The sequence below is a fragment of the Pelobates fuscus genome, chromosome 4 (assembly GCF_036172605.1).
Source record: "Pelobates fuscus isolate aPelFus1 chromosome 4, aPelFus1.pri, whole genome shotgun sequence".
Classification (NCBI taxonomy): domain Eukaryota; kingdom Metazoa; phylum Chordata; class Amphibia; order Anura; family Pelobatidae; genus Pelobates; species Pelobates fuscus.
Window position 1 is genome coordinate 3,092,559 of NC_086320.1, and position 144,179 is coordinate 3,236,737.

At 47.9% G+C, this 144,179-nt stretch overlaps 1 protein-coding gene across 1 annotated transcript; it reads right to left on the bottom strand.

Annotated features, from left to right (window-relative positions):
* Positions 1-23,078: 23,078 nt before the first annotated feature.
* Positions 23,079-117,041, bottom strand: ADCK5 (aarF domain containing kinase 5). Its single transcript, XM_063450907.1, has 15 exons — positions 116,946-117,041; positions 111,827-111,930; positions 96,335-96,481; positions 86,201-86,276; positions 85,470-85,670; positions 74,521-74,661; positions 74,039-74,152; positions 65,729-65,860; positions 64,765-64,848; positions 64,598-64,679; positions 38,221-38,299; positions 38,045-38,136; positions 28,052-28,301; positions 23,835-23,936; positions 23,079-23,336 (listed from the first exon to the last, which is right to left on the bottom strand). The coding sequence occupies exons 1-15, from the start codon at positions 117,030-117,032 to the stop codon at positions 23,231-23,233; spliced, it is 1,797 nt and encodes a 598-aa protein (XP_063306977.1). The 5' UTR covers positions 117,033-117,041; the 3' UTR covers positions 23,079-23,230.
* Between the last annotated feature and the right edge of the window lie 27,138 nt (positions 117,042-144,179).

The window sequence follows — 144,179 nt, forward strand, 5'->3', positions numbered from 1 at the left end:
GCCCTCCATGGGTGAACATGGATTAATTTTTGTTTGCGCTCGTTTTTTTTTTGTTTTTGTTTTTAAAGTGCGACGGGTATGATGGATTTTTATTTGGCCTTTTGGGGGGCTGAAGAAAGAAGAATTTAGAAAAAAGAAGACGTCAAATGGTAAGTTTAATTTTTTTTTTTACAGGTTAGTTATTTTATTCCCCCTCACTATTTTTAGGGTGAGGGGGGGTAGGTAGGGGATAGCATGTTTTGGGTGGGGGGGGGGGGTGACTAGGGGCTTGGGACCCCTAGTCACCTTGATGGGGGGGGGTCATTTAGGGCCCCCACCCACCGCGCAGGGGTGGGGGCAGGGGGGGAGGACAGTAGGTCCCCCCCCTTATTGTTTTATTAGGGCCCCCACCCACCGCTCAGGGGTGGGGGCCGGGGGGAGGACAGTAGGTCCCCCCCTTATTGTTTTATTAGGGCCCCCACCCACCGCTCAGGGGTGGGGGCCGGGGGGAGGACAGTAGGTCCCCCCTTATTGTTTTATTAGGGCCCCCACCCACCGCGCAGGGGTGGGGGCCCTAATAAAACAATAAGGGGGGAACCTACTGTCCTCCCCCCCGGCCCCCACCCCTGCGCGGTGGGTGGGGCCCTAATAAAACAATAAGGGGGGGGACCTACTGTCCTCCCCCCCGGCCCCCGGCCCCCACCCCTGAGCACTGGGTGGGGGCCCTAATAAAACAATAAGGGGGGGACCTACTGTCCTCCCCCCTGGCCCCCACCCCTGAGCGGTGGGTGGGGCCCTAATAAAACAATAAGGGGGGGGACCTACTGTCCTCCCCCCCGGCCCCCACCCCTGAGCGGTGGGTGGGGGCCCTAATAAAACAATAAGGGGGGGGACCTGCTGTCCTCCCCCCCTGGCCCCCACCCCTGCGCGGTGGGTGGGGGCCCTAAATGAACCCCCCCCATCAAGGTGACTAGGGGTCCCAAGCCCCTAGTCACCCCCCCCACCCAAAACATTCTATCCCCTACCTACCCCCTCACCCTAAAAATAGTGAGGGGGGAATAAAATAACTAACCTGTAAAAAAAAAAAAATTAAACTTACCATTTGACGTCTTCTTTTTTCTAAATTCTTCTTTCTTCAGCCCCCCAAAAGGCCAAATAAAAATCCATCATACCCGTCGCACTTTAAAAAAAAAAAAACGAGCGCAAACAAAAATTAATCCATGTTCACCCATGGAGGGCACGGCGCGTACTGAGCTCCGCAGGGCGGGTCAAGGATTATAAAGCCTTGCCCCGCCCTGCAATTAGGCTGAGAACACACTGATTGGTTGGTTTAAGCCAATCAGAGTGCTCTGTGACAGTAGGTCCCCCCCCCTTATTGTTTTATTAGGGCCCCCACCCACCGCTCAGGGGTGGGGGCCGGGGGGAGGACAGTAGGTCCCCCCCTTATTGTTTTATTAGGGCCCCCACCCACCGCTCAGGGGTGGGGGCCGGGGGGAGGACAGTAGGTCCCCCCTTATTGTTTTATTAGGGCCCCCACCCACCGCGCAGGGGTGGGGGCCGGGGGGAGGACAGTAGGTCCCCCCCCCTTATTATTTTATTAGGGCCCCCACCCACCGCGCAGGGGTGGGGGCCGGGGGGGAGGACAGTAGGTCCGCCCCCCTTATTGTTTTATTAGGGCCCCCACCCACCGCGCAGGGGTGGGGGCCGGAGGGGAGGACAATAGGTTCCCCCCCTTATTGTTTTATTAGGGCCCCCACCCACCGCGCAGGGGTGGGGGCCAGGGGGGGAGGACAGTAGGTCCCCCCCATCTTTAACCCCTGCACGGGGGGGGGGGGTGTTTATAAGGTTTTTTTTGTTTTTTTTACAGTGAGCAGCCACAGGCTGCTCACTGCTTACTACACATGCCCCTACTCGCGGTATAGCGAGTAGGGGCATATTATTTACTAATACTAAGTAATCTTTACTTAGTATTAGTAAATTTGGCTGAAAGACCAATTTAGGTCTTTAAGCCTTTTTGTAGATAGCTCCCTGATACCGTGGGAATTAGGGAGTTATCTACTAAGCGGCTGCAAGATGCAGCCACAGCAATGAATAGGATCGGAGTTTCATTCATTAGAATGAAATTCCGATACGAACAAAGTACCGAATTGCGTCCTAACACCAATGGAGAAACAGTGCTCATTCAGTTAGAACGCAATTCGTCAGTTTAGTCTAAAATGACAGGAAGCATCGCGGGAACACAGAGGAAAGGTAAGGATTATGGGAAAATTGCTCTGACCAGCGGAAATGAAGCACACTTTGCTCCTCCGCTGGTCAGAGCTGGTCAAGCGGAGGAATCCTCCATAAGGCAAAGAGTCCCTACTTTGTCTTATGATTTTAAAGAAAACTAAAGAAGACAGGAAGAAAAGAATAACAGATCCTGAGAGAGGGGGAGAAGAGGAAGAGATTGAGGAAAGGTAAGTTCGGTATGACAGTGCCACTTTAAACGAAAGCTACATATTGCATACCGCGCTGCGTCTAGCAGGGGGGTAGAGCGATATAACCAGTCTATCGTTAATATTCTGAAGAAGTATGTTAAGGAGTCTGGTAAAGACTGGGACATTAAATTGCCCCTAGTTTTAATGGCGATTAGAGCTACACCTAGCACTGCTACCAAATTGTCACCTTTTGAATTGATGACAGGAAGAAAGATGGTTTTACCACAGCATTTACTATATCGTACTTCGGATCATAATTTGATCTATGCTGCCACTACGCATCAGTATATCGAAGATTTGCGCAAGCATTTACAGCATGCGTTTGCTTTTGCCCAAAAGAATCTAGAAAAAGCAGCAACAGGGGTGAATACCTATTACGATTTAAAAACCACGAAAAAGGAATATGAGATAACAGATCAAGTCTATCTGTATAATTTTGCGCAAAATCAAGTCAAGGAAAATACATTTTTACCTTCTTGGAAAGGGTCATATGTCATCATTGACAAAATTTCCCCAGTAGCGTACAAAATAAAAATTCCTAAGGATGGCGATTTTATTGAAAAGTGGGTTCACATTAACCAGTTGCGTGCTTGTCATCCTAAATCTCAATTAAGGATTATAGGTGTGGATTCGGACGCAGAAGGGTGAACGACTAACCTGGATGAATGCTTGATTCACGTGGTATCGTATGATGTGAAATGTTGTGACGTGCCATGATCTCATGTACGTTCATGTCATTAACCATTTCCTTGCCATCCAATAACTACATTTTCTAAGCAGGTTACTAACTTGTTTAACTGCTATAGGCATATTGCTGAGGAGTCAGTAATAAATGTAGTGAGGGATGAAGTTATAAAAATAGAATTAGAGAAAATACATATGTTGATGAAATGTAATAACGTGTTGTCCTAGGCCAAGTGTTGTCATACTGTTATAAGTTTGTATACTTAACAAACCTTGAATCATTAGTAGATAAGTCTGAAACGAGTTCCTGATCCGTGACTGTTGAAAGATGTCCAAGAAGGATGTGGCGTGTTTCTGGATTGTACTGCTCCTGTGCCAAGAGCTACGGACCGACCCGATCGCAGAGATGGGACCATCCTCCGGCATCCTGATTCAAGAGACACCAGGGTTCATCTTGACAGAGAAGAGGATCCTTACCCAACGTGTGTTCGTCAGCTTGGACCCCAAGATTTCCATCGAGAAGGCGTACAACATTTCATCGATGCAGCTTCCTGAGTTACAGACTTGGTACCAGATGCACCTCCAAAGAGCACAGGACCGTGTGCGAAACATCTTGGAGCAAGCCCGGAAACCATTTGTATCCAGTTCTATTTCGATGAGTAACCGACCCAAAAGGTTCCTCACCGCTATAATTGTTGCATTAGTTTGTGCCACTGTTGGTGCAGTTGTCGCAACTGGAATGTCTGCAGCCAACTCTTTTACTGTCCAAAAGCTGGATATGGAAATCTATGCGCTAAAGCAACACATTAACGATATTCATCAGGTGATAAAACAGCAAAGAACACTTCTCCAAGACGTGTTAACTATTGTGGAAGACACAGTTGTTACAACAAATTTGCATTCTGAGTTAATTGCCAAATCCACTGAGTTGCACCAAAGTCATGACTTATTTAAGCGTGAACTTCTATTTCTGCATGACCCAATATTGTTCCACACACTTGCTTTTCTTGACGAAGTGCAAACTGGAATGATCGAATTGGCAGGGGGACGCATACCTCTGTATTTTGTATCCAAGGATATTGTTCATGCGATGCTTGCCAATGTGGATGGAGAAACAAGTGAACATATGCAATTAAATCTGGCCTTTGAGATGGGGAGCGCTATACCTCTCTTAATTGATCCGTAACGCATGGAGATTTGCTTTTTATTGACCATACCATATGTAACTCCCAAAAACATTTTTCAAATGAAAACAATTTGCATTAACAATAATGATATTATGGTTGATTGTACTAAGTGTAAAGTTCAAAGCTCTTACAGGTACAAAAATATGCGAAAATGTTCATTCCACGCACGGGCCTACATTAGAAATGATGTGATTGCACAATATGTCTGGTTACTTCTATAGTGCTTATCCATAGACTAAATTATTCTTTGCTATGATATTCACTAAAGGGGGGTTATGTCAGGGTATTTATATCGGCAGACATTTTGTGCTAAAATAGAAATTAAAAGTATATATTGTCAGAGTCACTCAGAACAGAGCGGACTCCATTTTGCTATCTTCAGGCTAACAAAGAAACACATAATTTCTATCCTTTCTGTAACTAACCACTGAGCCTGAGCTAAGGAATGCATTATATAAACAAGCCAAGTGATAAGCAATGAAGCAGGGGGGTGGAATGCTCTGATTAAATGTTAATAGAATAGAAATAATTTTAAACACAGACACTAGTGACAGAGAAGATTAAGTAATTAATTTTACTTTCTAAATTTTACAAGGTCCCATTGTAAGTAAGGGGTGAAATTGAGTTTACAACTGTCAGTTTTAGAAATTACGATCAAAGTCGTTGCCACAAAGACTGAGGCAAACGCTTTGAAATGACAGCAAATTTAAAATCGTCAAAATCGTCATCAGGAAAAGTTAACTCTTTCCTGGATAGGAAGGTTTAGTGAGGCGAGACTGTCCTCTATGGACCAAATACCTAAATTACAATCTGCAGGTTGACCACACCTTCAGTTTCCTATTGGCGTTATCAACTAAAGACGTACAGAGAGTCTGGCCCTTTAAAAGTTAGGACAAAAGGAAGAGGGAGGTTAGTTGTAGTTTGGGTTTTCAGATTCGGACATGCAGAGAGATCCATGACAGATATTCATTCTGACTAACACTCAAACTCTCGTGGACTAACACTCCTGGACACTTAGAATTTTACTCTTACTTTCGAACTCAACTTTCAAACTCTCTTGGACACAACTCAAGAAACACTCCTTGACACTTACATTTTACTATTATTAACATACCTCCATACAACCAATCATACACGCATTCAAGTTCCTGGGACTACCTACTCATCTGATGAGAACATCTACTTAACTGGTAATTATGCTGGTTTTATTTAATTAATCTAAATTAATTACAAATCTAAGAGCATGATATATGACTGGATAAATCACGGTCAGATTTCAATATTTAGAAATCTTAGTTAACTAAAGAATATATAGTTATAAACATTCCATTCTGCAGGTGGAATTAAGAATAATTATATATTAATGTGATATTATCACGTGTTAGCATACCAATGTTTTTAACCAGGTGTATTGATTTGCTCTAAATAAGATAAGATATGTTTTTAGGCAAATTAAAATTCGGTTTCTAGAATCTGGTAGATTATTCTTATTGGATGGTTCCAGGAAATGATTAATGAGCTGGTTTGAATGTTATTTTAGTTGAAAATTACATGAGAATAGGATATTATTATGTCTAGGAAGATCTAGCCAGCAGTGAAAGGGTTACTCAGTTGATCTAAACTGTTAGCCAGGGTTTTATGGCTTTTCGCTGGAAGTTTTACTTTCTGTCTGTGAAGTACCCTCCTAAATCTTGTCTTGACAGTTGATGCTGTAGCTTTGTACTGTGTTTAGCCATTGTATTGCATACTTATGTTATACTACATATTCACTGATTATTACCATGCATGCTGCCTAATATTATTATAATTTTATTTGTCACAATAAATTATATCTATTTTTATAACAAATTGTGATTTTATTTGTATGGAATACATTTCACTTACATGATAACGATCTCTAAGATCTAAGAGAATTGAAATAGTGGGCAATTCTCGACTGTTTAATATTATCATCCCATAAATATCCCCACAATTTATATAATTGTTGTGACGGCAATGTAACGGATCGCCTGGCACCCCGACTGGGTACCTCCGTTAATGGATGCTCCTAGCGCTTCCTGAGGACTCCAAGCACTCTGGCAGACACCACAATCACCGAACCGATGCAGCATATGAATCTTCTCAAGCATAGGAATGCTGTAGACCGTTGAATCGGAACCATACGAATAGGCTTACACACCTAGCAGTCAACTGTAACAGCATGCAATAAATCCTTCCCCCAATAATGAGACGACACTTCACTTTGAGGGTTAAGCAGGAACTGAGGCTGGCACTCCCAGCCTGGTTTTTATTACAGTTGTTGAGAATAGAGGTCCGCCCACAGGGAGGGACAAAACAACCAATCAATCCGTACAATACACACAGACACTCCGACACAAAATCCTCCCCTCTGCCTGTAATAGGATTACTGAACACAATGGGTAATCTCATTATCACAGGCAGAGGAATACAGTTTTATAAAAAATATCACAGGGACCCCAAAACATGCAATAACCACATATCCACAATTCACCCAGATCCATTCAGTAGTTTGGAAGATACAGTTTAATGCAGATTCCGCAGAACATATACAGATTATATAAAAAATAATTACTGTATAATGTGTCCCCTGTTGTATAGTTTCAAGCTACTGCACGATGTCTTTGTGTGCCAAATACCGGCGAGATGGCACCGTGTAGAAAAGTCACAACAATGTCTGTGAGTTAAAATGGCCACCATCCATTGTTCTCACCATGTGCTTCATCCATTGTTCTCACCATGTGCCTCTGATACATGAAATGGTGGCCACCCAGTAACTCCACAGTATGTCCCCAGATGGTTCTTAAAGGGCCAGTAAGGTCATACATAATCCATTATGCCCAAATATTGTACTTGAAGTTCCGTGCTTCTTGGTTCTCAGCACTCAACAGGCGCATCACGTGATGGACCACCTCATCTGAAGGGTTTGGGCCAAACCAGACCAGCCGCGCCTTTACTTCCTTCATGAAATCAGCACCCTCATAGTACTGTGACAGGCGGATTTGCAATTCACTGGCTGCTGTCCAGGGTCTTGCTAGCTCCATGTTGCTGCGGATAGGGACTCTGCCCGTAGCTAGCTCTATCCCTTGAGTTCCTCCGAAGCCAGGGTCGCTGCACGAGTGCTAGCGTTGCCCTCCATGCACTATATACCAGTGCTTTCCTTGAATCCTCTGTGCAGGGAAAAAGAAGGGAAAATCCCGCCGCTTGCCACCAGTTGTGACGGTACAATCCGTTACTCCATCAAGCATTCCCTTCTTCCCATAAAATAAAATCACCAAGTAATCCACAGAGTAATAACTTGCTGGTATCGCCGAATAATCCACACATGAGCCAAGGCTTAATGCTGGAACAGGACTGATTTACTGGCACACAGAACTCACAATTTATGCAACACAAAACTCCTCCTCTGGGCCAGGCTAGATAATTGAGTTTTAGCAATATACATAGCTCAATTATCTGCTGGCCAGAACATTTACAGTTTAACATACTTTTTACCTAACATTCATAACTCTAAAACCATACATCACATTCACATAAAAAAATTACTTATTCACAATCAATCCATTCAGGGGAACAACATATTAAAAAATGGCATGAATCAGACCAGGGGTTCAAAAGTTAGTACAAGTATATTTTGGTCCCTGGCTGGCAGCATGGCAATCTGGTTTAAGCAGGTTTTACAGAGGCCTCTATCCTGGAGACAAAGGGGAAAATAATCCAATTATCCAGGGCTAGAGGCAGACTCCATTAACCACATGGTGACAAAAAGACATAAAATTCTTTAAAATACATAAAGTCCCCTTTTACACATAACACACAGACAGCAGCGCCCCTGAGAGCAGACTTTAGCTCCATGGCAATTGAACTGTGTGAATAGGATCTGAGCGCTATTCGGTAGTTTTGTGCGTTTTAAGGATGTATTTAAAGGACCACTCTAGGCACCCAGACCACTTCAGCTTAATGATGTGGTCTGGGTGCCAGGTCCTTCTAGGGTTAACCCATTTTTTCAGAAACATAGCAGTTTCAGAGAAACTGCTATGTTTATGAATGGGTTAAGCCTTCCCCCTATGTCCTCTAGTGGCTGTCTCATTGACAGTCGCTAGAGGCGCTTGCGTGATTCTCACTGTGATTTTCACAGTGAGAGCACGCAAGCGTCCATAGGAAAGCATTGTGAATGCTTTCCTATGTGTCCGGCTGAATTCGCGCGCAGCTCTTGCCGCGCGTCCGCATTCAGCCGACGGGGAGGAGAAGAGGAGGATCGGAGGAGGAGAGCTCTCCGCCCACCGCTGGAAAAAGGTAAGTTTTAAACACTTTCCCCTTTCCAGAGCCGGGCGGGAGTGGGTCCCTGAGGGTGGGGGCACCCTCAGGGCACTCTAGTGCCAGGAAAACGAGTATGTTTTCCTGGCACTAGAGTGGTCCTTTAAGGATATGTTTTTTATATTTATATAAGTAAGCAGCAGTATGTATGTATTCTTCTTATGTATTTGTATTATTTATATTATCTTTTCTCCTGTTTAAGTAGTATCCTTCCATGTGTATGTATATACTCTTGTGACTATATATCCTTTTGCATGTTTTATTCCAGTCAATCTTTCATGTGTATGTATATTTATAGGACTATATATCCCCGTATATATTTTACTCTATACATCCTATCAGGCAGTGAGTTGCATACACCTCCCCTGTAGCTCCTCCCCTCGTGGGAGCGGCTCGGCTCTCTGAGCGAGCCTGTAGCCCCTCCCCTTGTTGGAGCGGCTCGTTTCTGTAGGCGAGAGCGAGCCGCTCGCCACCCTCTCTCCTATGCTCATGCTGACCGGCTAAACTACATTTCCCAAGAAGCCCAGCTCCGAATTATGCCGGTCACGTGACGCTTTATTTTTACTTATATCTTCTTACATAAGCCTCGGTTTACAAATATAATCATACTACACAGTCCCTATTCCTACTTTACTTTACCAACCTGTATAAGCACCATTTGTTTTATATATGTTTTATATATGATTTTAAATATTTGTTTCCTATTGGCTGATCTGATTGTTGTTTTACATTTCCTTATAAGTATTGTCTCATGCCAGGTATAATGCTATACTACCATTCTGATAAAGCCTTCAAGGTGAAACGCGTTAATGGTTTTAATTGTGTATTTTAAGCAATACAAGTTTTTTGGTTACCTTTTCCACAGGACCAATGTTCATTTTGTTGTGTTTTATATGAACTTTTTATTTTTACTTTTCCTGGCATTTTTTTACTGTATCCTGACTCAAGAAATCCCAGGTGGGGATCATTCCACCAGCGCTGTATTAATAGAGCAGTATCCTCTGCTCTACACTTGTGAGTATATTATATTTAAATTTATTTTACCCATCTCTTATACACTGAGAGCACTATTGATGTTTATTATATATGGTGGAGTACTGCATTACCAGGCCGGATTGACGGACATCTCCCTACAGTATATCCTTTAGCGGGGTTTATCCTAGAGCTGGCTAAAGCTCCTTGAAATGTGAGTGTATTATCCTCTTTTCCTTTTATCTATTTTATCCTTGGATCCGCAATACTTCACCATTGGCAGTTTGTCGTGTTTACAATTTTTGTCTTACGGATTATTTTACTACCCGGACGGATCAACTCCTGAGGACTGTACACATATCCCATCCAGCTATATCAATGAGACGTTTCATTTATTTATTTTTATCCAATATTTTTACCACTTGGAAGGACTCTTTTATCTGATTTTATAGAGACTTTTTTATGTACCCATTTTGTTGTTACCTATTCATTGTGACCATTTGGTCTGTTTTTTACTGTTATTTCTTACTGTATTTTAGTTCCTAGCGCAGCCCTTACCCCCTTTTACTACTTTCAGTCTGTTTCATTAGGGTCTTGAGGGATTCCCTAATTAGGGTTGCTGCTTATACTTCTGTTATCTAGCGCAGACTCTGATGTGGAATTATTAAAAATTATTATTGTACTTGTATTGAATTATTGCACTAACTCCATTTTAATCTTATATTGTGACAATCCTCCATTTTGTCCTCCTAACCTGACTTCTTCAATCCTCCATTTTGTCCTCATGACTTAACTTGTTCATTTTAAAACTACATTACGTGACTGAACTTCTCAACCCAATTAGTACAGTAGACAAAGACTGTGTTTTCCTACAAGGACAAATGCCAGGAGGTGCTGGGTACTCCTTAAGACTTGCTGGCTACTCCTTAGAACTTGTAAGATAGTATAGTTTGAAGGCCACAGAACACAGTAGTAATGAAATGTTCTATTCATAAGAGACCTTGCACCTGGACATGAAGTCTGATATCATTGACCGTGTAAAATGACGCTTAGGACCCCCTTATTCCCCCCGTGTCCAGAATAATCCCACCTCTGATGGGTGGGCACGGGACTAACCTCTTAATTTTACGAACCAATAGGTAAGACACTAACCCCGTCACTTAACAATTAATCCAATTGATGATGTTTATTTGCTGATATTCTAATAATCAATGATGACGCAAAATGCCTCTTAAAAGGGCCTGCGCGCCCGCTTTTACTTCACTTGCCAATAAACTTTCTCGAAGTTATTTTAACCTGAACCTTGCGTGTCAGACTTAATTACTTCAGCGTATATACGCAATTTAATTTTATTGATTTGGACAGGAACAGATAGACTTTGAACATTTTGGTTTACTTTCAAAAAGTACCATAACAACTCTTCCCCCCTGTTTTCCCATGGTTACAGTGCCAGGAATGTTGGGGTGCAGGGTCCCATGGTTACAGTGCCAGGAATCTTGGGGTGCAGGGTCCCATGGTTACAGTGCACGGAATGTTGGGGTGCAGGGTCCCATGGTTACAGTGCTGGGAATGTTGGGGTGCTAGGTCCCATGGTTACAGTGTAGGGAATGTTGGGGTGCAGGGTCCCATGGTTACAGTGCCAGGAATGTTGGGTTGCAGGGTCCCATGGTTACAGTGCCAGGAATGTTTGGGTGCAGGGTCCCATGGTTACAGTGCAGGGAATGTTGGGGTGCAGGGTCCCATGGTTACAGTGCCAGGAATGTTGGGGTGCATGGGTTGCAGGGTCCCATGGTTACAGTGCAGGGAATGTTGAGGTGCAGGGTCCCATGGTTACAGTGCTGGGAATGTTGGGGTGCTAGGTCCCATGGTTACAGTGTAGGGAATGTTGGGGTGCAGGGTCCCATGGTTACAGTGTAGGGAATGTTGGGGTGCAGGGTCCCATGGTTACAGTGCCAGGAATCTTGGGGTGCAGGGTCCCATGGTTACAGTGCAGGGAATGTTGGGGTGCAGGGTCCCATGGTTACAGTGCTGGGAATGTTGGGGTGCTAGGTCCCATGGTTACAGCGTAGGGAATGTTGGGGTGCAGGGTCCCATGGTTACAGTGTAGGGAATGTTGGGGTGCAGGGTCCCATGGTTACAGTGCTGGGAATGTTGGGTTGCAGGGTCCCATGGTTACAGTGCCAGGAATGTTGGGGTGCAGGGTCCCATGATTACAGTGCAGGGAATGTTGGGGTGCAGGTTACCATGGTTACAATGCCAGGAATCTTGGGGTGAAGGGTCCCATGGTTACAGTGCAGGGAATGTTGGGGTGCAGGGTCCCATGGTTACAGTGCAGGGAATGTTGGGGTGCAGGGTCCCATGGTTACAGTGCCAGGAATGTTGGGGTGCAGGGTCCCATGGTTACAGTGTAGGGAATGTTGGGGTGCAGGGTCCCATGGTTACAGTGCTGGGAATATTGGGGTGCAGGGTACAATGGTTACAGTGACAGGAATGTTGGGGTGCAGGGTCCCATGGTTACAGTGCAGGGAATGTTGGGGTGCAGGGTCCCATGGTTACAGTGCCAGGAATCTTGGGGTGCAGGGTCCCATGGTTACAGTGCAGGGAATGTTGAGGTGCAGGGTCCCATGGTTACAGTGCTGGGAATGTTGGGGTGCTAGGTCCCATGGTTACAGTGTAGGGAATGTTGGGGTGCAGGGTCCCATGGTTACGGTGTAGGGAATGTTGGGGTGCAGGGTCCCATGGTTACAGTGCTGGGAATGTTGGGGTGCAGGGTCCCATGGTTACAGTGCCAGGAATGTTGGGGTGCAGGGTCCCATGGTTACAGTGCAGGGAATGTTGGGGTGCAGGGTCCCATGGTTACAGTGCCAGGAATCTTGGGGTGCAGGGTCCCATGGTTACAGTGTAGGGAATGTTGGGGTGCAGGGTCCCATGGTTACAGTGCCAGGAATGTTGGGTTTCAGGGTCCCATGGTTACAGTGCCAGGAATGTTGGGGTGCAGGGTCCCATGGTTACAGTGCAGGGAATGTTGGGGTGCAGGGTCCCATGGTTACAGTGCCAGGAATCTTGGGGTGCAGGGTCCCATGGTTACAGTGCAGGGAATGTTGGGGTGCAGGGTCCCATGGTTACAGTGCCAGGAATGTTGGGGTGCTAGGTCCCATGGTTACAGTGTAGGGAATGTCAGGGTGCAGGGTCCCATGGATACAGTGTAGGGAATGTTGTGGTGCAGGGTCCCATGGTTACAGTGCTGGGAATGTTTGGGTGCAGGATCCCATGGTTACAGTGCCAGGAATGTTGGGTTGCAGGGTTACAGTGCCAGGAATGTTGGGGTGCACGGTCCCATGGTTACAGTGCAGGGAATGTTGGGGTGCAAGGTCCCATGGTTACAGTGCCAGGAATCTTGGGGTGCAGGGTCCCATGGTTACAGTGCAGGGAATGTTGGGGTGTAGGGTCCCATGGTTACAGTGCTGGGAATGTTGGGGTGCTAGGTCCCATGGTTACAGTGTAGGGAATGTTGGGGTGCAGGGTCCCATGGTTACAGTGTAGGGAATGTTGGGGTGCAGGCTCCCATGGTTACAGTGCTGGGAATGTTGGGGTGCAGGGTCCCATGGTTACAGTGCCAGGAATGTTGGGGTGCAGGGTCCCATGGTTACAGTGCAGGGAATGTTGGGGTGCAGGGTCCCATGGTTACAGTGCCAGGAATCTTGGGGTGCAGGGTCCCATGGTTACAGTGTAGGGAATGTTGGGGTGCAGGGTCCCATGGTTACAGTGCAGGGAATGTTGGGGTTACAGTGCAGGGAATGTTGGGGTGCAGGGTCCCATGGTTACAGTGCCAGGGAATGTTAGGGTGCAGGGTGCAGGGTCCCATGGTTACAGTGCTGGGAATGTTGGGGTGCTAGGTCCCATGGTTACAGTGTAGGGAAAGTTGGGGTGCAGCGTCCCATGGTTACAGTGTAGGGAATGTTGGGGTGCAGGGTCCCATGGTTATAGTGCTGGAAATGTTGGGGTGCAGGATCCCATGGTTACAGTGCCAGGAATGTTGGGTTGCAGGGTCCCATGGTTACAGTGCCAGGAATGTTGGGGTGCAGGGTCCCATGGTTACAGTGCAGGGAATGTTGGGGTGCAGGGTCCCATGGTTACAGTGCCAGGAATGTTGGGTTTCAGGGTCCCATGGTTACAGTGCCAGGAATGTTGGGGTGCAGGGTCCCATGGTTACAGTGCAGGGAATGTTGGGGTGCAGGGTCCCATGGTTACAGCGCCAGGAATCTTGGGGTGCAGGGTCCCATGGTTACAGTGTAGGGAATGTTGGGGTGCAGGGTCCCATGGTTACAGTGCAGGGAATGTTGGGGTTACAGTGCAGGGAATGTTGGGGTGCAGGGTCCCATGGTTACAGTGCCAGGGAATGTTAGGGTGCAGGGTGCAGGGTCCCATGGTTACAGTGCTGGGAATGTTGGGGTGCTAGGTCCCATGATTACAGTGTAGGGAATGTTGGGGTGCAGGGTCCCATGGTTACAGTGTAGGGAATGTTGGGGTGCAGGGTCCCATGGTTACAGTGCTGGGAATGTTGGGGTGCAGGATCCCATGGTTACAGTGCCAGGAATGTTGGGTTGCAGGGTCCCATGGTTACAGTGCCAGGAATGTTGGGGTGCAGGGTCCCATGGTTACAGTGCAGGGAATGTTGGGGTGCAGGGTCCCATGGTTACAGTGCCAGGAATGTTGGGGTGCTAGGTCCCATGGTTACAGTGTAGGGAATGTTGGGGTGCAGGGTACCATGGTTACAGTTTAGGGAATGTTGGGGTGCAGGGTCCCATGGTTACAGTGCTGGGAATGTTGGGGTGCAGGATCCCATGGTTACAGTGCCAGGAATGTTGGGGTGCAGGGTCCCATGGTTACAGTGCAGGGAATGTTGGGGTGCAGGGTCCCATGGTTACAGTGCCAGGAATCTTGGGGTGCATGGGTCCCATGGTTACAGTGCAGGGAATGTTGGGGTGCAGGGTCCCATGGTTACAGTGCAGGGAATGTTAGGGTGCAGGGTCCCATGGTTACAGTGCCAGGAATCTTGGGGTGCAGGGTCCCATGGTTACAGTGCAGGGAATGTTGGGGTGCAGGGTCCCATGGTTACAGTGCCAGGGAATGTTAGGGTGCAGGGTGCAGGGTCCCATGGTTACAGTGCTGGGAATGTTGGGGTGCTAGGTCCCATGGTTACAGTGTAGGGAATGTTGGGGTGCAGGGTCCCATGGTTACAGTGTAGGGAATGTTGGGGTGCAGGGTCCCATGGTTACAGTGCTGGGAATGTTGGGGTGCAGGATCCCATGGTTACAGTGCCAGGAATGTTGGGTTGCAGGGTCCCATGGTTACAGTGCCAGGAATGTTGGGGTGCAGGGTCCCATGGTTACAGTGCAGGGAATGTTGGGGTGCAGGGTCCCATGGTTACAGTGCCAGGAATGTTGGGGTGCTAGGTCCCATGGTTACAGTGTAGGGAATGTTGGGGTGCAGGGTACCATGGTTACAGTTTAGGGAATGTTGGGGTGCAGGGTCCCATGGTTACAGTGCTGGGAATGTTGGGGTGCAGGATCCAATGGTTACAGTGCCAGGAATGTTGGGGTGCAGTGTCCTATGGTTACAGTGCAGGGAATGTTGGGGTGCAGGGTCCCATGGTTACAGTGCCAGGAATCTTGGGGTGCATGGGTCCCATGGTTACAGTGCAGGGAATGTTGGGGTGCAGGGTCCCATGGTTACAGTGCAGGGAATGTTAGGGTGCAGGGTCCCATGGTTACAGTGCCAGGAATCTTGGGGTGCAGGGTCCCATGGTTACAGTGCAGGGAATGTTGGGGTGCAGGGTCCCATGGTTACAGTGCAGGGAATGTTGGGGTGCAGGGTCCCATGGTTACAGTGCCATGAATCTTGGGGTGCAGGGTCCCATGGTTACAGTGCAGGGAATGTTGGGGTGCAGGGTCCCATGTTACAGTGCTGGGAATGTTGGGGTGCTAGGTCCCATGGTTACAGTGCTGGGAATGCTGGGGTGCAGGGTCCCATGGTTACAGTGCTGGGAATGTTGGGGTGCATAAATAAATGAAACGTCTCACTGATATAGCTGGATGGGATATGTGTACAGTCCTCAGGAGTTGATCCGTCCGGGTAGTAAAATAATCCGTATATGTGAAGACAAAATTGTAAACACGGCAAACTGCCAATGGTGAAGTATTGCGGATCCAAGGATAAAATAGATAAAATGAAAAGAGGATATTACACTCACATTTGCAGGAGCTTGGGCCAGCTCCAGGATGAAGGGCGTTTGGCGGTATAATCCCCGCTACGGGATATACTTGAAAGGTGCGTCCGTCAATCCGACCTTGGTTTTGTCGTACTCCAAAATATATAAAAAAACAGCAACAGTGCTCTCAATTGGATAAAATATATTTAAAATAAGTTAAAATAAAATATACTTAAACCAGTAACGCGTTTTACCCTTAAGGCTCTACCATTTTGATAAAGCCTTAAGGGTGAAACGCGTTAATGGTTTAAATTGTGTATTTTAAACAGTAGAAGTTTTTTTGGTTACCTTATTTATAGGACCAATCCTTATTTAATTTTACTTCATATGCACTTTTTTTTTTTTTTTAATTCTTTATTTTGGTTGTGCAGGTGAACACAATATATGAACAGACGCCACAACAGCGTGTTACAAGAGTTACAGATATTAGACAGTGGCATAGAAATTTGCACATTATTTGTTTTTAAATATAGATAACTTGCGTAATTAAACATTTGAGTTGTGAGTAGATGCATTACGTTCAGCAGGTTAGTTAACCCCTTAAGGACACATGACATGTGTGACATGTCATGATTCCCTTTTATTCCAGAAGTTTGGTCCTTAAGGGGTTAAAGAGGACACTTCACACATAGCTAGTGAGATGACTAAGATATTACATTTGTATGTACATTCTGTGTGTATGGGTGTACGATTCAAACAACTATTGTTAAGGTACTTGCTTTACAAAATAGTTTCAAGTGTAGATTTCTCCACAATGCTGGAGAGTAACCACCAGGGGGCAGAGAGTCACTGAGTTTGTCGGGCACAGCACATATGTGTACTTAGGCATTTTGCTATACAGTTCTGTAGTAATAGCATCAGTACTAGTAAAATCAGAAACAAGGAGATGCTAAACAAATAATATGCAGTGCTAGTATTATGATCAGATACTGTTAGCAGCCGCTTAGTTGGTCTTGCAGCAGTGCCGAGTTGGCTGACGTCCTGGCCCTGATCAAGTCCCCTGCGTGTCCCGCTGATTGCTTGAGGGCTGAGGTACTTGGTGGTCAGGAGTGTGCTCGTTCTTTTATTGCAGCTGGCGTCAGTCTGGGGTCCAATATGATGCCTGCATGCTGTATCCGTTACTCCTCTTTGTGTGGGTGAGGTGGGAGCTCAAATAGGGTGCCCTGAGGTCCGCCGGTAGCAGTGAAGGGTGTCTCCAACGCTTCAGGTGGGAGCGTGTGCTCTGGCTTGTACTGGGCCCGGCGGCCATCTTAGATTTCGCCGTGCAGTCTCCATTCGAGCCGTTCACCGCTCGGTTAAAGGAGGTGGTCTCTGCCCTTCTGGTGAGGTCCGGGATAACCCCCCCGGCCCACAGGGGGGGAGAACGGGGCCCCAGTAGGCGCAGGAGAGGACCCGCCGGACTAAGCGCGGGAGATCGGCCGCCTCTCCCGCCAGAGACTTTGTCCCCAGTGTCCCCAGACTGTTAATATACTGTGTTCCTGGCTTTCTCCCACTTGGTTCAGTAAATGGGGCTTACTGAACCAGGTACCACACAGGCGGACCACCCAGAAGTGGAAGTGTGCAGGCAATTTACCTCCCAGGCTGGGAGCCTGCTGTAGGTAAATTGCCGAACGCTGGGTGGCCGCCATTCGACAGACGAACACGTGGCGGCGGCCATCTTTAATTCAGCTGAAGTTTTACCTTCTCCAGACTTCAATGCATTCGACAGTTCGAACGCCGTTCGACAGTTCATTCGACAGTTCGACAATTCGAATGGTTGTCGTTCATGTGTTTGAACTGACTTTAACATGGGAAATAGACCAACCGCACAGCCTGATTCTCTGGAACTCTTTTGGGCATGAAAATGTGCTTGCGGTCGGTCAAAAAGGGACCTCCAGCTAACTTTTTAACCCCTGGATGGAATTAGCTGAATTTTGACTATGTTTATAATTAAAGTGTGCGGAGTTCGAATATATATATTTATGTGTTTGTGGCATGTATATTTTGGAAGTTATTAATATTTTGTAAAAACGGTATTTCTCTGCCTGTGATAACTATATTACCCATTGTGTTCAGTAATCATATCACAGGCAGAGGGGAGAATTTTGGGTGGGAGTGTCTGTGTGTATTGTACAGATTGATTGGTTGTATTTCAAAACCCTGTGGGCCGTACTATGCTTGTGGATTGTGAATAAAAGAGTCTGTATGTGCCAGTACAGTCAGTTCTGCTTGACCTCAAAACGAAGTGTCGTCTCGTTATTGGGGGAATTGGATTGTATGCTGATTGCCAGGTGTGTAAGCTGATTGTATGCTTTTCCTGTTCAGCTGTTTACAGCATTCGTATGCTTCTCCGGTTCGGTGGTTGTGGTGTCTGCTGCAGTGCTTGGAGTCCTCAGGAAGCGATAGGAGCATCCTTCAACGGAGGTATCCAGTCGGGGTGCCAGTCGATCCGTTACAGCTCTTTTAAGAGCTTGTTCCTGAAGGAAGAGAGGTTCACCCCCTGGAGCGTTGAGCCTTGCCGTAGGTCCAGGGTGGGTATTAGACGGCAAGACCCCAACCAAGCTGCGGCGGTTCGTGGGGTCTGCAGTGCTTATGGTGTCAAGTGGAGTGCTTGGAGCCCTCGGGAAGCACAGTCTGGGTGCCAGTTGATACGTTACACTCCCTATAACCCCTCCTCCTCCCCTCTTACTCCCTATAACCCCTCCTACTCCCTATAACCCCCTCTTACTCCCCTCTTACTCCCTATAACCCCCTCCTACTCCCTATAAGCCTCCTCCTCCCCATAACCCCCCTCCTCCCCCCTCTTACTCCCTATAACACCCCCTTCCCCCCCTCCCTATAACCCCCCCATTCCTCCCCCCGTCTAACTCCTTATAACCCCCTCTCCTCATAGAAACATTGAATGTGACGGCAGATAAGATCAGTTACACTCCCTATAACTCCTCCTCCCCCTCTTACTCCCTATAACCCCTCCTCCCCCTCTTACTCCCTATAACCCCTCCTCCTCTTCCTCCCTATAACCCCACCCATTCTCCCCCCCTCTAACTCCCTATAACTCCCCCTCATAAAACATAGAATGTGACGGCAGATAAGAACCATTCGGCCCATCTAGTCTGCCCAATTTTAAAAAATACTTTCATTAGTTCCTGGCCTTATCTTATAGTTAAGATAGCCTTATGCCTATCCCACGCATGCTTAAACTCCTTTACTGTGTTAACCTCTACCACTTCAGCTGGAAGGCTATTCCATGCATCCACTACCCTCTCAGTAAAGTAATACTTCCTGATATTATTTTTAAACCTTTGCCCCTCTTATGTAAGACGATGTCCTCTTGTTGTGGTAGTTTTTCTTCTTTTAAATATAGTCTCCTCTTTTACTGTGTTGATTCCCTTTATGTATTTAAATGTTTCTATCATATCCCCCTGTCTCGTCTTTCCTCCAAGCTATACATGTTAAGATCCTTTAACCTTTCCTGGTAAGTTCTATCCTGCAACCTATGAACCAGTTTAGTAGCCCTTCTCTGAACTCTCTCTAAGGTATCAATATCCTTCTGAAGATACGGTCTCCAGTACTGCGTACAATACTCCAAGTGAGGTCTCACCAGTGTTCTGTACAATAGAGTAGAGCGGACACCTGGATGTTCGGGTTCGGCCGAACTTTGAAAAAAAGTCCAGGTTCGGGATCGAACTTGACCCCGAACCTGAACCCGATTGAAGTCAATGGGGACCCAAACTTTTGGGCACAAAAATGTCTCTAAAAAACTCCTGGAAAGGGCTAGAGGGCTGCAAAAGGAAGTAAAATGGGGGTAAGAGTAGGACAAGTGCCCTGCAAACAAATGTGGATAGGGAAATCACTTAAAATAACAAAATAAGCAGCTGCTTAGTAGATAACTCCCTAATTCCCACCTACTGTCGTCCTCCCCCTGGCCCCCACTGCTGCGTGGTGGGTGGGGGCCCTACTGTCCTCCCCCCCGGACCCCACCCATGCGCAGCAGGTGGGAGCCCTAAATAACAATGAGGGGGGACCTACTGTCCTCCCCACCGACCTCACCCCAGAGCGGTGGGTGGGGTAATAAAAAAAATTGGGGGGCAGGGGAGGGAGACAACTAATGTCCACCCCCTTTCATTTTTATGAACATATATTTACGAGCAGTTGTCCCTTTGTTTTTTCCCTAGGTTTTAGTCTTCCAGTTTCTAGGCACCCAATCCCTCTTTTACGTACATATTGTTACGATCAGTTGTCCCTTTGTTATTCCCCAAGTTTTTATTTTTCATACAAGACACTATCTTCCTTATCACCTTATTCCCGTATTCCCATAAAGTTATTTTCTTCATACACATTTCTTTTACTAATAGTGCTCTATATCTCAGATTAGCACACTTAACATTCTGCACATACCTAGCACTTTAAACGAACAATCTCCTTCACAACACTCATTGCAGATTAAACTACACGAATTCATTGGAGTACTAATCTATCTTCTGCTTTATTCCAGAATGGACGTAACGAACGAAATGACGTACACCCACTATTTAACATTCTGCATTATGATTCTGTTATTCTGTTATCTATTATCCATCCTATCCATCCCTCCTTTATACAGATATCTTTCTTCTTTTTTCCTATCTACACATTTGTGATTCTCCTCTTGTGGTTTTACATTGATAGCCATCTATATAATGGATTAACTAACCCTGAAGAGCTCTTTAATTTAATTTAATTTATTATTTTCGAATTGATATCCATTATTACACAACTCATTCCTCCATGAAGTATCTGTATACTCCGTATATTTACTAAAAGTCATCCATTGTGTTTTGATGTATCTTTTCATATTGTTTTATTCATTTATTAAGATTTTATGTAATCATGCGAACATTGTTTTATAACACTGTCTTTTAATACTGTTTTTATATCTTGTTTATTTAATCCTGTTTGTAATGTATCCCCATCTTATACATGTCTGAATAATTCAAGGATTATGTTTTATCGATATCTCCATCAACTTAATATTACACAATGACATTTGCTTTAATCTTTGATTCTTTTATCTCTGTGATTTATTCATGTTATCTATTAATGTCATTAAAAGTATAATTGTATAATTGGTAATTAAGGCAATGTGTATATAAACAAACACTGAAGCAATGGACAGATGAAGTAGGGCCTATCCCCTACGAAACGCGTAAGACAGACGGTCATAGTAACACACAGGATCAGACGCATCTACCAGCAGCCACAACAGCAGCCTAATTCTTGAACGAAGGACCCGTTTGCACGTCCCCTGAAGTGAGGCTCCAGCTCGGTACGTGCTTGCAGACGAACGCCGTCCTCACCGGCAGTCAGTATACGGAACATCTCAATCCACATCCATCTGAACTCATCCGAAGGTCCTTGCAATTCCTTTTTGGCACAATAGTCTGGTAATGCATCTCTGAATTATTTTATCATCTGTATTTTTTATATTTTCACTATTTTAATATATGGAATAAACTGGTACTTTTGTTACAATCAAATCCGTTTTTTGCTTCAGTTTATTAGCGATATACTGTAATATTGCCTAAAGCCGGCAGTTCCTTATACTGTAGTGCTTAATATAGAGTTACTCTCTAGCTTTGTTAATACAAAGTATATCATTTACCCCCACTGATTGGGGATTTAGATACGTATTCCTCACATTTCTTGCAGCATACTCTGTTTTTACATATATTTTTTATCCACATTTAATTTTTATTTATTTTTTACTTTTATTTTTCTACTTTTGGTCCAGATTTTCATCTAAGTCTATTTGCAGTTAAGTTTACTCTGATTTTTTATACCACGTTCCAATTATTTCACATTTAAAGAGATATCATACCTATTGTACATTTAAAGGTACAGCATCTCCCATTTATTTTGCTTTAGCCATTAGTCACTTAGCTAGCTCCTGGAGTTTACACTCTTTCAGAGTGGTTTTCTATACATTTCTTTCATAGGTTTTTAGTGAATCCCCATTTGTTCCAGTTACTGAGCAGCCTAGTGCTAGTCTATCTCCCTCTCCCCTGTGTGGTACATTAGGTACACCAGAATTATCTCTTCTCCCGAACCTGTCCGCATGCACTGTGTTCCACCCCCATGTCGGGGACCGTCCTATCCGCTCCCCAACGGAGCTATAATCACTGTTACCCCTTCTAGGCTCGTAGCTGCCCAGGAGAACGCTCTCTCCGGTGGATACCTGCGTGGGGGTATATACCGGAGAGAGGGACGCGTGCCAGCAGGGAATCTCTGGAGCTGTGAGTCAGTCTCACGGCCGCAGAGTCCCCGCTGGCTGCCTGGAAGTCCGTGCCGACCAATAGGAGACAGAGCGCCAATTCAAACTGGGTTTGCGCCATTCTCCTGGGTGGTTGGCACCAGTGAGCGCTGATCAGAGGCGACCAATCCGAGGAGCGCTCATTCAAACAGGGTTTTGCGCCCTTTCTTTTGATTGGGTGGTGAAATCAGTCTTGTCCCTGGGCGCTGATTAGCGCAAATTGGTATAATCAGGTTTTGCGCCCTGTCTTCTGATTGGGACGCGAAACCCCTCTCCTCCCCGAACATTGATTTTGTGCCCTGTCTTCGGATTGGGTGGTGAAACTCCTTCCTCCCCCGGGTGCCAATTGGCGAAGTTTGATTTCGACAGAGTAAACGAAGCAACGCCATGGAACTAACTTCGGGGATGTACAGAGCCTCAAGCCCCAGACTTTCTACGCTGATCTGTACATCCGATCGCTCTGCTTTTTGCAGGGATCCCAGATGGGACCCGGGGCTCTCTAGGATTGTAGGTTTCAACCCTGTAACCCCTTCCCTGAGCCCCAAAGTGTACCCCCCCCCCCCCCCCCCGAATGTAATGTGTTGTCATGTGTATCCCTGTGTACTGTTAGCCATTTTCCACCCTAGGAGATACCATCGGTAACCCAGCCCCCTCCTGCTTGGGACTAAGGGAAGTGCATTGTGTGGAATGGGTGCATAAAAGAGGCCTGTTTTCAATCAAGATGGGCAGAGTCCAGTGCTTGAATCTCCAAAACTGTAACCATGCAAGAGTTCCTGACCGGCTAAAGGAAGGGAACTAACAGGAGGTTACACCGCTCATTACACATTATCCAGAATAAGTTCTACAATGTTTTTAATCTGATAAATTTATAACACGTTTCCTAGGTTCAGATTAAGAAAAAGGAATAAGTAATAAAATCTTTATTTTAGTCTACAGAAGTAACCTTTCTTTAAGGGAGCAGCGGTGTGGCACATTGTCCAATATGTGGACAGACATGCTGTGGCATGGAAGACCTGAGCAGCCTCACAGTGTGGTAAGACCAATATCCCAGCGACGGCTAGGACTGGAGGAACTGTCTGATCTGCTCGTTCTCTGGAAGAAATTTAAAGCGAATGAGGAGACGGAGGAGACATGATGTCACACTGAGCACAAAGCTGTCCCACCTGCAATATAGAGGAAGATTAATTACACCAACAGGCAAGATATACCCACAGCGTAATGTGACATTAAATAAAGCACACAATATATACCCACAGCACGCGGAGATATACCCACAGAGTAATGTGACATTAAACAAAGCACACAATATATACCCACAGTATAATGTGACATTAAATAAAGCACGTAGAGATATACCCACATTTCACCTGACATTAATTAAAGCACACAGGCAACCAGGCGGCTATCTCCCTCCATTATATCAGGGCAAAATAAGCTCTGACTCATCGTTCAAATAATTAGCCTCCTTCTGCAGATCTAGAAGCCAGGATGCCCCTCCAAGGGGGAGAGAATTATTTCCACTTAGATAGGCAAGTCCAATCGGACACAATTTTCTTTATTATTTGGGAGTATGTGATTGCATATGAAGCCTATTCCTTACAATAGTCCAGTTATCGTTACACAGATTATTTTAATATATTAATAGAGTAGCATCTACTCACCTTAGTGCCAACTCAAACTTTAAACCCTCCCATGTGACTGACACCCAGCGAGTCAGCCCAGATGATTTTTGTTCAGCCAGCCGCCTCCAGCCCTTCACAGCACTGCAAGTGTGAGATAGGATGTTAGATACTAGACCATCAGGAGGTAAAGGTTGTTAATTCAGGGTGTGGGGGATAAATAGATCAAAGAGAATGTGTAGATGGCGGAAGTAAACAAAACGGTGAAAGAGAAAATAGTACATGAGATGGTGGGAGAGGAGAGATAAAAAGGACAGAGTACATGAGATGGTGGGAGAGGAGAGATAAAAAGGACAGAGTACATGAGATGGTGGGAGAGGAGAGATAAAAAGGACAGAGTACATGAGATGGTGGGAGAGGAGAGATAAAAAGGACAGAGTACATGAGATGGTGGGAGAGGAGACATGAAAAGGACAGAGTACATGAGATGGTGGGAGAGGAGAGATAAAAAGGACAGAGTACATGAGAAGAGGGGTGTGGCGGAACTTGCCGTTCCTTTAGACTGTTTCATCTTTTCATACGTTGGGGAGTTATTGTACCCAAACCCACTTTATTAGACTCCCGAACGAGGACCACCCAAGTAGCTCATTAGAACCTCCCTCTAAAGAGCCGCCCAACCGTCGAAAACGCGCGTCGGGGCTCCATTCTACACTCGTGGTCAGTCTACAGACTTCTTACTTACAGCTCTTGACAGCCGGCATGCGAATAGCACGTTTATTACTGCAGATCTAGACTGACCTTTTCCTTCAGTAGCGGACTGACCCAGGTACTTAGATCTTTTAGGCGTTCTGCTCCATAGTGACAGATATAACTTACCTTATCTTGAGGTGCCCTTGAAGGCACAGATTAGTAAATCATTCGAGCAGTATTATTTCCTCGGCTTCTACCTAATCCAACTTACTGTGTGGGTTGGTGATTATTATCGGCGAGGCAAGGCAGTGATAGTTAGATTTGAGCTCAGATTTGAGCTCAGGTGCCCTCGGAGGCACAGAACAGTATCTATAATCATCAACCCATCTGGTTACCATAACCACAACTATTTTCGTTTACTCGTCCCAAAAGTCCCTCTTGGGACTTCACTCCACACATTTTCCTGGAATGGTTTTGGGCTTTCACCTCATGGCCAGCCGGGCTATCTGGGGATATGACTCTTGTGGGGTACTGTTAATATTGGGGGTACTTTTGGGGGCATTGTATAAATATTATGTATGTTTTCCTGTAACTGAGAGACAATGGCGTTATAGTTTCTGACTCCATCATCTCCCAGACACAGGGATGCCAGGGAGTGGCTTGCTATGTTTCTGTATGGAGACCCCCTGCTGAGGGTCTGTGTATAAATCGAGAGAGTTTTTCCTGAATAAACCAGATGACCCCCAGAACTGACTCGTCTAGTTACTGGGGAGATACGAGCTTAATCACACAACGGTTCCAGTCTGGCTGAGAGGAGTAATAGTGGCGGTAACCAGATGGGTTACCGGGAGTTCCCTACATTTAGTGGCAGTGGTGGGATGGTACCTCCCAGCCGAAAGAAACCAGCATTCACCAGCTGTGAATAGAGCCGAACATGTGGATGAATTATGCCGTGCTAAAACGAACAACCCTCAACGAGTTGCTGGAAGCCAAAAGGACAAGTTGCCATCAACCGATCCAATGCAGCCCTGATTGGAAGGCGATGGTACCAGCAGCAGTACTGCTATCCCGGCGAAACGGAATTACAACGTGAGATGCGGATTTGCTTCGCTTACTATGGAGGCAATCCGTCAGAGGAGATCGTGGCCCGAACACTTTCGGAGGTACAGGCTTACACTTTAGCGAAAGGCGATTGGGAGAACCAACTACAACTAACTAAACGGCGAGCCTTAGACATACCAACAGTCATTTCAGCAGCTCCCGAACACAAGCCAAAAATCCCATACCACGCTGTGACGAAAGCACCTTTGTCACTGGGATTTGGAGAGGCCTGCTTGCCAGCCTCTTACCCTGTGACTATGGCCCCTGGGATATATTGCCCTTTAACCCCTTAAGGACACATGACATGTGTGACATGTCATGATTCCCTTTTATTCCAGAAGTTTGGTCCTTAAGCGGTTAAAAACACCATTTGGGCATATTAGATTTTAAAGTCACTGTTTCTGCCCCTGGGACTTTTAACTGGAACAGATTCAAAAATGTGGCGGCAGCCAGCTTAAATTGTCCAGCAGTGTTTTATGGTCGAGTGTATGGAATTGTTTTGGGCATGGGACCATATGCACGGTGGGGCAAAAATAAGACTTCCAGGAAATTCCTGAACCCCTAAACCGATCGGGATCATTTTTGGATATGTTGTTGACCCAGATAAGGCTATCAGGGGATGTGACGTTTGTGGGGATATGTTGTATTTTGGGGTACTTTTGGGGGTTTGTAAAAATGTATGTTTTTTCTGCTAAGAGTTAATTGTCTTAGTTAATTTTATCACAGGTAGAGGGGAGGGTTTGTGTTCTGTATGTGGGAGTGTCGGACATTGTTCCATCAGGTCTAGGGGCAGTGCCTCTGGCCTGAGGAATTGTATAAATTGAGTGCTGGCTTGCATTAAGGAGACCTGTTCTACTCTTCATGAAGTCTTGGCTCATCTTTGGGGGATTGGAGAACTACACTCTGGGGATTGCTATAATCACTATACTCCCCAGAGTATAATCACTAGCTCTTGTAAGAGCTGTTGCTGTTTCGCTCTCTGGACTAAGGAGAGGTTCACCCACTGGAAGCTGGAGCCCGGTCTTGGGTCCAGGGTGGGTGGAGGACTGGGAAACCCCAACCAAATTGCGGCGGTTCGTGGGGTTTACGGTGGTTATGGTGTCGAGTGCGGTGCTGATGGTCCTAGGCGAGCCCTAGGAGCATTGTTCGACCCAGTCAGGGTGGCAGGCGGTCCGTTACACGCGCATTTAAGACATTTGCGGAATCGGAAGAGGACATCAATGAATTCCTACAAGATTTTGAATGTCTATGTCACCTACAGGGCCTCCACAGATTGGGTCCCTCTCCTAGCGGGGAGATTGACGGGAAAAGCCGCAGACGCCTACAGAGTCGTTCCCGACACAGACCTACGGAATTATGCCCGAGTCAAGCAAGTATTGCTGGCCAGATATGCAATCACACCAGAGGCATATTGCAGAACATTCCGTGAATCAAGAAAAAGCAAAAAGGATTCACATACCGAGTGGGTCTGCTGTTTAACTAGGGCTGCCCTCAATTGGATGCAAGCGCAACCGGCCAAGACCCCGGAGGAGATATTACAAGTTGTCTTGCTTGAACAATTTTACTATGAACTCTCCTTCGAGATACAAGAATTGGTGAGGGACTGCCAACCTCTAACCCTAAATGAAGCTACTCAGCGGGCAGATGAATACCTGGATGCCCGGAAACCTCAGTGACCCAGCTACCGACCTCCACTACGCCTTGTTCAACCCTATGCTCCTGATCCAGCACCCCAACCACGAAGCCGATTGACGCCAGTATCATCACAGAAGGCACCAAATCGAGCCAGCACTCAGTGCCATTAATGCTTCCGCTATGGGCACATTAGAAGAGACTGCCCACAGCCGTTCACAGTGGCTGCAACCAGGACCACCAACAGGACCCAGAGCAGCCGTCCATTTTTTATCATGTAGACGCCTCGTCTACCCAACCCATCACTGAAGAAGCCTGGAGCTTCCTACATGAAGCCGACCCACTACAAGCTGCAGCGGATAACAAAGAGAGCAAAATAGGGCTACTGGTCTAAGAATTCCCTAAGCGACAGAGTACCATGTACAGATAGAGATAAGATGAGAGAACAGACAGACAAGTTGCTAATAAGTATCGGGGGTAGCCGCAGTGTAGAGCTGAGAGATTAGGTCATAAGATAAAAAAATAAATAAAATCGGAAACGTGTGGAGCCCCTACCATTGTTAAGTCAGCTCTTCAACAATAACAGGGCTCCAACGCTGCCCTATTTATTTTATCAATGCATACTGCCTAGTGACCTAATCCATACATCACCCGAGAAATCGCAGAGAATCTAGTCCATTGCACCATGGTTAAGAGCAACCGGTGAGAAATAATCAGTTCATTCTGCTGTAGGGCCAGAACCAAAAGACTTACCTCTTATCCGACCTTAACCCACCCGTACAATCCTGAACCCTACACACTGCAGATAGTGTTTCTCCACCCTGATGAATACTGACCTGCGTGCCATGATGATGTGCCGGTCTGCTGGGGCCCCCAAGCTTATATGAAGACACCGCACAGTGTTAAGATTTCTGAAGACGAGCAGCATGGGTCGAGGTAGCGCCCGCAGCACCTTCATGATGTCATCAAAGTGTTCCTTAGCCATGTCCCGCATGTACCTCGTCTCCTCTTGTGTCAGAGAATTGCCCAGGGCACCGGGGACAGACAACGGCCGTTGGAGAAGGATTTCACAGAACAGGAAGTAATCTTAAAGTAAAGCATGATTGGGAGGAAATTAGACAGAAGTTCATCTATTTCCATCAATTAAATAAAAACCACAATAAATTATTAAAAAAAAAAACAAAAAATTAGTCTATAAAAACAAACAGGCCAGGTGAACAACAAGGCAACAAGGGTAATTGCTCTGTATAAACAAATCAAATAGCTAACATAGCGTAAAAAAGTAATAATTTAGGGTCTAGATATATGTGATATAGATACACTCACAAACAAATGAGAGAATCGAGCCTTTCACCCACTCAGGGGTACTTTGACGAAAATGAGGAGCAGTGTCTTCCAACCAGATATGCAAAATAAAGAATCAAAATATAGTGAAGCACATTATAAAATAGTATAACACATTTTATTGGTCGCACTTACACTTTAGTAGTAAAAAAAGGGCTAAACCAACAGCTGCTTGAGATGAACCGGAGATTCCGTAAGATATAAATACTCGCAAGGAATAACTCGTAAGAATCCCTGAAGAAGTCCAGCATTTTAAAACGGACGAAACGCGTTGGATTTTATTCCCTGTGGACTTTTATTTTATATTGTTTATTTTATGTATTGTTGTAATTCTAATACTGCTCCGAGACCCCCACTGTGGAACTTTGGATTTTCAAACACCAGGAGGTCCATAATTATTTGGAGACATGCCCTTTTTTTACTACTAAAGTGTAAGTGCGACCAATAAAATGTGTTATACTATTTTATAACGTGCTTCACTATATTTTGATTCTTTATTTTGCATATCTGGTTGGAAGACACTGCTCCTCATTTTCGTCAAAGTACCCCTGAGTGGGTGAAAGGCTCGATTCTCTCATTTGTTTGTGAGTGTATCTATATCACATATATCTAGACCCTAAATTATTACTTTTTTACGCTATGTTAGCTATTTGATTTGTTTATACAGAGCACATGCCTGGAGAATCTACCTAATGCAGGTTATTCTATTTGTATATTAATATATACTCTACGTATTCTGGGTGGGTTCCACTTCTTTATATATGGTTATATTTGCTTAGGTGGCTGTGGAGTACACCTGGGATCACTTCCAGTAATACGTTTTCTCACCTTTAGTGTATATACTTTCTTTTTGTTTTTATAACAAGGGTAATTGTCTGGCAGTGCTAGGTCCAGGAATAGCCCAATTCGTCAGGTGGATGTTCCAGTGCCAGGTATAGGTCAGTAAGATAAAATGCATTTCTAGGTCAGGGTTTAGGTCAATGGGTCAGGTGGAGTTTCTAAACCTGGGGTTTAGGTCAGTGGGTCAGGAGATGGTTCTAGGCCTGTGTTTAGGTGAATGGGTCTGTTACGGTTACTCTTAGGCTAGCTGAGAGCTGGACCGTTTAGTCGTCTGGACTCCTAGTTGCTGAAGAGGGGAGAGCCGAGTTCCATAGTATTCCATTCGAGTCCTGTAAGTGTGGAATCATCCCACTAGCTATAGCATAGCTAGGATACCTTTTCTACCCACAAAACGAGTCAAAGCAGCGATTTGAGGGTCAAGTAAGAACTGAGGACTGGGCTGACCAGCCTGCTTTTTATTGTGGTTACATGTAAAAAGGATACTCCCAGGGGGAGGCATAAAATCACCAATCACATATTGGGTACCTCCCACACATCTCCTCCCCTCAGATAAACAGTTAACCCAATTATACAGTACATATTTTTAACCAAGTTCTGGATGTACCCCGAAACCAGGGGGTACCCCTTTAAATCCTACACCGCTGTACAGATCTTGTTCAGGGGAGCAACATATCCGAAAACCAACCCGTTCGGATGAACGGTTCAGGAGTTAGGGGTTTTCAAAGTTTTGACCGACCGCACAGACTTTCTGGCCGAAAATAGTTCCACACGTTTAGGCCTTGCGGTCGGTCTCCGTTCGGACGGTAAAACTCCACGAACCCATGGCCATCCATAGTTATCCTGGAGGTCGCTGTACTCCCCATGCGGAGAGTAATCGTCCTACCGAACGGTGGGCTGTTCGGTAGGTCCAGCACGAAGTTATGCTATCCTGGAGGTCTCAGCGGTGTTCGCCTGGGTGCGTCTCCGTTTTTAGTTCCAGACGATTGCTGGCAAACACCGCTGTTCGTACGTAAGATGGCCGCGAACACGTGCAAAGTCCCGAAATGGCGGCCACCTATACGCTTACACAAAGGATTCGTGCTGAACCATACCAACGACTGCACATAAGTCACAAAGGCGAAAATAGCATTTAAAGGTACACAGTGCAATAAGGTTTTTGTAACAGTTTTTGTAACAGTGCTCCCTTTTTGTGGAACACTCTGGCAGACACCGTCTGACCCCTTTTCGGGGCAGACTAAGGCTGTCCAGACCGCTGGTTATGCTGGGCTGAGGTCCGTTTGTCTGGACAACCCGTCCGCATTGCCATTCTGTTTCCCGGGTCGGTAGGAAATGGTGAAATTGAAGGGTTGTAATGATAAGCTCCAACGTAATAACCTGCCGTTATCTCCAGAGACCCGGTTTAGCCACACCAATGGGTTATGGTCGGTGACCAGAGTGAACTCTTGTCCATATAAATAGGGAGTCAATTTCTTTAATGCCCACACCAAGGCCAAACACTCCTTTTCAATCGCTGCATAGCTGACTTCGCGGGGCAGGAGCTTCCGGCTGATGTAGGCCACTGGGTGCTCCCCTCCATCTTCACCTACTTGGCTAAGGACGGCTCCCAGCCCGAACATGGAAGCGTCTGTATGGACGATAAAACGTTTGTTAAGGGCTGGGGCCGCCAAGACAGGAGCATTAACCAAAGCATTTTTGAGGGCCTGAAAAGCCGTTTCACAGTGGGGAGACCACAGGACCTGTCGAGGTAAGTTTTTCTTGGTCAAGTCAGTCAAGGGTTTGGCAAGTGTGCTGTAGTCGGGTACAAATCGTCTGTAGTACCCTGCTGTGCCCAGAAAGGCTAAAACCTGGGTTTTTGTGATGGGGGTGGGCCAGTTGGCAACAGCTTCTATCTTGGCCGGCTCTGGTCGCTGTTTTCCGCACCCCACCCGATGACCCAGGTACTGTACCTCGGCCATCCCAAAGTGACATTTTTCTGGTTTCAGAGTCAGGCCAGCCGCCCGGATCTGATCCAGAACCATTCCTACATGAGCTAAGTGGTCCTCCCAGGACTCACTGTGAATCGCTATGTCGTCCAGGTATGCACAGGCAAAACCCTGGAAGCCATCCAGGAGTCTATCCACCAAGCGCTGGAATGTAGCGGGGGCGTTCTTCATCCCAAACGGCATTACCTTAAACTGGTATAGGCCGAAGGGGGTGACGAAGGCCGACTTGGGGATAGCCTCCGGGGCCAGGGGAATCTGCCAGTAACCCTTACAGAGGTCGATAGTGGTCAGGTAATTTCCCCTGGCTATGCGATCAAGTAGCTCGTCTACCCTGGGCATAGGGTAGGCGTCTGTTACTGTTTTTTCATTGAGTCTCCGATAGTCTACACAGAACCGGGTTGTCCCATCTTTCTTGGGTACCAGGACAACCGGGGAGGCCCAGGGACTATCGGAGGGCTCAATCACCTTGAGTTGGAGCATCTCATCTATCTCCTTCTTCATCCCGGCTCTAACTGCCTCGGGGATGCGATACGGGGGTTGGCGTAAGGGTGTTTGTCCGGGGGTATCGACCTGGTGGGTAGTTAAGGTGGTGTACCCTGGTTTCTGAGAGAACGTGAGGTGCTTGGACTGGAGGAGTTCCTATCTGAACCTGGGTCACTACCCCTGTGGGTGGACTCTTTTCCAGTAAGTCGGGAATGGGTAGACTGTCGGGGTCTTCCTGGGGAGGACAACATACGGCGGTCACGTTCTCGGGTCGCTCCAAGTATTCCTTGAGCATGTTTACGTGGAATGTCTTCCTGAGGTTGTTGTCGTGACAACTGGCTATAACATAAGTGGTGTCGCCCCTTTTTTCTACGATCTGGTATGGGCCCTGCCATGATGCTTGTAACTTGTCTGTCTTTACCGGCTTAAGTACTAACACCTTTTGTCCTACGGTAAAGATTCTCCTTCGGGCCCCCCTATCGTACCATACCTTCTGTCTTTTCTGGGCCGACTGGAGGTTAGCCTGCACTGATTTGGCTAGCTGCTCCATGCGGTCCCTGAGTTCCAATACGTATGGCACAATAGGGACACCGTCCGTTTCCGTCTCTCCTTCCCAGTGTTCCCGGATCAGGTTTAGGGGGCCCCGTACCTTTCGTCCGTAGAGCAACTCAAAGGGAGAGAACCCTGTCGTTTCCTGGGGCACCTCCCGATACGCAAATAGGAGATGCGGCAGAAAGCGTTCCCAATCTCGGTACTCCTGTGTGAACGTTTTGAGCATTTGCTTGAGGGTTCCGTTAAACCTCTCACAAAGTCCGTTCGTTTGGGGGTGATAGGGTGAACTCAGGAGGGATTTAATTTTGCACACCTGCCAGAGTTGTTGGGTCAATTCTGCTGTGAATTGGGTGCCCCGGTCGGATAGAATTTCTTTTGGAAATCCTACCCGGGAGAACACTTGTACCAGGGCATTCGCTACCGTATCCGCTTGGATGTTGGACAGAGCGACTGCCTCGGGGTACCGGGTAGCGTAGTCTACTACGGTAAGGATGTAGCGCTTACCGGAGGGACTAGGGGTGGCCAGTGGTCCTACTAGGTCAATAGCAACCCTGCTAAAGGGTTCCTCTACAATGGGCATATTGACTAGATGCGCTTTAGGGTGATCGCCTCGCCTTCCCACTCGTTGACATACATCGCAAGTATTACAGTAATTCTTAACGTCAGCGTGTACTCCTGGCCAAAAGAATGTGTGGGTAATGCGGTGTAGCGTACGTGTTATAGCTAAGTGACCTGCCAAGGGGATGTCGTGTCCTATTTTGAGGATTTCCCGACGGTATTTGTGGGGTACTACCAACTGTCGCCTACGTTGTCCCTTTTTCTCTGTCAAGCGGTATAGTTTCCCTTTTTCCCATAGAAAAGTTTCGTTATCTGCCCCGCTCCCCCCTGTCTCTGCTCGTTCCCGGTATTTTTGTAATGTCGGGTCAGTCCTAGACTCGGTCTCAAAAGTAACTGGGGTGTCCCAGGGTATGGGGTCTAACAGGTCAAGAGAAGTCGGGGTTGGTCTTACCTGGGTCTCCCGCACTGGTGAGGGTTCTCGGTCCGTCCGGGCTTGTGCTCGGGTAGTCACTGGGTTCGCTTCGTTGGTATATACTGGTGCATAGGCAGAAGTCATGGGGCCCAAATCGTTGCCCAGTAGTACTTCAGCAGGTAAATGGTCCATTATACCCACGTTCACAGCCCCTTTCCCCGCTCCCCAATCAAGATGTACTTTAGCGGTCGGGACTTTGTACACATCCCCTCCCGCCACTCTAACGGCTACGGTCTGCCCTGACCTCTTGTGTTCTGGCACCAAATGACTCTGCACCAGTGTTATGGTAGCCCCTGTGTCTCTCAACCCCTCGGTAGATCGCCCTTCGAGCCATACCTTCTGCCGATGGTGCTGTCGGTTATCCGAAGCCGCATATACCGGGTCTGCCTCGTGAAGCGGCCCCAAATATTCTTCCATAGGGGTCTCCTGGTTAACACAGAGGGCTCGGGCAGGACGGTAGGGCCCAGAGGGGTAATTGTAATTCCTGGGCGTCTGGTGCGTGCCAAGCGGGCAGTTGGCCATGAAATGTCCTGGTTGCTTGCATCGTTGGCAAGTGGGCCTAGGGCGATCAAAATTGTTATTGGATGACCCTGAGTGTCTGGGGGGCCCGGCGGGTACCGGGGCCCGGAACTCCGTACGAGGGGGTGCACGGTAAACCTCTCTGGGCTCAACCCGTGCTGGAGCCCGGTAGTTTGTGGACTCGTGAAGACGTGAATCATAGTGTTCATCAGCTAATTTGGCCGCTTCTTCTAGAGTGGAAGGTCGCCTGTCTCGCAGCCACTCCTTCCCTTTTTGTTCCATGCCATCGTAAAAATGTTCTAAGAGGAATAATTGTAAAATTTCCTCACCAGTCACAGCTTTACTTCCGTTCATCCAGTGATTTACCGCTCTCCGCATTCGGTGCGCCCATTCCATATGTGTATCGTTAGGCTTCTTTTTCGTGCCCCGAAACTGCCGGCGATACGTGTCTGGAGTCACCGCGTATCTTCTTAGCAGAGTCTCTTTAACTCGTTCATATTGTGTCACTTCCTCAGCACCCAAGGTACGAAAAGCTTCCAGGGCTCGCCCGGATAGCTTCCCAGACAAGATCGTGGGCCACTCTCTGGTGGGAATCTGGTGCAAGGCGCATTGCCTTTCGAAGTCCGCCAAGTACTCATCAATTCCTGTCTCGCTCTCCAGGAAGGATCGGAATGCCGCAAAGGGTATTTTAGGCTTCCCAGCAGTTTCAACAGGAACGATTACTTGCGGGGCTTCAGCAGTGCGTTGTGCGTTGGCCATTTCAACGTTGTAGGCTCGGGTCTTTTGTAAATCCGCGTCTGCCTCCACCATCAATTGCTGTATCAGTTCTATAGATGGGTTTGGCCCGTATAAGGGAAGCCTCCCCCGAACAATTCTTGCCTTTGCATCATCATCCGTGATTGGTATTTCCGCCATTGTGGAGCTTTGATCCAGTTCTGTCAATTCTGCGATCAGATCCCTCTTTGGCCGGTTGCTGGCGTGCCTTCCTCTGCTTTCCAATAAATCTTTCAGGGTTGTACGTTTCAATTTTGCGTAGGTGCTCTCCATCCGTTCCGTGCCTCTCCTAGGATATCCAGAATCATCCCACCGCTGCCACCAAATGTTACGGTTACTCTTAGGCTAGCTGAGAGCTGGACCGTTTAGTCGTCTGGACTCCTAGTTGCTGAAGAGGGGAGAGCCGAGTTCCATAGTATTCCATTCGAGTCCTGTAAGTGTGGAATCATCCCACTAGCTATAGCATAGCTAGGATACTTTTTCTACCCACAAAACGAGTCAAAGCAGCGATTTGAGGGTCAAGTAAGAACTGAGGACTGGGCTGACCAGCCTGCTTTTTATTGTGGTTACATGTAAAAAGGATACTCCCAGGGGGAGGCATAAAATCACCAATCACATATTGGGTACCTCCCACACATCTCCTCCCCTCAGATAAACAGTTAACCCAATTATACAGTACATATTTTTAACCAAGTTCTGGATGTACCCCGAAACCAGGGGGTACCCCTTTAAATCCTACACCGCTGTACAGATCTTGTTCAGGGGAGCAACATATCCGAAAACCAACCCGTTCGGATGAACGGTTCAGGAGTTAGGGGTTTTCAAAGTTTTGACCGACCGCACAGACTTTCTGGCCGAAAATAGTTCCACACGTTTAGGCCTTGCGGTCGGTCTCCGTTCGGACGGTAAAACTCCACGAACCCATGGCCATCCATAGTTATCCTGGAGGTCGCTGTACTCCCCATGCGGAGAGTAATCGTCCTACCGAACGGTGGGCTGTTCGGTAGGTCCAGCACGAAGTTATGCTATCCTGGAGGTCTCAGCGGTGTTCGCCTGGGTGCGTCTCCGTTTTTAGTTCCAGACGATTGCTGGCAAACACCGCTGTTCGTACGTAAGATGGCCGCGAACACGTGCAAAGTCCCGAAATGGCGGCCACCTATACGCTTACACAAAGGATTCGTGCTGAACCATACCAACGACTGCACATAAGTCACAAAGGCGAAAATAGCATTTAAAGGTACACAGTGCAATAAGGTTTTTGTAACAGTTTTTGTAACAGGGTCAAGTGGGAGGTTCTAGACCATGTTTTAGGTCAGTGGGTCAGTAGGTGGTTCTAGGTTCCGTTTAGGTAATGGGTCAGGAGGAAGTTCTAGGCCTGGGTTTAGGTAAGTGAGTCAGGTGGAGGTTGTAGTTCCAAGTATAGGTCAATGGGTCAGATGGGTGTTCAATGCCTAGGTAGAGATGCCCAGTATTAAACACTAATACTGGGACAAATAAGGCAGTGACAGAAATGGTAAAACTCATTGAGCCTCAACACGTGTTCTTGGAGGGGCCTGCTGGCCAGCTCTTACTAAAATACTATGGGCCCTTTAAAAAAGACTGTGTGAACAGACTTGGTTCGTGGGACTTTATATTTGGTTCGCAAACCAAACAGCCACACAAATTGGAGACCACTCTGGAGCTTGTTAAGTCGAATTGCTACTTTGTAACACTTTCCACCGCAGTGTTCTAAGTGTTCATTTCCTATGGATGACCATGACGTGGTGGCCATCTTGTTCGCATGAAAACAGGCAGGAGTGTTTGGTCGTCGAGTTCATGGAACTATTTTCAGACACTGAAACTCCCGAACACCGCTGGACTTCCATGATCGCCTGGGTTCAGTTTTAATGCCCTTAGGAATACACAGTTCGGTAGAAACGTTCCCACAAACAAGGGGAACAAGCTCCAGGGTAAGACTATTGACTATGTTCGGTAGTTTGTTCGATTTTAAACTACCGAACTAGACCGACCGCAAGCCCTGATTCTCTGGAGCTGTTTTGGGCATGGGACCATGCGTGCGGTCGATCAAATTATGACTTCCAGGAAAATTCCTAATTTTTTTTGATATTTTGATTTTTTGATATGTTGGTCACCCAGATCGGGGCTATCAAGGGATGTAACTTTTGTGGGGATTTTGTGTGTTTTAAGGTATTTTGGGGGTTTTGTAAAAATTTATGTTTTCTGTGCCTGGAGATAATGAAGTTTAAGTGGCCACTATAGGCACCCAGACTACTTCAGCTTAATTAAGTGGTCTGGGTGCCAGGTCCATCTAGGATTAACCCTGCCTGATGTAAACATAGCAGTTTCAGAGAAACCTATGGGTTAATCCAGCCTTTCACATTGAGAAGACGCCAGCGTCCATAGGAAAGCATTGAAAATGCTTTCCTATGGACTGGCTGAATGTGTGCGGCTCTTGCCACGCATGCGCATTCAGCCGATGACGACCGAAGGAGGAGGAGAGTCCCTGGCGCTGGAGAAAGATAAGGGATTTAACCCCTTCCTCCCCCTTCAGCCTGGCGGGAGTGGGAACCTGATGGTGGGGGCACCCTCAGGGCACTTTAGTGGTCCTTTAATACAGTGGCTGACTCAATTATCTCCCAGGCATAGGGGAGGGATTGACCTAGTTTATATTCTGGACCCGAGAGCCAATGTAATTGTGTATATGCTTTTACTGTAGTCTACTCTCAGGTCCAGGGGGGGTGCCCCTTGCATGGGGACCTGCATATAAGGCTAGTTGTGGCTGCCATTAAACATATGGATATCTGTCATGGATTTCTCTGCATTGCTAGTTGTGGCTGCCATTAAACAGATTCGTTTTACCCTTCATGAAGTCTAGGCTCATGTTTGGGGCAGTGGAGAGCTATATTCACTCTGGGGATTGCTATAATCACTATACTCCCTTGGGTTGCAATACTTGCTCTTGTAAGAGCAGCCTGCTTTGCTCTCTTGATTAGGAGAGGTATACCCCACTGGAAGCTGGATCCTGGTCTTGGATCCAGGGTGGGTGGAGGAAAGCGAGACCCCAACCAAGCTGCGGTAGTTTGTGGGGTTCACTGAGGGTATGGTGTCTGGTGCGGTGCTTATGGTACCCAAGGATAACTAGGAAGCAGCGACTGACTGAGGTACCGGGTCAGGGTACCAGGTGGTCTGTCACACTCATTGCTATCCAATCACCAGGATGTCACTGAGAAAGCACCAATACACACAGTTCACACACATCAGGTGGATACATAGGGACAACAATGAAGAAGAGAAAGAGAACAAACCTTTGACTCCAAGTTCAGCTGAATGCTTCTCCATGTCCCGCTGATTGTGAAGTACGATTGCCCGCCATAGCTTACACAGTGAAGTACGATCCCTGTGCAGTACAACACAGATCAAGAACAATACTACAAAAAAAGGACAGAAAAACACTCACAAACACGCGCACACACCTCGTTACCTCAGACTCAGATTTTCGTACAGTCCGTGGTCCAACAAAACTAACTGGGCCTTTCCATCTCGACCTTTATTTACCAGAACTGTAGAGACAAAAAACATGTTCCAGATCAAGACATGATATGCACACAATGACATCACTTCAAACAGTCAGGAAAGTGAGTTTTAAAATGTTTTAACTGGTTTCAATTATGAATTCTATGTGACGGCTCAAGATAATGTCATGTTTATATTAAGGTTTTTTTTTGACAAAGTGGAGGAAATATTCTGCTCTCAATGTAATGGGAGTTACAGAGAGGGAGCATTCTGTTGGTATCAATGTAATGGGAGTTACAGAGAGGGAGCAATCTGCTGGTATCAATGTAATGGGGATTATAGAGAGGGAGCAATCTGCTGGTATCAATGTAATGGGGATTATAGACAGGGAGCAATCTGCTGGTATCAATATAATGGGAGTTACAGAGAGGGAGCAATCTGCTGGTATCAATGTAATGGGAGTTACAGAGAGGGAGCAATCTGATGGTATCCATGTAATGGGAGTTACAGAGAAGGAGCAATCTGCTGGTATCAATGTAATGGGAGTTACAGAGAGGGAGCAATCTGCTGGTATCAATATAATGGGAGTTACAGAGAGGGAGCAATCTGATGGTATCCATGTAATGGGAGTTACAGAGAGGGAGCAATCTGCTGGTATCAATGTAATGGGAGTTACAGAGAGGGAGCAATCTGCTGGTATCAATATAATGGGAGTTACAGAGAGGGAGCAATCTGCTGGTATCAATGTAATGGGAGTTACAGAGAGGGAGCAATCTGCTGGTATCAATGTAATGGGGATTATAGAGAGGGAGCAATCTGCTGGTATCAATGTAATGGGGATTATAGAGAGGGAGCAATCTGCTGGTATGAATATAATGGGAGTTACAGAGAGGGAGCAATTTGCTGGTATCAATATAATGGGAGTTACAGAGAGGGAGCAATCTGCTGGTATCAATGTAATGGGGATTATAGAGAGGGAGCAATCTGCTGGTATCAATATAATGGGAGTTACAGAGAGGGAGCAATCTGCTGGTATCAATGTAATGGGGATTATAGAGAGGGAGCAATCTGCTGGTATCAATATAATGGGAGTTACAGAGAGGGAGCAATCTGCTGGTATCAATGTAATGGGGATTATAGAGAGGGAGCAATCTGCTGGTATCAATGTAATGGGGATTATTGACAGGGAGCAATCTGCTGGTATCAATGTAATGGGAGTTACAGAGAGGGAGCAATCTGCTGGTATCAATGTAATGGGAGTTACAGAGAGGGAGCAATCTGCTGGTATCCATGGAATGGGGATTATAGAGAGGGAGCAATCTGCTGGTATCCATGGAATGGGGATTATAGAGAGGGAGCAATCTGCTGGTATCAATGTAATGGGGATTATAGAGAGGGAGCAATCTGCTGGTATCAATGTAATGGGAGTTACAGAGAGGGCGCAATCTGCTGGTATCAATGTAATGGGGATTATAGAGAGGGAGCAATCTGCTGGTATCAATGTAATGGGAGTTACAGAGAGGGAGCAATCTGATGGTATCCATGTAATGGGAGTTACAGAGAGGGAGCAATCTGCTGGTATCAATGTAATGGGAGTTACAGAGAGGGCGCAATCTGCTGGTATCAATGTAATGGGGATTATTGACAGGGAGCAATCTGCTGGTATCAATACAATGGGAGTTACAGAGAGGGAGCAATCTGTTGGTATCAATGTAATGGGGATTAGAGAGAGGGAGCAATCTGCTGGTATCAATGTAATGGGGATTATAGAGAGGGAGCAATCTGCTGGTATCAATGTAATAGGGATTATAGACAGGGAGCAATCTGCTGGTATCAATGTAATAGGGATTATAGACAGGGAGCAATCTGCTGGTATCAATGTAATGGGAGTTACAGAGAGAGAGCAATCTGCTGGTATCAATGTAATGGGGATTATAGAGAGGGAGCAATCTGATGGTATCAGTGTAATGGGAGTTACAGAGAGGGAGCAATCTGCTGGTATCAATGTAATGGGGATTATAGCGAGGGAGCAATCTGATGGTATCAGTGTAATGGGAGTTACAGAGAGGGAGCAATCTGCTGGTATCAATGTAATGGGGATTACAGAGAGGGAGCAATCTGCTGGTATCAATGTAATGGGGATTACAGAGAGGGAGCAATCTGCTGTTATCAATATAATGGGAGTTACAGAGAGGGAGCAATCTGCTGGTATCCATTTAATAGGGATTATAGAGAGGGAGCAATCTGCTGGTATCAATGTAATAGGGATTATAGAGAGGGAGCAATCTGCTGGTATCAATGTAATGGGAGTTACAGAGAGAGAGCAATCTGCTGGTATCAATATAATGGGAGTTACAGAGAGGGAGCAATCTGCTGGTATCAATGTAATGGGGATTATAGAGAGGGAGCAATCTGCTGGTATCAATGTAATGGGAGTTACAGAGAGGGAGCAATCTGCTGGTATCAATGTAATGGGAGTTACAGAGAGAGAGCAATCTGCTGGTATCAATATAATGGGAGTTACAGAGAGGGAGCAATCTGCTGGTATCAATATAATGGGGATTATAGAGAGGGAGCAATTTGCTGGTATCCATGATGGGATTATAGAGAGGGAGCAATCTGCTGGTATCAATATAATGGGGATTATAGAGAGGGAGAAATCTGCTGGTATCAATGTAATGGGAGTTAAAGAGAGGGAGCAATTTGCTGGGCTCAATGTAATGGGAGTTACAGAGAGGGAGCAATCTGCTGGTATCAATGTAATGGGAGTTACAGAGAGGGAGCTATTTGCTGGTATCCATGTAATGGGGATTATAGACAGGGAGCAATCTGCTGGTATCAATATAATGGGAGTTACAGAGAGGGAGCAATCTGATGGTATCAATGTAATGGGGATTATAGAGAGGGAGCAATCTGATGGTATCAATGTAATGGGAGATACAGAGAGGGAGCAATCTGCTGGTATCAATGTAATGGGGATTATAGAGAGGGAGCAATCTGCTGGTATCAATGTAATGGGGATTATAGAGAGGGAGCAATCTGCTGGTATCAATATAATGGGAGTTACAGAGAGGGAGCAATCTGCTGGTATCAATGTAATGAGGATTATAGAGAGGTAGCAATCTGCTGGTATCAATGTAATGGGGATTATAGAGAGGGAGCAATCTGCTGGTATCAATATAATGGGAGTTACAGAGAGGGAGCAATCTGCTGGTATCAATGTAATGGGAGTTACAGAGAGGGAGCAATCTGCTGGTATCAATGTAATGGGGATTATAGAGAGGGAGCAATCTGCTGGTATCAATGTAATGGGGATTATAGAGAGGGAGCAATCTGCTGGTATCAATGTGATGGGGATTATAGACAGGGAGCAATCTGCTGGTATCAATGTAATGGGAGTTACAGAGAGAGAGCAATCTGCTGGTATCAATGTGATGGGGATTATAGAGAGGGAGCAATCTGCTGGTATCAATGTAATTGGGATTAAAGAGAGGGAGCAATCTGCTGGTATCAATGTAATGGGGATTATAGAGAGGGAGCAATCTGCTGGTATCAATATAATGGGAGTTACAGAGAGGGAGCAATCTGCTGGTATCAATGTAATGGGGATTATAGAGAGGGAGCAATCTGCTGGTATCAATATAATGGGAGTTACAGAGAGGGAGCAATCTGCTGGTATCAATGTAATGAGGATTATAGAGAGGTAGCAATCTGCTGGTATCAATGTAATGGGGATTATAGAGAGGGAGCAATCTGCTGGTATCAATATAATGGGAGTTACAGAGAGGGAGCAATCTGCTGGTATCAATGTAATGGGAGTTACAGAGAGGGAGCAATCTGCTGGTATCAATGTGATGGGGATTATAGAGAGGGAGCAATCTGCTGGTATCAATGTAATGGGGATTATAGAGAGGGAGCAATCTGCTGGTATCAATGTGATGGGGATTATAGACAGGGAGCAATCTGCTGGTATCAATGTAATGGGAGTTACAGAGAGAGAGAGCAATCTGCTGGTATCAATGTGATGGGGATTATAGAGAGGGAGCAATCTGCTGGTATCAATGTAATTGGGATTAAAGAGAGGGAGCAATCTGCTGGTATCAATGTAATGGGGATTATAGAGAGGGAGCAATCTGCTGGTATCAATATAATGGGAGTTACAGAGAGGGAGCAATCTGCTGGTATCAATGTAATGGGGATTAGAGAGAGGGATCAATCTGCTGGTATCAATATAATGGGAGTTACAGAGAGGGATCAATCTGCTGGTATCAATGTAATGGGGATTACAGAGAGGGAGCAATCTGCTGGTATCAATGTAATGGGGATTAGAGAGAGGGATCAATCTGCTGGTATCAATGTAATGGGGATTATAGAGAGGGAGCAATCTGCTGGTATCAATGTAATGGGAGTTACAGAGAGGGAGCAATCTGCTGGTATCAATGTGATGGGGATTATAGAGAGGGAGCAATCTGCTGGTATCAATGTAATTGGGATTAAAGAGAGGGAGCAATCTGCTGGTATCAATGTAATGGGGATTATAGAGAGGGAGCAATCTGCTGGTATCAATATAATGGGAGTTACAGAGAGGGAGCAATCTGCTGGTATCAATGTAATGGGGATTAGAGAGAGGGATCAATCTGCTGGTATCAATATAATGGGAGTTACAGAGAGGGATCAATCTGCTGGTATCAATGTAATGGGGATTATAGAGAGGGAGCAATCTGCTGGTATCAATGTAATGGGGATTAGAGAGGGAGCAATCTGCTGGTATCAATATAATGGGGATTACAGAGAGAGAGCAATCTGCTGGTATCAATGTAATGGGAGTTACAGAGAGGGAGCAATCTGCTGGTATCAATGTAATGGGGATTATAGAGAGGGAGCAAATCTGCTGGTATCAATGTGATGGGGATTATAGAGAGGAAGCAATCTGCTGGTATCAATGTAATGGGGATTACAGAGAGGGAGCAATCTGCTGGTATCAATGTAATGGGGATTACAGAGAGGGAGTAATCTGCTGGTATCAATGTAATGGGGATTATAGTTAGGGAGCAATCTGCTGGTATCAATGTAATGGGAGTTACAGAGAGGGAGCAATCTGCTGGTATCAATATAATGGGGATTAGAGAGAGGGAGCAATCTGCTGGTATCAATGTAATGGGGATTATAGAGAGGGAGCAATCTGCTGGTTTAAATATAATGGGGATTATAGAGAGGGAGCAATCTGCTGGTATCAATGTAATGGGAGTTACAGAGAGGGAGCAATCTGCTGGTATCAATGTAATGGGGATTATAGAGAGGGAGCAATCTGCTGGTATCAATATAATGGGGATTACAGAGAGGGAGCAATCTGCTGGTATCAATGTAATGGGAGTTACAGAGAGGGAGCAATCTGCTGGTATCAATGTAATGGGGATTATAGAGAGGGAGCAATCTGCTGGTATCAATGTAATGGGAGTTACAGAGAGGGAGCAATCTGCTGGTATCAATGTAATGGGGATTATAGAGAGGGAGCAATCTGCTGGTATCAATATAATGGGGATTACAGAGAGGGAGCAATCTGCTGGTATCAATGTAATGGGGATTATAGAGAGGGAGCAATCTGCTGGTATCAATGTAATGGGAGTTACAGAGAGGGAGCAATCTGCTGGTATCAATGTAATGGGGATTATAGAGAGGGAGCAATCTGCTGGTATCAATGTAATGGGGATTACAGAGAGGGAGCAATCTGCTGGTATCAATGTAATGGGGATTATAGAGAGGGAGCAATCTGCTGGTATCAATGTAATGGGGATTAGAGAGAGGGAGCAATCTGCTGGTATCAATGTAATGGGGATTACAGAGAGGGAGCAATCTGCTGGTATCAATGTAATGGGGATTATAGAGAGGGAGCAATCTGCTGGTATCAATGTAATGGGAGTTACAGAGAGGGAGCAATCTGCTGGTATCAATGTGATGGGGATTATAGAGAGGGAGCAATCTGCTGGTATCAATGTAATGGGGATTATAGAGAGGGAGCAATCTGCTGGTATCAATGTAATGGGGATTATAGAGAGGGAGCAATCTGCTGGTATCAATGTAATGGGGATTATAGAGAGGGAGCAATCTGCTGGTATCAATGTAATGGGGATTATAGAGAGGGAGCAATCTGATGGTATCAATGTAATGGGAGTTACAGAGAGGGAGCAATCTGCTGGTATCAATGTGATGGGGATTATAGAGAGGGAGCAATCTGCTGGTATCAATGTGATGGGGATTATAGAGAGGGAGCAATCTGCTGGTATCAATGTAATGGGAGTTACAGAGAGGGAGCAATCTGCTGGAATCAATGTAATGGGAGTTACAGAGAGGGAGCAATCTGCTGGAATCAATGTAATGGGAGATACAGAGAGGGAGCAATCTGCTGGTATCAATGTAATGGGAGGTATCAATGTAATGGGAGTTACAGAGAGGGAGCAATCTGCTGGTATCAATGTAATGGGGATTATAGAGAGGGAGCAATCTGCTGGTATCAATGTAATGGGAGTTACAGAGAGGGAGCAATCTGCTGGTATCAATGTGATGGGGATTATAGAGAGGGAGCAATCTGCTGGTATCAATGTAATGGGGATTATAGAGAGGGAGCAATCTGCTGGTATCAATGTAATGGGGATTATAGAGAGGGAGCAATCTGCTGGTATCAATGTAATGGGAGTTACAGAGAGGGAGCAATCTGCTGGTATCAATGTGATGGGGATTATAGAGAGGGAGCAATCTGCTGGTATCAATGTAATGGGGATTATAGAGAGGGAGCAATCTGCTGGTATCAATGTAATGGGGATTATAGAGAGGGAGCAATCTGCTGGTATCAATGTAATGGGGATTATAGAGAGGGAGCAATCTGCTGGTATCAATGTAATGGGAGTTACAGAGAGGGAGCAATCTGCTGGAATCAATGTAATGGGAGTTACAGAGAGGGAGCAATCTGCTGGTATCAATGTGATGGGGATCATGGAGAGGGAGCAATCTGTTGGTATCAATGTAATGGGGATTATAGAGAGGGAGCAATCTGCTGGTATCAATGTAATGGGAGTTACAGAGAGGGAGCAATCTGCTGGAATCAATGTAATGGGAGTTACAGAGAGGGAGCAATCTGCTGGTATCAATGCGATGGGGATCATAGAGAGGGAGCAATCTGTTGGTATCAATGTAATGGGGATTATAGAGAGGGAGCAATCTGCTGGTATCAATGTAATGGGGATTATAGAGAGGGAGCAATCTGCTGGTATCAATGTAATGGGGATCATAGAAAGGGAGCAATCTGCTGGTATCAATGTAATGGGAGTTACAGAGAGGGAGCAATCTGCTGGTATCAATGTGATGGGAGTTACAGAGAGGGAGCAATCTGATGGTATCAATGTAATGGGGATCATAGAAAGGGAGCAATCTGCTGGTATCAATGTAATGGGGATTATAGAGAGGGAGCAATCTGCTGGTATCAATGTAATGGGGATCATAGAAAGGGAGCAATCTGCTGGTATCAATGTAATGGGGATTATAGAGAGGGAGCAATCTGCTGGTATCAATGTAATGGGAGTTACAGAGAGGGAGCAATCTGCTGGTATCAATGTGATGGGAGTTACAGAGAGGGAGCAATCTGATGGTATCAATGTAATGGGGATCATAGAAAGGGAGCAATCTGCTGGTATCAATGTAATGGGGATTATAGAGAGGGAGCAATCTGCTGGTATCAATGTAATGGGAGTTACAGAGAGGGAGCAATCTGCTGGTATCAATGTGATGGGAGTTACAGAGAGGGAGCAATCTGATGGTATCAATGTAATGGGGATCATAGAAAGGGAGCAATCTGCTGGTATCAATGTAATGGGGATTATAGAGAGGGAGCAATCTGCTGGTATCAATGTAATGGGAGTTACAGAGAGGGAGCAATCTGCTGGTATCAATGTAATGGGAGTTACAGAGAGAGAGCAATCTGCTGGTATCAATATAATGGGAGTTACAGAGAGGGAGCAATCTGCTGGTATCAATGTAATGGGAGTTACAGAGAGGGAGCAATCTGCTGGTATCAATATAATGGGGATTATAGAGAGGGAGAAATCTGCTGGTATCAATGTAATGGGAGTTACAGAGAGGGAGCTATTTGCTGGTATCCATGTAATGGGGATTATAGACAGGGAGCAATCTGCTGGTATCAATATAATGGGAGTTACAGAGAGGGAGCAATCTGATGGTATCAATGTAATGGGGATTATAGAGAGGGAGCAATCTGATGGTATCAGTGTAATGGGGATTATAGAGAGGTAGCAATCTGCTGGTATCAATGTAATGGGAGATACAGAGAGGGAGCAATCTGCTGGTATCAATGTAATGGGGATTATAGAGAGGGAGCAATCTGCTGGTATCAATGTAATGGGGATTATAGAGAGGGAGCAATCTGCTGGTATCAATATAATGGGAGTTACAGAGAGGGAGCAATCTGATGGTATCAATGTAATGGGAGTTACAGAGAGGGAGCAATCTGCTGGTATCAATGTAATGGGAGTTACAGAGAGGGAGCAATCTGCTGGTATCAATATAATGGGAGTTACAGAGAGTGAGCAATCTGCTGGTATCAATGTAATGGGGATTAGAGAGAGGGATCAATCTGCTGGTATCAATGTAATGGGGATTATAGAGAGGGAGCAATCTGCTGGTATCAATGTAATGGGAGTTACAGAGAGGGAGCAATCTGCTGGTATCAATGTGATGGGGATTATAGAGAGGGAGCAATCTGCTGGTATCAATGTAATTGGGATTAAAGAGAGGGAGCAATCTGCTGGTATCAATGTAATGGGGATTATAGAGAGGGAGCAATCTGCTGGTATCAATATAATGGGAGTTACAGAGAGGGATCAATCTGCTGGTATCAATGTAATGGGGATTAGAGAGAGGGATCAATCTGCTGGTATCAATATAATGGGAGTTACAGAGAGGGATCAATCTGCTGGTATCAATGTGATGGGGATTAAAGAGAGGGAGCAATCTGCTGGTATCAATGTAATGGGGATTAGAGAGAGGGAGCAATCTGCTGGTATCAATATAATGGGGATTACAGAGAGAGAGCAATCTGCTGGTATCAATGTAATGGGAGTTACAGAGAGGGAGCAATCTGCTGGTATCAATGTAATGGGGATTATAGAGAGGGAGCAATCTGCTGGTATCAATGTAATGGGGATTATAGAGAGGGAGCAAATCTGCTGGTATCAATGTAATGGGGATTACAGAGAGGGAGCAATCTGTTGGTATCCATGTAATGGGGATTATAGAGAGGGAGCAATCTGCTGGTATCAATGTAATGGGGATTATAGAGAGGGAGCAATCTGCTGGTATCAATGTAATGGGAGTTACAGAGAGGGAGCAATCTGCTGGTATCAATGTAATGGGAGTTACAGAGAGGGAGCAATCTGCTGGTATAAATATAATGGGGATTATAGAGAGGGAGCAATCTGCTGGTATCAATGTAATGGGGATTATAGAGAGGGAGCAAATCTGCTGGTATCAATGTAATGGGGATTACAGAGAGGGAGCAATCTGTTGGTATCAATATAATGGGGATTATAGAGAGGGAGCAATCTGCTGGTATCAATGTAATGGGAGTTACAGAGAGGGAGCAATCTGCTGGTATCAATGTAATGGGGATTATAGAGAGGGAGCAATCTGCTGGTATATATGTAATGGGGATTCTAGAGAGGGAGCAATCTGCTGGTATCAATGTAATGGGGATTATAGAGAGGGAGCAATCTGCTGGTATCAATGTAATGGGAGTTACAGAGAGAGAGCAATCTGCTGGTATCAATGTAATGGGGATTATAGAGAGGGAGCAAATCTGCTGGTATCAATGTAATGGGGATTACAGAGAGGGAGCAATCTGTTGGTATCAATGTAATGGGAGTTACAGAGAGGGAGCAATCTGCTGGTATCAATGTAATGGGAGTTACAGAGAGAGAGCAATCTGCTGGTATCAATATAATGGGGATTATAGAGAGGGAGCAATCTGCTGGTATCCATGTAATGGGGATTATAGAGAGGGAGCAATCTGCTGGTATCAATGTAATGGGAGTTACAGAGAGGGAGCAATCTGCTGGTATCAATGTAATGGGGATTATAGAGAGGGAGCAATCTGCTGGTATCAATGTAATGGGGATTATAGAGAGGGAGCAATCTGCTGGTATCAATGTAATGGGGATTATAGAGAGGGAGCAATCTGCTGGTATCAATGTAATGGGAGTTACAGAGAGGGAGCAATCTGCTGGTATCAATGTAATGGGAGTTACAGAGAGGGAGCAATCTGCTGGTATCAATATAATGGGGATTATAGAGAGGGAGCAATCTGCTGGTATCAATATAATGGGGATTATAGAGAGGGAGCAATCTGCTGGTATCAATGTAATGGGAGTTACAGAGAGGGAGCAATCTGCTGGTATCAATGTAATGGGGATTATAGAGAGGGAGCAATCTGCTGGTATCAATGTAATGGGGATTATAGAGAGGGAGCAATCTGCTGGTATCAATGTAATGGGGATTACAGAGAGGGAGCAATCTGTTGGTATCAATGTAATGGGGATTATAGAGAGGGAGCAATCTGCTGGTATCAATATAATGGGAGTTACAGAGAGGGAGCAATCTGCTGGTATCAATGTAATGGGGATTGTAGAGAGGGAGCAATCTGCTGGTATCAATGTAATGGGGATTATAGAGAGGGAGCAATCTGCTGGTATCAATGTAATGGGGATTATAGAGAGGGAGCAATCTGCTGGTATCAATGTAATGGGAGTTACAGAGAGGGAGCAATCTGCTGGTATCAATGTATTGGGAGTTACAGAGAGGGGGCAATCTGCTGGTATCAATGTAATGGGAGTTACAGAGAGGGAGCAATCTGATGGTATCAATGTAATGGGAGTTACAGAGAGGGAGCAATCTGCTGGTATCAATATAATGGGAGTTACAGAGAGGGAGCAATCTGCTGGTATCAATGTAATGGGGATTATAGAGAGGGAGCAATCTGCTGGTATCCATGTAATGGGAGTTACAGAGAGGGAGCAATCTGCTGGTATCAATGTAATGGGGATTATAGAGAGGGAGCAATCTGCTGGTATCAATGTAATGGGGATTATAGAGAGGGAGCAATCTGCTGGTATCAATGTAATGGGGATTATAGAGAGGGAGCAATCTGTTGGTATCAATGTAATGGGAGTTACAGAGAGGGAGCAATCTGCTGGTATCAATGTAATAGGAGTTACAGAGAGGGAGCAATCTGTTGGTATCAATGTAATGGGGATTATAGAGAGGGAGCAATCTGCTGGTATCAATGTAATGGGGATTACAGAGAGGGAGCAATCTGTTGGTATCAATGTAATGGGGATTATAGAGAGGGAGCAATCTGCTGGTATCAATGTAATGGGGATTAAAGAGAGGGAGCAATCTGCTGGTATCAATGTAATGGGAGTTACAGAGAGGGAGCAATCTGATGGTATCAATGTAATGGGAGTTACAGAGAGGGAGCAATCTGTTGGTATCAATGTAATGGGAGTTACAGAGAGGGAGCAATCTGCTGGTATCAATATAATGGGAGTTACAGAGAGGGAGCAATCTGCTGGTATCAATGTAATGGGGATTATAGAGAGGGAGCAATCTGCTGGTATCAATGTAATGGGGATTATAGAGAGGGAGCAATCTGCTGGTATCAATGTAATGGGGATTATAGAGAGGGAGCAATCTGCTGGTATCAATGTAATGGGGATTATAGAGAGGGAGCAATCTGCTGGTATCAATGTAATGGGAGTTAAAGAGAGGGAGCAATCTGCTGGTATCAATGTAGTGGGGATTACAGAGAGGGAGCAATCTGTTGGTATCAATGTAATGGGGATTATAGAGAGGGAGCAATCTGCTGGTATCAATGTAATGGGAGTTACAGAGAGGGAGCAATCTGCTGGTATCAATGTAATGGGAGTTACAGAGAGGGAGCAATCTGCTGGTATCAATATAATGGGGATTATAGAGAGGGAGCAATTTGCTGGTATCAATATAATGGGGATTATAGAGAGGAAGCAATCTGCTGGTATCAATGTAATGGGAGATACAGAGAGGGAGCAATCTGCTGGTATCAATGTAATGGGGATTATAGAGAGGAAGCAATCTGCTGGTATCAATGTAATGGGGATTATAGAGAGGGAGCAATCTGCTGGTATCAATGTAATGGGAGTTACAGAGAGGGAGCAATCTGCTGGTATCAATATAATGTGGGTTATAGAGAGGGAGCAATCTGCTGGTATCAATGTAATGGGAGTTACAGAGAGGGAGCAATCTGCTGGTATCAATATAATGGGGATTATAGAGAGGAAACAATTTGCTGGTATCAATGTAATGGGAGTTACAGAGAGGGAGCAATCTGCTGGTATCAATGTAATGGGGATTATAGAGAGGGAGCAATCTGCTGGTATCCATGTAATGGGGATTATAGAGAGGGAGCAATCTGCTGGTACCAATGTGATGGGGATTATAGAGAGGGAGCAATCTGCTGGTATCAATATAATGGGAGTTACAGAGAGGGAGCAATCTGCTGGTATCCATGTAATGGGGATTATAGAGAGGGAGCAATCTGCTGGTATCCATGTAATGGGAGTTACAGAGAGGGAGCAATCTGCTGGTATCAATGTAATGGGGATTATAGAGAGGGAGAAATCTGCTGGTATCAATGTAATGGGAGTTACAGAGAGGGAGCAATCTGCTGGTATCAATATAATAGGGATTATAGAGAGGGAGCAATCTGCTGGTATCCATGTAATGGGGATTATAGAGAGGGAGCAATCTGCTGGTATCAATGTAATGGGGATTATAGAGAGGGAGCAATCTGCTGGTATCAATGTAATGGGGATTATAGAGAGGGAGCAATCTGCTGGTATCAATGTAATGGGGATTATAGAGAGGGAGCAATCTGCTGGTATCAATGTAATGGGAGTTACAGAGAGAGAGCAATCTGCTGGTATCCATGTAATGGGGATTATAGAGAGGGAGCAATCTGCTGGTATCAATGTGATGGGGATTATAGAGAGGGAGCAATCTGCTGGTATCAATGTAATGGGAGTTACAGAGAGGGAGCAATCTGCTGGTATCAATGTAATGGGAGTTACAGAGAGGGAGCAATCTGCTGGTATCAATGTAATGGGGATTATAGAGAGGGAGCAATCTGCTGGTATCCATGTAATGGGGATTATAGAGAGGGAGCAATCTGCTGGTATCAATGTAATGGGGATTATAGAGAGGGAGCAATCTGCTGGTATCAATGTAATGGGGATTATAGAGAGGGAGCAATCTGCTGGTATCAATGTAATGGGAGTTAAAGAGAGGGAGCAATTTGCTGGGCTCAATGTAATGGGAGTTACAGAGAGGGAGCAATCTGCTGGTATCAATGTAATGGGAGTTACAGAGAGGGAGCAATCTGCTGGTATCAATGTAATGGGGATTATAGAGAGGGAGCAATTTGCTGGTATCCATGTAATGGGGATTATAGAGAGGGAGCAATTTGCTGGTATCCATGTAATGGGAGTTACAGAGAGGGAGCAATCTGCTGGTATCAATGTAATGGGGATTATAGAGAGGGAGCAATCTGATGGTATCAATGTAATGGGAGTTACAGAGAGGGAGCAATCTGCTGGTATCAATGTAATGGGGATTATAGAGAGGGAGCAATCTGCTGGTATCAATGTAATGGGAGTTACAGAGAGGGAACAATCTGCTGGTATCAATGTAATGGGGATTATAGAGAGGGAGCAATCTGCTGGTATCAATGTAATGGGAGTTACAGAGAGGGAGCAATCTGCTGGTATCAATGTAATGGGGATTATAGAGAGGGAGCAATCTGCTGGTATCAATGTAATGGGGATTACAGAGAGGGAGCAATCTGCTGGTATCCATGTAATGGGGATTATAGAGAGGGAGCAATCTGCTGGTATCAATATAATGGGAGTTACAGAGAGGGAGCAATCTGCTGGTATCAATGTAATGGGAGTTACAGAGAGGGAGCAATCTGCTGGTATCAATGTAATGGGAGTTACAGAGAGGGAGCAATCTGCTGGTATCAATGTAATGGGAGTTACAGAGAGGGAGCAATCTGCTGGTATCAATATAATGGGGATTACAGAAAGGGAGCAATCTGCTTGTATCAATGTAATGGGGATTATAGAGAGGGAGCAATCTGCTGGTATCAATGTAATGGGAGTTACAGAGAGGGAGCAATCTGCTGGTATCAATATAATGGGAGTTAAAGAGAGGGAGCAATCTACTGGTATCAATATAATGGGAGTTACAGAGAGGGAGCAATCTGCTGGTATCAATGTAATGGGAGTTACAGAGAGGGAGCAATCTGCTGGTATCAATGTGATGGGGATTATAGAGAGGGAGCAATCTGCTGGTATCAATGTAATGGGGATTATAGAGAGGGATCAATCTGCTGGTATCAATATAATGGGAGTTACAGAGAGGGATCAATCTGCTGGTATCAATGTGATGGGGATTATAGAGAGGGAGCAATCTGCTGGTATCAATGTAATGGGATTTACAGAGAGGGAGCAATATGCTGGTATCAATGTAATGGGGATTAAAGAGAGGGAACAATCTGCTGGTATCAATGTAATGGGGATTATAGAGAGGGATCAATCTGCTGGTATCAATATAATGGGAGTTACAGAGAGGGATCAATCTGCTGGTATCAATGTGATGGGGATTATAGAGAGGGAGCAATCTGCTGGTATCAATGTAATGGGAGTTACAGAGAGGGAGCAATCTGCTGGTATCAATATAATGGGGATTACAGAGAGGGAGCAATCTGCTGGTATCAATGTAATGGGAGTTACAGAGAGGGAGCAATCTGCTGGTATCAATATAATGGGGATTATAGAGAGGGAGAAATCTGCTGGTATCAATGTAATGGGGATTACAGAGAGGGAGCAATCTGTTGGTATCAATGTAATGGGGATCATAGAAAGGGAGCAATCTGCTGGTATCAATGTAATGAGAGTTACAGAGAGGGAGCAATCTGCTGGTATCAATATAATGGGAGTTACAGAGAGGGAGCAATCTGCTGGTATCAATGTAATGGGGATTATAGAGAGGGAGCAATCTGCTGGTATCAATGTAATAGGGATTATAGAGAGGGAGCAATCTGCTGGTATCAATGCAATGGGGATTATAGAGAGGGAGCAATCTGCTGGTATCAATGTAATGGGGATTATAGAGAGGGAGCAATCTGCTGGTATCAATGTAATGGGGATTATAGAGAGGGAGCAATCTGCTGGTATCAATATAATGGGAGTTACAGAGAGGGAGCAATCTGCTGGTATCAATGTAATGGGGATTATAGAGAGGGAGCAATCTGCTGGTATCAATATAATGGGAGTTACAGAGAGGGAGCAATCTGCTGGTATCAATGCAATGGGGATTATAGAGAGGGAGCAATCTGCTGGTATCAATGTGATGGGGATTATAGAGAGGGAGCAATCTGCTGGTATCAATGTGATGGGGATTACAGAGAGGGAGCAATCTGCTGGTATCCATGTAATGGGGATTATAGAGAGGGAGCAATCTGCTGGTATCAATGTAATGGGAGTTACAGAGAGGGAGCAATCTGCTGGTATCAATGTAATGGGGATTATAGAGAGGGAGCAATCTGCTGGTATCAATGTAATGGGGATTATAGAGAGGGAGCAATCTGCTGGTATCAATGTAATGGGGATTATAGAGAGGGAGCAATCTGCTGGTATCAATATAATGGGAGTTACAGAGAGGGAGCAATCTGCTGGTATCAATGTAATGGGAGTTACAGAGAGGGAGCAATCTGCTGGTATCAATATAATGGGAGTTACAGAGAGGGAGCAATCTGCTGGTATCAATGTAATGGGGATTATAGAGAGGGAGCAATCTGCTGGTATCAATGTAATGGGGATTACAGAGAGGGAGCAATCTGCTGGTATCAATGTAATGGGGATTATAGAGAGGGAGCAATCTGCTGGTATCAATGCAATGGGGATTATAGAGAGGGAGCAATCTGCTGGTATCAATGTGATGGGGATTATAGAGAGGGAGCAATCTGCTGGTTTCAATGTAATGGGGATTATAGAGAGGGAGCAATCTGCTGGTATCAATGCAATGGGGATTATAGAGAGGGAGCAATCTGCTGGTATCAATGTAATGGGAGTTACAGAGAGGGAGCAATCTGCTGGTATCAATGTAATGGGAGTTACAGAGAGGGAGCAATCTGATGGTATCAATGTAATGGGGATTATAGAGAGGGAGCAATCTGCTGGTATCAATGTGATGGGGATTACAGAGAGGGAGCAATCTGCTGGTATCAATATAATGGGAGTTACAGAGAGGGAGCAATCTGCTGGTATCCATGTAATGGGGATTATAGAGAGGGAGCAATCTGCTGGTATCAATATAATGGGAGTTACAGAGAGGGAGCAATCTGCTGGTATCAATGTAATGGGAGATACAGAGAGGGAGCAATCTGCTGGTATCAATGTAATGGGGATTATAGAGAGGGAGCAATCTGCTGGTATCAATGCAATGGGGATTATAGAGAGGGAGCAATCTGCTGGTATCAATGTAATGGGAGTTACAGAGAGGGAGCAATCTGCTGGTATCAATGTAATGGGAGTTACAGAGAGGGAGCAATCTGATGGTATCAATGTAATGGGGATTAGAGAGAGGGATCAATCTGCTGGTATCAATGTAATGGGGATTATAGAGAGGGAGCAATCTGCTGGTATCAATGTGATGGGGATTACAGAGAGGGAGCAATCTGCTGGTATCAATATAATGGGAGTTACAGAGAGGGAGCAATCTGCTGGTATCCATGTAATGGGGATTATAGAGAGGGAGCAATCTGCTGGTATCAATATAATGGGAGTTACAGAGAGGGAGCAATCTGCTGGTATCAATGTGATGGGGATTATAGAGAGGGAGCAATCTGCTGGTATCAATGTGATGGGGATTACAGAGAGGGAGCAATCTGCTGGTATCAATGTAATGGGAGTTACAGAGAGGGAGCAATCTGCTGGTATCAATGTAATGGGAGTTACAGAGAGGGAGCAATCTGCTGGTATCCATGTAATGGGGATTATAGAGAGGGAGCAATCTGCTGGTATCAATGTAATGGGGATTACAGAGAGGGAGCAATCTGCTGGTATCAATGTAATGGGGATTATAGAGAGGGAGCAATCTGCTGGTATCAATGCAATGGGGATTATAGAGAGGGAGCAATCTGCTGGTATCAATGTGATGGGGATTATAGAGAGGGAGCAATCTGCTGGTTTCAATGTAATGGGGATTATAGAGAGGGAGCAATCTGCTGGTATCAATGCAATGGGGATTATAGAGAGGGAGCAATCTGCTGGTATCAATGTAATGGGAGTTACAGAGAGGGAGCAATCTGCTGGTATCAATGTAATGGGAGTTACAGAGAGGGAGCAATCTGATGGTATCAATGTAATGGGGATTATAGAGAGGGAGCAATCTGCTGGTATCAATGTGATGGGGATTACAGAGAGGGAGCAATCTGCTGGTATCAATATAATGGGAGTTACAGAGAGGGAGCAATCTGCTGGTATCCATGTAATGGGGATTATAGAGAGGGAGCAATCTGCTGGTATCAATATAATGGGAGTTACAGAGAGGGAGCAATCTGCTGGTATCAATGTAATGGGAGATACAGAGAGGGAGCAATCTGCTGGTATCAATGTAATGGGGATTATAGAGAGGGAGCAATCTGCTGGTATCAATGCAATGGGGATTATAGAGAGGGAGCAATCTGCTGGTATCAATGTAATGGGAGTTACAGAGAGGGAGCAATCTGCTGGTATCAATGTAATGGGAGTTACAGAGAGGGAGCAATCTGATGGTATCAATGTAATGGGAGTTACAGAGAGGGAGCAATCTGATGGTATCAATGCAATGGGGATTAGAGAGAGGGAGCAATCTGCTGGTATCAATGTGATGGGGATTACAGAGAGGGAGCAATCTGCTGGTATCAATGTAATGGGGATTATAGAGAGGGAGCAATCTGCTGGTATCAATGTGATGGGGATTACAGAGAGGGAGCAATCTGCTGGTATCAATATAATGGGAGTTACAGAGAGGGAGCAATCTGCTGGTATCCATGTAATGGGGATTATAGAGAGGGAGCAATCTGCTGGTATCAATATAATGGGAGTTACAGAGAGGGAGCAATCTGCTGGTATCAATGTGATGGGGATTATAGAGAGGGAGCAATCTGCTGGTATCAATGTGATGGGGATTACAGAGAGGGAGCAATCTGATGGTATCAATGTAATGGGAGTTACAGAGAGGGAGCAATCTGCTGGTATCAATGTAATGGGAGTTACAGAGAGGGAGCAATCTGCTGGTATCAATGTAATAGGGATTATAGAGAGGGAGCAATCTGCTGGTATCAATATAATGGGAGTTACAGAGAGGGAGCAATCTGCTGGTATCAATGTGATGGGGATTATAGAGAGGGAGCAATCTGCTGGTATCAATGTGATGGGGATTACAGAGAGGGAGCAATCTGCTGGTATCAATGTAATGGGAGTTACAGAGAGGGAGCAATCTGCTGGTATCAATGTAATGGGAGTTACAGAGAGGGAGCAATCTGCTGGTATCCATGTAATGGGGATTATAGAGAGGGAGCAATCTGCTGGTATCAATGTAATGGGAGTTACAGAGAGGGAGCAATCTGCTGGTATCAATGTAAAGGGGATTACAGAGAGGGAGAAATCTGCTGGTATCAATGTAATGGGGATTATAGAGAGGGAGCAATCTGCTGGTATCAATGTAATGGGAGTTACAGAGAGGGAGCAATCTACAGGTATCAATGTAATGGGGATTATAGAGAGGGAGCAATCTGCTGGTATCAATGCAATGGGGATTATAGAGAGGGAGCAATCTGCTGGTATCAATGTAATGGGAGTTACAGAGAGGGAGCAATCTGCTGGTATCAATGTAATGGGAGTTACAGAGAGGGAGCAATCTGCTGGTATCAATGTAATAGGGATTATAGAGAGGGAGCAATCTGCTGGTATCAATGTAATGGGGATTATAGAGAGGGAGCAATTTGCTGGTATCAATATAATGGGGATTATAGAGAGGGAGCAATTTGCTGGTATCAATATAATGGGGATTATAGAGAGGGAGCAATCTGCTGGTATCAATGTAATGGGAGTTAAAGAGAGGGAGCAATCTGCTGGTATCAATGTAATAGGGATTATAGAGAGGGAGCAATCTGCTGGTATCAATATAATGGGAGTTACAGAGAGGGAGCAATCTGCTGGTATCAATGTGATGGGGATTATAGAGAGGGAGCAATCTGCTGGTATCAATGTGATGGGGATTACAGAGAGGGAGCAATCTGCTGGTATCAATGTAATGGGAGTTACAGAGAGGGAGCAATCTGCTGGTATCAATGTAATGGGAGTTACAGAGAGGGAGCAATCTGCTGGTATCCATGTAATGGGGATTATAGAGAGGGAGAAATCTGCTGGTATCAATGTAATGGGGATTATAGAGAGGGAGCAATCTGCTGGTATCAATGTAATGGGAGTTACAGAGAGGGAGCAATCTGCTGGTATCAATGTAAAGGGGATTACAGAGAGGGAGAAATCTGCTGGTATCAATGTAATGGGGATTATAGAGAGGGAGCAATCTGCTGGTATCAATGTAATGGGAGTTACAGAGAGGGAGCAATCTACAGGTATCAATGTAATGGGGATTATAGAGAGGGAGCAATCTGCTGGTATCAATGCAATGGGGATTATAGAGAGGGAGCAATCTGCTGGTATCAATGTAATGGGAGTTACAGAGAGGGAGCAATCTGCTGGTATCAATGTAATGGGAGTTACAGAGAGGGAGCAATCTGCTGGTATCAATGTAATAGGGATTATAGAGAGGGAGCAATCTGCTGGTATCAATGTAATGGGGATTATAGAGAGGGAGCAATTTGCTGGTATCAATATAATGGGGATTATAGAGAGGGAGCAATTTGCTGGTATCAATATAATGGGGATTATAGAGAGGGAGCAATCTGCTGGTATCAATGTAATGGGAGTTAAAGAGAGGGAGCAATTTGCTGGGCTCAATGTAATGGGGATTATAGAGAGGTAGCAATCTGCTGGTATCAATGTAATAGGAGATACAGAGAGGGAGCAATCTGCTGGTATCAATGTAATGGGAGTTACAGAGAGGTAGCAATCTGCTGGTATCAATGTAATGGGGATTACAGAGAGGGAGCAATCTGCTGGTATCAATGTAATGGGGATTATAGAGAGGGAGCAATCTGCTGGTATCAATGTAATGGGAGTTACAGAGAGGGAGCAATCTGCTGGTATCAAAGTGATGGGGATTATAGAGAGGGAGCAATCTGCTGGTATCAATGTAATGGGAGTTACAGAGAGGGAGCAATCTGCTGGTATCAATGTGATGGGGATTATAGAGAGGGAGCAATCTGCTGGTATCAATGTAATGGGAGTTACAGAGAGGGAGCAATCTGCTGGTATCAATGTAATGGGAGTTACAGAGAGGGAGCAATCTGCTGGTATCAATGTAATGGGAGTTACAGAGAGGGAGCAATCTGCTGGTATCAATGTAATGGGAGTTACAGAGAGGGAGCAATCTGCTGGTATCCATGTAATGGGGATCATAGAAAGGGAGCAATCTGCTGGTATCAATGTAATGGGAGTTACAGAGAGGGAGCAATCTGCTGGTATCAATGTAATGGGGATTATAGAGAGGGAACAATCTGCTGGTATCCATGTAATGGGAGTTACAGAGAGGGAGCAATCTGCTGGTATCAATGTAATGGGGATTATAGAGAGGGAGCAATCTGCGGGTATCAATATAATGGGGATTATAGAGAGGGAGCAATCTGCTGGTATCAATATAATGGGAGTTACAGAGAGGGAGCAATCTGCTGGTATCAATGTAATGGGGATTATAGAGAGGGAGCAATTTGCTGGTATCCATGATGGGATTATAGAGAGGGAGCAATCTGCTGGTATCAATATAATGGGGATTATAGAGAGGGAGCAATCTGCTGGTATCAATGTAATGGGAGTTACAGAGAGGGAGCAATCTGCTGGTATCAATGTAATGGGAGTTACAGAGAGGGAGCAATCTGCTGGTATCAATGTAATGGGAGTTACAGAGAGGGAGCAATCTGCTGGTATCAATGTAATGTGAGTTACAGAGAGGGAGCAGTCTGCTGGTATCAATGTAATGGGGATTATAGAGAGGGAGCAATCTGCTGGTATCAATATAATGGGAGTTACAGAGAGGGAGCAATCTGCTGGTATCCATGTAATGGGGATCATAGAAAGGGAGCAATCTGCTGGTATCAATGTAATGGGAGTTACAGAGAGGGAGCAATCTGCTGGTATCCATGTAATGGGGATCATAGAAAGAGAGCAATCTGCTGGTATCAATGTAATGGGAGTTACAGAGAGGGAGCAATCTGCTGGTATCAATGTAATGGGGATTATAGAGAGGGAGCAATCTGCTGGTATCAATATAATGGGAGTTACAGAGAGGGAGCAATCTGCTGGTATCAATGTAATGGGAGTTACAGAGAGGGAGCAATCTGCTGGTATCAATGTAATGGGAGTTACAGAGAGGGAGCAATCTGCTGGTATCCATGTAATGGGGATTATAGAGAGGGAGCAATCTGCTGGTATCAATGTAATGTGAGTTACAGAGAGGGAGCAATCTGCTGGTATCAATGTAATGGGAGTTACAGAGAGGGAGCAATCTGCTGGTATCAACGTAATGGGGATTATAGAGAGGGAGCAATCTGCTGGTATCAATGTAATGGGAGTTACAGAGAGGGAGCAATCTGCTGGTATCAATGTAATGGGAGTTACAGAGAGGGAGCAATCTGCTGGTATCAATGTAATGGGAGTTACAGAGAGGGAGCAATCTGCTGGTATCAATGTAATGGGAGTTACAGAGAGGGAGCAATCTGCTGGTATCCATGTAATGGGAGTTACAGAGAGGGAGCAATCTGCTGGTATCAATGTGATGGGGATTATAGAGAGGGAGCAATCTGCTGGTATCAATATAATGGGAGTTACAGAGAGGGAGCAATCTGCTGGTATCCATGTAATGGGAGTTACAGAGAGGGAGCAATCTGCTGGTATCAATGTAATGGGGATTACAGAGAGGGAGCAATCTGCTGGTATCAATGTAATGGGGATTATAGAGAGGGAGCAATCTGCTGGTATCAATGTAATGGGAGTTACAGAGAGGGAGCAATCTGCTGGTATCAATGTAATGGGAGTTACAGAGAGGGAGCAATCTGCTGGTATCCATGTAATGGGGATCATAGAAAGGGAGCAATCTGCTGGTATCAATGTAATGGGGATCATAGAAAGGGAGCAATCTGCTGGTATCAATATAATGGGAGTTACAGAGAGGGAGCAATCTGCTGGTATCAATGTAATGGGGATCATAGAGAGGGAGCAATCTGCTGGTATCAATGTAATGGGAGTTACAGAGAGGGAGCAATCTGCTAGTATCCATGTAATGGGGATTATAGATAGGGAGCAATCTGCCGGTATCAATGTAATGGGAGTTACAGAGAGGGAGCAATCTGCTGGTATCAATGTAATGGGGATTATAGAGAGGGAGCAATCTGCTGGTATCAATGTAATGGGGATTATAGAGAGGGAGCAATTTGCTGGTATCCATGATGGGATTATAGAGAGGGAGCAATCTGCTGGTATCAATATAATGGGGATTATAGAGAGGGAGCAATTTGCTGGTATCAATGTAATGGGGATTATAGAGAGGGAGCAATCTGCTGGTATCAATGTAATGGGGATTATAGAGAGGGAGCAATCTGCTGGTATCCATGTAATGGGAGTTACAGAGAGGGAGCAATCTGCTGGTATCAATGTAATGGGGATTATAGAGAGGTAGCAATCTGCTGGTATCAATGTAATAGGAGATACAGAGAGGGAGCAATCTGCTGGTATCAATGTAATGGGAGTTACAGAGAGGGAGCAATCTGCTGGTATCAATGTAATGGGGATTATAGAGAGGGAGCAATCTGCTGGTATCAATGTAATGGGAGTTACAGAGAGGGAGCAATCTGCTGGTATCAATGTGATGGGGATTATAGAGAGGGAGCAATCTGCTGGTATCAATGTAATGGGAGTTACAGAGAGGGAGCAATCTGCTGGTATCAATGTGATGGGGATTATAGAGAGGGAGCAATCTGCTGGTATCAATGTAATGGGAGTTACAGAGAGGGAGCAATCTGCTGGTATCAATGTAATGGGAGTTACAGAGAGGGAGCAATCTGCTGGTATCAATGTAATGGGAGTTACAGAGAGGGAGCAATCTGCTGGTATCAATGTAATGGGAGTTACAGAGAGGGAGCAATCTGCTGGTATCCATGTAATGGGGATCATAGAAAGGGAGCAATCTGCTGGTATCAATGTAATGGGAGTTACAGAGAGGGAGCAATCTGCTGGTATCAATGTAATGGGGATTATAGAGAGGGAGCAATCTGCGGGTATCAATATAATGGGGATTATAGAGAGGGAGCAATCTGCTGGTATCAATATAATGGGAGTTACAGAGAGGGAGCAATCTGCTGGTATCAATGTAATGGGGATTATAGAGAGGGAGCAATTTGCTGGTATCCATGATGGGATTATAGAGAGGGAGCAATCTGCTGGTATCAATATAATGGGGATTATAGAGAGGGAGCAATCTGCTGGTATCAATGTAATGGGAGTTACAGAGAGGGAGCAATCTGCTGGTATCAATGTAATGGGAGTTACAGAGAGGGAGCAATCTGCTGGTATCAATGTAATGGGAGTTACAGAGAGGGAGCAATCTGCTGGTATCAATGTAATGTGAGTTACAGAGAGGGAGCAGTCTGCTGGTATCAATGTAATGGGGATTATAGAGAGGGAGCAATCTGCTGGTATCAATGTAATGGGAGTTACAGAGAGGGAGCAATCTGCTGGTATCCATGTAATGGGGATCATAGAAAGGGAGCAATCTGCTGGTATCAATGTAATGGGAGTTACAGAGAGGGAGCAATCTGCTGGTATCCATGTAATGGGGATCATAGAAAGAGAGCAATCTGCTGGTATCAATGTAATGGGAGTTACAGAGAGGGAGCAATCTGCTGGTATCAATGTAATGGGGATTATAGAGAGGGAGCAATCTGCTGGTATCAATATAATGGGAGTTACAGAGAGGGAGCAATCTGCTGGTATCAATGTAATGGGGATTATAGAGAGGGAGCAATTTGCTGGTATCAATGTAATGGGGATTATAGAGAGGGAGCAATCTGCTGGTATCAATATAATGGGGATTATAGAGAGGGAGCAATCTGCTGGTATCAATGTAATGGGAGTTACAGAGAGGGAGCAATCTGCTGGTATCAATGTAATGGGAGTTACAGAGAGGGAGCAATCTGCTGGTATCAATGTAATGGGAGTTACAGAGAGGGAGCAATCTGCTGGTATCCATGTAATGGGGATTATAGAGAGGGAGCAATCTGCTGGTATCAATGTAATGTGAGTTACAGAGAGGGAGCAATCTGCTGGTATCAATGTAATGGGAGTTACAGAGAGGGAGCAATCTGCTGGTATCAACGTAATGGGGATTATAGAGAGGGAGCAATCTGCTGGTATCAATGTAATGGGAGTTACAGAGAGGGAGCAATCTGCTGGTATCAATGTAATGGGAGTTACAGAGAGGGAGCAATCTGCTGGTATCCATGTAATGGGAGTTACAGAGAGGGAGCAATCTGCTGGTATCAATGTGATGGGGATTATAGAGAGGGAGCAATCTGCTGGTATCAATATAATGGGAGTTACAGAGAGGGAGCAATCTGCTGGTATCCATGTAATGGGAGTTACAGAGAGGGAGCAATCTGCTGGTATCAATGTAATGGGGATTACAGAGAGGGAGCAATCTGCTGGTATCAATGTAATGGGGATTATAGAGAGGGAGCAATCTGCTGGTATCAATGTAATGGGAGTTACAGAGAGGGAGCAATCTGCTGGTATCAATGTAATGGGAGTTACAGAGAGGGAGCAATCTGCTGGTATCAATGTAATGGGGATCATAGAAAGGGAGCAATCTGCTGGTATCAATATAATGGGAGTTACAGAGAGGGAGCAATCTGCTGGTATCAATGTAATGGGGATCATAGAGAGGGAGCAATCTGCTGGTATCAATGTAATGGGAGTTACAGAGAGGGAGCAATCTGCTAGTATCCATGTAATGGGGATTATAGATAGGGAGCAATCTGCCGGTATCAATGTAATGGGAGTTACAGAGAGGGAGCAATCTGCTGGTATCAATGTAATGGGGATTATAGAGAGGGAGCAATCTGCTGGTATCAATGTAATGGGGATTATAGAGAGGGAGCAATTTGCTGGTATCCATGATGGGATTATAGAGAGGGAGCAATCTGCTGGTATCAATATAATGGGGATTATAGAGAGGGAGCAATTTGCTGGTATCAATGTAATGGGGATTATAGAGAGGGAGCAATCTGCTGGTATCCATGTAATTGGAGTTACAGAGAGGGAGCAATCTGCTGGTATCAATGTAATGGGGATTATAGAGAGGGAGCAATCTGCTGGTATCCATGTAATGGGAGTTACAGAGAGGGAGCAATCTGCTGGTATCAACGTAATTGGGATTATAGAGAGGGAGCAATCTGCTGGTATCAATATAATGGGAGTTACAGAGAGGGAGCAATCTGCTGGTATCAATGTAATGGGAGTTACAGAGAGGGAGCAATCTGATGGTATCAATGTAATGGGAGTTACAGAGAGGGAGCAATCTGCGGGTATCCATGTAATGGGGATTATAGAGAGGGAGCAATCTGCTGGTATCAATATAATGGGAGTTACAGAGAGGGAGCAATCTGCTGGTATCAATGTAATGGGAGTTACAGAGAGGGAGCAATCTGATGGTATCAATGTAATGGGAGTTACAGAGAGGGAGCAATCTGCGGGTATCCATGTAATGGGAGTTACAGAGAGGGAGCAATCTGCTGGTATCAATGTAATGGGAGTTACTCCGCTGCTCTGCCATTAATCAGAGTTTGCCATTATAGGATTTATTGTGGAGAGTCTTGGGGGGAACGGATCAAAGAATCGCTATTGGCTAGTTGCTCCCATCATAATATGCAGTTTTAGAGGTTTATCTGAGGACTAAAATGTGAACATTGCCAAGGCTGCCGTGTTTCCTGAGGCCCAGCAAGGTGATTAGAGAGATGGGGGTCATACCATTTCCTGGATGGGGATCTGCATGGATAAAACCAGTGAAGAAAATCTGCTCAGCAAAAACCTGAATGAGTTTTTCAGCTGCCTGAAAACCAAATGAAAAAAATCCATAGTCAGCACCAGTTTGTTTGGCACTGGCCAACGAGGGTGCTCATTGAAGTGCCACTCACATCTCGAACATCCAGTCCTTGGTTTTTGATTCCTTCCACACTGCTCACTTTGCAGCCCTCGCAGTAATCAGCAGTCAGCACGCGCTGTAATGAAACAACACATACTAAACGAGCAAAAATTGCTAAAATCACTAGTATATTGCCGGTCGGCGGACAGGAACTTAAACGCTAACAGCAAATGGGGCGGAAGTCCATCAGTTTAGCCTGTTAAAAAGTTTATCAGCTAATATGGGATCGCAGGACGCTACCCAAGTGATCTCCATCTACAATGTACGCTGCGCAAAGCTGTGTCGAATAGAACCACTGTGGGGTGGTAAGGCCTCTACACCGTTACATAGGACACTACACACGATACCACTGGGGACCTGCGTGTCCTGAACGGATCCTAAACAAATGGAGACCTGCGAGTCTCAACGGCCATAAGCCGGGTGCTGGAAAAGTGAAAAGAAAGGTACAGAAGTAAACTTTCAGGATATAAAACCCAAGGTAAAAATGGTACCCATCAGACATAAAAGAGTACTGCCTATATACGCCTAGGTACTACTGGACCTGCAAGTCCACTATGTACATGTTATACATCTCATAATGCGACCTGCGAGTCACTAATGCACACCTAATAGATTGTACCTCACAGCGTATATGCGACCACACGTAAACAAAGGGACCTGCGCGTCCACGTTGAAATCTTACATGTTAAAAAAATATTAAAAAAATAAAAATAAATCACTAGTATATAAAGATCTTGACATGAATATATAGCTAGATAAAGTGTAAGTCACACTCAATCTGGAAAATAAACTATATGTCAAAGTGATGGGCCATGTATACAGCCATTCATCCCCCTACACACCATGCTCTCCTTCCCAAAATACAGCATCCTCCATTTTAAACTCCCATTACACTGTCCACATCACTGTGCCAGCAATTCTTATCAGACACTGACATCCGTGGGTAAAATTCTCACCTTGCTGGTAAGGTCCCAGTAAACCCGGGGTACATGTATATAGGGCAAAGCTTTCAGGTCCTGCGCACAGCGCTCTGAATTCCTGCCCTCATTCTCGAAGTCCAGCTCCTGAGATAATGTTCCTTTCAGGTCCTGAGTGAGGACACAAGAAGAAATGTAAGAGGAGGACAACGTGGAAAAAACACAACACAAATGGCAAGAAACTTAGCCCACATTTGGCACCACAGCGAGGTCAGCAACAGACAGGGAAGGGATTCCAGAGACATGGTGGCCGGTACACTGCTATCTATGACCACAAGAACGAAGTACAAGCCACAGCGGATACCATGGGGATTTATTTATTTCAGTTGTAAAATTAGCCTCTCACAAACCCAACACACACACACAGGGTAATTCACGAAAGTGAATTTTAAATTTAAGGTCAAAACAACCGAACTGACAAAAATTCTCTAGGTGAGCTATGCGGTCATCTCGGTCTTAATTCAAATTCTCACTCATTCGCAAATGCCGGTGGGCTGCGATGGCCATGGGCCGAGGCAAACAGGGGAGATCAGAGCATGCAGAGCTGGTACTATCAAAGCGTCGGCCCTGCTGTGTGCCATGACGGGCAGGTGAGGGGGTCAGAGATTTCGCTCACCGGTGTAGATACGAATATCCATTTTGCCATCTATCCTAGCTGTTCATATAAGGGTTAATTTGAACCAAGATTAAGTTTGGCATTTTATCTCATATTCTCGGAAATAGGATTTATATAAAATCCTAGTTACGGGAAAAGTACGGATTTCGAAATGTTCTTGTTAATTGTCCAAGATATCGGTATTTGTAAATATCTGGTTTTAATCAAATATGTGATACGTTATATAACGAAAGATTATAACTAGAAACAGCTGTTTATAACTTGTGACAAACATATTATGTAATAAATGCTCATGACCCCCACCGACATGGAAATGGGGTATAAATGCTACGGACGTATAATTAAATTTGAATTGGTTATAGAACACATCTCGTCTTCTTGACTGATTCCCAGGATCCTGTCTGTCTATCTAAGAGGGTGTGGCTCCGGCAAAATATCCATCTAACTAAGAGGGTTTCGTGTATAGCTGATTTTATCCCCAACAACCGGTTCAATGCTGTACCCGGGAGAGGATGGTGAGAAGATCCGGGGGAGCTCTGGGCAGCAGCACCGCCGGGTCAATTCTTTAGTGAGGTCAGAGTTTTGCTGCGGTTACCATGGCAACGCTCCGACCTCGTGAGAGGACCACCAAGGGTTGTAAGCAATATCCCCCCCACTCCCTAAACAAAGGTAAGAGGGGAGGAAATATAAATCTATTTTTAAATTTAAATAAATAAAAATATATAGACACACTGCCCACCCCCCGCACTGCACCCGCCCCTAACACACATTACACCACAAACACAGCACAACTGAAACCAACCTATTTACACAATACCACACCCCAATTTTAATTTTATTGTTTATATAGGTCAGTAAGTTCCATAGCGCAATACAATATACACACACACACACACACACTCCCACAAGCAGGCTCCAAACACATGCACAATACAATTTCCTGGCCCTTGTCATCTGGTATCCCACTTATGGAGACACCAGAGTCAAGTCACAAACAAATACAGCACAAGCAGGGTAATACAGTTTCTTGCTCTGCACAGAACAAATACAGGGCCCTTTTCTCAAGCAAGAGCTCTTCAGCAGAGCTCTGCGCACGGGCTGCCCATAAAAAGCATTGAACCAACACGCTCACTTTGAGAGGTATGTGCTTGTCATAGCAGGGCCGTCTTTAACATTAAATGGACGCTGGGCAAGCATTTGCCTGGGACCCCTGGATCCTTCCCCCCACACTTCCACCCCCTGGCATGCAATCGTGCTCTCCACCCCAACACAGTGACTGAACAAATGTAGAGAGGGCTCTGGTGCACAGTTTTTAGGCCTCCCCTCTAGTGCAAGAGTGGAGAAAAGATTCTCATCTGTCGTACATTTCCCACATTGCTGTGTCAGCTGAGGATCCATAATTTGGACATTCTAGCAGGGCTGTATTTGAGAGCAGTGTTTGTGCATTTGAATGTGAGCATGTTTTTGTACAGAGTATGTGTGTGCATGTAGGGTGTAGTATTGGTGTTTGAGTGAAGGGGTGTATTTATATTTACTTTTTGAGTTTGAATTCATGGGTGTTGTGGCGAAACCAACCTCGCCACTGGGCGTTGGAGAAGCCTGTTTGCCCGCCTCCTGCCTGCTGACTATGGCCCCTGGGAGATTTGGTCCTTTAAATACAGTATTTGGGCATATTGTATTTTATTATGCTGCTGCTGGCCCTTTAAGAACCATTTGGGGACATACTGTGACTTTTGGGAACAATTTTAAGACTATGGCCCCTGGAAGATATTGCCTGTTAAAGACTGTTTTAGCAGATTGGATTTTAAAAGACTTGCTGCCCCTTTAAAAATTGTATTGGAGCAGTTCTGCAGCTTTAAATTGGCACTTCGGATGCAGCCGAAGTGGGGGCCATTCCACAAACGAACACGTGACGGCGGCCATCTTTGTTCATTCGAACGAGGTCAGCGGTATGTGTAGTCAAATCCATGGAACTGAAATCGGCTACACATTTCAACGAACACCGCTGACCCTTACCTTCTCCTACACTCCGTTTTCAGCTGCAGAGACTAAGTCCCGCTCGGCAGTTTGAACTCACTGCTATACTAAGCTAAATGCACGAACCGCCCCGTTCGTGCATTCGAATGGGACTTAGTCATTTTTCTGTGTAAAATAGACCGACTGCACAGCCCAAATCTATGGAACTGTTTTGGGCAGGAAAATGTGCTTGCGGTCGGTCATACAGGACTTCCATCTAACTTTTGATCTACTGGATGGATTTGTCTGATTTTTGAGAGTGTTTATGTTTAAAGTGTGCTGATTCTGAATATGTATGTTTATGAAGATTGGACTTATATTTTTAAAGTTATAGTACATGTATAAAAACTGTATTTCTCTGTCTGTGATAATTATATTACCCATTGTGTTCAGTAATCATATCACAGGCAGAGGGGAGGATTTTGTGTTGGAGTGTCTCTGTGTATTGTACGTATTGATTGGTTGTTCTGTAAAACCCTGTGGGCAGTACTATGTTTGTAGATTGGGAATAAAAGAGACTGTATGTGCCAGTACAGTCAGATTCTGCTTGACCCTCAAAACAAAGTGTCGTCTCGTCATTGGGGGAATTGGATTGTATGCTGATTGTCAGGAGTGTAAGCAGATTGTATGCTTTTCCTGTTCAGCTGTTTCCAGTGTTCGTGTGTTTCCTGTTCGGGAGTTGGAGGATTCGTGTAGTTTGCAGTTCAGGAGACTGGTGCTTGCAGTAGCTGCCTGTGCATTGGAAAGGGGAATATCGCCTAAACGGTTTTTAACCTCTTGTGTGCAAAACGGTCCGTTACAGGTGTGTTTGCATGTAATGTTTGTGTTTGATTGCTGGGATGTATGCACATACATTCTATACATTCACAGACATACATACACATTAGCATGCAGATACACACAAACACACTGGCGTATACACACACTCAGATATAAAAACACTGGCACATCCACAAACAGAGATAAACACTTAGACATGTGCACACACTCAGATACACACAGGTACACATAAACAGAGGTACACATGCAAGTGTGTATTTGTGTGCAGTGTTGGAGTAGGAATGCTGGGATGTATGCATTGCCACACACACAGATGCACACTTACACAAACACCGAGATACACATGCAGTGGTGTATTTGAGTGCAATGTTAGCGCTGGAATGTAGTAGTGTTTTTGTGTGCAGTGTTGGCACTGGAATGATGGGATGTATGCATTACCACATGCATAAATACACAATGACTCACAGGTACACATACACAGACATGCAGGTACACATACAAACTGACACACAAGTACACATAGACACACACACTGATACACAGGTACACATGCATTGACACAACACAGTCAGGTACACACACTGACACAAGCACACGGTCAGATACATCCAGATACAAACAGTCAGATACACACACTGACAAAAACCACAGCCAGATACACACACACAGTCAGATACACACACTGACAAAAGCACAGCCAGATACACACACATACAGTCAGATACACACACTGACAAAAGCACAGCCAGATACACACACACACAGTCAGATACACACACTGACAAGCACACAGTCAGATACACACACTGACAAGCACACAGCCAGATACACGCACACAGCCAGATACAGCCAGATACAAGCACACAGCCAGATACAAGCACACAGCCAGATACAGCCAGATACAAGCACACAATCAGATACAGCCAGATACAAGCACACAGTCAGATACAGCCAGATACAAGCACACAGTCAGATACAGCCAGATACAAGCACACAGTCAGATACAGCCAGATACAAGCACACAGTCAGATACAGCCAGATACACACACTGACAAAAATCACAGCCAGATACACACACTCACACACAGTCAGATACACACAGACACAAGCACACAGTCAGATACAAGCACACAGCCAGATACAAGCACACAGCCAGATACAGCCAGATACAAGCACACAGCCAGATACAGCCAGATAAACACACTGACAAAAATCAGTCAGATACACACACTGACAAAAAACACAGCAAGATACACAAACAGCCAGATACACACACTGACAAAAAACACAGCAAGATACACAAACAGCCAGATACACACACTGACAAAAAACACAGCAAGATACACAAACAGCCAGATACACACACTGACAAACACAGCCAGATACACACACTGACAAACACAGCCAGATACACACACTGACAAACACAGCCAGATACACACACTGACAAACACAGCCAGATACACACACTGACAAACACAGCCAGATACACACACTGACAAACACAGCCAGATACACACACTGACAAACACAGCCAGATACACACACTGACAAACACAGCCAGATACACACACTGACAAACACAGCCAGATACACACACTGACAAACACAGCCAGATACACACACTGACAAACACAGCCAGATACACACACTGACAAACACAGCCAGATACACACACTGACAAACACAGCCAGATACACACACTGACAAACACAGCCAGATACACACACTGACAAACACAGCCAGATACACACACTGACAAACACAGCCAGATACACACACACACACACAGAGTCAGATACACACACACACACACAGAGTCAGATACACACACACACACACACAGAGTCAGATACACACACACACAGAGTCAGATACACACACACACACACAGTCAGATACACACACACACACACAGTCAGATACACACACACAGTCAGATACACACACACAGTCAGATACACACACACACACAGTCAGATACACACACACAGTCAGATACACACACACAGTCAGATACACACACACAGTCAGATACACACACACAGTCAGATACACACACACAGTCAGATACACACACACAGTCAGATACACACACACAGTCAGATACACACACAGTCAGATACACACACACAGTCAGATACACACACACAGTCAGATACACACACAGTCAGATACACACACACAGTCAGATACACACACACAGTCAGATACACACACACAGTCAGATACACACACACAGTCAGATACACACACACAGTCAGATACACACACACAGTCAGATACACACACACAGTCAGATACACACACACAGTCAGATACACACACACAGTCAGATACACACACACAGTCAGATACACACACAGTCAGAAACACAAACAGCCAGATATACAGACACACACTGACAAAAACACAGCAAGACACACACTGACAAAAACACAGCCAGACACACACTGACAAAAACACAGCCAGACACACACTGACAAAAACACAGCCAGACACACACTGACTCAGACCTAGGTTCACAACATCTATCAATCTACATAGTTTAGCCACCCTCCTGTCTCCTTAGCTTTACAGAAGGGTGGCTTCCCTGGGGTCCTGTTGGAGCTGGATGGCTGAGGTTGATGGCGGTCTGAGGAACCTGCTATCTCAGTCCCTCTCCTCCTCCTTCTCTTCATCCATGGGTGCCTCCTCCTCCCCAGCAGCACTCTGTTACTTTTAAGGAAGTGATCTGACATCACTTCCTCCCAGCAGGCAGAAAGACAGGGCCCGGTCTGGAGCACACTTAAAAGGCCAGGGGCCCCTGATTACATCACCTGCAGCAGCCCACCAGGAAGTTTCTCAGCACTCCGGTGGGCTGTCTGGTCCAGGTTGCTGCTTTGGACCTCCCAGGAGTAATTGGGGCCGAGGCAGCTGCCCCGTTTGCCCGTTGTTAAAGACGGCCCTGAATCTCTCCATTTTACATTTCCCAGTGACTTCTGTAAGCTCCAGGCCTCACCTCACACTCCCTGAGCCAACAATACTGAATTTCTTGGCCCATCTAACACCGCATCAGACAGCTCAGCCAGCCCATCTAACACAGCATTCTATTAGACAGCTTGGCCGGCCCATCTAACACAGCATTCTATTAGACAGCTTAGCCAGCCCATCTAACACAGCATTCTATTAGACAGCTTAACCAGCCCATCTAACACAGCATTCTATTAGACAGCTTGGCCAGCCCATCTAACACAGCATTCTATTAGACAGCTTGGCCAGCCCATCTAACACAGCATCAGACAGCTTGGCCAGCCCATCTAACACAGCATCAGACAGCTTGGCCAGCCCATCTAACACAGCATTCTATTAGACAGCTCGGCCAGCCCATCTAACACAGCATTCTATTAGACAGCTCAGCCAGCCCATCTAACACAGCATTCTATTAGACAGCTCGGCCGGCCCATCTAACACCGCATCAGATAGCTTGGCCAGCCCATCTAACACCGCATCAGATAGCTTGGCCAGCCCATCTAACACAGCATTCTATTAGACAGCTTGGTCGGCCCATCTAACACCGCATCAGATAGCTTGGCCAGCCCATCTAACACCGCATCAGATAGCTTGGCCGGCCCATCTAACACCGCATCAGATAGCTTGGCCGGCCCATCTAACACCGCATCAGATAGCTTGGCCGGCCCATCTAACACAGCATCAGACAGCTTGGCCAGCCTAACACAGCATTCTATTAGACAGCTTGGTCGGCCCATCTAACACCGCATCAGACCGCTCGGCCGGCCCATCTAGCACAGCATTCTATTAGACCGCTCGGCCGGCCCATCTAGCACAGCATTCTATTAGACCGCTCGGCCGGCCCATCTAACACAGACAGCTTGGCCAGCCCATCTAACACAGCATTCTAATAGCTCGGCCGGCCCATCTAACACAGCATTCTATTAGACCGTTCAGCCGGCCCATCTAGCACAGCATTCTATTCGACCGCTCGGCTGGCCCATCTAACACCGCATCAGACAGCTCGGCCGGCCCATCTAACACCGCATCAGACAGCTTGGCCAGGCCATCTAACACAGCATTCTATTAGACCGCTCGGCCGGCCCATCTAACACAGCATCAGACAGCTTGGCCAGCCCATCTAACTCTATTAGACTGCTCGGCTGGCCCATCTAACACCGCATCAGACAGCTCGGCCGGCCCATCTAACACCGCATCAGACAGCTTGGCCAGGCCATCTAACACAGCATTCTATTAGACCGCTCGGCCGGCCCATCTAACACAGCATCAGACAGCTTGGCCAGCCCATCTAACTCTATTAGACAGCTCGGCCAGCCCATCTAGCACAGCATCAGACAGCTTGGTCGGCCCATCTAAAACAGACAGCTTGGTCGGCCCATCTAACACAGACAGCTCAGCCAGCCCATATAACAGCACTCTATTAGACCGCTCGGCCGGCCCATCTAACACAGCACTCTATTAGACAGCTTGGCCAGCCCAGCATTCTATTAGACAGCTTAACCAGCCCATCTAACACAGCATTCTATTAGACAGCTTAACCAGCCCATCTAACACAGACAGCTCAGCCAGCCCATATAACAGCATTCTATTAGACCGCTCGGCCGGCCCATCTAACACAGCATTCTATTAGACCGCTCGGCCGGCCCATCTAACACAGCATTCTATTAGACAGCTTGGCCAGCCCATCTAACAGCATTCTATCAGACAGCTCAGCCAGCCCATCTAGCACAGCACTCTATTAGACCTTTTGGCCAGCCCATGTAACACAGCACTATCAGACAGCTCGGCCAGCTCATCCAGCACAGCAGACAGCCCCGGGCTCTGCAAGTAGTGAATCGCAGACTATAAGGCAGCACAGGACCTACCTTAAGCACCCAGCTGAATCCAAATGTTGGGTGCATGAACTCAATGAGGCGAAGAAGCAGTTCCAAGGTCTGAATATCACCATCAAATCTATCTTGGAGATCAATGTACTGAACCTACAGGAAGAGACATACATTTATTATTATTATTATTATGATATTTATAGAGCGCCGTCAAATTCCGCAGCGCTTTACAATGGGTGGACGGACAGACATGTAGTTGTAACCAGACAAGTTGGACACACAGGAACAGAGGGGTTGAGGGCCCTGCTCAATGAGCTTACATGCTAGAGGGAGTGGGGTAAAATGACACAAAAGGTAAGGATAGTATTAGACTAGTGACAGTTGCAGAAGAGCAATCAGTTGGGAGCTATTAACAGTTTAATTGATACGCTTTTATGAAGAAGTGGGTTTTTAACGATTTTTTGAAGGAGTGGAGACCAGAGAACTACCAACACAGGAGGAGACACTCTGCTCAATCCTACCTTTACAGCCACCTTAGTGCCATCATGCATTGTAGCGCGGTGCACCTGGGCTAGACTAGCAGCTGCTATTGGCTCCTGGTCAAAGTCCAAAAAAAGGGATTCAACTGGCGCCCCAAAATCTTCTACAAATATCTCGTTCACCTGGGCAAGAAAACATGTCTTTACTTACAGTAAGTCATTTTTTCCTTAATATGGTGGCAGTACACAAGTGGGTTATACTTCCTATGTTGGGACAGGTAATCTGTAAGAAAATACGTGTGCTTATCCTACTTCCTGTATAAAGCCACGAGAAGCCCAAGTTAGATCAGTTAATAGCAAAAAAATAAAAAAATAGGTATATATACGGACTCCAATTAAATGCCAAAATATAACTTTATATATGTACTGCCACCATATTAAGACTTGGCCTTTTTTTAATGACATTTTTACTTACTGTAAACATATGGTAGCAGTACACAAGTGGAATATAGCAAGATCCCAGGTACCCACTGAAGGGTGGGCATTCAATAAACTACTGCTTGGAGCACAGAAAGCAGCCTCTGAGGATGAGAATATGTCTATCCTGTAATGTATTAGAAAGTTGTTAAATGTTAACCACTTATCTGCTCTGCCGTTATCTTCCGGTGAAACATTAGCACGTTTGGCCCAAGATGTAACCATCGCTCTTTTAGAGTAACCCTTAAAGGGACACTATAGTCACCTGAACAGCTTTATCATAATGAAGCAGTTTTGGTGTATAGAACATGCCCCTGCAGCCTCACTGCTCAATCCTCTGCCATTTAGGAGTTAAATCCCTTAGTTTATGAACCCTAGTCACACCTCCCTGCATGTGACTTGCACAGCCTTCCATAAACACTTCCTGTAAAGAGAGCCCTATTTAGGCTTTCTTTATTGCGAGTTCTGTTTAATTAAGATTTTCTTATCCCCTGCTATGGTAATAGCTTGCTAGACCCTGCAAGAGCCTCCTGTATGTGATTAAAGTTCAATTTAGAGATTGAGATACAATTATTTAAGGTAAATTACATCGGTTTGAAAGTGAAACCAGTTTTTTTTTCATGCAGGCTCTGTCAATCATAGCCAGGGGAGGTGTGGCTAGGGCTGCATAAACAGAAACAAAGTGATTTAACTCCTAAATGACAGTGAATTGAGCAGTGAAATTGCAGGGGAATGATCTATACACTAAAACTGCTTTATTTAGCTAAAGTAATTTAGGTGACTATAGTGTTCCTTTAATGGAGACAGGACACTGAAGACTGCTGGACTTGTATGATAACTTGACAGTTTCAATAAGCCATTTGGCGATGTGTTTTCAGACCTTTACCCTGGGACGTTCTCTGGACATTGATGCACAGATGGTCTGACTTACTAAAAGGAGTGGATCTGTGATGTCCAAAGAGCAAAGCTATTTGGACATCCAACGTATACCATTTTGTTATTGAGGACAGGAAGGAGAATGATGCTAGAACAATAGGCTTGTTGATTACTCGGTTAGAGATAACCTTAGGCAAAAATTAAGGTTTAGGATATAAGAGGTCTTTATTCGAATGAAAAATGGTAAACTCCTCTGATGAGGAAAATACTTGTTTCTCCAACTCTTTTTCTCTGTCCTGTTTTTCTGGATGACCCTGGGAATTAGGGATACTGGAGAGAACAAAAATGCCAGTCTGACATTTCATTTGATGGACATTCAGTCTAGAAAATGTGGTCGATCTGGTCTGTAAAGGGATGCAAATAACGACACTTTCCGATTTTCCCTTCTGGCCATAAGATCTATTTCTGGAAATCCAAATCTTCTGATGAGAACTGCAAACAGGTCTGGGTGAAGAGACCACTCTGTTTGGGACCATTTCCATTTCTGTTGAGTTAGTCGTCTACTGTATTTTCTATTTCCTTTATGTGTGTAGCTGCCAAATCTTCCAATTCTCTCTGAGCCTGTCATTTCCAAACAAATAAGCTGAAGACTCTTGAGCATCGTTCTCCCTGGTCTGTTTAGATACAAGACAGCTGTGTTGTTGTCTGATTTGATTCTTATGGCTTTTTCTGAAATCCACAGCCTGAAATGTTGTAGAGCTTAGAAAACTGCCTTTAGTTGCCCATCGTTTGATGATCGGTATGCGTCTTTTGCACACCAAACTCCTTGGCACATATGAGACTGTAGATGTGCTCTACACCCTATATGAGACATCTGTAGTAAACATTAACCAATCTTTTTGCTTGAGAGAAAGGACTTGAGAGGAAGCATGACTCTTTCCACCATGTAACTGGACTTCAGACCAGAGTGGAGAATATTCAGTGGATAATTCTGACATATCCATGAGAAATTCAGTGGATAATCTCAAGTTATGTAAGGTGGGATAATTTCCTTGGAATCTACTAAACAATCCTCCAAGGATCGTATCAAAAAATCAACAATCAAAAACATAGATCTGTGCAACCTGAATGCCCACTTTAGGCAATTTCTCCCTCTTAACTTCCCCTTGAAGCTTAAAGAGGTTATTCAAGTGTCTGGAGATAAATGCTCTTTTTTTTTTCTCCATATTTCTCCATTCTCTTTGCATCAAACTGGGAAGTTTCTGAGAATCAGGAATACCTTTTCCCTTAGGTTTAAAAGATGAATATTCATTTAAAACCAAAGTTCCCTCCTGTACAAATCTTCTCAAGTCGTCTGGTGGGAATCCCATTTCCAGTCTAGATGACGCACTAGCAGTATCTAAGAAATATGATGCTGAGCATTCCCCAGAGGATAAATCTGATCTTGATTAAGATTTCCTTCGGTGTCTTTTCCCGATATGTTCCTGTGCTGTAACCGGAATACTTGATCTTGCTGTCCTTTTAAGACTCTTTGATTTTGTTTTTACAAATGACTCCGCAGAACACAAGTTAAACATTTTCCTTTTGGAAACGCTCTCTTTTTTACAGGAGTTGGCATCCAATCCTTCTCCACCTTATCAGAAGATGCAGGATTAGACATTTCTGAAAATTAAAAAAATAATAATAATAAAAAAAATATATAGCATTAAGTATCCAAAATACATGAAAGATTTTCAAAGAAGAAAAATTAAAAAATTAAAATCACACCTCAAAAACCTCAGAGCCGTGTGTGGGGTGCTGGTGACGTGGCAAGCCCAATCTGAACAGCATCCATGCGGTCAGGAGGGTCTTGCACAGCTTAAATAGCTTTTTTAAATTGAATTGTAATCCAAAATGAGAAGTTTCGTTCCATGCATGCGCAGCAGTGCCGTCAGGACTTGGGATGTATGCAAGGCCTCACAGATGTGCATTCCATCGCTCTGCACAGCCTAAAACACCTGGACCGCCTTACTGATTTTCGGATACATCTTTGGCATAAATAGCAGCATTCAGATGCGCTCCATAACTCAGAGCTGGAGCCTGGGGAGCAATCAGGTCTGTTCCCCCAGGCAGCATTCCACGTGCCTCAGTCTGCCGATTACCTGACCGTCCAACGCTGGGACAAGAAAGAACGGATCTTACTTGGGCTTTGTCAGGATCGGGACAGGGATCCAACATGCAGAGTACAAACAGTAGCCAGATACGTATACCGGACCTTAGAATGGCCGGACTAACGTAAGTAGTACAGTATAGAATGGTCAAAGACAAGCCGAGGTCGAGGGTAACAGAAGACAGGTAAGCGAGAGACAAGCCGAATCAAGGGTAACAGAGATAAGCAGAGTAAGGTAAACAAGCCGGGTCAAAACCAAAAGGGATAATAGAATACACAAGCACTGAGTGACTAGAACAAGCTAGAACCACGACAGGGCAATGAGCTAATGAAAGAAGCTCTGTTAAATACCCTGTTCAGAGCAGTAACCACGCCTCCGAGGCGTCCTGATTGGTCCTGCAGCAATTGAGTGACAGGTCGTTCCGGAGGAGTGTCCTGATGACAACTTCCTGCCTAGATGCTGTAAAAGGCAGTCACTCCCTTGCGGCCGGCCTTGCATGACCGGATAGACCGTGGGGAAGGGAGCCATCAGGCCGTCTGGATGGAGGAACAGCTAAGTCTCTACCTCTTTCGGAGGTAGAGACCACAGGTACCCTGACAGTACCCCCCCTCTCAGATACGCCCACCGGGCGGAATACACCAGGGCGAGAAGGGAATCGAGAGTGAAACGCCCTGCGGCGACGGGGAGCATGCACCTCCTCCTGAGGTACCCAACTTCTCTCCTCAGGACCATAACCCTTCCAATCGACCAGATATTGCAGTTTCCCCCGGGAGATTCGAGAATCAACGATGGAATTGACCTCATACTCCTCCTGACCCTCCACCTGAACTGAGCGGGGAGGGGCGATCGTGGAGGAGAACCTGTTACATATTAATGGTTTTAGCAAGGAAACATGAAATGAATTAGGAATGCGTAAGGCATTAGGCAACGCTAAGCGATACGCAACTTAGTTAATTTGAGACAGTACCCTGTAAGGTCCAATATATCGAGGAGCAAACTTCATGGACAGCACTTTTAACCGAATGTTTCTAGTACTTAACCATACTCTATCGCCTGGAACAAACACCGGTGCTGCCCTTCTACGTTTGTCAGCGTGTTTTTTAACCAGCGTAGAATTGTGCAGAAGGATTTGTCGAGTTTGATCCCACAACTTTCTTAAATTGGCAACATGAACATCCACCGACGGTATCCCTTGAGAAGAAGACTCCGAAGGAAGGATGGAAGGATGAAAGCCATAATTCAAGAAAAAAGGGCTAGAATGCGTAAAATCACAAATGAGATTGTTATGAGCAAACTCCGCCCAAGGAATCAAACCGACCCAATCGTCCTGGTGTTCTGAAACGAAACAACGTAAATATTGTTCAACTTTTTGGTTAGTGCGTTCAGCAGCTCCATTGGACTGAGGATGATAGGCAGAGGAGAAATTCAATTTGATGCCTAGTTGGGAGCAGAATGATCTCCAAAAACGGGAAACAAATTGGGAGCCTCTGTCAGAGACAATTTGGGAAGGTATCCCATGCAAACGGAAAATCTCCCTGGCGAATATCTCCGCTAATTCGGGCGAAGATGGGAGTTTAGGTAAGGGAATGAAGTGAGCCATTTTAGTAAATCTGTCTACCACAGTGAGGATGACAGTCTGCTTTTTAGAGATAGGCAAATCAACAATGAAGTCCATTGCCAGGCAGGACCAAGGCTTTTCAGGAACCTCTAAAGGGTGCAGAAATCCGCATGGAAGCGAATGGGGTAGCTTGGTCTTGGTACAAACTTCACATGCCCCGATGAATTCTTTAATATCCTTGCGTAAGTCAGGCCACCAAAAATCTTTAGAGACCAGCGCATAAGTCTTGCGGATGCCAGGATGCCCAGCCACCTTGCTGTTATGGAGACAGCGTAGCACCTCCAGTTGGAGAGCGGCAGGAACGAAGTGTCGATCCCCAGGAGTCTGTTTGGGTGCCAAATGCTGAAACTTCATGATCTCAGAAAGCAATGGAGAGTGAATCCTGAGATTCGTGTTCGCGATAATATTCCCCTTAGGAACTATGGAGGACAGAAGTGGTTCAGTTATAGTGGATGGTTCATATTGACGAGACAAAGCATCGGCTTTAGAGTTCTTAGAACCAGGTCTATACGTAAGTACATAATTAAAGTGAGTGAGGAACAAGGCCCAGCGAGCCTGCCTGGCGGACAAGCGCTTAGCCTCCCCAATATAAGACAAGTTCTTATGATCCGTTAGAATAGTAACAGGGTGTAGTGTCCCTTCCAGTAAATGTCTCCACTCCTTTAAAGCCTTAATGACCGCTAATAGTTCCCTCTCCCCGATGTCATATCTGCTCTCAGGCCCAGAAATTTTTTTAGAGAAGAAACCACAAGGGTGTAACGGTTTATCCACCCCTAACCTTTGAGACAGAACAGCCCCAACTCCTGTCTCAGAAGCATCGACCTCGAGCAAGAAAGGCAGAGTCGTATCAGGATGAACTAGAATGGGAGCTGAGGCAAAAAGTTCCTTGAGAGTCTTAAAAGCACCAAGAGCTTCCTCAGACCAGAACTTAGTGTCAGCCCCTTGTTTGGTCATATTGGTAATAGGCGCAATGATAGAGGAGTAACCCTTAATGAAGCGCCTATAGTAGTTGGAAAAACCAATAAACCTTTGGATAGCCTTGAGTCCTTTGGGCAAAGGCCAGTCTAAAATAGATTGGAGTTTACCAGGATCCATTTTAAAACCTTCCCCAGAAATCACGTACCCAAGAAAGTCTACCTGAGACTGATCAAAACTGCACTTCTCCAATTTGCAGTATAGACCATGTTGCAGAAGTTTGTGTAACACCTTTCTGACCTGTTTATGGTGAGTCTCAATCTCCTTAGAGTGTATTAGTATGTCGTCCAGGTAAACAATAACACAATCATGCTGAAACTCCCTAAGTACCTCATTAATCAAATCTTGAAATACTGCAGGAGCATTGCATAGTCCAAATGGCATAACAGTGTATTCGTAATGGCCATACCGGGTATTGAATGCCGTCATCCACTCGTGACCTTGCTGGATTCTCACCAAATTGTAAGCCCCTCTGAGATCTAACTTGGTGAAAATTTTGGAGCCCTTAAGACGATCAAATAACTCGGTAATCAGTGGGATAGGATAGGCATTTCTGACAGTTATTTTATTCAAGCCTCGGTAATCGATACAAGGTCTCAGCGTGCCATCCTTCTTCTTAATGAAAAAGAACCCTGCCCCGGCCGGAGAAGAAGACCTCCTGATGAATCCCTTTTCTAAATTCTCCTGAATATACTCCTCTAGAACCGAGTTTTCCTGAACAGACAAAGGATATACATGGCCCCTCGGAGGCATAGTCCCGGGTAGAAGCTTAATTTTACAGTCAAATGACCTGTGTGGCGGCAAAGAATCGGCATTCTTCTTGTCAAACACTGCCCTTAAGTCTAGGTAAAGGTCTGGTATTTGTCTTTCTGTGGACTGAGTAGGATTCTCCTGTATGTTAATATTAGCTAATGGAGAAACCTTGCACAAACACCGATCCTGGCAGCCCTGGCCCCACGAGAGTATCTCCCCTAACTCCCAATCGATAATAGGGTTATGTTCTTTCAACCATGGGTACCCCAGAACTATGGGAACGGAAGGAGACGAAATGAGCAGAAGAGATAAATTCTCCACGTGTAGGATACCAACATTTAACTCAATGGGTATGGTCTCACGAAAGATAACAGGGTCTAGTAGTGGTCTACCATCTATGGCCTCAACGGCCAAGGGTGTCTCCCTTAGCAAAGGCTTGGTCGATAAAATTCTCAGCAGCACCGGAATCTATCAAAGCCATAGCCCTTACTACTTCCCTCCCGCAAGTTAAGGAAACTGGTAGCAGAAGCCTGTGATCTTTATAATTAGGAGTAGAGGACAAAATAGAAACACCCAAGGCCTGTCCTCTAGAGAGACTTAGGTGCGAGCGTTTCCCGGGCGGTTAGAACAGTTCGAGAGTAAATGACCCTTAGCTCCACAATACATACACAAACCCTCTCTTCTCCTGTACTGTCTTTCCTCCTCAGAGAGGCGGGTATACCCTATCTGCATAGGTTCAGGAAGCAAAGATACCGTGGAGTCAGGACTTGGAAAAGAGGGGGCTAACCTAAAAGAAGGTCTCCGGTTCCTCTCTCGAGTGTTCTGTCTCTCTCTTAAACGTTCATCTATACGAGAGATGAACGAAATTAAATCCTCTAAATTCTCAGGGAGTTCTCTGGTAGCAACCTCATCAAGGATTACTTCAGATAAGCCATTCAAAAATACATCCATATACGCCTGCTCATTCCACTTGACTTCTGACGCCAGAGACCTGAACTCTAGTGCATAATCCACCAGTGTTCGGTTCTCCTGCCTCAGACGCAACAGTAATCTGGCTGCATTAACCTTTCTACCTGGAGGGTCAAATGTTCTTCTAAAAGCAGCTACAAAGGCGTTATAGTTATAAACTAATGGGTTATCGTTCTCCCATAATGGGTTGGCCCTTCTCAGAGCTTTCTCAATAAGTAGGGTGATAATAAATCCTACCTTTGCCCTATCTGTAGGATAAGAGCGAGGTTGCAATTCAAAGTGGATACTAATTTGGTTTAAGAAACCACGACACTTCTCAGGAGCCCCACCATAGCGTACTGGGGGGGGTAATGTGAGAAGAAGCACCCACTGTGGCTACCTCTAGACCTGAACCGACAGGAGAAACAGGGGTATTACGTATCTCCTCTGGTGGGTTATTGGCACGAGATAGTAGAGCCTGTAGCGCAAGCGCCATCTGATCCATTCTGTGATCCATGGCTTCAAACCTAGGATCAGGAGAAGCTAGCTGACTGTTTGTACTTGCAGGATCCATTGGCCCTGTCGTAATGTCAGGATCGGGACAGGGATCCAACACGCAGAGTACAAACAGTAGCCAGATACGTATACCGGACCTTAGAATGGCCGGACTAACGTAAGTAGTACAAGCCGAGGTCGAGGGTAACAGAAGACAGGTAAGCGAGAGACAAGCCGAATCAAGGGTAACAGAGATAAGCAGAGTAAGGTAAACAAGCCGGGTCAAAACCAAAAGGGATAATAGAATACACAAGCACTGAGTGACTAGAACAAGCTAGAACCACGACAGGGCAATGAGCTAATGAAAGAAGCTCTGTTAAATACCCTGTTCAGAGCAGTAACCACGCCTCCGAGGCGTCCTGATTGGTCCTGCAGCAATTGAGTGACAGGTCGTTCCGGAGGAGTGTCCTGATGACAACTTCCTGCCTAGATGCTGTAAAAGGCAGTCACTCCCTCGCGGCCGGCCTTGCATGACCGGATAGACCGTGGGGAAGGGAGCCATCAGGCCGTCTGGATGGAGGAACAGCTAAGTCTCTACCTCTTTCGGAGGTAGAGACCACAGGTACCCTGACAGGCTTCTAAGGTCTTTATACAGTAAATAGGAGGAGCAAATGTAAGCGATTTCTTGTACCAACATAGGAAGTACAACACATTTGTGTACTGCCACCATATGTTCAGAAAAACAAAATAACTTTCCATATCACGCTGTTACCACCTTGCCTGCCAGACAGACAGACCGACCAGCAGGCACGCACCGCCTGCCAGACAGATTCGCAGACACACCGCCTGCCGGGCAGACCCTCTCACACACACACACACACACACACACACACACACACCGCCTGCCGGGCAGACCCTCACACACACACACACCGCCTGCCGGGAAGACCCTCACACACACACACACACACACACCGCCTGCCGGGCAGACCCTCACACACACACACACCGCCTGCCGGGCAGACCCTCACACACACACACACACACCGCCTGCCGGGCAGACCCTCACACACGCACACACCGCCTGCCGGGCAGACCCTCACACACACACACACCGCCTGCCGGGCAGACCCTCACACACACACCGCCTGCCGGGCAGGCCCTCACACACACACACACACCGCCTGCCGGGCAGGCCCTCACACACACACACACACACACCGCCTGCCGGGCAGACCCTCACACACACACACCGCCTGCCGGGCAGACCCTCACACACACACACACCGCCTGCCGGGCAGACCCTCACACACACACACACACACACCGCCTGCCGGGCAGACCCTCACACACACACACACCGCCTGCCGGGCAGACCCTCACACACACACACACACACCGCCTGCCGGGCAGACCATCACACACAGACACACACACACACCGCCTGCCGGGCAGACCCTCACAGACACACACACACCGCCTGCCGGGCAGACCCTCACAGACACACACACACCGCCTGCCGGGCAGACCCTCACAGACACACACACACCGCCTGCCGGGCAGACCCTCACACACACACACACCGCCTGCCGGGCAGACCCTCACACACACACACACCGCCTGCCGGGCAGACCCTCACACACACACACCGCCTGCCGGGCAGACCCTCACACACACACACACACCGCCTGCCGGGCAGACCCTCACACACACACACACCGCCTGCCGGGCAGACCCTCACACACACACACACCGCCTGCCGGGCAGACCCTCACACACACACACACACCGCCTGCCGGGCAGACCCTCACACACACACACACACCGCCTGCCGGGCAGACCCTCACACACACACACACACACCGCCTGCCGGGCAGACCCTCACACACACACACACACACCGCCTGCCGGGCAGACCCTCACACACACACACACCGCCTGCCGGGCAGACCCTCACACACACACACACACACCGCCTGCCGGGCAGACCCTCACACACACACACACCGCCTGCCGGGCAGACCCTCACACACACACACACCGCCTGCCGGGCAGACCCTCACACACACACACACCGCCTGCCGGGCAGACCCTCACACACACACACACACCGCCTGCCGGGCAGACCCTCACACACACACACACCGCCTGCCGGGCACACCCTCACACACACACACACCGCCTGCCGGGCACACCCTCACACACACACACCGCCTGCCGGGCAGACCCTCACACACACACACCGCCTGCCGGGCAGACCCTCACACACACACACCGCCTGCCGGGCAGACCCTCACACACACACACCGCCTGCCGGGCAGACCCTCACACACACACACCGCCTGCCGGGCAGACCCTCACACACACACACCGCCTGCCGGGCAGACCCTCACACACACACACCGCCTGCCGGGCAGACCCTCACACACACACACCGCCTGCCGGGCAGACCCTCACACACACACACCGCCTGCCGGGCAGACCCTCACACACACACAACGCCTGCCGGGCAGACCCTCACACACAACGCCTGCCGGGCAGACCCTCACACACAACGCCTGCCGGGCAGACCCTCACACACCACCTGCCGGGCAGACCCTCACACACACGAACCAGCGCCATGTGACAGAACCAGATGCACACATTTTGCCTTATGGAAGTCAACAAATAGACTGCTTCCACCATGTGGGCACACTCACCTCATTGGCACGGCGTCGAAGCGCTTGGTCCTCAAGTACACGCAAGGTCTTTGTGTATTCAGGGGGCAGCAGGTGGTTAAATGCACACAGTCCTTGACCCAATTTTACATACAGGCCTCCGTTTAGGACAGCTCCCTCCACTAATCTGTCAGCAGCCCGCTGGTGACACCGAGACATGATGGTTTCATAACGAGGGCTGTTCTGCCACACCAAAAGAGCGTTAAATACAGCTTAACTGGAAAAGAGTACTCTAAACACACTACAGCTGCAAATGGGAGATCCGTCACCCACCGCCAGGGAGATCCGTCACCCACCGCCAGGGAGATCCGTCACCCACCGCCAGGGAGATCCGTCACCCACCGCCAGGGAGATCCGTCACCCACCGCCAGGGAGATCCGTCACCCACCGCCAGGGAGATCCGTCACCCACCGCCAGGGAGATCCGTCACCCACCGCCAGGGAGATCCGTCACCCACCGCCAGGGAGATCCGTCACCCAGCAGGTGAAAGCAGTTTGTCACAACCCAGCAGGAATGCAGGGCAAAACACAATGAGCCAGACAATACTCTTAGCTGTAACCAGGTAATACATTCACAGGTATCATCACATGAGAAGTGATGCACGGCAGATACCTACAGAAGCCAGGTATAGATAGCCCAGGGGCTACAAGTAATAAACCCGTGTGAAAATAAATGCTGTGAAAATCCATAGCCATCACCCAAAAGCTGCTCACCTCATTCTCTCCACGAAGGGTGATATGAGTCGACCACCAGTAATCCACAGAGATCTGAGATCCAATCAGGAGCGACCTGAGAGAAACAAAACAAACAAAGAAATAATGGCAAAATGAAAAGCAAACATGGAGGAAACAGGAAGCCCTGACACAAGATTCAGTGTAAATCTCCTGATATCCATAGTACATGAGGTTATAGAGCACCATACTCGTGCAGGGCTACAAGACAGGCTACAGAGCAGCCTTACAGCTAGCAGGGCTACAGGATTGGTTAAAGAGCACCATACAGCGAGCAGGGCTACAGGATGGGTTATAGAGCACCATATAGCGAGCAGGGCTACAGGATGGGTTATAGAGCACCATATAGCGAGCAGGGCTACAGAGCACCATACAGCGAGCAGGGCTACAGGACGGGCTACAGAGCACCATACAGCGAGCAGGGCTACAGGACGGGTTATAGAGCACCATGTAGCGAGCAGGGCTACAGGACGGGCTACAGAGCACCATATAGCGAGCAGGGCTACAGGACTGGTTAAAGAGCACCATATAGTGAGCAGGGCTACAGGACTGGTTAAAGAGCACCATATAGCGAGCAGGGCTACAGGACTGGTTAAAGAGCACCATATAGCGAGCAGGGCTACAGGACCGGCTACAGAGCACCATACAGTGTATGGTGCTGTATGGTGCTCTTTAACCAGTCCTGTAGCCCAGGATGGGTTAAAGAGCACCATACAGCGAGCAGGGCTACAGGACGGGCTATAGAGCACCATACAGCGAGCAGGGCTACAGGATGGGTTATAGAGCACCATATAGCGCACAGGGCTACAGGGCTATAGAGCACCATATAGCGAGCAGGGCTACAGGATGGGTTATAGAGCACCATACAGTGAGCAGGGCTACAGGACTGGTTAAAGAGCACCATACAGCGAGCAGGGCTACAGGACTGGTTAAAGAGCACCATATAGCGAGCAGGGCTACAGGGCTATAGAGCACCATATAGCGAACAGGGCTACAGGACTGGTTAAAGAGCACCATATAGCGAGCAGGGCTACAGGGCTATAGAGCACCATATAGCGAGCAGGGCTACAGGACTGGTTAAAGAGCACCATATAGCGAGCAGGGCTACAGGATGGGTTATAGAGCACCATATAGCGAGCAGGGCTACAGGATGGGTTATAGAGCACCATACAGTGAGCAGGGCTACAGGACGGGCTATAGAGCACCATACAGCGAGCAGGGCTACAGGATGGGTTATAGAGCACCATACAGCGAGCAGGGCTACAGGACGGGCTATAGAGCACCATACAGCGAGCAGAGCTACAGGACGGGCTATAGAGCACCATACAGCGAGCAGAGCTACAGGACGGGCTATAGAGCACCCTATAGCGAGCAGAGCTACAGGATGGGCTATAGAGCACCCTATAGCGAGCAGGGCTACAGGACGGGCTATAGAGCACCATATAACGAGCAGGGCTACAGGACGAGCTATAGAGCACCATATAGCAAGCAGAGCTACAGAGCATCATACAGCGAGCAGGGCTACAGGACAGAAACATAGAAACATAGAATGTGACGGCAGATAAGAACCATTCGGCCCATCTAGTCTGCCCAGTTTTCTAAATACTTTCATTAGTCCCTGGCCTTATCTTATAGTTAGGATAGCCTTATGCCTATCCCACGCATGCTTAAACTCCTTTACTGTGTTAACCTCTACCACTTCAGCTGGAAGGCTATTCCATGCATCCACTACCCTCTCAGTAAAGTAATACTTCCTGATATTATTTTTAAACCTTTGTCCCTCTAATTTAAGACTATGTCCTCTTGTTGTGGTAGTTTTTCTTCTTTTAAATATAGTCTCCTCCTTTACTGTGTTGATTCCCTTTATGTATTTAAATGTTTCTATCATATCCCCCCTGTCTCGTCTTTCCTCCAAGCTATACATGTTAAGATCCTTTAACCTTTCCTGGTAAGTTTTATCCTGCAATCCATGAACCAGTTTAGTAGCCCTTCTTTGAACTCTCTCTAAGGTATCAATATCCTTTTGAAGATACAGTCTCCAGTACTGCGTACAATACTCCAAGTGAGGTCTCACCAGTGTTCTGTTCAATGGCATGATCACTTCCCTCTTTCTACTGCTAATACCTCTCCCTATACAACCAAGCATTCTGCTAGCATTTCCTGCTGCTCTATTACATTGTCTGCCTACCTTTAAGTCATCAGAAATAATCACCCCTAAATACCTTTCCTTAGATGTTGAGGTTAGGACTCTATCAAATATTTTGTACTCTACCCTTGGGTTTTTACGTCCAAGATGCATTATCTTGCACTTATCCACATTAAATGTCAGTTGCCACAACTCTGACCATTTTTCTAGTTTACCTAAATCATTTTCCATTTGGCTTATCCCTCCTGGAACATCAACCCTGTTACATATCTTCGTATCATCCGCAAAAAGACACACCTTACCATAAAGACCTTCTGCAATATCACTAATAAAAATATTAAAGAGAATGGGTCCAAGTACAGATCCCTGAGGTACCCCACTGGTGACAAGCCCAAGCTTCGAATATACTCCATTGACTACAACCCTCTGTTGCCTGTCACTCAGCCACTGCCTTACCCATTCAACAATATTGGAATCCAAACTCAAAGATTGTAGTTTATTGATAAGCCTTCTATGTGCAACAGTGTCAAAAGCCTTACTGAAATCTAGGTAAGCAATGTCTACTGCACCACCCTGATCTATAATTTTAGTTACCCAATCAAAAAAATCAATAAGATTAGTTTGGCATGATCTCCCTGAAGTAAACCCATGTTGTCTCTGGTCTTGAAATCCATGTGTTTTTAGATGTTCAACAATCCTATCCTTTAACATGGTTTCCATCACTTTCCCCACTACTGAAGTAAGGCTTACTGGCCTATAGTTGCCCGACTCCTCCCTATTACCTTTCTTGTGAATGGGCACAACATTCGCTAACTTCCAATCTTCTGGGACTACTCCTGTTATCAATGATTGGTTAAATAAATCTGTTAATGGTTTTGCTAGTACACCACTAAGCTCTTTTAATAGCTTTGGGTGTATTCCATCAGGTCCCATTGACTTATTTGTCTTTACTTTTGACAGTTGAAATAGAACCTCTTCCTCTGTAAACTCACGTGTAATAAATGACTCATTTATCCTTTTTCTTAACTGAGGTCCCTTTCCTTCATTTTCATCTGTAAATACCGAACAAAAATATTCATTGAGGCAGTCAGCTAGACCTTTATCCTCATCTACATACCTTCCTTCTTTTGTTTTTAATCTAACTAATCCTTGTTTTACTTTTCTTTTCTCATTTATGTATCTAAAAAAAGTTTTGTCCCCCTTTTTTACTGACTGTGCTATTTTCTCTTCTGTGTGGGATTTGGAAGCTCTTATAACTTGCTTAGCCTCTTTCTGCCTAATCTTATAGGTCATTCTGTCTTCCTCACTCTGGGTTTTTTTATAATTACTAAATGCTAACTTTTTGTTTTTTACTATTTTGGCCACATCTGCGGAGTACCACAGTGGTTTCTTGAATTTTTTGCTTTTACTGACAAGCCTAATGCAATTTTCCGTTGCCTTCAGTAGTGCAGCTTTTAAAGAATCCCATTTATTTTGGACTCCATTTAAATTGCTCCAGTCTGATAATGACTCCTTTACACATATTCTGATTTTAGAAAAGTCTGTTTTTCTAAAGTCTAAAACTTTTGTTTTTGTGTGGTGTGACTCAGTCACTGTTCTTATATTAAACCACACTGACTGATGATCACTGGATCCTAAACTTTCACCTACAGTAATATCTGATACCAAATCTCCATTTGTTAACACTAAATCTAGTATGGCCTCTTTACGAGTTGGCTCCTCAACGACTTGTTTTAGAGACAATCCCAGTAGGGAGTTTAGAATATGTGTGCTCCTGGCACAAGTAGCTATTTTTGTTTTCCAATTCACATCAGGAAGATTAAAGTCACCCATGATGATAACTTCCCCCTTCATTGTCATTTTAGCTATTTCTTCAACTAGTAGATTATCTAACTCTTCAATTTGTCCTGGGGGCCTATAAATCACACCTACACGAGTTACTGTGTGATTACCAAATTCTAACGTAACCCAAACGGACTCTATGTTCGCCTCACTAACCTTTATTAGGCTAGATTTTATGCTATTCTTTACATACAGGGCCACCCCTCCCCCTTTCTTGCCTTCCCTGTCTTTTCTATATAAAGAGTACCCTGGTATTGCTATGTCCCAGTCATTTTTCTCATTATACCATGTCTCAGTAACAGCGACTAAATCTACACTATCAGTTGCCATTATTGCCACAAGTTCATGGATCTTATTCCCTAAACTGCGAGCATTTGTAGACATGACGCTAAGCTTATCATTTTTTAACACACTTGCTACAGGCACCTTCTGTCCTTGTTTTGGGGGACAATTGGATTGATGTTTTATCACCCTTTTGCCCCCCCCCCCTCCTAGTTTAAAAACATCCTAGCAAAACCTCTGAACTGCTCACTGAGAACATTTGTTCCCTTTTGAGAAAGATGCAAACCATCTTTTTTGTACAGTTTATTTCCATTCCAAACAGAGCTACCATGAGCAATAAAGCCAAATCCTTGCTCCCGACACCATTCACCAAGCCACAAGTTAAAGTCCCTAATACGCATCCGCCTGTCGTTCTGAGTGTTATGCACAGGCAGAACTTCAGAGAATGACAGTGTGGAAGCAACCTGCCGTATATCATTGGCAAAAACACTAAAAACTTCCTTAACCTCTGAAACCTCATTGCAAGCCAAGTCATTTGTCCCTAAATGGACAAGTACATCCAATTCCCCTTCCTGCTTTGCTTGCTTAACAATATTACAGATACGTCTCCTGTCTCTGTGAGCAGTAGCTCCGGGAAGACACCTCACAAGACCACCATTGCCCATCTCCACACCTCTTATGATGGAATCTCCCAACAACAACTGCTTTCTATTAGGCCTCACCATAGTCTTCAAGCCTCTCTGCACAACACCACTAGCCTCAGTGCCTCTCTGCACAACACCACTAGCCTCAGTGCCTCTCTCCATAACACCATTACACTCTGAAAGTGCAGAAAATGAATTATGTAGAACAACAGACTGTGCAATATGCCTTTTATCCACAACTCCAAGTCTACCAGATCCTACAGTAATCCATCTGCCATTCCTAGTATGTCTCTGTGGCAGTGGCTTTGCAGCAGTTCCAGCCTGAGTTTGTTTACCAGATAATTTACAAATCTCAGACTTCAAAAATACAATCTCCTGCCGCAAGATAGAGAACTGTCTACAGATTAGACAACAACCAAACCTCCAAAAAGTGGAACGCGAAACAAATGCATAGCAACTATTACACTGAACTAAGTTTGCCATTCCAATGAGGCGAATAATTTAAATCAAACAAATTTTACCTTTTTTTTTTTATTTATCCTCCTGAATACCTCAGATTACCTCCAGGTTATCTCCAGAATATCTCCAACCACACACACTTAGAAGCAACACTCACCAGAATATCTCCAACCACACACACACTTAGAAGCAACACTTAGATGAAGCAACCAAGCTCTATTAGCCAAGCTAATGACAACTACCCTTATATACTCCTAAAATCACCTCCCACTAGGAATGTTTAACACCTGGGTAGGCCTCTGCTTATTAGCAAACAATAGCTAATTTAAATAGCAATCAATAGCAAGTAGCTACCTAATCCAATCAAATGCCTTATAATTACCAACAGGAAATCAAACCTTGTGCAATCAGTAACCTTTTCCTACAGATGAATCTTACCTGTAACAGTAAAAAAGAAAACTCTTAGCACAACTCTTAGACAGTTGAAGCTTCTGTAAAACTCTCCAGAATATCTCCAACCACACACACACTTAGAAGCAACACTTAGCTGAAGCAACCAAGCTCTATTGACAGGCTATAGAGCACCATATAACGAGCAGGGCTACAGGACGAGCTATAGAGCATCATACAGCGAGCAGAGCTACAGGATGGGCTCTAAAGCACCATATAGCGAGCAGGGCTACAGGACGAGCTATAGAGCATCATACAGCGAGCAGAGCTACAGGACGGGCTCTAAAGCACCATATAGCAAGCAGGGCTAAAGGACGCGCTAAGGAGCACCATATAGTGAGCAGGGCTACTGTCAGGGTATTTATATCGGCAGACATTTTGTGCTATGATAGAAATTAAAAGTGTATGTTCTGAAGTCACAATGAACAGACCAGACTCCATTTTGTTATTTTCAAGTTAACGAAAGACACAAGATTTCTATCCCTTCTGTAAAACTGACCGCTTTACCAGAGCTAAGAATGTATAGTATAAACAAACCAAATGATAAGAGACTGTCTAAAATGCTAATGGAATAGAATAAATTCTAAACCCAGACATAGGTGACAGAGAAGATTAAATAATTAATTTTACTTTCCATATGTACAAAGTCCCATTGTAAGTTTTGAGTTCATTTTTAGTTCACAAACTGTCATATTAGGAATTACTACAGAAAATGGAGACACATGGACTGAGAAAGACCCTTTGAAGTGAAAGGATAAAATAAGTTATAGTAACCATAAAGATAACGTAAATGATGTCAAAATAGCCACCAGGAAAAGTTAACTCTTTCCTGGATAGGTATGTTTAGTGGGACAAGACTGCCATCTAGAGTCCAAATACTACATTTATTATTTAGAAGGAACCACACCCACAGTGTTGTGATTGGTTCATAAACCAGTGACGAACAGAGAAACTTTCCCTTTAAAAAAAGTTAAGACAAGAGGAGAGAAGAGATTCAAGCATTCAGAGATCCAGGCATTGAGAGATCGATCAAGGCAGAGCCAGGAGGGGTAAGGCAGAGAAAGAGACCCATGACAAACAAGTTCCTGAACCTACCTGAGAACATCTGGTGAGAATATCTATTAACTGGTAAATATACTTGTAACGGATCGCCTGGCACCCCGACTTGGTACCTCCGTTAATGGATGCTCCTAGCGCTTCCTGAGGACTCCAAGCACTCTAGCAGACACCACAATCACCGAATCAGAGAAGCATAGGAATCCTCTCTAGCATATGAATGCTGTAGACCATTGAATAGGAACCATACGAATAGGCTTGTACTCCTAGCAGTCAACTGGAACAGCATGCAATAAATCCTTCCCCCCAATAATGAGACGACACATCACTTTGAGGGTAAAACAGGAACTCTGGACTGGCTCATCCAGCCTGGCTTTTATTACAATAATCCACATACAGGCCACACCCAGGGGGAGGCATAAAATAACCAATCACATACATGGTTCAGCCCACACATCCCCTCCCCTCAGATAACATTAAACCCAATTATCCAGTACACTTTTCCAGCCAAGTTCTGGATGTACCCCAAAAACAGGGGGTACACCTTTAAATCCAGCATTGCTGGATAGCCCTTATTCAGGGGGGAAACATATCCAAAATTCAAGTCATTCGGATGAACAGTTCGGGAGATATGGGGTTCCAAAGATTTGACCGACCGCATGGGTAAAGTATCCGAAAACAGTTCCATGCATTTTGGCCCTGCGGTCGGTCACAAACAAGGGAATGAAAACAGACGAATTGCCTGTGTTATAGAGCCTGGAGAGGGTTTGAATGAATTCCCTTGTTTGTGGGGTTCTTTCTACCGAACGGCGGGTCATTCGGTAGTTTCTATACGAATTTCTGGAAGTATGGAGGTCTCAGCGGTGTTTGCCTAGTCAAGTGTCCGATTTTAGTTCCAGACACTCGACGGCAAAACACCGCTGTTTGGTAGTTTAAGATGGCCGCCGCCACGTGTTCGGCTCCCGAATGGCGGCCACCCAGAGGACACAGACCACACTGCACTGATTGCCAATTACCCGTTTGCAACATTGTTGCAAACGGTAATTGGAGGCACACTTATTCCTGGGTGGTCTGGTTGTTCGGTAGTTTCACTCAATATACTGAATGGAGTGATTCTACCGAACAATCAGTGAATGCTGCATACAAATCACCCAGGATAAACTTAACACACAAATACACATATAATATTACAGGCAGTACACTAGAATATGTATCTGTCAGGATCGGGACAGGGATCCAACACGCAGAGTACAAACAGGTAGTAGGTACGTATACCGGACCTTAGAATGGCCGGACTAACGTAAGGAGTAAGCAAAGAATGGTCTAGAGACAAGCCGAGGTCGAGGGAACGAGAGAGCAGGTAAACGAGAGACCAGCCGGGTCAAAAGGGTAACAGAGGTAAGCAGAGTAGAATAAACAAGCCGGATCAGAACCAAAGAGTAAAATAGAGGTAAGAGCGCTGAGTGACTAGACTAGCTAGAACCACGATAGGGCAATCAACCAATACACAAAACCTCATTATATACCCTGGTTCCAGATAGATGATCACGCCCCCGACGAGTCCTGATTCGAGCTCAGGACTGATTGACAGGTCGGAACGGCTAATCGTCATGACGTCGGCTACTAGAGCCGCGTCATAAAAGGAGGCGGATCAGAGGCGTCCGGCGTGTAAACGGCCGAAATGACCGCGAGGAACGAGTGAGTCAGTTCTTCTGAGAGGACGGAATTCTCAGTATCTCACCTCCTCTGAGGTAGAGACAACAGGTACCCTGACAGTATCACAGTCTTAAAGGGACAGTAGTCCCAAAAGTCCCAATATGTCCATAGATGCTGTTAAAAGGGCCAGTAGCAGCAATATACAGTACAATATGCCCCAAATAACCCAGGGGCCATAGTCAGCAGGTAGGAGGCTAGCAAACAGGCTTCTCCAGGGCCCAGTGGCGAGGTTGGTTTCGCCACAATACTGGCTTAATTTAATTCATTTAAATTAATTAATATTTTCTAGTAGCATGATATATGACTGGATAAATCACATTCAGATTTCCATATTTAGAAATCTTAGTAATAAGAAATACATTATTAAACTTTTTACTCTGCAGGTAAAAACGATGATTTTGTATTTATGTGACATATCACAAGTTAGCATATTGTGACATTTATCCAGCTGTATTGATTTGCTCTAAAATAAGATAAAATATCTGTTAGACAAATTAATTAAAATATCAGCTTATAAAACATATCGATTTCTTCTCATTTGATGAATTCAAGGAAATGACTAATGACTGATTAAATGTTATTTTATTTAAAATTACATAAGAGTAGATCTTAATTACTTAGGAGGTCTAGCCAGCATTGAAAGGGTTATTTCTAACTGCCAGCTAAGTTTTTATGGCTTTACGCTGCAGCTCTGTCTCTGTGAAACTTTCACATTCCTTCTCTGTGAAGCCCATCGTAAATCAGTCTTGACGGCTAATGTGTAGATTCTAAACTACGTCTTAGCCATTGGGAAATGTTTTTATGTTACCATTGTATTGCATACTCATGTTATACTGAATTTCCATTGATTATTGCCACGCATGTTACTCATTATTATTATTATTTAAATTGTTAAGAAATAAAAATGTATCTATTTTTATAACAATTGTGATTTTATTATATGATATACATTTCACTTATAACGATAAACGTTCTTTGGGATCTGAGAATTAAAAATAGTGGGAATTTCTCATCTGTTTAATATTATTATCCCATAAATATCCCCACACTACAGAGCACCATATAGTGAGCAGGGCTACAGAGCACCATACAGCGTGCAGGTCTTTAGAGCACTTTACAGCAAGCAGAGCTGCTTTCTCCCCCTCTCTGACCGTATCAGTAGGAGTCCTTGCTCTGTTATGGATACGGCTTGTAATAGTGAGAAAGTATTCATATTTATCATCAATTAACGATGGTAAAAGGGTCTGTTCACTTGATCACTCAGCTCCAGTGTTCTCTATGGATTTAAAGGGCTATATGCAGTGTTGACTGCATGCAGCTCACCTGTCAGTCTGGGGCCACTAAACATGGCCCCAGGTATCTAATGATACTGAGATTTAACCCTGCTCAAACCAAATCGGCAGGAAACATCATTATAGGATGTAATGTGCTAAAAGTGGTTAATGTAGAGTTAAAGCAAACGGTGTGTCCAAAGACAGGTTAACGGCTCGTCTTCAATGCACCAGAAGAATGTTTTCTCACCTCCAGAAGCGACCAATGCTTTGAAGAAGGATCCTCATTCTCCTTCTCTCCTGTGGTTCTGACCAGTAATAAACAACCGCCCCAAGCGAAGGTACAGCAAGTATGGATCCCACAAACAGCCTGTGGAGCCCATGGCGCGGGGTGGAACTGAAACGGGAGACAAAAAGCATTAAACTTAGCATAACTGGTCCTCTTCGAATCGTGCAATGCCCACTAAATACAGCCAAAATCTCAGTCTGCCAAAGAATAAGAACACGAATATGTGTAGAAAACACAATGATTTATTTCCAGTAATAGACTATATGGAAACAAGAGACACCGTGTGCCAAGTGCTTTCACTCAGCCTGCCTAGCGTGAAGATAACAGACTATATGGAAACAAGAGACACCGTGTGCCAAGTGCTTTCACTCAGCCTGCCTAGTGTGAAGATAACAGACTATATGGAAACAAGAGACACCGTGTGCCAAGTGCTTTCACTCAGCCTGCCTAGTGTGAAGATAACAGACTATATGGAAACAAGAGACACCGTGTGCCAAGTGCTTTCACTCAGCCTGCCTAGTGTGAAGATAACAGACTATATGGAAACAAGAGAAACCGTGTGCCAAGTGCTTTCACTCAGCCTGCCTAGCGTGAAGATAACAGACTATATGGAAACTAGAGACACCGTGTGCCAAGTGCCTTCACTCAGCCTGCCTAGTGTGAAGATAACAGACTATATGGAAACAAGAGACACCGTGTGCCAAGTGCTTTCACTCAGCCTGCCTAGTGTGAAGATAACAGACTATATGGAAACAAGAGACACCGTGTGCCAAGTGCTTTCACTCAGCCTGCCTAGTGTGAAGATAACAGACTATATGGAAACAAGAGACACCGTGTGCCAAGTGCCTTCACTCAGCCTGCCTAGTGTGAAGATAACAGACTATATGGAAACTAGAGACACCGTGTGCCAAGTGCCTTCACTCAGCCTGCCTAGTGTGAAGATAACAGACTATATGGAAACTAGAGACACCGTGTGCCAAGTGCTTTCACTCAGCCTGCCTAGTGTGAAGATAACAAACTATATGGAAACAAGAGACACCATGTGCCAAGTGCTTTCACTCAGCCTGCCTAGTGTGACGATAACAGACTATATGGAAACTAGAGACACCGTGTGCCAAGTGCTTTCACTCAGCCTGCCTAGTGTGAAGATAACAGACTATATGGAAACAAGAGACACCGTGTGCCAAGTGCTTTCACTCAGCCTGCCTAGTGTGAAGATAACAGACTATATGGAAACAAGAGACACCGCGTGCCAAGTGCTTTCACTCAGCCTGCCTAGTGTGAAGATAACAGACTATATGGAAACAAGAGACACCGTGTGCCAAGTGCTTTCACTCAGCCTGCCTAGTGTGAAGATAACAGACTATATGGAAACAAGAGACACCGCGTGCCAAGTGCTTTCACTCAGCCTGCCTAGTGTGAAGATAACAGACTATATGGAAACAAGAGACACCGTGTGCCAAGTGCTTTCACTCAGCCTGCCTAGTGTGACGATAACAGACTATATGGAAACAAGAGACACCGTGTGCCAAGTGCTTTCACTCAGCCTGCCTATTTTGAAGATAACAGACTATATGGAAACTAGAGACACCGTGTGCCAAGTGCTTTCACTCAGCCTGCCTAGTGTGAAGATAACAGACTATATGGAAACAAGAGACACCGTGTGCCAAGTGCTTTCACTCAGCCTGCCTAGTGTGAAGATAACAGACTATATGGAAACAAGAGACACCGTGTGCCAAGTGCTTTCACTCAGCCTGCCGAGTGTGAAGATAACAGACTATATGGAAACTAGAGACACCGTGTGCCAAGTGCTTTCACTCAGCCTGCCTAGTGTGAAGATAACAGACTATATGGAAACAAGAGACACCGTGTGCCAAGTGCTTTCACTCAGCCTGCCTAGTGTGAAGATAACAGACTATATGGAAACAAGAGACTCCGTGTGCCAAGTGCTTTCACTCAGCCTGCCTAGTGTGAAGATAACAGACTATATGGAAACTAGAGACACCGTGTGCCAAGTGCTTTCACTCAGCCTGCCTAGTGTGAAGATAACAAACTATATGGAAACTAGAGACACCGTGTGCCAAGTGCTTTCACTCAGCCTGCCTAGTGTGAAGATAACAGACTATATGGAAACAAGAGACACCGTGTGCCAAGTGCTTTCACTCAGCCTGCCTAGTGTGAAGATAACAGACTATATGGAAACAAGAGACACCGTGTGCCAAGTGCTTTCACTCAGCCTGCCTAGTGTGAAGATAACAGACTATATGGAAACAAGAGACACCGTGTGCCAAGTGCTTTCACTCAGCCTGCCTAGTGTGAAGATAACAAACTATATGGAAACAAGAGACACCGCGTGCCAAGTGCCTTCACTCAGCCTGCCTAGTGTGAAGATAACAGACTATATGGAAACAAGAGACACCGTGTGCCAAGTGCCTTCACTCAGCCTGCCTAGCGTGAAGATAACAAACTATATGGAAACTAGAGACACCGCGTGCCAAGTGCTTTCACTCAGCCTGCCTAGTGTGAAGATAACAAACTATATGGAAACAAGAGACATCGCGTGCCAAGTGCCTTCACTCAGCCTGCCTAGTGTGAAGATAACAGACTATATGGAAACAAGAGACACCTTGTGCCAAGTGCTTTCACTCAGCCTGCCTAGCGTGAAGATAAGACATTTGGCCCTGTTGGTATTATAACTAGCTAGGGGTAACGAGGAGACACCTGGCCCACTCCCTGTTGGTACTATAACTAGCTAGGGGTAACGAGGAGACACCTGGCCCGCTCCCTGTTGGTACTATTACTAGCTGGGGGTAACGAGGAGACACCTGGCCCACTCCCTGTTGGTACTATTACTAGCTGGGGGTAACGAGGAGATACCTGGCCCACTCCCCGTTACTGTTACTAGCTGGGGGTAATGAGGAGACACCTGGGCCACTCCCTGTTACTGTTACTAGCTGAGGTTAACGAGGAGACACTTGGCCCACTCCCTCTTGGTATTTCATGCTAGACTTTTCCAGTTGTTCACAGACTTAGGGTTTGAAGTCAGTAACAAAATACACGCTCAAATGCTGTCTGGTGCCTTTGTCCAGGGAATCAAGGACCCTATACGCAAGGGAATTATTGCTGCGCGCCCTGAGTATAGAGTTGTTCCCCTTGATAAGCTGCTTCTGGTTGCCAGAGGACTAGAGGCAGCACAAGTCCCAAGAAGATCTAACCCTACCCCTCTTATGGTGTCACGACCACCGGTCCCAAGAGGCACCAGGCCTGAAGATGTAGTCTGCTTTAACTGTGGGGAAAAGGGCCATTTTAAGAGTGACTGCCCTGCCCCCCTTAAATACCAAAGACCATATGCTGGCAGGCAAGTGTCCCGACTTGCAATTACAACAGTTACTACAAAGGCCCCAAACCCTCCCTCACCTGATTCAACCCAAGAAGAATAGGACATCGGCAAGCCTGTGTCATTAACCCCTGTTATGGCAGTCTCTTCAGGGGAACAAGGGGGGCCTCTAGCTACTGTAACTTTACCCATCGAAGGCCACCCCACCACTTTTCTTGTTGACACAGGTGCAGCCCGTAGTGTTCTGAGAGAACAAGACCTGCCTGACACCTCCTTCCTTTCTAATATTGATGTTTCCTGTGTAGGAGTGGATGGCCTTCCAAGGCAGAGTCCCCTGTCTACTCCTCTACGGGTTGGCAGCTGCCCAAGTCTGCTTGCTCGTTTTGTGGTATCATCCACCTGTCCCATAAACCTGTTAGGTGCTGATGTTCTCTCTCGCCTGCAAGCATCTATCACATTCACTCCAGATGGCCAAGTGGAATTATCCTCTGCCCTGTCTGACTCAGACACCTCAGCACTGTGTTCCTTACCTTTAATGCTTCATCTAGAAAAACCCTGTGATAACACAAAGGCCCTGAGGGACAATTTCCCAGAATCTCTGATGAACAGCGTCCCCAAGACACTATGGTCTTCAGGCCCAGAGGACATAGGCCATCTTAAAGTCCCACCTGTAGTAATCAAGCTCCTTCCAGGAGCCAAACTACCGAGGAAGTCCCAATATCCATTGAAGCCTGCTCAAGCTGCAGCTATCACTAAGCAAGTCCAGGCTCTACTAGAGAAAGGAGCTCTTGTCAAGTGTGAGTCACCGTGCAACACCCCACTATTTCCTGTTTAAAAGAAAACGCCAAAGGGTGAACCAGAGATATATCGAATGGTCCAGGATCTCAGAGCAGTAAATGAAGCCACAGTTCTGGACACCCCTATTGTGCCAAATCCACACACACTCCTCTCTGGCGTTCCACCATCTGCTAGATACTTCACGGTGATTGACTTGGCCAATGCATTCTTCAGTGTTCCCCTGGATCCAGTCTGTCAGTATCTGTTTGCCTTCACACATGAAAAACAACAATATACATGGACTGTTATGCCCCAGGGGGCACAAAATTCTCCAAGCCAGTTTGCAAAAGCGATGTGTTCCATCCTTGACCCCTGGCAATCTGACCACCCTGAGGTTGTCCTACTCCAATACGTGGATGACCTACTCCTTTGTGGAGACGACGTCCCCACAACAGAAAAATGTTCTCTGGACCTCCTTTGTTATCTTGGAGATCAAGGATGTAAGGCGTCTCTAGTCAAACTTCAATTCTGCCAGCCTACTGTAATCTTCTTAGGCCACTGCCTGTCCCATGGAACCAGACATCTTAGCCGTGATCGGGTCAGAGCAGTTTTGGCCATCCCACCTCCGAAGACTACAAAATCCCTTCATGCCTTCCTAGGCCTCATCTCCTATTGCAGAGCCTGGATCCCTGAGGCCTCTCTGCTCATGCAACCTGTAACGGACCGTTTCAGCATGAAAGGGGAAAAATGCGTTTAGGCGATAATCCCCTTTTCCATAGACAGGCACAGCTACTGCAGAACATCAGAACTCACGAGCTGGATACGAAATAACACTCCGAACTGGAACAGCTGAACAAGAAAAGCATACAATCGGCTTACACTCTTGGCAGTCAGCTTACAATCCAATCCCCCCCAAGAACGAGACGACACTTCATTTTGAGGGTTAAGCAGGAACTCAAGACTGGGACACCCAGTCTGGCTTTTATTACCAACAAGTACATACAGGACACTCCCAGGGGGAGGATGAAATTAACCAATCACATGGATGTACCTCCCACACATTTCCTCCCCTTAGATTAACACTTAACACAATTATACTGTACACCTTTTTCCCCAATTCCTGGATGTACCCCAAATACATATGCTACACCTCCAACAGGTATCCCCTGATAGCCCTTATTCAGGGGGGACAACATATGCAAGAATCAGCCCATTCAGATAAACGGTTCGGGAGTTATGGAACTTTAAAGTATTGACCGACCGCATGGGTAAAGTATCCGAAATCAGTTCCATGCATTTTGGCCCTGCGGTCGGTCACAAACAAGGGAATGAAAACAGACGAATTGCCTGTGTTATAGAGCCTGGAGAGGGTTTTAATGAATTCCCTTGTTTGTGGGGTTCTTTCTACCGAACGGGGGGTCATTCGGTAGTTTCCATACGAATTTCTGGAAGTATAGAGGTCTCAGCGGTGTTTGCCTAGTCAAGTGTCCGATTTCAGTTCCAGACACTCGACGGCAAAACACCGCTGTTCGGTAGTTAAAGATGGCCGCCGCCACGTGTTGGTTTCCTGAATGGCGGCCACCCAGAGGACAAAGACCACACTGCACTGATTGCCAATTACCCGTTTGCAACATTGTTGCAAACGGTAATTGGAGGCACACTTAGTCCTGGGTGGTCTGGTTGTTCGGTAGTTTCCTCAATACAAGGAATGGAGTGATTCTACCGAACAATCAGATGAAGGCTGCATATATATAACCCAGGTTAACTGCATACATAAATACATATACAATATACAGGCAGTACAATAGGATAGGCTTCACAGTCTTAAAGGGACAGTAGTCCCAAAATGTCCATTGCTGATTTTAAAGGGCCAGTAGCAGCAATATAAATTAGTACATGCCCAAATATAGTCTTTAGAGTGCAATATGTCCAGGGGCCATAGTCAGCGGGCAGGAGGTTAGCAGCCAGGCTTCTCCAGCCCACAGTGGCGAAGTTGGTTTCGCCACACAACCCTTGTATGATGCTCTCAAATCAGACCCATTCTGTCTGTCGTCAGAAGCATATGACAACTTCTATATTCTCCAAAGTGCTATTGCCTCTGCCCCTGCTCTTGGCCTACCAAACTACGACAAACCTTTCAAATTATTCGTGTCTGAAAGACAAGGCCGTGCTACAGGTGTCCTCACACAACCACATGGTCCTGGCGGACGCCAGAGGCCTATTGGTTTCTTCTCCTGCCAACTAGACATCGTGGCTAGAGGAACTCCCTCTTGCCTTCGCGCTGTCTTTGCTGCTCAAGAACTTATTGAATGTACTGGTGACCTGGTTCTTGGCCACTCTCTCACTGTAATGGATCCCCATGATATCTCGGCCATCATTAACCAGGTCCAAATCAAACACGTCACAGCTGCTAGACACCTTCGTCTCCAATGTCGTCTCCTGTTACCTGACAATGTCACCCTTCAGCGATGTCAGGTTTTAAATCCGTCCACTCTTCTGCCACTCCCTGAGGGGGGTAGCTATTATGGATTCATCATGGACGAAGGATATGTCCTACTCCTTACACACACCATTGGCAAAATGCACTCCAATTTGCCCCCCTGCGACGGGCCAGAATATGCCTTCTGCACAATGTGGTACAAACCAACCATCAACCCAGAACCTCATTACGAAGATGAACTTTATCAATTGGTTGAGGTAATGCTCATCTTACAAGATTTCTACTGCGATGCTGAAGGCAACAGTATGGCTTTAGTCCAATTACCACATGAACTTGACCATCTGTATCATCATTGGGACACATCCATTCCACATGTCCCTGTAACCAAGTCTAAGACTAAGTCATGGGGTGATCTTGGGCTTATGGCGAAACTATGGGCCACCATGAACGATTCCCAGCTCCAGGAAATAGGCGTTGTCAAATATCCATCAACTGAACCCGAACATGTGAAGGCATGGCCACGCTACTTTCTGGAGGAAGAATTTGAAAATCTGGTCATAAAGCACGACTATGATCCAGAGACACCCCATGACTGCTTTGAACAGATGAAAATGGAAACAACACATCTACCAACCGTGCATGAGGATCCACTAATAGATCCCGACATCACGCTGTTTGTGGACGGCTCAAGGTATGCTGATGAAGAAGGAAGATGCCATACAGGCTATGCCGTCACCACAACAGATGAAATTATTGAATCATCATCATTACCATCAACAAAGTCTGCGCAAGAAGCTGAATTACAAGCCCTAACTTCAGCATGCAAGATCTCTGAAGGAAAGTGCGCCAATATCTACACAGATTCAAGATATGCACTGAGCGTGGCTCATGACTTCGGACTGATTTGGAAAACAAGAGGATTTCTTACCACTGCCGGCACACCAATCAAGCACAGTTCTGCAATCAAAGAGCTGATGGACGCCCTCCTACTTCCAGAAGAAGTGGCTGTTTTGAAGATAAAAGCACATGGGAAGTTGGACTCGGATGAAGCAAAGGGCAACCATCTGGCTGATCAGGCTGCAAGAGAACTACAAGAAGTGGAAAGAAGAGTGTCCGGAAATGAAGAAACTCCCATATTTACTCTGCAGACTCTTCCAACCGATCTAAAAATCCTACGGGAACAGCAGGCTACAGTTGCCCCTGAGGAAATACAAAAATGGAAACAGAAAGGGGCAGTTCTAAAGGATGGAGTGTATTACAACAACCTCAGGTTCTGCCTCCCTAAGAATTTGTACCCAGCAGTTGTTCAATGGGCACATGGTCCTGCACACTTATCAAAAGAACTGATGAATGCTCTTATACAGAAGTACTATGAAGCTCCTGGGATTACTACACTGACCAATAATTATTGCAAGGCTTGTGTCATCTGTGCCAAATGTAATCCAGGGAACAGCCAAAGTCCCTTTGAAACATTTGGCTAAACCCATGTATCCATTCCATAGAATTCAGATAGACCACATCCAGATGCCAAAGAGTGGCAACTATGAGTATGCGCTAGTAATAGTGGACATGTTCTCAGGCTGGCCAGAAGCCTACCCAGTGGTTAACATTACCGCTAAAACAACAGCACGGCGTCTACTCACAGAAATTGTATGCAGATTTGGATTGCCGGAAGTTATTGAAAGTGACCAAGGTCCGGCCTTCACAGCATCAGTAACCAAAGAGATTTGGGCTGCTCTAGGAGTGACCCTTGCTTTCCATACACCTTATCACCCACAAAGTAGTGGTAAAGTGGAGCGTATGAATGGTACCCTGAAAACCAGAATGCTAAAAATGTCACAGGAAACAAAAATGCCCTGGCCAGAAAGCTTGTCAATAGCCCTGTTCAGTGTCGGACATACACCCAGAGGAAAGCCCTCATTATCCCCTTATGAAATTCTGTTTGGAACTGCACCCAGGCTAGGTTGCTATTTTCCCCAACAACTACAACTGCAAACTGATGTTTTGGTAGATTATGTAACTGAACTTGCAGGTGCCTTAAACAAAATCCATGCCCAAGTTTTCACTTCAATTCCAGATCCTGATACTGACACAGGCAACCACAGTCTGCTCCCTGGTGATTGGCTCCTAGTCAAGAAATTTGTGCGAAAACACACCCTGGAACCCAGATTTGACGGACCATTCCAAGTCCTCCTGATCACCACCACCTCTGTCAAGCTGGCTGGAAGGCCTCACTGGATTCACGCCTCCCACTGCAAGAAGACACCTGCCCCAGAGGAAACAGACTCTGTACAGCCATGTACTTCTGGTACATTATCCCCTTGATTGGCCTTCTTAAAGCCCAGCAAGTGGCCATTACTAAAGATGCTAATGGGTACACCTTCTGGTATAATTCATCATGTACCCGTGTAGCCACATTTACTTTTGATTACTGTGACATTGTAGATTGCCCATTTCCCAAGTCACAGATCCAAGCCATTTATAAAGATATACCACAAGCAAAAGACCCCTATGTTTGTGTGGTTGACAAGCAATGGGGGCACAATTGTAATCATTGGGGGGATGCAGGATGGAATGCTGGGCCTGCCTGGGGTTATAAACCAAAAAGTGCCTTATCTAAAGTAGATGACCATGGTCGATCCCTCCTTCAAAGAATGACTTTAAGAAAGCCTGGAGGAGGTACACCTATGAAATTGATGTTAAATATTGAGCATCCTGGCCCAGAGGATGCTGACCAATATGTAATGGGAATGTATTGTAAGAGAGGTTCCTATAACAAATTAGGTCATTTCTATCTTAAAGATATGTGCCACTCTCCAGAGTGGCGAGGGGCTGATCATATGGTCCCAAATCCGCTGAAACCACATATCCAGTCCTTTAAGGACATGATGGCCATTGCTAACCCCACCTTTGAAGATACCATGGCCGCTGAAACTGGCTTTAAATGACATTAACTTGTGGTTAGAGTGGATGAGATATAATGCCAATAAACATAATAGAACTGCATGCTATGTATGTTGTGGTGCCCGACCCCATCTCGGCACTGTTCCATTAACTATCCCTTTAGAAATAGAGAATTGTTTTCTAGGTCTTTTTGCTAACCATTATGGTTCTAATCAGTCCCTCTGCAAAGCATGGACAGCAGAATACCCTCTCTTAGTTGGAAATGTCAAACCCCCAGATGGAGTTACGATTTACAAAAGGTAATTACACTTGTTATACCAACTATGACAGAACTGGTAAATTTGTGGGTAACTTTTCCAAAGGTTATTGTGCCACCTACAGAACTGTTCCTAAACACCTGCTACAGCACCATATCAGGTCACTAGGGGATATTTACTGGTTATGTGGGGACTTACTGATAAGGTCCAAGCTAGAGATTGAATGGTGGGGTGAATGTGCCCTAGCTAAAGTCATTATGCCCATTCATATTATTTCTGATAATCATTCTGACACACCCGGTCCTCCACATACACCAGCCAGAGTCAAACGTGAAACCCCAGTAAAGGGCAGTTTTGACCCACACATTTACATAGGTGCCATTGGGGTGCCTAGGGGGGTACCTAACGAATTTAAAGCTAGAGATGAAGTTGCGGTGGGGTTTGAATCACTGTTTACTATAGTCACTGCCAACAAAAACCTTAATTGGATCAATTACATTCATTACAACCAACAGCGCTTTGTTAACTATACCAGGGATGCCCTCCAGGGCTTGGCCGAACAATTACAGGCCACATCCCAAATGACCTTCCAGAACAGACTGGCCTTAGACATGATTTTAGCCGAAAAAGGGGGCGTATGTAAAATACTACCCGACACCATGACTTGTAGCACTTACATTCCAGAAAACACAGGTCCAAATGGTAAGGTCACCCTGGCCATAGAGAAATTGAATAAACTCTCAGAAGAATTGAAAGGAATTCTGGGGTGACAGATCCCTGGGAAAAATGGTTTGGATGGATGACTGGTTGGCAGAAAGCTTTAGTCCATATTGGTATGGCTCTACTAATTTTTCTTTTTGTTCTCGCTCTTCTCGTTTGTTGTGTCCTCCCATGCCTCAGAAAATTCCTACAGAAGACTGTAGACCAAACGACACCAACCTTTACTCATCTGGAAATTGGTGATCAAGACCTCACCTCACCCTGCATTCCGCTACAAACTCTCCCTTATGACGATAAAGTGCAGAAATTCTAGGAAGGGACAGCTCAGGGACAGCTTCCGTCTGTATGGGTCAGTCTACCGTGTGGAGAAGTGGTGGACCAGCCACCGCGGGATACCCATGGAGTGAAGTGTTCGAGAGCCGTACTGACGGATGAGCTGCAGCCTGTTAGGGTCAGACAAGGGATAGACTTGCACTTTGCATTAACACCAAGCTAGCGGTCATGGGGCTTCTGTGTCTTTGGGCTAACAAGTCTTCTGACATTAACAAATGAAGTTTTATCTTTTAGTAATTAACATTTTAAGGGGGGACTGTTGTAGAATTATTAGGCCCCTTTAAATCTATACTCCTATTTCTTTCTCAGGCCTCAGAGTCTTACAAGAATGCTTTGTTCATTGAAATTGTGTGTCAGCAGGAAATGTTCCTGCTGAGTGAAACATTGTAGCAGCTAGTCTTAATAAAATGTGAAGTTACTAAAAGCCTTGAGAATCTAACCTTGAGACTAACGTGCTAACTACTCAAAATGGCTGCTAAAGCCCCCCTCCCATCGAGTGAACTCCTCGTGCTAACAAGATGGTGCTGGAATCTGGAGGAGAAGTTCATGACGACAGTAGTGACCCAAGATGGTACACCCAGTAGGGAGAGCATTTAACTAACCACTTAACACCTAAGCCAATTAATAATGTTTACTTGTTGTTATCTTAAATTTCTTTAGTGATGTAATTATGCCTTTATAAGGGTCTGCGCACCCACTTTTTAACAGATGCCATTAAATGTCCTGAAGTTCTTTCATTTAAATTGAACCTCGTGTCAGTGTGAATTTACTTCTGCGTGCACGCAACTTTATTATTTCTAATTTGGACAGGAACAGATAGTCATTCAAACTTATTGGTTTGCGTAAAAGAATCCTTAACACTATTACTAGCTGGGGGTAACGAGGAGACACCTGGCCCACTCCCAGTTGGTATTATTATTAGCTGGGGGTAATGAGGTGACACCTGGCCCACTCCCTGTTGGTATTATTACTAGCTGAGGGTAACGAGGAGACACTTGGCCCACTCCCAGTTGGTACTATTACTAACTGGGGGTAGGGAGGAGACACTTGGCCCACTCCCTGTTGGTACTATTACACGCTGGGGGTAACGAGGAGACACTTGGCCCACTCCCTGTTGGTATTATTACTAGCTGGGGGTAACGAGGAGACACTTGGCCCACTCCCTGTTGGTACTATTACTAGCTGAGGGTAACGAGGAGACACTTGGTCCACTCCCTGTTGGTACTATTACTAGCTGGGGGTAACGAGCAGACACCTGGCCCACTCCCTGTTGGTACTATTACACGCTGGGGGTAACGAGCAGACACCTGGCCCACTCCCTGTAAGTACTATTACTAGCTGGGGGTAACAAGGAGACACTTGGCCCACTCCCTGTTGGTACTATTACTAGCTGGGGGTAACGAGGAGACACACGGCCCACTCCCTGTTGGTACTAATACTAGCTGGGGGTAACGAGGAGACACTTGGCCCACTCCCTGTTGGTACTATTACTAGCTGGGGGTAACGAGGAGACACCTGGCCCACTCCCAGTTGGTATTATTATTAGCTGGGGGTAACGAGGAGACACTTGGCCCACTCCCTGTTGGTACTATTACTAGCTGGGGGTAACGAGGAGACACCTGGCCCACTCCCAGTTGGTATTATTATTAGCTGGGGGTAACGAGCAGACACCTGGCCCACTCCCTGTAAGTACTATTACTAGCTGGGGGTAACAAGGAGACACTTGGCCCACTCCCTGTTGGTACTATTACTAGCTGGGGGTAACGAGGAGACACCTGGCCCACTCCCTGTTGGTATTATTACTAGCTGGGGGTAACGAGGAGACACTTGGCCCACTCCCTGTTGGTACTATTACTAGCTGGGGGTAACGAGGAGACACCTGGCCCACTCCCAGTTGGTATTATTATTAGCTGGGGGTAACGAGCAGACACCTGGCCCACTCCCTGTAAGTACTATTACTAGCTGGGGGTAACAAGGAGACACTTGGCCCACTCCCTGTTGGTACTATTACTAGCTGGGGGTAACGAGGAGACACCTGGCCCACTCCCTGTTGGTATTATTACTAGCTGGGGGTAACGAGCAGACACTTGGCCCACTCCCAGTTGGTACTATTACTAGCTGGGGGTAACGAGGAGACACCTGGCCCACTCCCTGTTGGTATTATTACTAGCTGGGGTTAACGAGGAGACACTTGGCCCACTCCCTGTTGGTACTATTACTAGCTGGGGGTAACGAGGAGACACTTGGCCCACTCCCTGTTGGTACTATTACTAGCTGGGGGTAACGAGGAGACACTTGGCCCACTCCCTGTTGGTACTATTACTAGCTGGGGGTAACGAGGAGACACTTGGCCCACTCCCTGTTGGTACTATTACTAGCTGGGGGTAACGAGGAGACACCTGGCCCACTCCCTGTTGGTACTATTACTAGCTGGGGGTAACGAGGAGACACCTGGCCCACTCCCTGTTGGTACTATTACTAGCTTGGGGTAACGAGGAGACACTTGGCCCACTCCCTGTTGGTACTATTACTAGCTGGGGGTAACGAGGAGACACTTGGCCCACTCCCTGTTGGTACTATTACTAGCTGGGGGTAACGAGGAGACACTTGGCCCACTCCCTGTTGGTACTATTACTAGCTGGGGGTAACGAGGAGACACTTGGCCCACTCCCTGTTGGTATTATTACTAGCTGGGGGTAACGAGGAGACACTTGGCCCACTCCCTGTTGGTACTATTACTAGCTGGGGGTAACGAGGAGACACTTGGCCCACTCCCTGTTGGTACTATTACTAGCTGGGGGTAACGAGGAGACACTTGGCCCACTCCCAGTTGGTACTATTACTAGCTGGGGGTAACGAGGAGACACTTGGCCCACTCCCTGTTGGTACTTGGAGGTAACTAAAAGACCTCCATTTGTTCAAAAATACATAGGGATAAAGGAGAGAGCGCAATCAACTTGTTTTTCTTTGGTTTTTACTATATATTGGGGCTGATGTGTACTGTAGTCATTGCAGCCGCCCAGTAGTGATGGGAGTGAGCGCTGGACTTTTCTTTCTGCAACTGTAAAAGGTTATTTGGAAAAATTAGGACCACTAGTAGGTACCTATGCCAATTATTTATTTTGTTCCATTTTCAGCAGGTAAGTCTTTATCTATATTCAGGTGGGCTGATCAGATGTCCACATACTATTGGACATAGTGTAATACAGTCTTTACGGTTCTTGTTTTTATCCCACGGTTACATTTTCAATAAAAACTGCAGCAGAAATTCAATGAATAGAGCAGAGATTTTCATCGCGAAAGCTGTATCAGATCTATACAGACAGCGCCGCACCCCCCCCCCCCCCCTTATATGGAAATCCAGTGATTCCTGGTACTGAAAGGGTAAAAATGACCAGGAAACGGCAGACGGGATATCGAGTGATTTCTGGTACTGAAAGGGTTAATGAACAGGCTGTATTGGGAAATGCCTGCTCCCTCCCTGCAGCCCTGACACTGGTTATCAGATACATCTGTCCTTCAGAGATTAGAGGGTGAAACAGTCTACATTAACCTTTCACCTCCAGCGCATGACAGAAAAAAATCTATTCCAGGTATCTGTTACCCTTTCTATATCACTGTTACTGCTCCCACTGGAAGGCTATTCCAGGTATCTACTATCCTTTCTATATCACTGTTACTGCTCCCACTGGAAGGCTATTCCAGGTATCTACTACCCTTTCTATATCACTGTTACTGCTCCCACTGGAAGGCTATTCCAGGTATCTACTACCCTTTCTATTTCACTGTTACTGCTCCCACTGGAAGGCTATTCCAGGTATCTACTACCCTTTCTATTTCACTGTTACTGCTCCCACTGGAAGGCTATTCCAGGTATCTACTGGAAGGCTCCTAAGGAGGAGACACTTGGCCCACTCCCTGTTGGTACTATTACTAGCTGGGGGTAACGAGGAGACACTTGGCCCACTCCCTGTTGGTACTATTACTAGCTGGGGGTAACGAGGAGACACTTGGCCCGCTCCCCGTTGGTACTGTTAGTAGCTGGGGGTAACGAGGAGACACTTGGCCCGCTCCCCGTTGGTACTGTTAGTAGCTGGGGGTAACGAGGAGACACTTGGCCCACTCCCTGTTGGTACTATTACTAGCTGGGGGTAACGAGGAGACACTTGGCCCACTCCCTGTTGGTATTATTACTAGCTGGGGGTAACTAGGAGACACTTGGCCCGCTCCCCGTTGGTATTATTACTAGCTGGGGGTAACGAGGAGACACTTGGCCCGCTCCCTGTTGGTATTATTACTAGCTGGGGGTAACGAGGAGACACTTGGCCCGCTCCCTGTTGGTATTATTACTAGCTGGGGGTAACGAGGAGACACTTGGCTCCCTGTTGGTACTGTTACTAGCCATGGTAAGGAGGAGACACTTGCCCAATCCCGGTTGATACAGATACCATTACCTTTGTACAAGAATAAAAAGGTATAAACAACATACCAGCGAGTGGAGCGCTATAATGAATATTAATATTCGCTGGTATATTGTTTATACCTTTTTATTCTTGTATTTTGCACTTTATTGTGGATTAAAGTATTCCACTTTTTGTGTTGAGCTGCTTTTATTCAGGCACTTTAGTATATCACTCACTATCTCAGTAAGGGATAGTTATTGTTTTCTCTGTGTGTACCATTACCTTTGTGTCTGTGAATGGATACATCGCAAAGATGGCCTCCGAATGCGGGGAGCTCCAGGACACCATCGAGATAACAGAGAAATGTGACGTCTACATAACAGCACCTGCAAGGGAGAATGAGTGCTGTTACTTTTTCCATGCAACACTCCATGCCTTCTTCACTCAATTATTCAGAAATCCCCTAATTTCACTTTCAGCCAGGCTCTACTCCCCCATCTTTCTCTAACTCATCCCCATTACACTTGGATTTTTGCTAGACTACAACCTTCATCCTCTCCCAAGTTACTCCATTCCTTTAGCATGTCCTTCTCACTCCAACTGTCACATTCCCACTCACCGGCCTCCCTCCTGCCTCTCCCACTCACACTTTCCTTCCATCTCTCAGTCGGTCTCTCTCCTTACACACCCGCAGTCTTCTCCCATGCCTCCATGCGTCCATTCTGCCGACACGCCTCCCCGCCTCCATTCTGCCGACACGCCTCCCCCGCGTCCATTCTGCCGACACGTCTCCCCCGCGTCCATTCTGCCGACACGTCTCCCCCGCGTCCATTCTGCCGACACGTCTCCCCCGCGTCCATTCTGCCGACACGTCTCCCCCGCGTCCATTCTGCCGACACGTCTCCCCCGCGTCCATTCTGCCGACACGCCTCCCCCGCCTCCATTCTGCCGACACGCCTCCCCCGCCTCCATTCTGCCGACACGCCTCCCCCGCGTCCATTCTGCCGACACGCCTCCCCCGCGTCCATTCTGCCGACACGCCTCCCCCGCGTCCATTCTGCCGACACGCCTCCCCCGCGTCCATTCTGCCGACACGCCTCCCCCGCGTCCATTCTGCCGACACGTCTCCCCCGCGTCCATTCTGCCGACACGTCTCCCCCGCGTCCATTCTGCCGACACGTCTCCCCCGCGTCCATTCTGCCGACACGTCTCCCCCGCGTCCATTCTGCCGACACGTCTCCCCCGCGTCCATTCTGCCGACACGTCTCCCCCGCGTCCATTCTGCCGACACGTCTCCCCCGCGTCCATTCTGCCGACACGTCTCCCCCGCGTCCATTCTGCCGACACGTCTCCCCCGCCTCCATTCTGCCGACACGTCTCCCCCGCCTCCATTCTGCCGACACGTCTCCCCCGCCTCCATTCTGCCAACACGTCTCCCCCGCCTCCATTCTGCCGACACGTCTCCCCCGCCTCCATTCTGCCAACACGTCTCCCCCGCCTCCATTCTGCCAACACGTCTCCCCCGCCTCCATTCTGCCAACACGTCTCCCCCGCCTCCATTCTGCCAACACGTCTCCCCCGCCTCCATTCTGCCAACACGTCTCCCCCGCCTCCATTCTGCCAACACGTCTCCCCCGCCTCCATTCTGCCAACACGTCTCCCCCGCCTCCATTCTGCCAACACGTCTCCCCCGCCTCCATTCTGCCAACACGTCTCCCCCGCCTCCATTCTGCCAACACGTCTCCCCCGCCTCCATTCTGCCAACACGTCTCCCCCGCCTCCATTCTGCCAACACGTCTCCCCCGCCTCCATTCTGCCAACACGTCTCCCCCGCCTCCATTCTGCCAACACGTCTCCCCCGCCTCCATTCTGCCAACACGTCTCCCCCGCCTCCATTCTGCCAACACGTCTCCCCCGCCTCCATTCTGCCAACACGTCTCCCCCGCCTCCATTCTGCCAACACGTCTCCCCCGCCTCCATTCTGCCAACACGTCTCCCCCGCCTCCATTCTGCCAACACGTCTCCCCCGCCTCCATTCTGCCAACAAGTCTCCCCCGCCTCCATTCTGCCAACACGTCTCCCCCGCCTCCATTCTGCCAACACGTCTCCCCCGCCTCCATTCTGCCAACACGTCTCCCCCGCCTCCATTCTGCCAACACGTCTCCCCCGCCTCCATTCTGCCAACACGTCTCCCCCGCCTCCATTCTGCCAACACGTCTCCCCGCCTCCATTCTGCCAACACGTCTCCCCCGCCTCCATTCTGCCAACACGTCTCCCCCGCCTCCATTCTGCCAACACGTCTCCCCCGCCTCCATTCTGCCAACACGTCTCCCCCGCGTCCATTCTGCCAACACGTCTCCCCCGTGGAAAAGTGGAAAAGTGCCCCGAAACCTGACAAACCGATGACCTAGCTATGCAGGTTAGGTCCCACACAGTAGCCTGCCTCTTGGAACTAGTCATGGGATCGGATCTCAATGGCAGCAGGTCAAACCTTTAACCATGAGGTGATGCTACATTGTGCAGAGACATGGAGCTATCTGAACAGTATACGGTTACGTGGGGAGCCCTGGTGTCTGGAGGTGAATTAGGCGCCTGGGTGGGACCCGTATTATTTTAGTATTGTACTCTGGGGTACTCTGATCAATAAAGGCAGTCCTATTTTCACACTTTATGTAGTTCCCATTTATGTTTGGGTCGGCCGCTATATCATGGATTACTCTGTGGAAAAAGGAGAGGGACTTTGGTAGAGATACTCTGGTCGAGTATCACCTGGTGGTAGTGGTGTGAAACTCTCCGTCCTGGACAGACATTCAAGGGAGGAAATTAGTGAATGGAGAAACCGTACAAGTTAATGAAGCAGAGCACCTCATAGTATTCTTTGGAGGCACGGGGTGAGTGGCAAGCAACCATTTCCGAGCTCAGAGAGAGCGATAAATATTCACAAGTCTCTCCGTCTCTCCCCATTCACAAGTCCCCCAACCCCCCTCCTCACATCTCCCCAGCTCAACCCCTCCTCACATGTCTCCCCCAGCTTCCCCTCTCCCACTCCCCCCACTCCCATGTCTCCCCAGCTTCCCCCCCACTTCTCCCCGGCTCCCCTCACCTGTCTCCCCAGCTCCCCCCCCCTCTCACCTGTCTCCCCAGCTCCCCCCCCTCTCACCTGTCTCCCCAGCCCCCCCCCCTCTCACCTGTCTCCCCAGCCCCCCCCCCTCTCACCTGTCTCCCCAGCTCCCCCCCCTCTCACCTGTCTCCCCAGCTCCCCCCCCTCTCACCTGTCTCCCCAGCTCCCCCCCCTCTCACCTGTCTCCCCAGCTCCCCCCCCTCTCACCTGTCTCCCCAGCTCCCCCCCCTCTCACCTGTCTCCCCAGCTCCCCCCCCTCTCACCTGTCTCCCCAGCTCCCCCCCCTCTCACCTGTCTCCCCAGCTCCCCCTCTCACCTGTCTCCCCAGCTCCCCCTCTCACCTGTCTCCCCAGCTCCCCCTCTCACCTGTCTCCCCAGCTCCCCCTCTCACCTGTCTCCCCAGCTCCCCCTCTCACCTGTCCCCCCAGCTCCCCCTCTCACCTGTCTCCCCAGCTCCCCCTCTCACCTGTCTCCCCAGCTCCCCCTCTCACCTGTCTCCCCAGCTCCCCCTCTCACCTGTCTCCCCAGCTCCCCCTCTCACCTGTCTCCCAAGCTCCCCCTCTCACCTGTCTCCCCAGCTCCCCCTCTCACCTGTCTCCCCAGCTCCCCCTCTCACCTGTCTCCCCAGCTCCCCCTCTCACCTGTCTCCCCAGCTCCCCCTCTCACCTGTCTCCCCAGCTCCCCCTCTCACCTGTCTCCCCAGCTCCCCCTCTCACCTGTCTCCCCAGCTCCCCCTCTCACCTGTCTCCCCAGCTCCCCCTCTCACCTGTCTCCCCAGCTCCCCCTCTCACCTGTCTCCCCAGCTCCCCCTCTCACCTGTCTCCCCAGCTCCCCCTCTCACCTGTCTCCCCAGCTCCCCCTCTCACCTGTCTCCCCAGCTCCCCCTCTCACCTATCCCCCCAGCTCCCCCCTCTCACCTATCCCCCCAGCTCCCCCCTCTCACCTGTCCCCCCAGCTCCCCCCTCTCACCTGTCCCCCCAGCTCCCCCCTCTCACCTGTCCCCCCAGCTCCCCCTCTCACCTGTCTCCCCAGCTCCCCCTCTCACCTGTCTCCCCAGCTCCCCCTCTCACCTGTCTCCCCAGCTCCCCCTCTCACCTGTCTCCCCAGCTCCCCCTCTCACCTGTCTCCCCAGCTCCCCCTCTCACCTGTCTCCCCAGCTCCCCCTCTCACCTGTCTCCCCAGCTCCCCCTCTCACCTGTCTCCCCAGCTCCCCCTCTCACCTGTCTCCCCAGCTCCCCCTCTCACCTGTCTCCCCAGCTCCCCCTCTCACCTGTCTCCCCAGCTCCCCCTCTCACCTGTCTCCCCAGCTCCCCCTCTCACCTGTCTCCCCAGCTCCCCCTCTCACCTGTCTCCCCAGCTCCCCCTCTCACCTGTCCCCCCAGCTCCCCCCTCTCACCTGTCCCCCCAGCTCCCCCCTCTCACCTGTCCCCCCAGCTCCCCCCTCTCACCTGTCCCCCCAGCTCCCCCCTCTCACCTGTCTCCCCAGCTCCCAGCTCCCCCCTCTCACCTGTCTCCCCAGCTCCCCCCTCTCACCTAGCTCCCCAGCTCCCCCTCTCACCTGTCCCCCCAGCTCCCCCTCTCACCTGTCTCCCCAGCTCCCCCCTCTCACCTAGCTCCCCAGCTCCCCCTCTCACCTGTCCCCCCAGCTCCCCCTCTCACCTGTCTCCCCAGCTCCCCCTGTCTCCCCAGCTCCCCCCTCTCACCTAGCTCCCCAGCTCCCCCTCTCACCTGTCCCCCCAGCTCCCCCTCTCACCTGTCTCCCCAGCTCCCCCTCTCACCTGTCTCCCCAGCTCCCCCTGTCTCCCCAGCTCCCCCCTCTCACCTGTCTCCCCAGCTCCCCCCTCTCACCTGTCTCCCCAGCTCCCCCCTCTCACCTGTCCCCCCAGCTCCCCCTCTCACCTGTCCCCCCAGCTCCCCCTCTCACCTGTCCCCCCAGCTCCCCCTCTCACCTGTCTCCCCAGCTCCCCCTGTCTCCCCAGCTCCCCCCTCTCACCTAGCTCCCCAGCTCCCCCTCTCACCTGTCTCCCCAGCTCCCCCCTCTCACCTGTCTCCCCAGCTCCCCCTGTCCCCCCAGCTCCCCCTCTCACCTGTCTCCCCAGCTCCCCCTCTCACCTGTCCCCCCAGCTCCCCCTCTCACCTGTCCCCCCAGCTCCCCCTCTCACCTGTCTCCCCAGCTCCCCCTGTCCCCCCAGCTCCCCCTCTCACCTGTCTCCCCAGCTCCCCCTCTCACCTGTCCCCCCAGCTCCCCCTCTCACCTGTCCCCCCAGCTCCCCCTCTCACCTGTCTCCCCAGCTCCATGCTCTGACAGTGTGGGATGCTGGGATCCCAGTCAGCCTTGGCCACGCCCCCATTCCGCATCTTCCGCATTCATTTCAACATCAGTTCCAGAGTGTGTGATTGTGGGCGTGTCCTCCGAGAGAGGTGATTCCCAGCAATCTGTGCGCGGCACGTGAAGTGACAGCCGCCATGTTTAATGCTGGCAACAGATTGCTGCCTGGTTACTGATCACCAACATTAACCCCTTCACTGCCGACTGCACATCATTTACTGCATGTTCCAGGATTACCTCCCAAAACTGTGCTTTATACAGCAGCCAATACACCCCAATACCTCCCCCTCCCTGTACCCCAATACCTCTCTCCCTCCCTGTACCCCAATACCTCCCCCTCCCTGTACCCCAATACCTCCCCCCCCTGTACCCCAATACCTCTCTCCCTCCCTGTACCCCAATACCTCCCCTTCCCTGTACCCCAATACCTCCCCCCCCGTACCCCAATACCTCTCTCCCTCCCTGTACCCCAATACCTCCCCCTCCCTGTACCCCAATACCTCTCTCCCTCCCTGTACCCCAATACCTCCCCCTCCCTGTACCCCAATACCTCCCCCCCCTGTACCCCAATACCTCTCTCCCTCCCTGTACCCCAATACCTCCCCCTCCCTGTACCCCAATACCTCCCCCCCTGTACCCCAATACCTCTCTCCCTCCCTGTACCCCAATACCTCCCCCCCCGTACCCCAATACCTCTCTCCCTCCCTGTACCCCAATACCTCTCACCCTCCCTGTACCCCAATACCCCTCACCCTCCTCCTCCCTGTATCCCAATACCTCTCCCCCTCCCTGTACCCCAATACCTCTCCCCCTCCCTGTATCCCAATACCTCTCCCCCAATACCCCTCCCCCTCCCTGTATCCCAATACCTCTCACCCTCCTCCTCCCTGTATCCCAATACCTCTCACCCTCCTCCTCCCTGTATCCCAATACCTCTTCCCCTCCCTGTACCCCAATACCTCTCCCCCTCCCTGTATCCCAATACCTCTCCCCCTCCCTGTACCCCAATACCCCTCCCCCTCCCTGTATCCCAATACCTCTCCCCCTCCCTGTATCCCAATACCTCTCACCCTCCTCCTCCCTGTACCCCAATACCTCTCCCCCTCCCTGTATCCCAATACCTCTCCCCCTCCCTGTACCCCAATACCCCTCCCCCTCCCTGTATCCCAATACCTCTCCCCCTCCCTGTATCCCAATACCTCTCACCCTCCTCCTCCCTGTACCCCAATACCTCTCCCCTCCCCTCCCTGTACCCCAATACCTCTCCCCCTCCCTGTATCCCAATACCTCTCCCCCTCCCCTCCCTGTATCCCAATACCTCTCCCCCTCCCTGTATCCCAATACCTCTCCCCCTCCCTGTATCCCAATACCTCTCCCCCAATACCCCTCCCTGTATCCCAATACCTCTCACCCTCCTCCTCCCTGTATCCCAATACCTCTCACCCTCCTCCTCCCTGTATCCCAATACCTCTTCCCCTCCCTGTACCCCAATACCTCTCCCCCTCCCTGTATCCCAATACCTCTCCCCCTCCCTGTATCCCAATACCTCTCCCCCTCCCTGTACCCCAATACCCCTCCCCCTCCCTGTATCCCAATACCTCTCCCCCTCCCTGTATCCCAATACCTCTCACCCTCCTCCTCCCTGTATCCCAATACCTCTCACCCTCCCCTCCCTGTACCCCAATACCTCTCCCCCTCCCTGTATCCCAATACCTCTCCCCCTCCCTGTATCCCAATACCTCTCCTCCTCCCTGTATCCCAATACCTCTCCCCCTCCCCTCCCTGTATCCCAATACCTCTCCCCCTCCCTGTATCCCAATACCTCTCCCCCTCTCCCTCCCTGTACCCCAATACCCCTCCCCCTCCCTGTATCCCAATACCTGTCACCCTCCTCCTCCCTGTATCCCAATACCTCTCCCCCTCCCTGTACCCCAATACCTCTCCCCCTCCCTGTATCCCAATACCTCTCCCCCTCCCTGTACCCCAATACCTCTCCTCCTCCCTGTATCCCAATACCTCTCCCCCTCCTCCTCCCTGTATCCCAATACCTCACCCCCCCTCCTCCCTGTATCCCAATACCTCTCCCCCTCCCCCTCCCTGTATCCCAATAACTCTCCCCCTCCTCCTTCCTGTATCCCAATACCTCTCACCCTCCCTGTATCCCAATACCTCTCACCCATCTCCTCCCTGTACCCCAATACCTCTCCCCCTCCCCTCCCTGTACCCCAATACCTCTCCCCCTCCCTGTATCCCAATACCTCTCCTCCTCCCTGTATCCCAATACCTCTCCCCCTCCCCTCCCTGTATCCCAATACCTCTCCCCCTCCCTGTATCCCAATATGTGGCGGAACCAACCTCGCCACTGTGAACTGAAGAAGCCTGGTTGCCCGCCTCCTACCTGCTGACTATGGCCCCTGGTAAATTTGTACCTTTGAAGATTCGGGCATGTGGTATTTTATATTGCTGCTACTGGCCCTTTAAGGGCCATCCGTGGACATATTATGACTTTTAGGAACAATGCCCCTTTAAAACTGTGTAGCAGATTGCATTCAGGCTGTCTTTAATGTGTTCGGTAAACTGTGTTATGTGTTCGGTAAGCTGTCTTTAATGTGTTCGGTAAACTGTGTTATGTGTATGCAGCATTCGCCTGATTGTTCGGTAGAATCACTCCATTCATTATATTGAGTGAAACTACCGAAACAACCACACCACCCAGGATTAAAGTGTGCCTCCAATTACCGTTCGCAACAATGTTGCAAACGGGTAATTGGCAATGTGTGTAATGTGTGGTTTTGTCCTCTGGGTGGCCGCCATTCGGGAAACGAACACGTGGCGGTGGCCATCTTAAACTCCCGAACAGCGGTGTTTTGCCGTCGAGTGTCTGGAACTAAAATCAGACACTCGACTAGGCAAACACCGCTGAGACCTCCAGACTTCCATGAATTTGTGTAGAAACTACCGAATGGCCCGCCGTTCGGTAGAAAGAACCCCACGAACAAGGGGATTCATTCAAGCCCTCCCCAGGCTCTATAACCCAGGCAATTCGTGTGTTTTCATTCCCTTTTCTGTGACCGACCGCAGGGCCAAAGTACATGGAACTATTTTCGGATACTTTTGCCATGCGGTTGGTCAAAACTTTAACCCTCCATAATTCCCGAACCCCTGGTCCGATCTGGGTGATTTTTGGATATGTGCCTCACCCAGATCAGGGCTACCAGTGGATGTAACATTTAAAGGGGTACCCATTTAAAGGGGTACATCCAGAAACCCAGGGAATTTGTGTCTGGAATAATGGGATTATGTGTCACACTAAGAGGAGGAGATGTGTGGGAGGCAACTGGTACATTATTGGCTGTTGTACTAATTGTTGTGGATCTCTTCCTTGCATGGGAGAATGTCTTAAAAGGAGGTTATGATTCTCCTCCCTGTATCCCAATACCTCTCACCCTCCTCCTCCCTGTATCCAATGGTTCTCCTTCCTGTATCCCAATACCTCTCCTCCTCCTCTTCCCTGTATCCCAATACTTCTCCTCCTCCCTGTCTCCCAATACTTATCCTCCTTCCTGTATCCCAATACTTATCCTCCTTCCTGTATCCCAATACCTCTCCCCCTCCTCCTCCCTGTCTCCCAATGCTTTCCCCCCTCCCTGTCTCCCAATACCTCTCACCCTCCTCCCTGTATCCCAATGCTTCTCCCCCTCCCTGTATCCCAATACCTCTCACCCTCCTCCCTGTATCCCAATGCTTCTCCCCCTCCCTGTATCCCAATACGTCTCCTCCTCCCTGTATCCCAATACTTCTCCTCCTCCCTGTATCCCAATACTTCTCCTCCTCCCTGTATCCCAATACTTCTCCTCCCTGTATCCCAATACTTCTCCTCCTCCTCTATTTATCCCAATACTTCTCCTCCTCCTCCCTGTATCTCAATACTTCTCCTCCCTGTATCCCAATGCTTCTCCCCCTCCCTGTATCTCAATACTTCTCCTCCTCCCTGTATCCCAATGCTTCTCCCCCTCCCTGTATCTCAATACTTCTCCTCATCCTCCCTGTATCCCAATGCTTCTCCCCCTCCCTGTATCTCAATACTTCTCCTCCTCCTCCTCTTTCCTGTATCCCAATACTTCTCCTCCTCCTCCCTGTATCCCAATACTTCTCCTCCTCCCTGTATCCCAATATTTCTCCTCCTCCTCCCTGTATCCCAATATTTCTCCTCCTCCTCCCTGTATCCCAAATGCTTCTCCCCCTCCCTGTATCCCAATACTTCTCCTCCCTGTATCCCAATGCTTCTCCCCCTCCCTGTATCTCAATACTTCTCCTCCTCCTCTTTCCTGTATCCCAATACTTCTCCTCCTCCTCCCTGTATCCCAATACTTCTCCTCCTCCTCCCTGTATCCCAATACTTCTCCTCCTCCATGTATCTCAATACTTCTCCTCCTCCCTGTATCCCAATGCTACTCCTCCTCCCTGTATCCCAATGCTACTCCTCCTCCCTGTATCCCAATGCCTCTCACCCCTCCCTGTCTCCCAATACCTCTCACCCTCCTCCTCCCTGTATCCCAATACCTCTCAACCTCGTCCACCCTGTCAGGGTATTTATATCGGCAGACATTTGTGCTATGATAGAAATACAAAGTGTATATTCTGAAGTCAATCTAAATAGACCAGACTCCATTTTGTATCTTCAAGTTAACAAAGAGACACAAAATGTCTATCCTTTCTCTAAAACTGACTGCTTTGCCCAAGCTGAATGGAATGTCTTATATATAAACAAACCAAATAGATAAGACATTGAGAATGGGGGTGGACAGACTGTCTAATTGCAAATGGAATATAATAAATTCTAAAAACCCAGACCTGGGTGACAGAGGATTAAATAATTACATTTTACTTTCGATATTGTACAACGTCCCATTATAGTTTAAGGTGAAACTTAGTTCACCAACTATCAATTTTAGGAATTATAGCAGAATTTGCAGACGCATAGTCTGGACAAAACTGAGAAAGACCCTGTGATCTGACAAGTGAATATAAAATTATGGCTACATAAAGATAACGTAAAAATAGCCACCAGGAAAAGTTAACTCTTTCCTGGATAGGTATGTCTAGTGGAACAAGGCTGCCATCTAGAGTCCAAATATTAAAATGATTACCTAGAAGGCAACCACACCCCACATTTGTGATTGGCTATCACTTAGAGGAATTTCCCCTTTAAAAAGTTAAGACAAGGGAAGAGTCAAAAATTCAAAGATTGAAGAGAGACACATTACGACACTCTGGGGATTCAGAGAGATCCAGGCAGAATCGGGCGATCAGAGTAACCAAGAAACTCTTACACTCCATGCAGAGAAAGAGATCCATGACACTTAGCTACCTGAGGATATCTGATGAGAAAATATCTACTTAACTGGTAAATATACAGGCATTTAATTAATTAATTTAAATTAATTAAAATTAATAGCATGATATATGACTGGATAAATCGTGATTAGATTTCATATTTAGAAATCTTAATTATTAAAGGATATATATATATGGTTATAGCATCCCATCTGCAGCTGGGATTGATATAGCCATTAATGTATTTGTGTGATTAATATCACGTTAGCATATCATGACCATTTATCCAGCTGTATTGATTGGCTCTAAAATGAGATAAAATATCTGTTTAGACAAATTAATAAAATATCAGCTAATATAACATAGTAGATTTCTCTCATTGGATAAAATCAAGGAAATGGTTGACGACTGGTTAAATGTTATTTTAATTAAAATCACACAAGAGTAGATCTTAACTACTTAGGAGGTCTAGCCAGCACTGCAAGGGTTATTTCTAACTGCTAGCTAAGTTCTATTGCCCTACACTGCAGCTCAGCGTGAAACTCACATTCCCTCTGTGAAGCCCATCGTAAATCTTATCTTGACAGCTTGTAGATTCTATGCTGTACTAACCAGGAAGTAAACTGCCACTTTGTATTGCATTTTGTTTTTATACTGAATATTCATTGATTATTACCATATTGTATTACATATTCATGTTATACTCAAATTCCATTGATTATTATCATGCATGTTACTCATCATTATTAATTTAAATTGTTAAAAATAAAATTATATTTTTATAACAATTTGTGATTTTAATTACCGATATATGATCATACATTTCACTTAACACGATAACGATTAGGGATCTGAGAATTGAAATAGTGGGCAATTTCTCATCTGTTTACATTATTATCCCATAAATATCCCCACAACCCTGTATCCCAATACTTCTCCTCCTCCCTGTATCCCAATACCTCTCACCCTCCTCCTCCCTGTATCCCAATTCTTCTCCTCCTCCTCCCTGTATCCCAATACCTCTCACCCTCCTCCCTCCTGTATCCCAATACCTCTCACCCTCCTCCTCCCTGTATCCCAATGATTCTCCTCCTCCTCCCTGTATCCCAATACCTCTCACCCTCCTCCTCCTTGTATCCCAATGATTCTCCTCCTCCTCCCTGTATCCCAATACCTCTCCTCCCTGTATCCCAATTCCCTGTATCCCAATGATTCTCCTCCTCCTCCCTGTATCCCAATACCTCTCCTCCCTGTATCCCAATACTTCTCCTCCTCCCTGTATCCAAATACTTATCCTCCTCCCTGTATCCCAATACTTCTCCTCCCTGTATCCCAATACTTCTCCTCCCTGTATCCCAATTGTAACGGACCGTTTCGCTCACCAGAGGTTAAAAAACGTTTAGGCGATATTCCCCTTTCCAGATGCACAGGCAGCTACTGTAAGCACCAATCTACTGAACTGCAAACCACACGAATCCCCCAACTCCCGAACAGGAAACAGCCGAACAGGAAAAGCATACAATCAGCTTACACTCCTGGCAATCAGCATACAATCCAATTCCCCCAATGATGAGATGACACTTCGTTTTGAGGGTCAAGCAGAACTGACTGTACTGGCACATACAGCCTCTTTTATTCCCAATCCACAAACCTAGTACTGCCCACAGGGTTTTGAAATACAACCAATCAATACGTACAATACACACAGACACTCCCACACAAAATCCTCCTCCTGTGATATGATTACTGAACACAATGGGTAATATAATTATCACAGGCAGAGAAGTACAGTTTTAACAAAATATTAATAACTTCCAAAATATACATGCCATTCACATACAACATACATTTTCATAATCAGCATGCTTGAAATTCACACACACTCAAAAATCAGGGCAATCGGTGCAGGGGTTAAAAAGTTAAGGGAAAGTCTAATTTGACCGACCGCAAGCACATTTTCATGCCCAAAAGAGTTCCATAGATTTGGGCAGTGCGGTCGGTCAATTTCACACAGAAAAATGTCTAAGTCCCATTCGAATGCACGAACAGGGCCGTTTGTGCAAATAGCCCAGTCTAACAGTGCTTTCGAATTGTCGAACGCATTTTGATCCCAGTCGAAGCGTCGAAGTTCCTGAGAAGGTAATGTGCAAATGTGTAGCCGATTTTAGTTCCATAGATTCAGTGGCACGCACCGGTGACCGCGTTCAACTAAATTAAAATGGCCGCCGCCAGGTGTTCATTTTTTTCGAATGGCGGCCACTTCGACTACTTCGGCACTTCGACTGCATCCGAAGTGCCAATTTAAAAGTACAAATCCTTTCTCTGGGAGTTAAAGGGCCAGCAGCAGCACAACAAAAATCCATTATGCCCACATCTGTTATTTCAAGGGCCAACCACCCAGGGACCATAATCACATGGCAAGAGGCTGGCAAGCAGTCCTCTCCAGGCACAAGTGGAGGGGCTGGTTCCGCCACACACACACACTCTGCTTTTATGCAATTCTCGCATGCAAGGGAGATGCCCACAGACAATTATACATTAGCCAATCAAACAATGGTACATCCCACACATCTCCTCCCCTTAGCCTGAGAGGTAACCCAATTATCCGTACAGTCTAAAACATACTTTTTACCCAACTTTCATAACTCTAAAACCATACATCCAATATTAATAACAGTTGCATATTATTAATCAGCACATTTCAAATACAAACATACCCAAAAATCATTCAAATCCGTTCAGGTGAGAGATATAAGTCACTTTTGACCGACCGCAAGCACATTTTCATGCTCAAAACAGTTCCATGGATTTGGGCTGTGCGGTCGGTCTATTTTACACCGAGAAAATTACTAAGTCCCATTCGAACGAGCGTTCGAATCTTCGAATGGGACTTAGTCTCCAGCCTCCAGCCGCAGTGTCGAAGTAGAAGGTCAGCGGTGTTCGTGCAATTCGGTAGCCGAAAACAGTTTAATAGATTTGGCTGCACACACTGCTGACCGCGTTCGAATAAGTTAAAATGGCCGCCGCCACATGTTCGGTATTCGAATGGCGGCCACTTCGACGACTTCGGCACTTCGACTGCATCCGAAGTGCCAGTTTAAAAGTACTTCGTTTTTCAGCTCCAGAGACGAAGTCCCGTTCGAAATGGGACTTAGTCGTTTTTCGGCATGAAATTGACCGACCGCACAGCCCAAATCTATGGAACTGTTTTGGGCAGGAAAATGTGCTTGCGGTCGGTCATAAAGGACTTCCAGCTAACTTTTGATCCACTGGAGGGATTTGTCTGATTTTTGGAAGGGTGTATGTTTAAAGTATGCTGATGGGAAGATTGGATGTATGGATTTAAAGTTCTAGCACATGTATAAAAACTGTAGTTTTCCTGGCTGTATAATTATGTTAACTGGTTATCTGAGGGGAGGGGATGTGTGGGTTGTACCATGTATCTGATTGGTTATTTTATGCCTCCCCCTGGGTGTGGCCTGTAAGTGTACAAGTGTAATAAAAGCCAGGCTGGATGTGCCAGTCCAGAGTTCCTGTTTTACCCTCAAAGTGATGTGTCGTCTCATTATTGGGGGAGGATTTATTGCATGCTGTTCCAGTTGACTGCTAGGAGTACAAGCCTATTCGTATGGTTCCTATTCAATGGTCTACAGCATTCATATGCTTGGGAGAATTTAAAGGTTTCTCGGATTCGGTGATTGTGGTGTCTGCCAGAGTGCTTGGAGTCCTCAGGAAGCACTAGGAGCATCCATTAACGGAGGTACTCAGTCGGGGTGCCAGGTGATCCGTTACAATCACTGTAACGGAGCTCCGTGTACTCCGACCGAGTACCCTCCGTTGATGGATGCTCCTAGCGCTCTCAGAGGACTCCAAGCACTGCAGACGACACCACAACCACCGCAGGCTCCACAACCGCCGTAGCTTAACTGGAGCCGCGCCGTCTTCCGTCCACCCTGGAATGAACCTTCAGCATTCAGGAACGTGTGGGGAAGATCTCTCCTCCTGGAGAGCGTATCTGGAACAAGCTCTTAAAAGAGCTAAGTGATTAAGAGCTCAGGGGAATATGCAGAGCATAGCAATCCCCAGTGTGATATAGCAGTTCCCTCCAATAACGAGACACGGCTACGTATTGAGGGTCAGAAGAGGTCTCAGGACTGGAACACCCAGCCTGCTTTTTATTAGGATCAGGTACATACAGGACACTCCCAGGGGGAGGATGAAATTGACCAATCACATGCATGGTAACACCCCCACGTCTCCTCCCCTCAGATAAGCACATAACCCAATTAAAACATACATTATTTTGCCCAAGTTCTGGATGTACCCCAAAAACAGGGGGTACAGCTTTAAATCTGGTATCCCCAAATAGCCCTTGTTCAGGGGAACAGTCTGTCCAAAAATCAGCCCATTCGGATGGATGGTTCGGGAGATACAGGGCTCCAAAGTTTTGACCGACCGCACAGACCAACTAGCCGAAAATAGTTCCATGAGTTTTGGCCTTGCGGTCGGTCTCCGTTCGCACGGTAAAATAGACGAAATTCTTGCCATCCATTCGCATCTTTGTGGTCGCTAGAATCCCCATACTAAGTTAAGTATAACTACCGAACGGCCGGTCGTTCGGTAGTTTCCGTGCGAAGTTCTGGATGTCTGGAGGTCTTAGCGGTATTCGCCTGTTTGCGCTGCCGATTTCAGTTCCATGCGTTCACAGGCAAACACCGCTGTTCGCACGCAAGATGGCCGCGAACACGTGGAAAAGTCCCGAAATGGCGGCCACCTATTCAGAGCACAGGGAATTCGCATGAAATCATGCGAACGGCTGTATTCTCCAGTAATGTGATTCTTATGCAATATATTCGCCTAAATCTCCTGGCTGTTAGGTTATTTTAGTAGTCCAAACCTACAGCATAGATAAAGGGAAAAAGACAGTCTAATACAAGTCCATATGCCTGAATTCAGGGTTTACAGTGCAATATAGTCCAGGACCATAGTCGCAGGGGAGGAGGCAGGCAAGCAGGCCTCTCCAGGACAAAGTGGCGAAGGGCACTTCGTCACACATCTCCCCTTTGGGGGGAAGACTAACCAGGCACCTGACCTTCTGTCGGTCAGTGCCTCCGTTAGTCGATCCACCAACCCACAATAAACAAATGCCAGAGTAGCCCACCCACAACAAACAGGTACAAGGGTGACCCACCCACAAGACACAATTACTGCACCTGGGTATTTTGCTGTGGTAATGAGGCCACATGCCGAGGGTACTTGAAGGGCAGAGGCCAACTGCACTCTGCCCAGATGCCAGCTCTTCTGCTGGGGTAGCCTGCAGGACATCAGGCTCTGGATCAGGGACAAAGGTAGGGCAGAGGCCGACTGCGCTCTGTCCAGCTGCCAGCTCTTCCGCTGGGGTAGCCTGCAGGACATCAGGCTCTGGACCAGGGACAAAGGTAGGGCAGAGGCCGACTGCGCTCTGTCCAGCTGCCAGCTCTTCCGCTGGGGTACTGAGACCATAGTCCGGCTCAGTAGTCAAGGGAACATGGACGTCAGGAGGGGTTAGCATCGCCTCCGTTAACCCTGGTGCCACGCTAGGAGTTAGCTGGGGAGGGGAATTTGTACTTACCCCCTCCTCTGGGTGTCCCGGTGAGGGTAGTTGGGGATCTGGAAGGGCTGTCCAGCATCCCTGTAGGTCAGGCACAGAGACCACGGTCCCATCTGCGCCGTCTGGAGGATTGGTGTCTCCCCTTGTTGGGGGAAGCTGCCGCTGGGGAGAGGGGGTGCTGTGCTCCTCTCCTGGAAACACAGGCTGCCGCTGGAGAGGGAGACCGCCTGTCTCCACTCCCTTACCATGGTCCTGTTGCTGTAGAGAGGGACCAACTGTCTCTGCTCTCTGTAGGACACACGGCTGCTGGGGGGGAAGGACGGCACCTTCGGCCCCCTGGGGTACACACTGCCGCTGGAGAGGGAGACCGCCTGTCTCCACTCCCTTACCATGGTCCTGTTGCTGTAGAGAGGGACCAACTGTCTCTGCTCTCTGTAGGACACACTGCTGCTGGGGGGGAAGGACGGCACCTTCGGCCCCCTGTAACTCACGCTGTTGTTGGGGCGCAGGGACGGAATACTTTGCCCTCACTGCCCGATATTCTGCTTCCATCTGCAGATACTCCGCCAGTTCTCTCCTCACTATCGGTACAACTTCCTCTGTTAGGAGGGGCCCGTAGATAGCCAACCGCCGCTTCAGCATAGCGTCAAACTGTACGTGACTATACCAATAGTCCAGTTTTGCTTGGTGTTCCCAGGATGCTGTTCCTCGCACTAGGGAAGCCATCCTGTTGTAGCTAGGGGCGCTGCCCAATGGCTAGCGTTGCCCTCAATTGTAACTCCAAACGTTACCCGTGTCTCTGAGCTGCTTCTCCTCGCACTAGGACGCCATCCCACCGCTGCCACCAATGTAACGGAGCTCCGTGTACTCCGACCGAGTACCCTCCGTTGATGGATGCTCCTAGCGCTCTCAGAGGACTCCAAGCACTGCAGACGACACCACAACCACCGCAGGCTCCACAACCGCCGTAGCTTAACTGGAGCCGCGCCGTCTTCCGTCCACCCTGGAATGAACCTTCAGCATTCAGGAACGTGTGGGGAAGATCTCTCCTCCTGGAGAGCGTATCTGGAACAAGCTCTTAAAAGAGCTAAGTGATTAAGAGCTCAGGGGAATATGCAGAGCATAGCAATCCCCAGTGTGATATAGCAGTTCCCTCCAATAACGAGACACGGCTACGTATTGAGGGTCAGAAGAGGTCTCAGGACTGGAACACCCAGCCTGCTTTTTATTAGGATCAGGTACATACAGGACACTCCCAGGGGGAGGATGAAATTGACCAATCACATGCATGGTAACACCCCCACGTCTCCTCCCCTCAGATAAGCACATAACCCAATTAAAACATACATTATTTTGCCCAAGTTCTGGATGTACCCCAAAAACAGGGGGTACAGCTTTAAATCTGGTATCCCCAAATAGCCCTTGTTCAGGGGAACAGTCTGTCCAAAAATCAGCCCATTCGGATGGATGGTTCGGGAGATACAGGGCTCCAAAGTTTTGACCGACCGCACAGACCAACTAGCCGAAAATAGTTCCATGAGTTTTGGCCTTGCGGTCGGTCTCCGTTCGCACGGTAAAATAGACGAAATTCTTGCCATCCATTCGCATCTTTGTGGTCGCTAGAATCCCCATACTAAGTTAAGTATAACTACCGAACGGCCGGTCGTTCGGTAGTTTCCGTGCGAAGTTCTGGATGTCTGGAGGTCTTAGCGGTATTCGCCTGTTTGCGCTGCCGATTTCAGTTCCATGCGTTCACAGGCAAACACCGCTGTTCGCACGCAAGATGGCCGCGAACACGTGGAAAAGTCCCGAAATGGCGGCCACCTATTCAGAGCACAGGGAATTCGCATGAAATCATGCGAACGGCTGTATTCTCCAGTAATGTGATTCTTATGCAATATATTCGCCTAAATCTCCTGGCTGTTAGGTTATTTTAGTAGTCCAAACCTACAGCATAGATAAAGGGAAAAAGACAGTCTAATACAAGTCCATATGCCTGAATTCAGGGTTTACAGTGCAATATAGTCCAGGACCATAGTCGCAGGGGAGGAGGCAGGCAAGCAGGCCTCTCCAGGACAAAGTGGCGAAGGGCACTTCGTCACAATCACATTCACATAAAAATACATATCCACAATCAATCCATTCAGGGGAACAACATATTAAAAATTGGCATGAAAAGTATCTTTTGGGCCCTGGCTGGCAGCATAGCAATCTGGCTCACACAGGTTTTACAGAGGCCTCTATCCTGGAGACAATGGGGGGGAAGTAATCCAATTATCCAGGGATAGAGGCAGACTCCATTGAGCACATGGTTACACAAAGACAGTAAAACACTTTAAAATACATAAAGTTACTTTTTATACATAACACACAGACATGTAACATATCCCCAGATAGCTGGGATCTGAACGCACAAAACTACAGAATAGCGCGCAGATCCTATTCACACAGTTCAATTGCCATGGAGCTAAAGTCTTTCCCATAGTCTTTCATTATATGAATAGGCTCCATGGTATAGCTATCTGGGGGTATCACCACTCACACAGGGCAAGTACCGAATGGCCCCACTGTGTTTAAAGGGCCAGAATGAGTGACATGCACTCTGTTAGGGCCGAATACGTTTTTTAAAAGGGCCCAATCTCCCAGGGACCATAATCACATGGCAAGAGGCTGGCAAGCAGTCCTCTCCAGGCCCAAGTGGCGAAGGGCACAGTGGATGCATGGAATAGCCTTCCAGCTTAAGTGGTAGAGGTTGTGGCGGAACCAACCTCGCCACTGTGCACTGGAGAAGCCTGGTTGATAGCCTCCTGCCCTGCGACTATGGTCCTGGGGTGTATTAACCCTTTAAGAACTGTATTTGGGCACAATGGATTTGTATAATGCTGTTCCTGGCCCTTTAATTACTTTGGAGCAGTGTTACAACTTTTAAACTGGCACTTCGGATGCAGTCGAAGTGCCAAAGTCGTCGAAGTGGCCGCCATTCGACAAACGAACGCGTGGCTGCGGCCATTTTAACGTATTCGAACGCGGTCAGCGGTGTGTGCAGCCATATCTATGGAACTGTTTGCAGCTACCCAATTGCATGAACACCGCTGACCCGTACCTTCTTCGACACCGCGGCTGGAGATTAAGTCCCGTTCGAAGATTCGAACGCTCGTTTGAATGGGACTTAGTCAATTTCTCGGTGTAAAATAGACCGACCGCACAGCCCAAATCCATGGAACTGTTTTGGGCATGTCGGTCAAAAGTGACTTATACCTTGTATGTACGTAGTGGGGAATCGCGATGCAGCCTAGAACAAAAGCTAACCCCATTCAACCCCCCAATAACGACAGACCACTTAGTATGGATGAAAACAGGCCACAGCATTTATTATCACAAACTAAATACTGCATAACACATCCATAACTTTATTTATTAAATCTCTTCTTTTTCTGTAACCAAAACGTTAGACATAAATAAGCATTAATTAACATATATACATATATAACTCCACACATAGTGTTATACAGTGACCCAACCGTCCTTGCCAATAAACATACAGTGGTTCCTAATCACCACTTCCTCTCACCTCCCCCCTCGTCATAAAAACATATCATTCCAATGCCCGCCATCAGCCGACCTTATCCACGCTCAATGGGCACGAGACCTCAGGTAACCTAATGTTAAACCTTTGAAGCAGGGGAGGTTGAGACCTTAAAAACTTGTTCATCTCATTCCATACACTTAAACGTAACCCCTCAAACTCAATTGGCAAGGACATACCCCCGCCACAACCGCGCTGTTTTACACCTAAAATCAGCGGGGGACCCCACCACAACCAGCCATGGCCTGTTTCATCACTTCTCGCAGCGCAAGATGAACATAGGCCTATTCTGACCTCCAGCAAGCGCACCCATCCCCTCGAGATAACTAGGCCACATCCGGCCAAACCCTAAGGTGAACTGGAATCCCCCAAGCCCCCAAGACAAACCTAGAAAGCCATCTCGTCCGAATTACGACGGCAGCGCACCAGGGCACTCACATTGCTGAGCGCACTGCCAACAAGAATGGACGATAGCCGCAGACTAGCCCCTGAGAACCCCTGGGAAGAAACAGAATGCGTAACATGTCCAGATTGAAGAGCACCCAAATCCCAAACCGTCACCGAACCCATGTCATTCCACTCAGAGATGACAAATCCTCAGTACCCCCATGAGGCGGGACAGCTGACCCTGTACGAGGAGGAGCCACCCCCCCCTCATGTATCTGGTGCCAGACCACCGAACCTCCGCTCCCGAAGGCGTAAGATCCAAACACTCGCCCCCCGCCTCCTGGCCCAAAGTACATATGAGCATCACACCATCCCTATTCCAGGGGAGGGGGTGGGGAGTAGACCGTAACCGCAGAGAGAAACCCATTTGGAGACCGGCAGGGTGAACCCAAGGAACCTACCACCCTGACCCCCACCATTCAAGCCCTTTGAACCAGTGGCGCAAGCACGCCAAGTCTGGCGGCGTCTGTAGCCGCCCCTAACCAGACTGAAATCCCCCTGAACTCTCCACCATCCTTACCCAGGAATACGAGCCCCAGAGGAGCACGCCAACAACATGGACACAGGAATAACCCAGGGGCGGAATAGCCCTCACCGAAGGAAAACAGGACACATGTCGGAACCCGGCGCTCCCCCCAATCGGAACGGTATAAATCCAACTATCCTGGGAACCTAGTACATCCAGTTAGGAGCTCAACCATCACACTGTGCATTCCATCTACCTCAAGAGAAAGAAGAAAGGGCCCAGTTATGTCAATCCCGCAACGTCCAAGAATGGAACAGATTCCATTGATGAATCAGCCAACCGCTACCAACTTACCTTTCCCAAATACAACAGCCGTCGAGCGGCGAAAGCCTGAAGGAAGTCCATTCCGATGCTTACTCGATCCACCAAAACCCCTGCCCACTTGCAGATGACCGTAACATGAACGGGAAGCCGCCACGGAAATGCACTCATCCGGCCCGATCACTCCCACTTTACTGTTGCGGGCCCCACACTGCCTCAGAGAGCGACCAATGGACCAGCTTCATCAGCCGCTAGACCAAGCGACCATGACTCCACTGCCTTATAATGTGGCCCCGCGGAGCCCCCGCCCGAAGCTCATCCTACAGTGAACCAGATAGAGCACCTGGAACCCCCGGGAAAACCCCGCCTGACCAGACACTTCCAGACTCAAACACCGCCGAGTGAGGCGCTGCAACCAGATATAGACAGCCTGCACCACCACACAATCGTCTCACCGGAAGAATTGCCCACCTGTCCGCGAGCTGGGTACCCCACACCTACCATGCAAACCGAACGGGAAGCTCCAAGACAGCCAGAGTCTGCAAGAGCCCCGATGCTCGCCAGCTTACTGGGCAAGAGTCAGAAACCCCCAAACCCGCTGCAGCGGCAAAAGGTGAAAGTCATTGGAAGGGACTTAGGGGGCCTGATTGCACAAGCCACCGTTAATGGAGGTCCAAAAGGAAACTCCATACAGCCCCAAGGGAAACACCGACAGGCAAAGCCCAACTTACCCAGGAGAGCCCACGGGTAGCGCAGCTGAAACCCCCAACACCCCCAAACCACCAACACCTCCCACCGAATGTCCTAAACCACAGTCCAGGGCACCGACGTTCCCTGGGCGGAATCGATCCCACTATCCAGGAGACTACCGCACGTATCCGACCAACGGAACTCCGAAACGCTGAAGCACTATACACAAATAAAACACCACCGCAGCCGAGCACGACGTGCGACACAGTCGGCCACACACATAAGCGACATTAAGAGCCACCCGTGTGGAGGCACATAGCCACATAACACCGACCGTCAGAAATACAGCCCAGAAAACAATAACCTGCCGGGCGCATCGGCAGTAGCCGGAAAGCCGATTCTAGTGCTGCCTTTGTCAGCAAGGCCCCAGAGCCCTGCAGCCCCAACCACGCGGACCGTAGCGTCATGCCCTCCCATACCTTACCCCCTTGGAGGGAATGACAACTGAGGAAATAAGAAATCACGCGATATTGACCCTGCCCCTCCATGAGCACCATGACCCAAGGGGAGCGGACTCTGGGGGCACCCTAAAATTAGTTGGGAGGGAAGCTTACCTTTCTTGGTAAGCTGCTCCCACACCACCCGACGGAAGTCTCATATGGGCTGAAAATTCCTGCTCGGAGAGCTTCCACGTCCCCTATCCTGACAGATCGCCTGCATGAAAAACCGCGGGGGATGGGATGGGCCACCCTGCGACCGGAGCCCTCGTGCTGGAACGGCACAAGGACCCCATTGTGCATTTTGTCTTTTTTTTTTTATTTATATGCCACCAACCCAGCTCACGACATGCGTCCCAGAGAGTGCCTGGACCGCAGAACAACGTGGAGCATAACTGGGGAGCCCTCCCCCCGACAATGCTATCCAGAACATACGATGCCCTGACACACTTCCCGCGCATCATGGGGTGCAACCGATAACGATATTTAGCCCCCATACCCCTCCTGGAGTCCCTCCCAAGCACGGGCCCCCCCGCGGCATTAGGGAACATATCACCAATAAACAACCAGTATTTCGTGACATGCACAAGTCAAGCAGGCCATACTAGCGCCCGGCAGCAGCGGCCTGAGCCACCATAACCGCCCGCCTCCCGGGAGTCAACGCCAGCACTATTAGCTGCACAGGACGCTGCAGGAAACTGTACTATAACACATGATAAATACAGATAAAAGGGGGCGTGGTGTTAAATAAACGGAGTGGACTTTTTTTTTTTTTAAGTGAATCTTTTATTTCTCATTCTATTCAGGGATTTTTATTTATTTTATTTTTTTGTATTTTTCTTTACATTTCTAAATTTAAAAATTATTCTTTTTTTCTACGTCACATTCTATACATGTAGTCATGCATTCAGTTTTATTTATGTATGTATTTATTCTGAAATTTCCACATTTTTAATTTATTCCTTTTTTTTTTATTTTGCACGTGCCAAGAATCCCCCCCCCCCCCCTCAGCTCTAAAGGGACCCGACCGGATACAAGAAGGGACAACGTACTCACCAGCCAATGCCCGGCGTACCGCCCGCGGCATAACAAGTGTAGACAGTCCAGGCAGAAGACAATGAATTCAGCGTCCACTGTGTCCTTCTAAGCTGTTCCAGGCGCCCCTGCTGGCAGCTCTGAGGAACTGCAGCCAGGACCTGTGAGGAGAGCACGTGTAGGTGAGCCCACGCTCCACCAGGAGGCAGCCGAGGTAAGTAACCGGCAGGGTGAAGAGGAGACCCTGAAAGTGAAGAGCCGAAAGCAGAGAAGACCAAGAAGAGACAGGAACAGGTAAGAGCAGGGGAGGAAAGGAGGAGGACACCGGAGAGGAACAGAGCAAGAGGGAAGGAGAGAACAGAGAGAGGGGGAGAGGGGGAGGGGGGGAAAGAACAGAGAGAGGGGGGAGGGGGAGGGGGGAAAAAACAGAGAGAAGGGGGGAAAAGAACAGAGAGAGGGGGAGGGGGGAAAGCACAGCAGAGACAATAGGAAAACCCAGGGGGACACCGAGAGAGGAGATGGGGGGCCCCCCCAGGGAAGCAAAAGGAGGGCCCCGGAACCAGCACATAAGAAGGGGAGGGAGGAAAACTGAAAAGGGGTGGGGGGGCAGGGGAGAGAAACCCCCCCGGGCGCCATCCTCACCGGCAGAGGAGGCCCCCCCAGCAGAGGTCCCCCCCACTCCCCAACGGCAGTACCTTAGTACAGCCATGCGGCGGTCGACAAGGTCTCTGGCCGGCCACACGGTGCGCGGGATGCGCCACCCGCCTCCTAACAGCCCCCTGCGAACCGGCCGCAGGAGGGGGGCCGCAAGTCCCGCACGGCGGGATTAGGCCGTGCATCCTCTGCGGCAGTTGAAGGAGCCTCAGACACGCGGCCAGGTTATGTCTCGGGCCCGGGCTCCACCTCCTCAACCGGGCCCGAGGAGCAGCATCAGGGGAGGTAGCGGAGCCGGCGGGCCGGAATGCCGGCGGGCGCCAACTTGGCCACCAGGAGCAGGGGCCACAGGGGAGGCCCCAGATGAAGACAGGCCGCAGTGGGGAGGGGCCCACGCCGGCAGCCAGGAGTCAGGCAGCCACCCCAGGGGAGAGGAAAGCAGGGGCCACAGGAAAAGGCCCCAGATGGAGACAGGCCGCAGGGGGGAGCACCCACACCGGCAGCCACCCCAGGGGACAGGAGTCAAGCAGCCACCCCAGGGAAGAGGAAAGCAGGGGCCACAGGAAAAGGCCCCAGATGGAGACAGGCCGCGGAGGGGGGGGGAGCATCCACACCGGCAGCCACCCAGGGGAGAGGATCCAGGAGAGGAGAGCACCTGAATTAGGAGTCGCTGGCCACCATCCACGCTGCAGCAGCTCTGAGGGAAGCCAGAAAGCCTCAACCTCATCCCTCAAGCTGTGTAAATCTGCAGGCCCAGGCAAACAGGAGCAGGAGGACAGGAAGCTGTTTGCTGGCCCGAATCCCAAGTGGCACTGCGGTAAGACCTCCCCCACACTAACTTACACAGAACATATTCCCACCCACACACTCTTTCCCAACCAATCCCATGCATCTATCCCCACACTCCTACATGTGCCCTTGTCCGCTTAGCTGCGCTCTCCCCGGAACGGCTGAACGGATTCGTACGATTTTTGAGTATGTTTGTATTTGGAATGTGCTGATTAATAATATGTAGCTGTTATTAGAGTTATTAGAATATGTATAGTTTTAGAGTTATGAAAGTTGGGTAAAAAGTATGTTTAAATTGTACGGATAATTGGGTTACCACTCAGGCTAAGGGGAGGAGATGTGTGGGATGTAACCATTGTGTGATTGGGTAATGTATAATTGTATGTGGGCGTCTCCCTTGCATGGGAGAATTGCATAAAAGCAGAGTGTGTGTCATTAAACCTGAGTTCTGCTTGATCTCAAAACGAAGTGTCGTCTCATTATTGGGGGAATTGGATTGTATGCTGATTGCCAGGAGTGTAAGCCGATTGTATGCTTTTCCTGTTCAGCTGTTTACAGCATTTATATTCTTGAGAGCATTCGTATGCTTCTCCGGTTCGGTGGTTGTGGTGTCTGCTGCAGTGCTTGGAGTCCTCAGGAAGGGCTAGGAGCATCCTTCAACGGAGGTACATAGTAGGGGTGCCCGTCGATCCGTTACATTGGTGGCAGCAGTGGGATGGCGTCCTATTGCGAGGTAAAGCAACTCAGAGACACCGTTCGTGGATTTAAAAATTGAGGGTAACGCTAGTACCCGTACAGCGCCCCTATCTACAAAGGAGCCAACGTCGGCAGAGCAAGCATGGGGCCTGGCTACCCTCAGGAGCAGTTAGACAGAGAGGTTGCCATACGGCTGGCTTTCTTTGGACCCAACCCCTCTGAGGAAACCGTGCAGTTCGTGGCAGATTTGGCCAAAAAGGAGCCCCAGGGAGCTGAAGGTGCCGTCCTTCCTCCCCAGCGGCAGTGTGTGTCCCAGGGAGCTGAAGGTGCGGTCCTTCCTCCCCAGCGGCAGTGTGTATCCCAGGGAGCTGAAGGTGTCGTCCATCCTCCCCAGCGGCAGTTTGTATCCCAGGGAGCTGAAGGTGTCGTCCTTCCTCCCCAGCGGCAGTGTGGATCCCAGGGAGCTGAAGGTGTCGTCCTTCCTCCCCAGCGGCAGTGTGGATCCCAGGGAGCTGAAAGTGCCGTCCTTCCTCCCCAGCGGCAGTGTGTGTCCCAGGGAGCTGAAGGTGCCGTCCTTCCTCCCCAGCGGCAGTGTGTATCCCAGGGAGCTGAAGGTGTCGTCCTTCCTCCCCAGCGGCAGTGTGGATCCCAGGGAGTTGAAGGTGCCGTCCTTCCTCCCCAGCGGCAGTGTGTATCCCAGGGAGCTGAAGGTGCCGTCCTTCCTCCCCAGCGGCAGTGTGTATCCCAGGGAGCTGAAGGTGTCGTCCTTCCTCCCCAGCGGCAGTGTGTATCCCAGGGAGCTGAAGGTGCCGTCCTTCCTCCCCAGCGGCAGTGTGTATCCCAGGGAGCTGAAGGTGCCGTCCTTCCTCCCCAGCGGCAGTGTGGATCCCAGGGAGTTGAAGGTGCCGTCCTTCCTCCCCAGCGGCAGTGTGTATCCCAGGGAGCTGAAGGTGCCGTCCTTCCTCCCCAACGGCAGTGTGTATCCCAGGTAGCTGAAGGTGTCGTCCTTCCTCCCCAGCGGCAGTGTGTATCCCAGGGAGCTGAAGGTGTCGTCCTTCCTCCCCAGCGGCAGTGTGTATCCCAGGGAGTTGAAGGTGCCGTCCTTCCTCCCCAGCGGCAGTGTGTATCCCAGGGAGCTGAAGGTGCCGTCCTTCCTCCCCAGCGGCAGTGTGTATCCCAGGGAGCTGAAGGTGTCGTCCTTCCTCCCCAGCGGCAGTGTGTATCCCAGGGAGCTGAAGGTGTCGTCCATCCTCCCCAGCGGCAGTATGTATCCCAGGGAGCTGAAGGTGTCGTCCTTCCTCCCCAGCGGAAGTGTGGATCCCAGGGAGCTGAAGGTGCCGTCCTTCCTCCCCAGCGGCAGTGTGTATCCCAGGGAGCTGAAGGTGTCGTCCTTCCTCCCCAGCGGCAGTGTGTATCCCAGGGAGCTGAAGGTGTCGTCCTTCCTCCCCAGCGGCAGTGTGTATCCCAGGGAGCTGAAGGTGTCGTCCATCCTCCCCAGCGGCAGTATGTATCCCAGGGAGCTGAAGGTGCCGTCCTTCCTCCCCAGCGGCAGTGTGTATCCCAGGGAGCTGAAGGTGCCGTCCTTCCTCCCCAGCGGCAGTGTGTATCCCAGGGAGCTGAAGGTGCCGTCCTTCCTCCCCAGCGGCAGTGTGGATCCCAGGGAGTTGAAGGTGCCGTCCTTCCTCCCCAGCGGCAGTGTGTATCCCAGGGAGCTGAAGGTGCCGTCCTTCCTCCCCAACGGCAGTGTGTATCCCAGGGAGCTGAAGGTGTCGTCCTTCCTCCCCAGCGGCAGTGTGTATCCCAGGGAGCTGAAGGTGTCGTCCTTCCTCCCCAGCGGCAGTGTGTATCCCAGGGAGCTGAAGGTGTCGTCCTTCCTCCCCAGCGGCAGTGTGTATCCCAGGGAGTTGAAGGTGCCGTCCTTCCTCCCCAGCGGCAGTGTGGATCCCAGGGAGTTGAAGGTGCCGTCCTTCCTCCCCAGCGGCAGTGTGTATCCCAGGGAGTGTGTATCCCAGGGAGCTGAAGGTGCCGTCCTTCCTCCCCAGCGGCAGTGTGTATCCATGGGAGCTGAAGGTGTCGTCCTTCCTCCCCAGCGGCAGTGTGTATCCCAGGAAGCTGAAGGTGTCGTCCATCCTCCCCAGCGGCAGTATGTATCCCAGGGAGCTGAAGGTGCCGTCCTTCCTACCCAGCGGCAGTGTGGATCCCAGGGAGCTGAAGGTGCCGTCCTTCCTCCCCAGCGGCAGTGTGTATCCCAGGGAGCTGAAGGTGCCGTCCTTCCTCCCCAGCGGCAGTGTGTATCCCAGGGAGCTGAAGGTGTCGTCCTTCCTCCCCAGCGGCAGTGTGTACCCCAGGGAGCTGAAGGTGTCGTCCTTCATCCCCAGCGGCAGTGTATATCCCAGGTAGCTGAAGGTGTCGTCCTTCCTACCCAGCGGCAGTGTGTATCCCAGGGAGCTGAAGGTGCCGTCCTTCCTCCCCAGCGGCAGTGTGTATCCCAGGGAGCTGAAGGTGCCGTCCTTCCTCCCCAGCGGCAGTATGTATCCCAGGGAGCTGAAGGTGCCGTCCTTCCTCCCCAGCGGCAGTGTGTATCCCAGGGAGCTGAAGGTGCCGTCCTTCCTCCCCAGCGGCAGTATGTATCCCAGGGAGCTGAAGGTGCCGTCCTTCCTCCCCAGCGGCAGTATGTATCCCAGGGAGCTGAAGGTGCCGTCCTTCCTCCCCAGCGGCAGTGTGTATCCCAGGGAGCTGAAGGTGCCGTCCTTCCTCCCCAGCGGCAGTATGTATCCCAGGGAGCTGAAGGTGCCGTCCTTCCTCCCCAGCGGCAGTGTGTATCCCAGGGAGCTGAAGGTGCCGTCCTTCCTCCCCAGCGGCAGTGTGTATCCCAGGGAGCTGAAGGTGCCGTCCTTCCTCCCCAGCGGCAGTGTGTATCCCAGGGAGCTGAAGGTGCCGTCCTTCCTCCCCAGCGGCAGTGTGTATCCCAGGGAGCTGAAGGTGCCGTCCTTCCTCCCTAGCGGCAGTGTGTACCCCAGGGAGCTGAAGGTGCCACCCTTCCTCCCCAGCGGCAGTGTGTATCCCAGGGAGCTGAAGGTGCCGTCCTTCCTCCCCAGCGGCAGTGTGTATCCCAGGGAGCTGAAGGTGCCGTCCTTCCTCCCCAGCGGCAGTGTGTATCCCAGGGAGCTGAAGGTGCCGTCCTTCCTCCCCAGCGGCAGTGTGTATCCCAGGGAGCTGAAGGTGTCGTCCTTCCTCCCCAGCGGCAGTGTGTATCCCAGGGAGCTGAAGGTGCTGTCCTTCCTCCCCAGCGGCAGTATGTATCTCAGGGAGCTGAAGGTGCCGTCCTTCCTCCCCAGCGGCAGTGTGGATCCCAGGGAGCTGAAGGTGCCGTCCTTTCTCCCCAGCGGCAGTGTGTACCCCAGGGAGCTGAAGGTGCCGTCCTTCCTCCCCAGCGGCAGTGTGTATCCCAGGGAGCTGAAGGTGCCGTCCTTCCTCCCCAGCGGCAGTATGTATCCCAGGGAGCTGAAGGTGCCGTCCTTCCTCCCCAGCGGCAGTGTGTATCCCAGGGAGCTGAAGGTGCCGTCCTTCCTCCCCAGCGGCAGTGTGTATCCCAGGGAGCAGAAGGTGCCGTCCTTCCTCCCCAGCGGCAGTGTGTACCACAGGGAGCTGAAGGTGCCATCCTTCCTCCCCAGCGGCAGTGTATATCCCAGGGAGCTGAAGGTGCCGTCCTTCCTCCCTAGCGGCAGTGTGTACCCCAGGGAGCTGAAGGTGCCGTCCTTCCTCCCCAGCGGCAGTGTGTGTTACAGGGAGCTGAAGGTGCCGTCCTTCCTCTCCAGCGGCAGTGTGTACCCCAGGGAGCTGAAGGTGCCGTCCTTCCTCCCCAACGGCAGTGTGTATCCCAGGGAGCTGAAGGTGTCGTCCTTCCTCCCCAGCGGCAGTGTGTATCCCAGGGAGTTGAAGGTGCCGTCCTTCCTCCCCAGCGGCAGTGTGTATCCCAGGGAGCTGAAGGTGCCGTCCTTCCTCCCCAGCGGCAGTGTGTATCCCAGGGAGCTGAAGGTGTCACTGCCGCTGAGTGTGTGTTACAGGGAGCTGAAGGTGCAGTCCTTCCTCCCCAGCGGCAGTGTGTAGGGAGAGCGGCAGCTGAAGGGAGCTGAAGGTGCCGTCCTTCCTCCCCAGCGGCAGTGTGTATCCCAGGGAGCTGAAGGTGCCGTCCTTCCTCCCCAGCGGCAGTGTGTATCCCAGGGAGCTGAAGGTGCCGTCCTTCCTCCCCAGCGGCAGTATGTATCCCAGGGAGCTGAAGGTGCTGTCCTTCCTCCCCAGCGGCAGTGTGTATCCCAGGGAGCTGAAGGTGCCGTCCTTCCTCCCCAGCGGCAGTGTGTGTTACAGGGAGCTGAAGGTGCCGTCCTTCCTCCCCAGCGGCAGTGTGTATCCCAGGGAGCTGAAGGTGCCGTCCTTCCTCCCCAGCGGCAGTGTGTATCCCAGGGAGCTGAAGGTGCCGTCCTTCCTCCCCAGCGGCAGTATGTATCCCAGGGAGCTGAAGGTGCTGTCCTTCCTCCCCAGCGGCAGTGTGTACCCCAGGGAGCTGAAGGTGCCGTCCTTCCTCCCCAGCAGCAGTGTGTATCCCAGGGAGCTGAAGGTGCCGTCCTTCCTCCCCAGCGGCAGTATGTATCCCAGGGAGCTGAAGGTGCTGTCCTTCCTCCCCAGCAGCAGTGTGTACCACAGGGAGCTGAAGGTGCTGTCCTTACTCCCCAGCGGCAGTGTGTATCCCAGGGAGCTGAAGGTGCCGTCCTTCCTCCCCAGCGGCAATGTGTACCACAGGGAGCTGAAGGTGCCGTCCTTCCTCCCCAGCAGCAGTGTGTACCCCAGGGAGCTGAAGGTGCCACCCTTCCTCCCCAGCGGCAGTGTGTATCCCAGGGAGCTGAAGGTGCCGTCCTTCCTCCCCAGCGGCAGTGTGTATCCCAGGGAACTGAAGGTGTCGTCCTTCCTCCCCAGCGGCAGTGTGTATCCCAGGGAGCTGAAGGTGTCGTCCTTCCTCCCCAGCGGCAGTGTGTATCCCAGGGAGCTGAAGGTGCCGTCCTTCCTCCCCAGCGCCAGTGTGTATCCCAGGGAGCTGAAGGTGCGGTCCTTCCTCCCCAGCGGCAGTGTGTATCCCAGGGAGCTGAAGGTGCCGTCCTTCCTCCCCAGCGGCAGTGTGTACCCCAGGGAGCCGAAGGTGTCGTCCTTCCTCCCCAGCGGCAGTGTTTATCCCAGGGAGCTGAAGGTGTTGTCCTTCCTCCCCAGCGGCAGTGTGTACCACAGGGAGCTGAAGGTGCCTTCCTTCCTCCCCAGCGGCAGTGTGTATCCCAGGGAGCTGAAGGTGTCGTCCTTCCTCCCCAGCGGCAGTGTGTATCCCAGGGAGCTGAAGGTGCCGTCCTTCCTCCCCAGCGGCAGTGTGTATCCCAGGGAGCTGAAGGTGCCGTCCTTCCTCCCCAGCGGCAGTATGTATCCCAGGGAGCTGAAGGTGCCGTCCTTCCTCCCCAGCGGCAGTATGTATCCCAGGGAGCTGAAGGTGCCGTCCTTCCTCCCCAGCGGCAGTGTGTATCCCAGGGAGCTGAAGGTGCCGTCCTTCCTCCCCAGCGGCAGTATGTATCCCAGGGAGCTGAAGGTGCCGTCCTTCCTCCCCAGCGGCAGTGTGTATCCCAGGGAGCTGAAGGTGCCGTCCTTCCTCCCCAGCGGCAGTGTGTATCCCAGGGAGCTGAAGGTGCCGTCCTTCCTCCCCAGCGGCAGTATGTATCCCAGGGAGCTGAAGGTGCCGTCCTTCCTCCCCAGCGGCAGTGTGTATCCCAGGGAGCTGAAGGTGCCGTCCTTCCTCCTCAGCGGCAGTGTGTATCCCAGGGAGCTGAAGGTGCCGTCCTTCCTCCCCAGCGGCAGTGTGTATCCCAGGGAGCAGAAGGTGCCGTCCTTCCTCCCCAGCGGCAGTGTGTATCCCAGGGAGCTGAAGGTGCCGTCCTTCCTCCCCAGCGGCAGTGTGTATCCCAGGGAGCTGAAGGTGCCGTCCTTCCTCCCTAGCGGCAGTGTGTACCCCAGGGAGCTGAAGGTGCCACCCTTCCTCCCCAGCGGCAGTGTGTATCCCAGGGAGCTGAAGGTGCCGTCCTTCCTCCCCAGCGGCAGTGTGTATCCCAGGGAGCTGAAGGTGCCGTCCTTCCTCCCCAGCGGCAGTGTGTATCCCAGGGAGCTGAAGGTGCCGTCCTTCCTCCCCAGCGGCAGTGTGTATCCCAGGGAGCTGAAGGTGTCGTCCTTCCTCCCCAGCGGCAGTGTGTATCCCAGGGAGCTGAAGGTGCTGTCCTTCCTCCCCAGCGGCAGTATGTATCTCAGGGAGCTGAAGGTGCCGTCCTTCCTCCCCAGCGGCAGTGTGGATCCCAGGGAGCTGAAGGTGCCGTCCTTTCTCCCCAGCGGCAGTGTGTACCCCAGGGAGCTGAAGGTGCCGTCCTTCCTCCCCAGCGGCAGTGTGTATCCCAGGGAGCTGAAGGTGCCGTCCTTCCTCCCCAGCGGCAGTATGTATCCCAGGGAGCTGAAGGTGCCGTCCTTCCTCCCCAGCGGCAGTGTGTATCCCAGGGAGCTGAAGGTGCCGTCCTTCCTCCCCAGCGGCAGTATGTATCCCAGGGAGCTGAAGGTGCCGTCCTTCCTCCCCAGCGGCAGTGTGTATCCCAGGGAGCTGAAGGTGCCGTCCTTCCTCCCCAGCGGCAGTGTGTATCCCAGGGAGCAGAAGGTGCCGTCCTTCCTCCCCAGCGGCAGTGTGTACCACAGGGAGCTGAAGGTGCCATCCTTCCTCCCCAGCGGCAGTGTATATCCCAGGGAGCTGAAGGTGCCGTCCTTCCTCCCTAGCGGCAGTGTGTACCCCAGGGAGCTGAAGGTGCCGTCCTTCCTCCCCAGCGGCAGTGTGTGTTACAGGGAGCTGAAGGTGCCGTCCTTCCTCTCCAGCGGCAGTGTGTACCCCAGGGAGCTGAAGGTGCCGTCCTTCCTCCCCAACGGCAGTGTGTATCCCAGGGAGCTGAAGGTGTCGTCCTTCCTCCCCAGCGGCAGTGTGTATCCCAGGGAGTTGAAGGTGCCGTCCTT

What these genes read in the sequence shown, in the direction of transcription:
- ADCK5 (XM_063450907.1), bottom strand. Translation starts at nt 117,032, where the DNA reads ATGCGGAAGATGCGGAATGGGGGCGTGGCCAAGGCTGACTGGGATCCC. An exon ending in AGCATTGGTCGCTTCTGGAG is followed by an intron (nt 86,277 to 96,334) that starts GTGAGAAAACAT and finishes TGTTTCTCTCAG; the next exon opens with GTCGCTCCTGATTGGATCTC. An exon ending in AAGGACTGGATGTTCGAGAT is followed by an intron (nt 64,680 to 64,764) that starts GTGAGTGGCACT and finishes TTTGGTTTTCAG; the next exon opens with GCAGCTGAAAAACTCATTCA.